The sequence below is a fragment of the Crinia signifera genome, chromosome 7 (assembly GCF_055691185.1).
Source record: "Crinia signifera chromosome 7, ASM5569118v1, whole genome shotgun sequence".
In the NCBI taxonomy this organism is placed as follows: Eukaryota; Metazoa; Chordata; class Amphibia; order Anura; family Myobatrachidae; genus Crinia; species Crinia signifera.
The window spans coordinates 103,709,244-103,831,139 of record NC_139223.1 but is presented as its reverse complement, the minus strand read 5'-3'; the positions used below and the strand labels follow the sequence as shown (position 1 = coordinate 103,831,139).

At 44.6% G+C, this 121,896-nt stretch overlaps 1 protein-coding gene and 1 long non-coding RNA gene across 3 annotated transcripts; one reads left to right on the top strand and one right to left on the bottom strand.

Annotated features, from left to right (window-relative positions):
- Positions 1-6,334: 6,334 nt before the first annotated feature.
- On the top strand, positions 6,335-9,698 carry LOC146020442 (uncharacterized). The gene is made up of 3 exons (XR_014450794.1): positions 6,335-8,077; positions 9,071-9,183; positions 9,463-9,698. It is a non-coding gene; the product is annotated as an uncharacterized LOC146020442 (long non-coding RNA).
- An 8,802-nt stretch (positions 9,699-18,500) lies between these two features.
- Positions 18,501-105,543, bottom strand: FBXL18 (F-box and leucine rich repeat protein 18). Of its 2 annotated transcripts, XM_083153572.1 has the most exons (6): positions 105,256-105,543; positions 83,255-83,449; positions 60,462-60,551; positions 52,438-53,990; positions 23,151-23,369; positions 18,501-18,770 (listed from the first exon to the last, which is right to left on the bottom strand). In XM_083153572.1, exons 4-6 carry the CDS (start codon positions 53,964-53,966, stop codon positions 18,614-18,616), a joined length of 1,905 nt encoding a protein of 634 aa, XP_083009698.1. In that variant the 5' UTR covers positions 53,967-53,990; positions 60,462-60,551; positions 83,255-83,449; positions 105,256-105,543; the 3' UTR covers positions 18,501-18,613. The 2 variants fall into 2 exon arrangements, with proteins under 2 accessions (XP_083009698.1, XP_083009697.1); XM_083153571.1 differs by lacking the exon at positions 60,462-60,551 and having other exon boundaries at positions 105,256-105,540.
- Between the last annotated feature and the right edge of the window lie 16,353 nt (positions 105,544-121,896).

The following is a 121,896-nucleotide window of genomic DNA, read 5'->3' as shown; positions in this document are numbered from 1 at the left end:
TCCTGTAGGGTAGTACACTGGAAAGGAAAAACAAACAAAGAACACTGGCCCCTATATAAGCTCCTCCTACATAGGTATCAGTGTCTTAGTTATACAGTTTTTACTCGTATAATAATCATACATAATCAATGGGGAGGGAACTACGCTGCCATGGTGGAGTAGAGGAAAGCATATTAACAAGTAAGAATCTGTACTTTCCTCTACCTTCCCATGACAGCCACTAATGGGTAATACCCAAGCAGTTATATTCACTGGGTGGGATAAATAATACACAAGAATATCAGGTTACTTCACCTCATCCTCAAATAATATATTACTGGAGTCTTCTTCCCTTCCTTTTTTTTTTTTTTTTAAACAACGGCACTAAGAACCTTCCTGCCGAATTTTGCATTAGAAGATGCGGCCAGGTCCACTCTATAATGTTTTGTGAATGTGTGAATTGAGGACCAGCAAGCTGCTTTGCAGAGTTCTTCTAGAGAAGCTGCTTCTTTCTCCGCCCAAGAAGCTGACATAGCCCTAGTCGAATGGGCCGTAAGGCCCACAGGAGGTTGTTGACCTCTGATTCTGTAAGCTTCTATGATCCACAATTTAATCCACCAGGATAAAGTAGCTTTACTGGCCCCTTGACCTTTGTATTTTCCCTCAGGCAAAATGAATAGTCTCTCCATTTTTCTATATGCTTCAGTCCGCTCTAGATATACTTTAAGTGCCCTTACTACATCTAACTTGTGTAGTCTTTCTTCTTTAGAATTAGTAGGGTTTGAACAAAAAGACGGGAAAACAATTTCTTAGTTGATATGAAATGATGAGACCACTTTCAGAAGAAACTGTGGATTAGTTCTTAGTACCACCTTTTCCTCAAAGAAATTCAAGAAAGGCTGCCTTGTCCAAAGAGCTTGCAGTTCAGATACCCTCCTGGCCGAGATAATAGCTATTAGAAACACAACTTTGATTGTCAACCATTTTAATGACACTTCATGAAGAAATTCAAATGGCGGATCGACCAATACATTGAGTACCAGGTTGAGGTCCCACGGTGCTAATTGTGGAATGATGGTTTAATTTGTGTTGCCGCTTGTACAAATCTCTGTACATACTTATCTTCAGCTACTGTAGTTTCCAGTCAAGCATTACTGATAAAGCTGAGATTTGAACTTTGATGGAACTGGTAGATAAATTCCTATCTAGTCCCGCTTGAAGGAACTCCATTACCGTGGGTAACTTATTAGGATGTTTACTGGATGACCTACAGAAAGTAACATACATCCTCCATACTCTATGGTAGGTTTTAGAAGTAAACCTCTTTCTTGCTTTAAGGAGAGTTCCTACTACCTTCTTAGAAAAACCTCTTTCTACTAATAGCTGGGTCTCAGTAACCATGCCGTCAATTTCCAGCTAGGCAGTTGAGCCTGCCACAAACCATTTTGACTGATCAAGTTCTGATCCGGCAGTACCCAGGGCTTGTCTATTGCCATCTCCATCAGCTTGGGAAACCAATGTGGAAGAACTGCAATAACTGTTGCCTTCTCTTTTTGAATCTTGGTCAGTAATTTTGCTATAACCGGAAAAGGAGGGAACACATACACCAGATTCTCTTTCCATTCTATCGTCAGAGCATCCGACTGCTCTGCTTGTGGCTCCCAGTGTCTCGAAAAAAAAACCTCTGTACTTTTGAATTTTTCACTGTGGCCATCAGATCTATCTTGTGTAGCCCCCACATCTCCACTAACTTTTTTAATATCTCCGGTGACAACTCCCACTCTCCTGGCTTTATCAGATGCCTGCTGAGACTGTCGGCCTGCCAGTTTTCTCTGCCCACTACAAACACCGCTACCAGGCTGTTCACTCGGTTTTCTGCCTAAGTGAAGATCTTCGCTACTTCTGTCATCAGCTCTCTGCTTCATGTTCCGCGTTGTTTGTTGATGTATGATACTACAGACTGGTTGTGTGACCTTATGATTACATCTCTTCTGAGCAGCAGGTTTTGCAGATGTTGGCACACCATAAGAACTGCCCTTATTTCTCTGATATTTGAGTGTTTCTGACTTATTTCTTGCGACCAGATTCCTTGAGCTATGCAACCTCCGCATACTGCCCTCCATCCTGACTGACTGGCGTCGGTGGTTAGCACTACTTGTTGTGTTATTGCAAACATCTTTCCTTCATCTAGTTTTTGCTTGTTAGACCACCAGGTTAAATCCTGTCTTGCTCTTATTGATAGTCGGATGGACTGACTTTTGTTTTTTCCATCTCCATCTTACTGTGTGAGAAAATAATTTTGTAGTGACCGCATGTGAAACCTGCCCCAGGGTACCGCGTCTTTTGCTGCTGATATAAGACCGATGACCTTCAGAAAGTCTCCTGACGATGCCCATCTTTTGTCTCGAAGCTTGACCACTTCGTTTAACAGCTTTTTCTTCCTGTCTTCTGTCAATTTTATCGTCATGGAGAGAGTGTCTATTGAAACCCCTAGATATTTCACCATATTATCTGGCTCTTTTTTCGATTTATTGACCATCCATGGTTCTCCAGGTACTGCATCACCTTCATCATGTGTTCTTCTGATTGCACCCTTGTTTGGGCCATGATAATAATATCGTCTAGGTAGGGCCACACTGAGATGCCCTGCTGTCTTAAGTTTGTGATCAATACTACCAGGACTTGTAAAGGTTCTGGGTGAAGTGGCCAACCCAAAAGGAAGAGTGATAAACTGATAAATTTCTTCTTTTAAATGAGACCTTAGAAATTTGTGATGCCCTGGAAATATGGGCATGTGTAAATAGGCATCTTGTAAATCTATGGTCGTTAAGAATGCCCCTCTTTTGATATCTGGCAAAATTGTTCTTAGAGACTCCATCTTGAACTTCTTCTTCACTATTACATAAGAGTTCAGTCTTCTCAGGTTGAGGATTGTCCTGAAGCCTCCGGACGGTTTCCTGACCACGAAAAATCTTGACTGCCAGCTTTGATACTCTTGATCTTTTGGTACTTTTTCTACCACCTTCTGGCGAATCATTTTGCTTAGACTGGTGAATAAAACAGATTTTTCTTCTGGATCCTGTGGCATGGGAGACTTTGTTTTTCCAGTATCCTGGGTGTTTTACAAATTCAATCTTGTATCCGTACATTACAATTTCTAACACCCATCTGTCTTCGACAGATTGGGACCAGACCTGCCCGTATTCCAGCAGTCTGCGCTCAACTGTCACTCTGGTGTCATTGACTGAACTGTCTGGAGGTATATCTTCCCTCTCTTCCACTTTGGCCACAAATTTTTTTTTGGCTGCCTGCCCAGGATCTTCTGTAATTCCTACATGGTCTGTAGGTTCTTGCTTCCCTAAATTCATTCTGTTGATATCTGAAGAGTCTGCTAGAAAAACTCTTTTTAGCTTTGTTCTGCGACAGCCAAACACACTTTCCACTGCACAGTTTTGTAATAATGTCGTCCGAACAAATACTGTCCCTGAAAGGCAGAGATATCAATTTTTGTTTGGATTGTGTATCCGCTGCCCAAGGCTTCAGCCATAAAGCTCTCCTAGCCACAGCCATAGTGGCTCCAGTTCTGGCCGCCAGCTTCACTGCATCCAATGACGCGTCACAAAGGAATTCTACTGCGACCTGAATATTTTGAATCACTTTTATCAGTTCAGACCTTTTGATACCATCTAAGGTAACTGATTCTAGATCTTGGCACCAGGAACGTAACACTCTGGATGTAACCGCCATTGCTGACTAAGCTTTCATTGCTGCTCCAGCAGTAACAAGCTGCTTTCTAAAGCTGGGTACACATCTATACAATTGTCGGGCCGTTCTTCCGTTCCGGGACGGCCGTGGAGATTGTATAGGTGTGTACGCTGTCCCAACTCCAACGTCCAAAAACGGTCTTATCCATCCATACTCGGTCGGTCGAAGGTTCAGTGCTGTTTAATATTCATCCGACAGGACGGGCCCATATCGGAACAAAAGTGCAGTGTGTACGCACGTTCTATCAATATGCTGGCCATTCTTGCGACTATACTGCCAAAGCTGGAATTCCCATGTGGGCATTCCATAGCTACATGATCTCCCCATGTATATTTAAATAAATAATCGTTGAAATATGTATGGTTTCATTCCCATTCAATAGGGAGCATATATTAAATATCACCGGCTGACAAAAGTCGCGTACCCCATCTGTTACAAGCTGCAGCTTCTTTCTGTTTTTTATGTTTTTTGTTAGTACCCGCATGCCGGGGTTTTGGTATTCTCCATGTACTGGAGAACCTGGTATTGGGGTCCCTTGACTCTTCCACAAGGAGGGGGGGGGGTAATGTTAGGAGTCATCACCTATGACTCCTATCTGTCTTGCCTGTCATGGGTTTATTGCAGCCTGTAGTTGGTATCGACTCTCTGGTGGCCTCCAGTGGTGAGTCCGTGCCATTTCAGTCCAGTCCTCTGTGCATCAATTATGCACAAGTGTGTGTTCATTAAACCCTGCTAGCCTGGAGTTCACAGCTGCTCTAATTGCCTGAGGCCTTGATAAGGCATCCTGATGTATGCAACCCTGCCAGTCATAGCCTGTAGTTCAGAGCTCCCAGCCATAGTTCTGTGTGCAAACTTGTGCTGTCCCAGCTTCCTGGACCCTGTCTTGCCTCAGTCCCCGGTGTGTTCCTAAACCCTGGATTATCCTTGTCGGTGTCTCCAGTCCTCTCCTGGTGTCCCAGTACAGCGTCTTGTCCTGGATGAGTCCTGGTCACCCGTGTCTGGCTCTTTGTATCAGTTCCTGGTCCCTGGATATCTGGTCAAGTGTTTCCTTGTGTCAGCGCTGCTGCAGTCCACCTTCCATCTGTAATCCTTTACATCTCTCAGATAAGTCAGGGTTCACCCTGCATTCATTTTACTCCCTGCATACCTGCAATTCCACCTGCATTGAGTTATATTGTGCACGGCCTGGGTGGTACGGCCCCAGGTGGTTGTTCACCCTCTGTGTCACGGATTAGGAGTAACTTTATTATTTGTATTCAATCCCTGCGTATTGTGCTACCATTGTTACCGGTGCTGTCCATTTTGTTATTGTGTGTCATCTCCTGAGCATTGTTGCATTGTTGCTCCTCTCCCTTACTACCCCACGGCGAACATTGAATGGGTGCGGACAAGGATTACCAACATGAGGACAGTCTTCAAAAAGGAGCTGAACAAAATAGAGGCATCCAGGAAATCAGGGGCTGCTAGAGACCAAGTTTATGTGCCCAGGCTCTGATACTATGATCTGCTGGCATTCACAGTGGACCAAGAGCTGCCGAGGGACTCCATCGGCAATATGACTGCGGCCAAGGCTGCCCCATGTGCCACACCTCGCCCCCCTGAACTTCCTCAGGAAATCCTTGCTGGCACAGTAAGTACACAGATTACACACATTCTAATTATTTATTGAAAATTAAGATATAAAGTACAGTACAAAGGTAGCTTGTCATAGCAATTTAGCAGATCATGTCATCCTGCCAATCCACTGCGCCTACACCCTTAAAGTACTGCAAGTACTCCTCTCTGGTAAATTTTGCACCCATAGTAGCATTTCTTGTATTTAGATTGGTCTCCAAGCATGTTAAACCTACTGGCTCCTCAACTGTTTCACTGTCATCCATGCTTGAAACATTGGGGTGTGCAGACTGTGTTTTTCTGCGTAGATAGTTGTGCAGCACACAACAGGCCATAACTACCTTGTCTATTTTATCTAGCCGCAGACTTTTGGCACTATGAAAAATCCTAATGTATTTTCAACCACTCGCCTAGCTCGTGACAGGCGGTAATTAAGCGTCCTTTGTGGGTAGGGTTTTACAACATTAGTGTGCAAAGCAAAGGCGTCGTCAGCCCCAAAAACAAAGTTTAAACCATGCACATTCTGTGTCCGCTCTGGTAAATGAAGTCCATTGCTTTTAAGTTTGTCATGGAACATGGTCTTTTCCAAAACCCCACCATCAGATACCCTGCCATTTTTGCCAATGTCCACAAAGATGAATTCATATTTGGCATTGGCAATAGCCATTAAAACAATGCTAAAGAAGCCCTTATAATTGTAGATAAAAGAGCCACTATTAGCTGGGGGCATGATGCAGATATGCTTTCCATCGATGGCACCACCACAATTGGGGAAATTCCAAAGATCCTTGAAATCTTGGGCAATAGCTTGCCACTCCTCAGTAGTGGTAGGGAACTGAAATATAGAAGGGATGGCTCAGTACGTACAATCGGCCAATAAGATTTGGCCATCTTATTGATCAAGTGACTCTTGATCAATAAGATCAATGAGATGGCCAAATCTTATTGGCCAATTGTACGTACTGAGCCATCCCTGCGTTCATTAAAAAATTCACAACTGATGTGTGCATACACTAGGGGTAAAAATCTTAAGGATTACCTGGTGAAGAACGATGTGGTCGACACGGTGTCAACAAAAGTTCCCACATTTTTGAGCACCCCTAAATTAGGATGTATCAAGTGCAGTGGCTGCACTACATGCAGCTACATGTCCACTGGCGATACATTGTCATCCCTATTCGGGTAAACCATTTAAATTTAGACAACGTGTCTCGTGCACATCTAGTTATGTTGTATATTTGATCAGTTGCCCGTGCGGCCAACATTACGTTGGCAACACCATCAGGGCATTTAAGGAAAGGGCTGCTGCCCATCGGTCAGCCATAAAACATGCATTATTATCGGGCACGAGTGACCAACTCGTACCCCGGCATTTTGCCAGCGCGAGACACTCTGGGTGACATTTTATGGGATGAGATTTGGACTCCCTCTCGGATCAACAGGTTGTGGGGATGTTTAGGGGATGTTTAGGCTGAACCGCAATAACCTGTTGGACTTATATGAGCAGGTGAGAGATGATTTGGACCTTTTTGGGGGAGGCAACTATGCAGTGTCTGGGCTGCAGAAATTAATGTGTACCCTCTACTATTTGGCCACAGGCTCCACTCAGTCTGTGACCTCATGGTCCTTGGGGGTATCACAGCCCACTTTCTCTAAGCATTTTACTCAAGTGTTACTTACTTTAAAGAAGTTGTAGCGGACATACATCGGATTCCCACGTTCTGAGTTGGAGTGGCAGGACCACAAGGTGGCTTTCTATAGACTCTCAGCATTCCCTCACGTGCTGGGAGCTATAGACTGCACACACATTGGGATTAGGGCACCGCACGTGCGGGGAGACGTCTATGTCAATCGGCGTGGGCGGCACTCTTTGAACGTTCAGGTGGTATGTGATGCTCATCTCAAAATCTTAAGTGTTGTAGCAGGCTTTCCTGGGAACTGCCATGACGCCTATATTCTGAGGCACTCAGCCCTCTGCAACCGATTCAACCAACAACAAATGCCAGAGGGCTGGCTACTTGGTAAGTACATTTTTACATATTACCCTCTCTGTCCTTATTTGTACCTGCTCAAATGTGTGTGTTTCCAGTTTCACAAGCATATTGCTCATGTCCCAGTGTCTCCTGTTTGCACAATGCACATACCTTACCAAATAAGGCAATAACTTCCTATCTGTGTTTTAGGTGACTCAGGATATGGGTGTGTTTCCTGGCTCATGACACCTTTGCGCTCCTCAGAGGACCCTGCACAGCACCGGTATAATGAATCCCATATTGCAACCTGCAATGTGGTGGAGCGTACATTTGGCGTATTGAAAAGTAGATTCCGGTGTTTGGACCGGTCATCGGGTACGCTGCTTTACCACCCAGCAAAAGTAGTGATGATCGTCCAGGCTTGCTGCATGTTACACAACATAGCCCTGTCCCAACCTGCCTATGTGGAGGAGGAACATGCAGCAGTCATGCAGGAAGCCCAACCTACCACACCTCGGGTAGTGAGGGGTACGCAGAGGGGGAATCTGGTGCGTACACAAATCATCAGGCGTTACTTTTCTGGTAAGCACATGTGCCCTGTATTCCAACATGTACCTTTGCTGTAAGTGTACTCATAAACAAATTATTTAGCAATACCATCTGTTTCCACCCACATTTAGCCTAATACACAGAGCCCAACTGATGCAGCTGGTGGTGCTGACCTATCCCTTGCTGTAATCAACCTTGTAAGTACATTTGTAACATGTATGAATTAAGTTTGCTCTAAAACATGGCTCACCTGGTGTTGTGGAACTACACGTGCCAGCATGCCCTGACACACAATAACCATTACAGTCCAAACAATGAGTGCCAGAGCTTGCTGGAATATGTAGTTCCACAACCTTTGACGGGCTAGAAGTTACCCAACACTACTTTTCAGCAATCCCATTGTCATATACCATTACACTATGTCATATTTCACACAATTGTTTTAAAAATAATACACAGACAAAATGGTATGCGTTTAGACATTTTTACTGCAGTATAGTATGTCCTGCATTTTTGTCACTCAAACATTCGAACTGTCGGGGGATGTAACAAGATGTATTGCATATTAGATGCAAATTAAAAATGTATAAAAAATATGAACTATTTTCTCCCACCATCAGGCCACCCTAAACCACTTCTTGAAGCTGCACCCAGGCCACGCTGGGTCCTAATACTCCGACGGGGTGGGGAAGTGGGGGAGCCACTTACTGGGGTGCTAGATACACTACTCAGTGTAGATGCTGCTGCACCTATGACATTGCCTTCCATCTGCTGAAGTTGTGCCTGCATACCTATTAAGGCATTGGTCTGCGCTGTGCACGATTGGCTAAGTGCAGCTATACTTTGCGCAAGGCTGCCAATATGGCTATTCTGTTCCCTTACAGCAGAAGTAAGATCTGCAAAACGGGTGTCAATGCTATTAGCCATGCACACATGAGTACCTACACCAACCCGTACACTCCTTGAAATTTTTCTTAATTGAAGAAAAGTGTGACGCATGTACCCCTGGATGTTCCCTATTTGCAGGCTTTGGGAGGCCATAAATTGAATTTGTTTCTCCTTGAAATTTACCAAGGAGTTAGCTACTTGTGCAGCAGAAGCTGCTGTATGGGGTGTGTTTGTGGGTGGGTTGGGAGTCACCCCACTTGGGGGAAGATCACTCTGTGATGACGTCTGTATTTCCTCCTCAGCCGCAAAGGTCTCCACGGGTTCGAGAATTATGTCCATTTCGTCCAACATCATCATAGAGGATTCTGTTGGTTGTGTTCCTAGTTGTACAGTACCTGTGGATACAGATGAAGAGGTAAGTACTGATGCATATATGGGCCAGTCTCTCTTCAGTACTGTTTTTGAAAGGGCTTGAGATGCTGAACGCACATACCTGGGGTATTATGTACTTACACATGTACCCCGATACTGCATGTAACATTGACATTAATAATAAGTGAGATGGCTAGGTCAGATTACATTCATTTCCGTTGAGCAGCAGGAGATGAATGTAGTGTGATATTGTTGATGTGATATGAGTGTGTGTACTGTATGTGTAATGGCCTGTTTTTTGTTCATTTACCTGCTTCCACAGATTCTGCTCCAACGGGCCTTCTTTTCTTTGATGCGTGAGCACTTCGGGGCGGACAATCTGTGAAAGAAGAGATGGGCAGCCATTATCTACCTTGCAATGGATAAGCATTTATGCCAAAAATGCATTGAAATGACATTACTGGACAATACTTCCTTTGGTTAAGGACTACATTATTTAGTCCCCACATTATTTGACATATGTTTTTCACCTGAATTTTTTGTTAGATTATTATTAAACTATTTGAAACATTACAACTGGTGGATAATCTGTGGTATGTAGGCATGGCAGCTAAACCACCAGTACACCAATGTTTTTTGGGTCACATACATGTTAAGCTGCTAGAAATAATGTTAAAGTGTTGATCAATATCAGCAGTTGTGGAACTACAAGGCCCAGCATTATGACCAATTTGAAATTAGGGGCATGCAATTTTTTGTGCTTGACCTTGCTGGGCTATGTAGTTCCACAGCAGCACTTTACTTAGCATAACAATACAAGTGAACATTACAGTTTGAAAACATTGCCATGTATGTTTAAGATTGCATGTGGTCACACTTACCAGCTCTGGATGGCGTTGGCGGCCTATCGGTATCCGCGACGTGCATGCCAGGCAGGACCTCAGGGGGTATGATTCTTTTGAGCTTGACCTCATAGGACGTGTAGCAGACAGTTGTGGGGCTTCCTCCGCCAGTCTTGGTGGCCTCCTCCAACTCCATGGCCATTTTACTTTTGAGCTGCCTCTTGATGTTGTTGAACCTCTTCTTGACATTTCTGAGCAGGCGCTTGTGCTGACTTACAGCGTTCACCGCCTGGGTGATGTCCTTCCACATAGCCCTTTTCCGCTGTGCAGTGGTCTTGTGGTGACTTTTCCCCAGTAACCGGTCAAACACGGGTATGATAGCCCGGACAAGCGCAGCATTTTCCTCGTAGGAGAATCTGACCTTTCGGCCACTTTTTGTGCGGCCAGCTTCTACCTTTTCCTCATTTTCTACTCCAGCCATGTACCCCTCCTCCTCCATGCCAGTGTCTTCCTCCTCCTCACCTCCATCTTCCTCCACCTCTGACATGTGGCCCTCCTGCAGCTGCTCTGGGGTATGAAATAGGTCCTGGGTATAGGATGGGGATGCCAGCGGATCCTCCACCTCCTCCTGCTGGGGCTGGTCCGCCAGGGCATGGTCTGGGGCTGGCCTTGCTGTGGCCATGCTGCCTGCCACACTGCTGCCACTCCCTGTAATGGAGGACGACCTCAGCAGTCCTCTGCTGCCTCTCCCACTTGGCTAACTGCTGCCACTGCTCCCTCTGCCACCAACACCTCTTCCTCTGCTCACACTGCCACTGCTCCTCTCCATGCTCCTTACTTCCTATCAAAGAGTTAAATGGCGCCAGTGCCCCTTTATATAGGGGGTGTGATGCATAATGAAGGGGACAGAGGTGGACCAATAGGTTAGGGGGTTCTTAGCGTCTTGTAAATCGCACTCCGGTTGGTCCAAAACTCGCACATGACCGGCGGAAGAAATCGCACTAAAAAAATGTGCATTTATCTCATCCCATAGAATGTCACCCTCTCTCTCTTCTTTGAAATATAGAATTATTGAACAAATCCCTCCACTGAAACGGGGTGGAAACAGGGGACTCAAGTTGTGTCAGGCGGAGAGTCGGTGGATCTTCCGTCTTGACACCATGCCTCCCCGGGGTTTGAATGAGCATTCCGTGTTGACTCAGTTCTTATAAAGAATGGGATGTAACAGTTTACACATTACATCTTTTGTATCACTTCCAGTGTCTGTAATTTGTTTCATTTTGAAAAGTACCTTAATCCATTCCCAACTGTGTCATTAGACCTCTGAGGAGGAAGTAAAAGGGGAATTATTTTTGCATTAGACAAACTCCCGTTGGACCTAGCGGTCCATTATAGGACCCGTATTGCAGGAAGGGTGTACTGCCTTTTCACTTTTATTCATTTCATGTTTTTCACTTTTTTGTCACTTTAAGTATAATGAATTAGCTAAGGGCATCTTTCGGACAGGTGATCGGGAAGGAGATGCAATTTTGGTACTTATGTAATATCTGGGCTCCCGTTTTTCTTATGAGACTGCGTCCGCTCGCCACGCTTCGGGCACGGTGGCTCGCTGCGCTCGCCACACTATATAAAATCAACTCCATGCGTAGTTGGATAGTAGGGTTATGAAAAAATGGGGTGCATTTAACATGGGAGCCCAGATAATACATAAGTACCGCAATTTTTTATGAATCTTTACAGGTATTTTTATATGGTGTTTGTAGTAATGTTTTTGTGCGTTGCAGATCAGTGATCCCCTTCACAGGCTTATCGGCTTCCTTCCATCAGGTGACGTCATGTTACAGCCCTTGGCGGGACGCCGGGGGCCGCATGAATGGAGGAGATTGGCATAAAGGTATGTGGTTTTGTGTTGATAACTTGTCTCTTGCACCTTGATAAAAAAAACCACAGGGGTTTGAAACGTCGGATTCCTAACCCAAGGTCTCCATTTGCTGCTTTACATTGAGTGCCGCCGTCCACAAACCTCTGCATTCACCTGCACCCGCCAGGTGCACGTTACGGAGGGCACCCCACATCTACAAATTTTAAGTTGGAGTGCCGCATCTATGAAAATTGATATATATAATTTTTTTTTTTAAGTTCCTGGCTTACCCTGATTTCCTTAGTTGCCTTTTATCCTCCTCCATTATGCTGCTCTTTGCTTTAAAGCTTTGAGCTAAAAGCAATAATACCAGATCAATTGCACATATATAATAAAGCATAATGTACTCCTCCAGCAAATGCTGTCTCAGGAGTCTTACTGGTCTGCTGAGCGTTGCCAAATAGACTTGTAGTCCTTGCTCCCTGTCGGCGTACGCTTCGCCAGGACCAGGTCCTGACGAAGCTCCTAGGCGAAGCGTACGCCGACTGTACACTTTGTGGCTTCACCCCCTGCTCCCCCACCCCACTTTGAATGTATTTTGATCTGTTTCTCTCCTTAGCGGCGCAGCAAGTGGCTCTCGCATATACGAGTCTACCCGGCAGACACTCGCGGTGTGTGACATCCACACAGCGACTGTTTGTCTCCCGGCGAGCCGGCTGTGATTACGGCATCCACGCCGCCGCATAGTGTGCTATCAACAGGCGGCACAGTAGTGTATGGATCGGGCTGCCGCATCTCAGGCACCCTGTGGCTATAATTTATATCACTAGGCAGAAATCATTGGCCAGTGGAAACCACATTAAAATATGTGGTTTCCACTGGCCAATGATTTCAGCTAAATATATAGCCAAAGTGTCATACACACTGTTCCCTCCAGGCAGCTTACAAGCAAGATCGTTTTCCCTGATTTTGACCTGGTGATTATTATAATCTGTGTAAAAAATTGCGGATGCATGCCGGTTACAATACCTGGACCATCCAACATTTTTCCAGCCATTCTAGATAGCACAACTTTAGGTGATTACCATCTAAATGCCGTTTATATAAGGACATTTGTGTAGAAATATAGAAGACTGGTAATATCTGAATTAACCAGCACCAAGTAACAGATCAAAACATTACACGAATAAATAATAAAGTTTATAAAAAAAAACTCATATTGGACAGGGGGGTCCCACGTCGTGAGGATTTAATTATCCTTTTTAATTACATGTCAATGTATGTATGTGTGTATATGTATTGTGTCTTTTCGCTTAATTTTACAAGTACCAATTAAAAGTTAAATTTTATTCATTTCTCTTTTGGTGCACCGCAGAGACATTCTTCTGTTGTTTTTTGTCTCTTCAAAAATCATCATTTTTTGCTCTAAATTTGTGTCCAGTGGTAGCACACACTTGTTGTAATGATATATGTTCCTAAATTACAAAAACGTAAGGGGTCACCCAAACTCGACTAAAATCTTACTTTCCTGTGCGATTAACACCCCCCTCTTTGTGTGTCATTAATTGGGGACCCCCTCAATAAAGTGGTTCCCCCCAGGCTTCCCTCATTCAGTGCTGAAGCCCAGGCTGTCCCTGGGTGGTTGACGCTGCGCTAATACGTGTACACAATAAATAAAAAAGCATTGCTTTTTACAGGTGATCCACAAGTCCCAGCATGCGGGGCATTAATTGTCCCCCTTGGACTTGTAGTTCACCTGTAAAAAGAATGTTGACATAAAAACACACATATGTAAAAGTATAACTTTATTACATACACATTAATTATTTTTACAACAGCATACTTACCATTCCAGGCTCCAGCGGTGGCTCTCTCCCCTGCAGGGGTGAGATGGCTTCCTCCGCAGTAATGCTATAGAAGCACTCCATGGAGATGCCTACAGCCAATCAGGGCTGAGTGTATCTAAAGCAAAATGACAGCGGGGAATCATGCTGTCATTACTGCAGAGGAAGCCACCTGACCCCGAAGTCAGTGCAAGGTGAGCCAGCTCACCCCCGCAGGCAGTGCAGGGTGATGTGCAGAGGAGAGCCATTGCTGGAGCCTGGAATGGTAAGTACGCTGGTGTAAATATAAAGTATATGTATGTAATAAAGTTATACTTTTGTCTCTGTTTCAACACTCTTTTTACAGGTGAACAAGTCCAAGGGGGACAATTAATGCCCCACATGCTGGGACTTGTGGATCACCTGTAAAAAGCAATGCTTTTTTATTTAATGTTTTAATCAGCCCAGCGTCAACCACCCAGGGACAGCCCGGGCTTCAGCACTGGATGAGTGAAGGCTGGGGGGAAAACACTTTGAGGTGGTCCCCACTCCCCCAGGTACCCCGTACAGGGCTGACCAGCCACGGTGCGCATGGTACGGCCGGTGGAACTTCCGTAAAAAATGTCTCACGGCTGTGGCATGACACCGCAGGCTGTTGGAGCCCGTGCTGGTTCCACAATACGGGGGACCCCCATTTCTTATGGAACCAGGACTGGTCCAAGAGTCCGGGGCTTGTTTCAAAAATACAGGAGAACCCTTTTCTTTCTGTTTCCCATACTTTTGGAATCAGCTCCAGCTCAATGAGCCCGGGGGCTGGTTATGCTCAGTAGGGGGGACCCCACAACATTTTTTTTTTACTAAAAACTGCACACTTTCATGTCTAAATTTTTTTTTTAAATTGCACATTATCATTTACTAAAAATCGCACAATTTTCATTACTAAAAACCATACTTCATGCGATTTTAAAACAGGACTAAAAATTGCACCCTATTACATTTTGCCCCTGGTCAGTCCACATAAATGGGGTAATGCCTGCATCAATTACTGAAGATGTAAAAGAGTGGGAAACATGATTCATATCTATGCGAGAGTAGGAGCAGTGCAGAGCAGAAAAAAATGGTGTGTGAGACCAGGCTGCATCAAGTTCTCTGCTGGGGTTCTTTCCATTCACTCAGCATGCATTGTGCATTTGGAGCCGTAGCAGGGCTACCCAAGGCACTCCCACTGTACCCTCTCAGTATTGACAGATACAGCTTCTGGCATCTGCACTACTACAGCACAGGCTGTGTAACAAATATACTCATTAGGGCATTATACTACTCTGGCGTAAAAGGTATAAGTACTACTGTGGTGTAACATGAACTGGAGGCTCTGAAGTGTGGTGTCCTGTGTATAAGGAACGCTACTGTGGCATAATGTTTATAAGGAATACTACAGTGGTGTAACCTAAATAGGGGGCTCTATTTAGTGGCGTCACATGTAAAAGGAGCTCTAATGTGAGATGTACAGTGTATAAGGGGTTTACGGTGTCGCATAACATGTATAAGGAGTACTACTATGTGGTGTAACATGTATAAGGACATGCATTCAGAATTTCTGACATGATGGTTATTGTCTTGTCTTTATGTTCTGATTTTAGTGTTATGTTAAGTATAAGTAAAACAAACATTGTATTGGAAGCAGGTTTTAGTCGCTCTTCATATGGGCATAGATCAAATCCAAAAATATAAAAATGTATGGAGAAATACTTCCCTTAACTCTAGGGATAGTGGCTCCTGTTGATATTTCCTTTTTCTTAATCCTCCTTTCTCCTCTCAGGTGAGTTGAGGAATATGTGAAAGAAAATACATATATATACAATGTACTATATCCTTCCTCTTGATATTGGAAATATTAGTCGGAAAACATTTGATGGGTCTTTTGGGTAATGTAAATGCGTACCCAACTCACTGTTAAAAGTGCATAAGTAAATATATCAAGGTATCTTTCTACTGGGTGACGCACCCATACTCACGATGTATTCCGCTGTGTGAAGCTTACACATTTTTCTTTTCCTCTTATGTCTCCATTAAAAAAGGTTTTTATTGGCATACACAACAGTAAAAAATTGTATTAAAAATATTCATCAAAAAAGTCCTGTTTGAACCACAGTGCGGAATCAGATGTGATAATGTGGAGTCAACACCCCCAAATGGTATTCCGGATCCAGATGGTAGTGGACTGACACATATACACTCACCCGATCCCGGTCGCAGTCCTCCAGTAGGTACACATTCAGATCTGAGTCAACATGTTTTGAGACAGAATGTCTCTTCGCCAGGGCTCAGATCATTGTCTGCAGATTTCTCTTTTATGTTAATGCTCCTCCCACTTCCGGTTTCCCAAAACCGGAAGTACAGGCAGTGATTAAACATTTTATATAAAACAGCCAGATGTACAACTAATTGTTCCTCTCATATTGTGTTAACAAGGGCTCCTATTTTGGGCTGTTGTTTATTAGTGTCGCTGTCCTTCGTTCTTGCGGCACGGCTCCGTGATCTCCCGGCCCCCTATGACATTACTTCCGGTGTGTCTCAGTCGCATGGTCTAGAAGATGTAACTTCCGGCCGTGTGTGACATCATTTTTCGGTACATTCTTGGCCGCGTGTTCTAGATGGTCTAACTTCCGGCCGCATGTGACATCATTTCCAGTAACTTCAGGCCGCATGTTCCTGGAAGTATGTCTGCCGGATTCCATGTCCCTTGAGAACGGAGGTTGTTGATTTTTTTGTTTCCGCCTTTTTGTCTTGTCCATCTACAATATTTGATGCCTTCATCCTTTATTCTGTTCTTATAATATATTTCACCTAAGAGTGTATAAAGTGCCGATGTCTTTTTCTCTAAAACATAATAATATGTGTATTAAAAATAAGTAAAATATTCCTAAAACACAAATAAAAATAAACAGACCATGAAGTGAATTTATAAAGTGAATTTAACTGATAGATTATAAGAACCGATTCAATTCGAAGTCTTGGTTGAGACCTAAAGGGTTGACCGTTTTAAATTTGTAGATTAGTTTAATTTCCGTTTTGGCTAATCTTTTTTTCTATATTACGGTCTCTCCAATTAGCTATAATTTTTTGTATTCCCAAGAATATTTTTATTGAGTTGATGGAGCAGCTATGTTTTTCCTTAAAATGGTTTGAACTGCGACCGGGATTGGGTGAGTGTCTATGTGTCAGTCCACTACCATCTGGATCCGGAATACCATTTGGGGGTGTTGACTCCACATTATCACCATCTGATTCCTCACTGTGGTTCAAACAGGACTTTTTTGATGAATATTTTAAATTCGATTTTTTTTTACTGTTATGTATACCAATAAAAAAGTGGAAAAGAAACCTTTGTAAGCTTCACACAGCGGAATACATCGTGAGTACGGGTGCGTCACCCAGTAGAAAGATACCTTGATATATTTACTTATCCACTTTTTATAGTGAGTTGGGTACGCATTTACATTACCCAAAAGACCCATTAAATGTTTTCAGACTAATATTTCCAATATCAAGAGGAAGGATATAATACATTGTATATATATGTATTTTCGGTACTTCTGTACTTTCACGGCGCCAGCATGGCGCCGCGCGTCAGAGTCCCCTTGCGGGGCTCGCTTCGCTCGCCCACGCTGCGGGCTCGGTGGCTCGCTACACTCGCCACGCTAATTAAAATCAACTCCATGCCAACATGGATAGTGGAGGTATGAACTATCCATGTTGGCATGGCGTTAACTTAGTTTATTTTACTTAGTTAGTGGCGAGCGTAACCCGGAAGTACGCGCGGCGCCATGCTGGCGCCGTGAAAGTAAAGAAGTACCGTATTTTCTTTCACATATTCCTCAACTCACCTGAGAGGAGAAAGGAGGATTCAGAAAAAGGAAATATCAACAGGAGCCACTATCCCTAGAGTTAAGGGAAGTATTTCTCCATACATTTTTTATATTTTTGGATTTGATCTATGCCCATATGAAGAGCGCCTAAAACCTGAGTTCCATTTGTCTATATTGTGTTTCTATTGGGGGGTCCCCAGGGTTACTCAGAAGGGCGAACCTCAAATTACCGAGCGCCACGTTAACCTTCATACCAATCTGTTCTACTAATTGTATTGGAAGCATTTTAAAATCGACTAATACAGTGCCATGTATGCCAGGTTTTGGTGATGCAGATTTACTAGGATTTATGGTCTTATTTTTTAATTTGTATGCATCAGTGATGTTTTCTGTTTCTATAAACAGCAAATTTCATCAAATGATCATGTTCTAACAACAGTCTATCTACGTACAGTAATTATGCTCTTTGAATCTACAGTATACCATCTGGGAAGTATACAGTACGTTTTTGTTCCCCTCCTGTTTGTGCCCCTACTCTCTTCTCTTCATTTAGCCAGCCAACCTTTGGCCTAACCTGGATGAAACAATATTGTGAGGGGGTCAAAATTACTGGACTGGAAATTTTTGTTATTAAGGTTAAAATACTGTAGGGGAAAAAAAGACCCAAAGTGTTATTTTTTCCCTCATGCAGGTGACATTATGTGTGCTTTTTTCCCCTGTAAGGGAGGGACAATGTTTGTCCGCCTATATGGTGGGGGGAGTCACAGCAACATGAGCTTGTTTCGGGTGCTATGCCTCTGGTAGTGTGCAACTGTGGCTGTATCTGAATATGAAACGCTACACTTTGCACATGCAGACATTGTGATTTTTTGACAAAACATACCAAAACCCAAGGGAGAATAGCAATGCACATTGCAATTAGTTGCAAATCATAGAACAAATGTGAAAAAGCTAGCAAAACCATATACATGTAGTCAGTTTATTACAGCTCACATAATCAGTTCTGTATTGTACAGTGCAAATATTTGGTGAATTGTTTTTAATGATGTTTCTGTCCAGCTGTTTCCAAGTTGCAATACTAGTGCCACAGTTTTGGGGGCTCTTCTGCCACTCTACTTTTAAACAAAGTTATTTCATCCAAATGCATCATGGGTACATCTCGGATCACCTCTGCCAAATTTTCATGCAGTAAGGGGAAAATTACAACATTTAGTGCTGGGCGTTCCCCGGAGAACCTAGAAAAGAAAGAATTCAGACTAAATGTATCTTGTACAAATTTACACCGTACTCAGCAAGTGAACCTTTAATGCAGAACTAGATATTTATCAAAAAACCCTGTGAACTAAGTGTAACCCTTCCTTACCCAAAGGTAATATAATGGGCTAATATTTTATGGATAGTGCCTTCACCCAAGCTAGTATTTAAAATCCCTCATTCTATATACTTAGGTCTGTTTGGGAAATCCTAATTCACCACTAATTAAAAGTACTATTAGTAATTAAAATACATACAATATTACATACAGTAGGCAGAACTTTATTTTGTATTGTATTTTGGGTACTTATGTATTATCTGGGCTCCCATGTTAAATGCACCCCATTTTTCATACCCCTACTATCCAACTATGCATGGAGTTGATTTTATATAGTGTGGCGAGCGCAGCGAGCCACCGTGCCCGAAGCGCGGCGAGCGCAGCGAGCCCCGCAAGGGGACACGGTCTCATAAGAAAAACGGGAGCCCAGATATTACATAAGTACCGTATTTTGTACTTGTTTCTTCGATACTTCTGTAGTTTCACGGCGCCGGAAGTGCAGAGGCTCGCGTGCCGCTCTAGCTATGAAACTTGGCAGCCTGCCAGAGGCTCTGTTTCACTGTGCGCGTGCCGCTCTAGCTCTGTCTGACTAAGCTTGTGCCGCTCTAGCTGTACGTAAACAGCGTAGTGGCCGGCCAGCAGCAGCGCTGCCCAGGCGCTGACAGGTCAATGTCACTGTGGCACTTGTAGTTCCACAGTGAAATAGGCAGCGCCTGGGCACCGCTGACAACGGGGGTATGTTAAAGTGGACACCCCGGCACAGCGATGCCGGGGCTTCTAAACTGTACGCGAGATTCAGACGCAACTGCGTCTGAATCTCGAGTCACATAGATAGCCGCTAAGAAGCCTGAAACCCACCCTCAGTGCCACTAGTGGACGCCACAGCTGTGGACCGTGTAAATCCCACTATCCACACCCATCCGAAGCGTGGCGAGCGGCGGCGGTACGCGTCCTACGACCTTTTCATACCCCCACTATCCACGTCGGCGTGGAGTTGAGAATAGATTAGTGTGGCGAGCGAAGCGAGCCACCGAGCCCCAAGCGTGGCGAGCGCAGCGAGCCCCGCGAGGGAACGCGGATACCTTCACAGCTATCCGCGTCCCCTGGCGGGCTTCAAAGGTGTCAGCGTCCGCTCGCCACGCTTCGGGCTCGGTGCGTGGCGAGCGGACGCTGACACCTGTGAAGCCCGCCAGGGGACGCGGATAGCTGTGAAGGTATCCGCGTCCACTCGCCACGCTTCGGGCTCGGTGGCTCGCTGCGCTCGCCACACTAATCTATTCTCAACTCCACGCCGAAGTGGATAGTGGGGGTATGAAAAGGTCGTAGGACGCGTACCGCTTGCGGGGCTCGCCACGCTTCGGGTGGGCGTGGATAGTGGGATTTACACGGTCCACAGCTGTGGCGTCCACTAGTGGCACTGAGGGTGGGTTTCAATAGTGTTCCCCTAGGGCCACGTCTGAATCCAGGCTTTCCGGCTTCTTAGCGGCTATCTATGTGACTCGAGATTCAGACGCAGTTGCGTCTGAATCTTGCGTACAGTTTAGAAGCCCCGGCATCGCTGTGCCGGGGTGTCCACTTTAACATATCCCCGTTGTCAGCGGTGCCCGTTGTCAGCACCTGGGCAGCGCTGCTGCTGCTGGCCGGCCGCTACGCTGTTTACGTACAGCTAGAGCGGCACAAGCTCAGTCAGACAGAGCTAGAGCGGCACGCGCACAGTGAAACAGAGCCTCTGGCAGGCTGCCAAGTTTCATAGCTAGAGCGGCACGCGAGCCTCTGCACTTCCGGCGCCGTGAAACTACAGAAGTACCGTTTCTTCTTTCCTTTTGACAGTATAAGCAACATAAATAACACTTGAACTTCAAAAAAGGTAAACACTAGTATATTTAATTAAATTACATAAAAACATACACTACTAATACTACTACTCACTGTTCCTCTCCCCGGTATTTAGCACCACTTTTGCTCTGCATAATTTTCTCCTGGAAAGAGGATACATCTGGGTGTTTGTGTCCTTCTGTTCTTCAGTTTCTGCACAGTACCTGTATTTCAGTGTATTCTGTCTGGATTCATTCAGCCTGCACTTAGGCTTCAATCATTGTGTGTGAAACACAGGTACCATGCAGACACTGAAGAACAGAAGGACACAAACACCCAAATGTATCCTCTTTCCAGGAGAAAATGATGCAGAGCAAAAGTGGTGCTAAATACCGGGGAGAGGAAGAGTGTATGAGAGAGAGAAATACGACCACAAAGGTTTCCTGAAAAGCCAGTGACACTTGTATTTGAACACGCTCATAGAACAGTGGTGGGATACCACTAAAAACAGTACACCTTTTAATATTGGGGTGCCGTCCTGTCTCCATGTGGTGAAGGGAGTCTAATTTGTTACTAATAAAATACTACACTAGGAGGCGCCCATCTCATTCTTTTTCAGATTTACATGTACAGGGTTTCTGGGAACAGCAACCCATAGGAGAGGAGCTGCCGCCCTAAAAAGGAGGGGAAGTGTTTTTGAAGGCTAACACAGGACTGTGTAACTTTAATGACCTATAGATCCACAATTGGGACATTGTCAGCGCTAGTACCACTTCATTATATAATATATATATATATATATATACATATACACACACACACACACACACACACACACATATACACATACACACACATATATACACACACACAGTATATATAGATTTGCATGCAAAAAAATAGTCGCTCTCAAGGTTATTTACCCAGGTACTCTTAGTATCATTGTGCATAGTTGGGGCCCTTAGTTAGAGGTGATAGCCAATGTCCTGCAGACTATGGGGTAAATTTACCAAGATGGGAGTTCTATTGAAGATGGGATGTTGCCGATTGTAACCAATCTGAGTATATTTATTATCTTCCAGAAGGTGCTAAATTAATAAGTAATCTGATTGGTTGCTATGGGCAACATCCCATCTTCAACAGAACTCCCATCTTAGAAAATGAACACCTAAGTGTAATATACAAATACTATCCACAACGGTTTCTGTTGGACCTGTATCCTTCCTTTTTTTTAACCTTTTGGGCTGCTCTAGTAAATATGCACAAAGTTCATCTTCTTAGGATCTTTTTAGGGCTAGAGTGGAAGCGGAAAGGTCCCCGAAAATCTGTAGATCTCCCAGGATAGCACACGATAGAACACGTTCCTTTATATGGAAATAGTGGAACATCATCAGTGTGTCCCGTGGGGCCTCTTTTGGCTTTCGGTACACGGTGTACATGGTCCAGTAGAAAGTCTGAAATATGAACTGTCAGTAGAAGCTTTGTGAACAGGACAGTTACATATTCCACAAGGCGATCAATGCAGACAGATCCGGAATGCCTCGAATTTTAATACCCTACGGACTCGATGGCTCACTTGATAACATCGACTCCACACAGACGTGGATTGTGGGGGTATGAACAGGTCGGGGTGAAGCGTAACGCGTCCCCTCGCCACGCTTCAGGCTGGCATGGATAGTGGGGGTTTGAAAAGGAGGTATTTGCCAGTATGTAACATGGAGCACTCGCAAATGCCTCCTTTATTGTGCATGAGACGCACTTGCGCCCACACCCCCCCTTTGTGCACAAGATGCACGTGCTACCGAACCCCCTCACCTCGTCTCCCTGAAATGGACACGGGCAGACAGATGGAGCGCCTCTCCGCCGGCGCCCACATGATCCCCTCTCTGCCGGTGTCCGCCAGCGCAGGGGATCTGGCAGTTACCGGCGCTGTGTGAGAGGCGCTCACTAGGCTTGCCAGTTACAGACCTGCAGCTCCCAGGGATACGACTACGCAGGGCTGGCGCAGAGTCTCTATGCTAACTACGCTAGGCAGCTGTTGGGCTGCCGCGGAGTCACTATGCTAACTACGCTAGGCAGCCGTTGGGCTACGCTGACAATGTAGCTTAGCTTACGCTGAAAAAGTAGCGTAGCCAGGCGCTGTGGTAAGTACCCACTTTACAAATATCTGGCAGATCATCTGGTCAGAATGAAAATCCGGTAATGAATAAGAGTAAATCGACCATTTGCTCTCAAACACTGGAAAATGGACACAACCGGTCATTCAGACAATTTTTTTGTTCTATTTTCAGTGTTTGGGAGCAAATGGTCGATTGTTATTTGCTCTCATCCACTACCAGATTCTCATTCCAACCCGCCAAATCTGGCATACAAACTTGTAAGAAAAATAAACTAGGATTACAGTTAAAAAGTTAGTCCCACCCTAGAATAATTTTTTAAATAACAGCTTATTTTACAGCTGAACATTACATCTCAGCATTTTACATACCTTTGTAGAATACCAAGCTGTAAGCTCTTACAAGCGGTTAGAGTCTCTCCAGTGAATAGATGGCACATGACTAGCTCTTGACACTTGTAGACAAATGACATAACTGCATCATTCTGGAAGCTTCCATTGCGAGAAATAATGCACAGACGCAGGAGGGATGAACAGTGACTAAGGGCGAGGAAGAACTTCTCATTAGCTGGAAAATATGGCTGCTCCAGTCTGAGAAGGAAAACAAAAATTCCACTAAAAAAAATGGTAACAGCAAATTAAGATAACTCATTTATACAGTTTGCTTATTAAAAAATACAAGTGGTAGCAAGTGCTACACTGAACTAACCCTAAAGGGGGGGAAGGGTTAGGCGGTGGGTAGAGAATGTTTGGTACTATTGTAAGGGGGTGGGTTAGGCTGTGGGCGGGGGAGATAGGGAGGAGTTAAGCCTATTGGTTTACATTATACTGTACATGTTTTTTTCATCAACAGCCTTTATTGAGTTTATGCAATGTAAGTGAACTAAAAAAAAAACACATAAATGGAAAGGGATACAGAAAGGAAAAAATAGAATTGAGCAGGGAATCATATCACAAATAGCATAAAATATACATACATCTAACAAAATGTATTACTACAAACAAAACATGTTGCTCAGGTAACATGCAAACTTAAGAATTGTTTCAAGGGCTCTCAAGGAGCATCAAGGCACCCCATCAATAAGACATTTGTTCATTTAAACCATTTTGCTAATGGGGAGGAGGCAGAAAAGGAGTAAGTTACCCCTAAGATTTTCATTTGAATAGCATAAAAGATTTTATGTAGAATTCTATAAAAAAAGAACTGGGGAGAACGTGAATTTCCATTTCTGTGCAATGATAGCTCTATCAACTATCAGGATATGCCACAAATATATGTCTGTTTCAGGAAGGTCACACGGGTAGAGGTGAAAGAGTGATTCCTGAAAAAGGAACTATAAGAATGAAAGGGCCATATTGTATGTAACTTGGCTGGGGTAAAATATAATCTACTGATGTAGTCACGCTCATGGCTACATCGCGGCCGCTAGTGCCATTTGGTGCAATGAGTCATACATGTGACTCAGGGATGCCAGCCAATGTAATCATAATTGGCTGTGGGTAGGACTATGACATGCACCTTCCAGCATGCGGCACGATGCAGTCTAGATGAGAGTGGCTGCATCTGTATGAAGCAATTTAAACTGCATCTCCAAGTGATTGTTACATTTGGAAAATTGAGGAGACTCCCATTGCTGGGCTGTAAATGTCATCAATATTTCCAAAACTGAATTACTTATATTCCCACCAGCTAAGAACAGATACCATCCAGAGATCTCCATCACTGTTGACAACTCGACAATCTACCCTATCCCACAAGCTTATTTGCCTTGGAGTCATCCTCGACTCTGAACAGTCCCTTGTTCCCCACATTCAATCTGTCACCAAATCATGTTACATGCATCTAAAAAACAGATCCGTTCCTGCTCCCTCCGTTCTGTACTATGAGATGGGCGCTCCCGCGGCATCTCATAGTACAGTACAAAAAGTATGTGCTGCACATACGATGTAAAGCTAGTACAAAAAGTATTGCATTGCATGCACAAGGCATGCGATGCGATACGATGTATACTTTAAAAGTACAGAACGGAAGCCCAGAATGGAGCGTGCATGGGCTCCTTATCTCACACAAGACACTACTAAATCTATTATCCATGCACTCATTATATCCCGCATTGATTATTGCAATAGTCTCCGAACTGGTCTTCCCAAAAACAGACTCTCGCCACTGCAATCCATTTTAAATGCTGCTGCTAGGCTGCTCTTCAAAGCAAGATGCTCATCATCTGCTGATCCGCTCTGCCAGTCCCTCCATTGGTTACCTGTGTTTTACTGTACTCAATATAAAACCCTTCTACTAGCATATACCTATGTTCAAATATTCTGTAAAGCGCTGCGGAATATGTATGCGTATCTATAAGAAACTGTTAATAAATAAATTAACCATACTGCACCAGCTTATATCTCTTTACTTATCACAAAATATCTCCCATCTTGACCACTCCGTTCTGCGTCTCTCTTCTGCATGGATCACCAGCTCCCATTCACAATTACAGAACTTTCATCGGGCTGCTCCCACTCTATGGAATGCCCTTCCACGCACAATTAGAATCTCCATTAGCCTCCAAACTTTCAAGCGTTCCCTGAAAACTCACCACTTCAGACAAGCCTATCAATATTTAAGTTCCATACGCATAACCCTCTGAGGAACTTTTGTATTATATAGCTTCCCTTCTGGACCTATTACTGGTGTCTGTCCTTGTGTTTCCCTCCTATGTCCCTATTGAATTGCAGCAGGGCCCTCTTACCTCCAAGTCTGTCTGTTGTTACCCAATTTGTTTTATCTCTATTTACAATTGTAAAGCGCAACGGAATCTGCTGCGTATATAAGAAACTGTAAATAAATAAATATGGTGGTCCTTTTCCGACTGTAACTGTACTACATGTATACATGTTTGAACCTCAAGTAAAACTATCTGGTTATGTGAGATAATAACAACATTTATAACACACAGAAGTTCTTTACAGTCCATTATCAAAATAAAGTCATATGACTATGGTTGAGGATACCGGATATTGGAACCGTAATTTGCTGAGAAACGTATAATAGCAACTTTACTGGCACACAAGTACACAACAATAGTCAAAGGCATTACAAGTGGTACGCAGCGCCGTACATATAGCTTACAATCTTGAAGGAGTAGGAGACAGACAGGTGACATGAGGTGCAGTTAAGGAGACCTGAAGGCAAAAAGTGAGCATGGCAGGGATGGTCAGGACACGAGGCAGCAGATAGAGAGAATGGGCAAATATAGTAGAGGTATAACATACAGTGAGGTAACAGGAAGAAAATATAAGTAAATGGCAGTATTAAAACAGTGGTAAATTCAATATAAAAATAATCTAATTAGATTACACATGTTTCAGGGAGCAGCAGATTATATTTGTAGCAATAAGGGAGCAAAGTGGTCCAGTCGCGTGGGTGGATGATATAGTCAGAGGGGTATCCAGAGTAAGTAGCTAATTGAATGGAGTCTTTAACAGTCAAGAGGCTTGCAAGAAAGCACAGTTCTATGTCTTACCATGTAGCAGGTAGAGTTCCAATGCCAAAAGTATAAACTGGGGACACCCATTATATACAGGGTTACCTGGGTTTAACCCTTATTTTAACTTGGGTTGAATTGCCGGGTTGGTCGACCCAGGATATTCATCGCACCTCAACCTGGGTAAGACTGTCAATAACCCGGGTTGATGTGCAATGTGAAAGGGGTATCAGTGATGTGAATTCTAGTTAATTTTGTTGACTAGTAATTCATTATTTCACTGGCTCTAAAATGCTGCTGAGAGAAGGGATTGGAAACCTAGAACTAGTTTAGACTATTAAATGTACCATAGAGAAGTGGTCTCAAACCTTAATGGGTTGTGAGCTACTTGAGACAAATTAAACCTCCTAAAGAGCTACTAAAATGTAAAAAAAATAATAATAATCTGGTTAATTACGGAAAAATGCCTATTACACATTATGCCACACACCGCAATGCCCCTGACACAATATGCCACACACCACAATGTTTATGACACATTATGGCACACACCATAATGCCACAGACATTTTGACACACACCATAAGGCCCAACATGCCGCACATGGGAATGCCCCTGAAACATTATGCCACACACACCGCAATGCTTCTGACACATTATGCCACACCCCAATGCCCCTGACACATGCCGCACACCATAATGCCCCTGACGCATTATGCCACACATCATAATGCCCCTGACACATTATGCCACACACTGCCATGCCCGACACAATGGGGGAAATTTACCAATATGAAAAACCTAGTTTTTCGTATGGTATTTCCCCTACGACTGCATACGACTGTTTCAGTCGTATGCAAAGTCGTGTTCCGGAGGGGAAATTACAAAGCAGTCATATACGACTGCTTTGTAACCCTCCGATGTCGTATTCATTCGTATTAGCTGGCCATATATACGGCCGCTAATACGAATTTTTCTAGCAGTCTGCATGGATCAGTCAGATCCGTGCAGGCTGCAGAGTGTAAAAAAAAATAGAAAAATAAATAAATATAAAAAAAAAAACCCGGCGTGGGGTCCCCCCCACAGCCGAAACCAGCACCAGGCTGACAGAGCCTGGAGCCGGTAATTAAAAATCAGGGAACCCGACAAATAGGGGTTCCCCGATTTTTAACAACCAGCCCCAGGCTCCTGCTCTGGGGCTGGTTCCCAAAATACGGGGGACAAAATGAGTAGGGGTCCCCCGTATTTTAAGAACCAGCCCCAGGCAAAACCAGCCAGCAGGGTAATGTCACAACCGGGGGGAGACTTTTTATACAAGTCCCCCCGGCCAAAGCATTCATCCCTACCGACCAGTCAGCCTGGCCAGGGGCCCTGGGGGAGTGGGGACCCCCCAATGAAGGGGTCCACCCACTCCAGGACTTAGCTGACCAGGCTGAAGCCTGGTACTGTCCCCAATGCCCCTAGGCGGTGGGCATCGGGCTGATTCAACTGTAAAAAAAAGATTCAACTATTGTTTTTTACTGTGGCACTACAAGTGCTAGCAAGCCTCCCCAGCAAGCTGGGACTTGGAGAACCACAAGTCCCAGCCTGCTGGGCATTAAAGGGCCCGCTGGCACTTGTAGTTCCACAGTTAAAAAAATAGTACACAAAGCACACTGACACAAATTTTAAATAAAAGTTTAATACACACATCACACACACACTGATACTTACCTATCTTGATCCCGTCGGTAGGTCGCTGGCTCTGGTGTCGGCGGCTCCGGGGTCGGCGTCCTGTCTGAAGAAAATCCATGGTGGACCTGTGGAAGGAAATCCTACTCACCAGGTCCTCCATGGATGGTCTTGTGTCTTCTTTTCCAGGGCTTATTTCTTTATCTTCTTTCTTCTTCTTTACGCTGCCGGCAGCTCCCAGGACTTCCAGAGCTTCAGAGATGTTTCCTCCTCAACGTCTGGACTAAGAATGAATTCTAGCCAATCAGGAGCCGACTTTACTGGCTCCTGATTGGCTAGAATTCATTCTTAGTCCAGACGTCGAGGAGGAAACATCTCTGAAGCTCTGAAAGTCCCGGGAGCTGCCGGCAGCGTAAAGAAGAAGAAAGAAGATAAAGAAATAAGCCCTGGAAAAGAAGACAGAAGACACAAGACCATCCATGGAGGACCTGGTGAGTAGGATTTCCTTCAGACAGGACGCCGACCCCGGAGCCACCGACACCGGAGCCAGCGACCTACCGACGGGATCAAGATAGGTAAGTATCAGTGTGTGTGTGATGTGTGTATTAAACTTTTATTTAAAATTTGTGTCAGTGTGTTTTGTGTACTATTTTTTTAACTGTGGAACTACAAGTGCCAGCGGGCCCTTTAATGCCCAGCAGGCTGGGACTTGTGGTTCTCCAAGTCCCAGCTTGCTGGGGAGGCTTGCTGGCACTTGTAGTGCCACAGTAAAAAACAATAGTTTAATCTTTTTTTTTACACCATAATCAGCCCGATGCCCACCGCCCAGGGGCATCGGGGACAGTACCAGGCTTCAGCCTGGTCAGGTAAGTCCTGGAGGGGGGGGGACCCCTTCATTGGGGGGGTCCCCACTCCCCCAGGGCCCCTGGCCAGGCTGACTGGTCGGTAGGGATGAATGCTTTGGCCGGGGGGACTTGCATGACTGGATGTTCTGTAGCAAAAGGCCTAATCTATATCCAAAATCTTTTAATAACGGGACAAGACCATAAGCAATGGTATAAATCAGCTTGAGACGATTTATATTTGGGGCATGTTGGAGTGTCCAGAAAACCCATATGGAAGCCTTTTGTAGGGGAGATATAAGAACAATGGAAGATATTATGATACATGGGAAAGTATTTATAGAATATTGTAACATTTTAAGTAGGTCTCCTACAGTCAATGAAGGATTTAACAATGGCATCAGAATAAGTAAATGGTTTATTGTTTTATCAGCCTTACCGACACAATCGCAGTGAGAATACCTTTGACTGAATGTCATCCATTAAAACAAATCCCATCTGATTTGGAGATATGATTTCAGATAAAAAACTAATCTTGTACCCATAATTTGGCGAAAAATATTTGAGTCCAGCTTTAAAAGTGTTTTTGGAGGGTAGGAATCCAGTTGAATGTGGTCATGACCAGGCTTGGGAATTAAAGTACTATAGGCTTCATTAGAAGAGGAGATGGTGATTTTAGATTCCTATTCAGTAACATCAGCTTTTAAAAGTTCTATTTGCTCTAGAGATAGAGAAAGTAATCTAGAATCTGTGATTCATTTCTCAAGTAACAACGGGTCAGAGGAATACGCTGCGTACAAATATGAGTAAAATTTATGAAAAGTATCAGTGATATTGATTGTTTTAGCCAGCAAAGGAGAGTCATCATTCATCCTAATGGAGCCAACATGGTTCTAGGGTGATATGATATTCATAGTGGCTAGCAAGTGACCCGTTTGATTTCCCCATTTGTAATACCGATTCTTTGTATAATTAAGAAGTGTTTGAGCTTGAGATAGTTGAAAGTCATATAACAAGTTTTTACTTGGGTAGTGTTCCCGCTAGACTGTTTTAGCGGGGCGCTGCGCCCTGCCCCCTGGCAGCGCCCAGCTAAAACAGCCTGCATTGTCCCCTCTGTTGTGACCGGGGAAGCCCGGCGTCGCTGTATTTAGCGATGCCCGGCACTTCACCGGCAGTGTACAGCCGTCCAGGTGGCCAGGATGCACCCCCTGTGCGTGATGTCGCCGGCCGGTCCCGCCCCTTTGCATGACGCCGCCGGCCAGGCCCGCCCCTTTACGTGACGCCGCCGGCCAGGCCCGCCCCTTTTGTGACGTCGGCGGCCCGGGCACGCACAAAACAGTGACGTCGGCGGCCCGGTCCGACCCCCTCCCGCCCTGCCCGCCCTAGTTCCTAGAAGGAACACTACTTGGGTGTAAGCTACATATTTCTCTTCAGTGGAGTCAGAGAGATACGCCATAAAGCAAGATCTCATAGTACCATGAAGAGAATAATATTGACCTTTCATAGCTTTACTTTCTTTAGCAACATAAGAAATTATGTGGCCACGCATCACAGGATATGTTAAGACTGAAAAAGATATGATGGGAATCTCCAGGAATAATGAGGGGGCCCAGAGAATGATAATTGAAAAGATAATACGATAGGTGTGAGCTTCAAAGTCAAATATGTCTCCTATATCTGCCAAAACGAACAAAAAGATATAGTCTATCTGTGAGAATGAAACCCTAAGTGAAAGGTATTCATCCTCAGGTTAAAATAATATCCAAACATCGGTTCAATTTGTTTGCAATAAAAAGTACTTAAAATTATCTATACTCTAGTGCCTACAGTTGGGGAGGGAAGTTTGTCCAAAGTAGGGTCTTTAACAATGTTTAGGTTGCCACCCACTACTAAAGAATTAACTTCACATTGGGCCAACATTTTAATTATTCGATTAAGGAAATCTGGCACCTGGGTAATCAGGCCACAAATATTAAGAATAGTGTATGGGGAATCTCCTATTTTAACATCCAGTAGCAAATATCTACCCTCAGGGTGTAAAACCAAATTTATTATCATAAATGATAACCATTTGGAAAAAAGATTTGCCACCCCACTAGATTTTGTGACAAATGGAGCAGAAACACAATCTGCCAAAAAAGATGCCCTAAGACATTAACTGTCTCCAGCCTTCCAATGAGGTTATCATTAATAATTCCATTAAAATTTAATGATTAAATGAAGGGGCACTTCCCATCCAAGCAAGTCGGAAACCATGCCCTATACTCCATGACATCTCAAAAAATGTACAAGAGATACAACTATACAAAAGTTTGAAAACAAACATTGAATGAAGCTTCAACACTTTTTCTTTTATTTTCCATACCAAACAAACATGGTGAACCCTGGCTGGAAAACCAGGGTCGACCAGGCACACCTTAAACAAATACATTAACAGTAAATTTAAAGCAAGGACAATTAAAAAATTTTGTCTCCACCACATCTTTGTTTAAACCATATGGGGAATAGAGATACAAAAACATTAATGATTATAATTTTGGCAGTGGGATATGGTCACTAGGTCTACAAGCATTAGATTGACACCATTATGTCAACATGCATGAAGGTCGACATGGAATAGCTTGACAGGGTCATTTGGTCGACACAAGTATTAGGTCGATAAGTGGAAGGTCGACAGTCAATGTCGACATGGGGTTTTTCACCTTTTTTGGAGCCAACAGGCGGTATGTCATGCCCTACTATCCACTAGAAATGGCATAGAATAGAAGCATGGCATAGAATAGAAGCATGGCGAGCGCAGTAAAAAAAAAAGTGAAAAACCCAATGTCGACATTTTGACTGTCGACCTAATGCTTGTGTGTTACACCTAATAACTCTGTAGACCTAACCTATGTCGACCTTGAACTAATGCTTGTCGACCTAATTTATGTCTATCCAATGCTCCATACCCATGACAGGATGCATTAGTGCAAATCGTTCTTAAGAGTCAACTAGGAATTTGCTCACAGTGGAAAAAGTCTTACATTTCTGAGAGACTGCCGCAGAAAAAGTCTTGAAAAATGAAAACACAAATGTCAACAATCGTTAGCTGATCCATTTTTTTATTTGATTTTAGAACCATTTCTTTGGTTCTGAAATCAATGTATTAGGCAATAACAGAGCTAGGGGGCGTGATTTGGGGTCTTTTCTTTCTACACAAATTATGTGAACTCATTAAATTTGAGGGAACTCAACAGCATCAGAGATATTTAAAGCAAAAGTAATTTAGTAGTGAGATACTCTGATAGGGATATGCAAGCTTAACATTTCACATATTCAGGAATCTCAATAAAACTGAAGTCTCAGGATCTCTATCATTAGTGGATTGTGATAGAGCAGGGGTAGAGTTACCCCTGTTTGTTAGCCTTTGTACAAACAATGTTGTCTACCTCAGCTGTACTAAAAGGATAAATGTGTGTAGATGGGGATCTTACATAGTAGGTAAGGCTGAAAAAAGACTTGCGTCCATCTAGTTCAACCTGGTATAGATATCCATTGCTGATTTGGTAGGTTCTGGTATTTTACAGACAAATTATATTTCTTATTTGTACCCATGGATGTTTTTCTCCAGTAAATGTTTGTCCAACTTTGCCTTGAACGCATTTAATGAGCCAGCCGTTACCACCTCTCTGGGAAGAGAGTTACAGAGTTTGACTGTTCTGACCGTAAAGAAATTCTTTCTACTAGCTGAATGAAATCTTTTTTCTTCTAATCTATACTCATGCCCTCGTGTCCTAGATTCCTTTTTAGTAGAAAAGAGGGTATGTGACAGTTCCTTATATTGGCCCTTGATATACTTGTACATGTTGAGCATGTCCCCCCTTAAACGTCTCTTTTCTAATGTAAATAGTCCCAAATTGCTTAATCTCTCCCCGTAGCTTAAATTCTCCATTCCCCTAATAAGCTTTGTTGCTCGCTTTTGTACTTTTTCTAATTCTATGATGTCCTTTTTATAGTGTGGGGCCCAGAACTGCACTCCGTACTCGAGGTGAGGTCTCACCAATGCTTTATACAGTGGCATAATTACCCTTGAGTCCCTAGTTTCCATTCCCCTCTTAATACATGCCAGAATTTTGTTGGCCTTTTTTGTAGCTACATTACAATGGGCACCACATCCCAGTTTGCTGTCTATTTGGACTCCTAGATCCTTTTCAAGTATGGAGTTACCCAGTTCCTCTCCGCTAAGGTTGTAACTTGCACACTGGTTGTGTCTCCCAAGGTGCATAACCTTACATTTATCTACATTGAACCTCATCTTCCATTTTTTTGCCCACTCATCTAGAATTGCAAGATCATTTTGAAGCATGGTGACATCTACTGGTGATTTGATGACTTTGCTAAGTTTTGTATCATCCGCAAAGATGGATAAATTGCTGAGTAACCCTATCCCAATATCGTTAATATAAATGGTAAACAAAATGGGCCCCAAAACCGAACCCTGGGGCACTCCACTTAGTACCGGTATCATATCTGATACGGCACAATTCACAACCACTCTTTGTTCTCTATTACATAGCCAATTCCCTACCCATCTGCAGATATTTTCACCCAATCCTAGGTTCTCCATTTTTTTAATCAATCTCTTGTGTGGGACAGTATCAAATGCTTTCGCAAAATCTAGGAAAATCACCTCTACAGCATTTCCATTATCGAGGTTTTTGCTAACCTCTTCATAGAACCCTTGATGCTCACCAGCAAGCATTTTTAAAATAAAATGCACGGATCACTCCATGACACAAAGCAGTTATTAATATCCTTCCTAAGTAGCAGTATTAACTTCATATTAATCTTTAAAAGTAATACAGGAGGGGTAGAATGTCATAAGTTTCTGTGGCAATAAGAAATCTTGTAGAAATTCACAATGTTTCTAATTATAAATGAGTCTTGGTTTTGTTTTGAATAAATCAATTTACTGTAGGAAAATAGCTCAACAGTGTAAGTCTAACATGCACTATCTCAGTAAGCTCAGCAATAAACATGCGGACTGATCAAGGATAGCACACAAAATATTATATCACAATATGAATGGGAGAATAGTAGTGTACAACAAATGACACAGTATCACCACTAGGTGTCAGCAAATGTCCATGAATAAACACAGTACAAACATTCCTCACGTAACAACCTACTTGTTTATCAAACACTCAGACTTATGACCCGGCCTTCTTTTATCAACCGCACTGCGACTTCTCAGACTTCTGACCCCGCCCGCTCTGACTTACGACCCGACTGTTTAGTGACCCTTGCTGTGCACGATTTACAGCGTCTCCGTAACATGTCAGAGAATAGTAAATTCTGCCAAACTCCCAGATTTAATCAAATTTCCAGTTACTTTAAAATAATAAAATAGCAAAATATTGAAATGAAAGTCCATAGCCAATATAGTGTCACGAACTGAAGGGACATATTTTTTCCCAAAGATATGGAGCAAGAGCTTACTATTAGGCGAGACACTTATCTAGGGAGTTTAAATATTAGTGTGCAGTTCAACAAGTGACCTGAAAAATTACCCCAATATACACTAAGGGATAGAAAAAAGGTATCCAGGAGAAAGGGGAATGCACACAAGGAGGGTCGGGAGCAAGTTAAAGTATATAGAAATGAAGATAGAGTTCATTAAAGAAGACAAACCAGGTTAGTATGGGGAGATGAAGAATCAGCCATCTCCAATCAGGAAGGCAGTTACAGGGTAGCGAGTAACCAGCTCCCCTTCACAAAGGTAGGTGTCCGGGCAAGAACCAGCAAGCGTCCAGGAGCAGCGTCCACAAGACAATGGGGATGGAAGTCAGTTCAGGAGAGGTAATTTTTATTTATTAACAGTTTCTTATATAGCGCATACATATTACGCAGCGCTTTACAGAGTATATTTTTTTAACATTTACATCAGTCCCTGCCCCAGTGGAGCTTACAATCTATATTCCCTACCACATGTACACGCACACAGACATTCTTGGGTTAATTTTGTTGGAAGCCAATTAACCTATCTGTATATTTTTGATTGTGGGAGGAAACCGGAGTACCTGGAGTAAACCCACGCAAGCACAGGGAGAATATACAAACTCTGCACAGTTAGAGCCATGGTGGGGATCGAACTCATGACCTCAGTGCTGTGAGGCAGTGATGCTAACCATTACACCATCCGTGCATCCGTAATGTCCCAGTCACAGCTTCACACCTGTCAGAACCATGGGCCTTATTCTACTTCACTCTTTCTGACAAAATCCTTCTTAGATGGACAAAACCATGTGCACTGCCGGGGGTGGCAGATGTTACTTGTACAGAGAGAATTAGATTTGGGTAGAGTTTTACTTCAAAGTGAGATCTATATTGCAGTGTAAAATAAAGCAGTCAGTATTTTCCCTGCACAGAAACAAAATAACTCACCCAAATCTAATTCTCTCTGCACATTTTACATCTGCCCCACCTGCAGTGCACATGGTTTTGTCCATCTAAGAAGGATTTTGTCAGAAAGAATGAACTAGAATAAGGCCCCATGTACCAGGCTCAGCAATCCGCCTTACAGGATCCATACTAGGGATAGCCATCGACCATTGATGATTAAAAATCATCAATGGTTTATGGCCGATGTTGAATAGTTTTGCCATCAAAGGGGCGGCTGGACAGTAATGTCCCGGTCACAGGTTATGATTTGCGGCAGACAGCAGCACTAATAGAAAGTCCCAGAAAGCTGTTCCGATGGGACTCAAAGAAAGTTTAGGGGTCTTTCCTCTCCATGTGGGTGCCCAATCACGAGCCAGACTGTGGGGAATAGGGCTCTAGGGTACCCTAGCCCTCCAGCCGGGTCCTTGGGACATGATTCCTGAAATTAGAAGACCAGGTTACTGGGTCTAAAAGGATACATGTCTATGGATCAAGCCTTGGTGAGGGCAGCTCAGCTAAAACATGGTCAACTTGGATGCAACACCCACTGAAAATCCCCCCCCCTCCCCCCCCCCCCCCCCCAAAACGAAAATCCACCCCCCTCCCCCCCCCAAAAAAAAATACTATCTGGTGGCTCAGTTGGCTTATATTGTTGAGTGGGTGGGTTGATGATGTGCCATATGATTTTTGCGTCTACACTTACTACTGAGTGGCAATAAGTGTAAAGATACAGTACACAACACTGGGGCAGATGTATTAAGCCTTAACAAGAGATAAATGCAAGGGTGATAAGGAGAGATAAACGTCCAGCCAATCACCTGCCAACTGCCATGTTAGAGGCAGTGTTTGAAAAAAGTCAGTAAGGAGATGATTGGCTGGACGTTTATCTCTCCTTATCACCCTTGCATTTATCTCTTGTTAAGGCTTAATACATCTGCCCCGAAACAGGCTATACTTCTCTTGAAAAGGACTGCTTCTATTCTTGCAAAGGTAGGATGGGATCTGAATTCACCTCTGGATGGTACCACAGAGTTTGGGGAACTACTGTATCTAGGCTACACTTGTGCAAGGTTTGTGTGAACGGGGTGCATATACAATTAAGCATATGTACCAAGAGGATGTTTTTAAGAAGCTCCCAAAGCTACAATTGGATTTCCCTATACCTCATGTTTACTTTTTCTGATATCTCCAACACATCAGTACAACAAGAACAAGAAGTTGATGACCTCACTTAGCCACAGACATTTCTTTTCCAGTCTACTCAATCTATAATATGCCACATCTTAGATCAAAATGGGAGGCTTACCTGGGACCCTTATATCAGGAAGTGTGGCATGCTGCCCTGAGTGGCCTTAATGTATCTACAACAGTAGTCCACTACCAGCAGATTCAGATTTTTGTGCTACACGGGGATGGCACCTTTTTTATCAATCGTGAGGGCACATTTTTCATTCAGGAAGGCACATTTTTATTTAAAAAGGTCAAAATGGTGACACCTGAGCTTCAAACATCAGCACATTTATGCTATATAAACCACCTTGTGACACCTGAGAGCTTGAAACCATCAGCACAATTATGCTATATAAACCATCTTGTGACACCTGAGCTTCACACCATCAGTTTGCATGTGCGATACACTCGTACTGCGCATGAATAGTACGGGTCTGTGACATCGGTCATACTTCGACATCATAATATCAGTGATCCAAATGGAGAATGGGCAATAGTGTTCTTGGCATCCATTACATATTGCCTATTTCAAGCACAAATTCATTGAGTTTAGCCATGTAAACCTGTTATATTTATGAATACTGCTGGGCTTTGAGTGCATTACCTCTGACCATCTGGGACGGGTACATACTGTAATGGGCGCTCATCGGTACAAACAATTGAATTGCTGTTGGTCAGTGTAGAACAGAGCAATTGCAGCGCTAAACAACTGAATTGCCCCCTAATGTCTACCTCATGTAAATCTTATTGATAGTTGATGACCACTGTACTGTAGGTGTTTGGGTTTTAAGGATGTTATTGGGAGAGGGGGGGGGGGGGAATTCGGGTAATCCTTTGTCTCTTTAATGTGGAATTTGACTATTATTGGTGGATATAGAATAATAAATCCAATATGTTCTTAAATAATTGTATTTGATTCTTTGTAACAGTATGCCATCCAACATTGTTGCTTGGCAGGTACTGGGTAACGGGTTGCAGACTCAGAACAGATCACTCAGCAGATAGCGGGTACGGAGGATATAACGGAACTCAGGACTGCACTCTCGGCAGGTAACAGGTACATAGGATATAATGAACTCAAGATTGCACACTAGGCAGGTAACAGGTACGGAGGATATAGATGGAGCCATCCTCATCTAACCCTTTAATAGGATTAAGTGAGTAATGGGATTACTCTGCTAATCCCCTACTGTATTGTTCTATGTATTGTATGGTAGCTGAGAACAATAGGCCTTGAGACTCAGCATGGCTCACTATGGCTATCCATAGATATATCTATTTTATAGACTGGAGCAGCACTTCTCCGATCGGCAAAGGTTTTATATCGGGGGCGTGGCCTGGCAGCCATCACGAGTGGCAGCACTAGGAGAGGGCTCCTGCATATTTTCCCTACAGCGCGGGTCCACCGGGGCACACGGGCTTAAAACAGTGCCCAAAGAGTTCCTCTGAGCCCCCCATCCCCTCCGCTACCAAGAGCGGGCGGCTGCGGAGTCGGGAAGCCTGTTTCCAGGCTTTTGCAGATCGGGGCCTACCCGAGCTCCGGAGCCGGGGCCTCGATTTTCGGCGCGATCCGCGTCTTGAGCTCCGCAACGCGAAAATATCGCTGGAGCATCCAAAATCATCCCTGAGACCCCCCAGGCCTCCCCAGACGATCGCTGGACGTCCCATCTGCGCCAGAGGGGTGAAGGTAAGCCTGGATTACCTGTACCTGGCTCCTTTTTCTACCTCAGTCTCCCTCTCAGGCCTGGCGGCGGCCATCTTAGTAGAGGCACTGAGATAAAGCCCCCACAGCAGCAGCAGCACCCCTGCTCATACAGAGTGCTGAAATTCATCATAATATAAAGGGAGCTGTAGCCTCATCTCAACACAGTCCTCCCTGCCAACCTCCATCCTGCTGGAACTGTTAAACCCTGCTGCAGCACCACCAGGCTCACATACTGAGTATATTAGCTTTAGCTCTCTCTGCACCAGGCGCCCTGCTAGGTGGATTATGGTTGTATTTACCCCTGCTTGCTAACATAAGGGTCAACAGGAATAGACTCTCTGCTAATCATACCGCACCCACGGTTGAGCCAACCGCAAAAGACGGTCGGCTTGAAGTGAACGCGCAGTGTCCTAAATGACCGACTAAAGCCAGGCCCATGGGAGTCGCCACGTATCATGACCCCACCAACTGGTAATGACCGCAATGCAAGACCCCTGCATCAGTCCTAAGAATCACCCGAAGTGCTTATGATTGCTAACGATGCCCAAAGGCAAAAAACCTGCTCAAAAAAGTTCAGTTTCTCATCCTAAAGACACCATGTCCCAGACAGACATGAGACCGTTCCTCCAGAACACCAACTCCAGATCCGCGGATGAATCGCCACCTGTCGCCTCGTCAGCCCCAACACCAGTCACCCAAACCTCCCCACTGCTGGCAGAACTTTCAGAAATTAGGGAGGCTCTCGCATACGTGAAAACGCTTCCAACAAAACAGGACATTCAACAAATCTTCCGACAAGAAATCGCCTCCATTCAACAGGACCTGTCCCAAATCTCACACCGCACAACGGCCGTAGAAGAGCACCAGAGGGAAACGGCTACCTTCTGTAACTCGCTCTTAGAAATTATTTCCACCCAATCTGCTGAGATTCGCTCCCTTCAATCTCACATGATAGACATGGACAACCGAGGGAGAAGAAATAACCTCCGCATACGGGGCCTACCTGAGGATATCACTCAGGAAAGTCTCCCCGATGCCCTTACCAAGATATTCAACGAGATCTTGGGTAGTGACCCTTCAGAAACCATTCTCTTCGACAGAGCTCACCGTGCATTGAGGCCCAGAGGTTCCCCATCGGACCGTCCCCGGGACGTGATCTGTCGCCTCCACTAATACACACAGAAAGAGAATATTGTCCGCAAAATACGCCAGTTAGACGGAATTGATTTTAATGGCTCCATTATCCAAATTTATCAGGACTTGTCCTGGCATACCCTCCAGCAACGGAAAGCCCTGAAACCGCTCACCTCAGAGCTCCGCAAGCGTCAATTGAAATATAAATGGGGCTTCCCCTTCAACCTCCAAGTGACAGCGGCTGGGAAATTACACTCCCTAAACTCCTTCACTGGACTACCATCATTCTGCTCAGCCCTGGGTATCCCCAACCTAGATATTCCCAACTGGGAATTTCATCACACCGACATCTCTCCACTCCGACTACCTACGCGGGATGAGCCATGGCAACAAGTATGCAGTTCCAAAAAGAAAAATAGTCGGGGCTCGCCCTCACCAGACATTAGCCCTACTTGAACGTCTGCAGGAGAGTCTCCAGATAGAACTGCTACTTTACAACACGACATATTCGGGACCGGTGACTATGTTTTCTTATTGTGTTTTTTCTTTTTTTTTTTCCTATCTGATTTGCACTACCTAACAGTAATGGGTACTTATGTAATATCTGGGCTCCCGTTTTTCTTATGAGACTGCGTCCCCTCGCGGGGCTCGCTGCGCTCGCCACGCTTCGGGCACGGTGGCTCGCTGCGCTCGCCACACTATATAAAATCAACTCCATGCGTAGTTGGATAGTAGGGGTATGAAAAAATGGGGTGCATTTAACATGGGAGCCCAGATAATACATAAGTACCCAGTAATGTGTTTAGATTGCTGACTGATTTCATTGACCACTCCAATGCATACCACAGTGGGGTGGGAGCTGAGGACGTGGACCACCCTATCAGGTATTGGCCATATTTGGCGGTTTACGAAAGTGTCACGGTGGGCCAGTCTTTCAGCTCTTAACGTACACTTAAAAACGGGGATTCGACACCCGTAGTTAATTCCTTTACCATCTGTTTGCTTAGTGGTTGATAGAATTTTTTCCTTTTTTTTTTTTCTTTTCTCACTAAGGAAAATAACGAACCTAATTGTGCCAATATAAGGTTTTTTGCATGTTAATATAAGTTTCTTCCATTACTAAGATGCTTTATTAGGACTGTATTGTTGTCATTCATTACAGGTTTATGTTTTTGATTCTATAATCTAGTGGCGACTCCCTCGCCCCATACCCGCCCTAGGCCTACGTGCCTCCTGGGACGATGGCAGGTCTTACCGCCAATCGCCCCACAGCGGGAGTTTCTTTATTTCTTCTGTTGATGATTATTGTGTTCTGTTATACGCTTCACCTCCCCCCTACCCTTCTCCTCCTCCTGTCCTGTCACTCGACCTTAGATACACTCTCAATCCCTGTCACATATGAGTACACCAGGTAAACTTAAGATCATATCGATCAACGCAAAAGGCCTCAATAGCCCAGAAAAAAGATCTAGTCTACTTAGAACGCTCTGGGCCGAGAGAGCAGATATTGCCCTAGTGCAAGAAACCCACTTTAAAATATCCGCTTTAAATCCATCTATCTCTAACCGTCGCTACCCCTCCGCTTACTATTGCAACACACCCAACAGCAAATCCAAGGGAGTAGCGATCTTATTTTCGAAAAACTTGCAACTCTCTGACGTTTCAGTCCACAAAATAGTTCCGGGTAGAATTCTCCTCATTAAATGTAAGATCTTCGGACAACCCTATACTATCATTGCTGTCTACGCCCCTAACCAAGACCAGTACGCCTTCCTACACTCACAAATTGCTTCCTTAGACCCTTTCCTAGATGGCTTTGTGGTTATGGGTGGAGATTTTAACTGGATCATGGACCCACTTCTAGATGCGTCCACTGGCTCTCGAAGGTTTGTATCCCGCAAATACCCAAAAGTCCGCAAAATTTTGCACGACCTCCAGCTGGCTGACTCCTGGAGGGTTCTCAACCCCACAGGTAGAGATTATTCTTTTTACTCCCATCCTCACCAGAATTACTCACGACTGGATTATCTTTTTCTCAGTCACAGACACCTCCCCCTGCTTTTGGACGCATCTGTGGGCTCCATTACCTGGTCAGACCATGATCCAGTTACCATGACTATCACAACACCCCAACACACTCCTGGACAATGGACCTGGAGACTTAATGAATCTCTATTACAAGACGCATACTGTAAATCTGAAATAGACAAAACGCTTATAGAGTACTTTGGTCTGAACGAAACCCCAGACGTTTCAGCAATAACCATTTGGGAGGCTCACAAATGTGTCATAAGAGGGAAACTAATACAGCTAGGCACTTACATTAAAAAACAAAAGACGGCTAGAATAACCACTCTTTTGAACACTATTCACACACTTGAAACTTTGCATAAAACCAACGCCTCACCATCCACATATGTAGAATTAACTGATGCCCGCTCAAATCTAAACAAACTCCTTGCTGAACGTACGAAACTGGACATCCGCAAGTGTAAGAGTAGGCACTACCAGTGGGGGAACAAACCTGGCCGCCTTTTAGCAAGAGCTATCAAGGCTCAGAGGTCGGCCTCGTTTATAAGCGCAATTAAAAAAGACACAGGTTCTTTGTGTTTTAAAACTCCTGAGATTGCAGCATGCTTCCAAGCTTATTACACATCTCTGTATAATATACATGAACACACTACATCGGCAGAACACTTACAATTAACACTCCAGGCGAAGGAATACTTGTCTTCGGTAGCCTTCCCTACCGTGTCCTCTGAGGACAGAGACCTACTGGATAAACCCTTCTCCCATTCGGAGCTAGATTTGGTCTTATCCACTCTACCCTTAGGCAAAAGTCCGGGTCCAGATGGACTCACGGCCGCATATTATAAAACGTTCCAAAACATTCTAGCCCCTAAACTACTTAACGCTTTTAACAACATCTCCGCGGACTCCCATTTCTCCAAACAATCCTTAGAGGCTCATATAACGATCATACCCAAACCCGGAAAAGACCCGTCGATGTGCTCTAGTTATAGACCCATTTCGCTTCTGAACATTGATGTCAAATTATTTGCAAAACTAATGGCGAGCAGGTTAAACCCGCGCTCATACATAGCGACCAGGTGGGGTTCGTTCCCGGCCGCGAAGCTAAGGACAACACCACTAAGGTCCTAAATCTGGTTCACTTAGCCTCCCAGCATCAGATCCCTACCATATTAATTTCCACAGATGCTGAGAAGGCTTTTGACCGAGTCAGCTGGGGTTTCATGCAGTCTGTACTGGAGCACATCGGCCTGGGCCCACAAGCACTCCATAGAATCCTCTCACTATACCATGAACCCACAGCAAGAATACGTACGAACGGTTACCTCTCTGATCCCTTCCCCATTAGCAATGGAACGAGACAGGGGTGCCCCCTTTCCCCTCTTATATTTGTACTCTGCATGGAAGCCTTAGCAAGAGCTATAAGGCTCAACCAAAACATCTCTGGTATACGGGTTGGAGTAAGAGATTATAAACTGGCATTATTTGCCGATGACCTATTAGCGATAGTAACATCCCCAGAGCTCTCACTCCCCCATTTTATAAACGAACTCGATCGCTATAGCTCTATATCCAACTTTAAAATTAACATGACTAAATCCAGTATCCTTAATATCTCATTGCCTTCTAAGACAGTCGCTACACTGAAGGAAACTTACCCCTTCACATGGCAACCCTCTCATATTACATATTTAGGTATTAAATTACCTAGCGACCTCACCAGACTTTACTCTCTGAACTACCTACCCTTACTCAAATCCCTACGAGCAGATTATAGTAGATGGCACAATAAACAATTGTCCTGGCTGGGTAGAATTGGTATCGTCAAAATGAACTCCCTACCTAAACTGTTATATGTGTTACAGACACTTCCCATTTTGGTCCCAGAAATTTGGTTTTCTACCATCCGATCCCTGACTCAACAATTTATATGGCTCCGCAAAAAGCCAAGAATCAAACGAGAAATCCTGACCAGAAGTACCCAGAGAGGTGGCTTTCAGCTCCCAGACATCAAGAACTATTACCAGGCTATACACCTAAACAGAATATTAGACTGGACTAGAAATAGGAGTAGTAAACAATGGGTGGAACTTGAAGGAGTTTGTGTCCAACTATTTCCTGAGATATTTCCCTGGCTCCCTAAGCTACCGAAACCCCAATCCTCCCACCCCACCATCCCTCCCACATTAGCGGTATGGAAAGTCCAACGGCGCAACCCTGCCATTTCCTCAGAGTTTGGGCCAATGACATCCTTTCTTAACAACCCCGACTTTCAACCAGGCCTGACTATTACTGACTTTTCTAAGTGGGCATTAGAGGGACTTTTTAGAGTGGGGCAGATGACAGCAAGCTCAAACATTCGGCCTTTCTCTGAGATACAGACCAAATGGGGGATCCCTTCTAGAGACTTTTGGAAGTACCTCCAGGTACGCCACTTCATTTTATCAGGCTCCAGGAAAACCCCCGCTTCCCGAGAACTAACTTCTTTTGAAAGACTATGCATAACCACGTGTGATCTTTCCCACACAATCTCACTCCTCTACAAGCTCCTTCAATCCCTAAACAGCAGGGAAATAACCACGACATTCACCAAGGCTTGGGAACGCGATCTTGACCTGACTATTTCAGATAAAGAATGGGAATCAGTCTTTAAGAAGGCCCATGCTAGTTCGGTATGTATTCAAACGAGAGAAACCCAGTACAAGATAATTATGCGGTGGTACAGATACCCGACTATGTTACACGCCATGAACCCATCCATCTCAGCGAGCTGCTGGAGATGTTTGGGATCTACAGGCACCATGTTACATATATGGTGGGACTGCCCCCGGGTCTCAGGCTTCTGGTCTGACGTCATCAAGACTTCGCAAACAATCCTTCACACTACTCTTCCCACCTCCCCGGCATTCTGGCTACTCAATTTATCCCCTACCCCACTTTCTAAATACAAGACCTCACTTCTCCGACACCTGGCCAACGCTGCTAGAGCGGTAATCCCAACACTATGGAGATCCACGACCCCCCCGACACGCCAGACCTGGTTCACAAGAATCGACTATTACATGTCCATGGAGGACATCCTGCTGTCCTCAGTGGATAAACTTGCACGATTCACAGCCACGTGGTTACCCTGGTTAGATTTTAAATCCTCGCAGGAATACAAAGACTACTTTAGTCAATAGTCTCTAAAGCCCCTGCTTTCATATGCCTCAGACAGACTCCTCAAGGAATCTTATCTACGAGACAGGACAAACCCCACCCCCCTCACCCCTCCTCCCTTTATAACCCCCCCCTTTCTTTTCCGTTCTTCTGTGTTACATGGTACTAGTACCTGGATTTCTTTGGATGTTTATCTCGCTGCGACGAGAGAACTTAACACTGTGCTTGAACTACTACAAGAATCCATTGTAACTCTGTTTAAAAACTTCAATAAAAACAGATTAAAAAAAAAAAAAAAGGTTTTATATCTACTAGAGGCTTGTCGTAGCGCCCTTTGAATATTCTTCCATATGCCTGAAAAGAACTGAAGCAAGGATTGGACCGCAGGTAGCTCATTACCAGGAATCTTGGAAAAATCAGGAACGCCGGGATGCACCCCCATAAACAGTGAAGAAGGGCGTGAGTTGACTAGAAGAGTGATAAGTATTATGGGCGAACTCTGCCCAAGGCAAAAGCTCAAGCCAATTGTCCTGGGACGAAGACAGGTAGAGCAGGAGAAATCCTTCTAAGTCCTGATTAACTCTCTCAGTCTGCCCGTTGGTTTGAGGGTGAAAGGCAGTCAAGAAATTCAGATTAATCTGAAAGGCTGAACATAATGCTCTCCAGAAGCGGGCTACAAACTGGACACCCCGATCGGATATGATCTCCGACCGTGTCCCATGTAATCAAAATATTTGAGATATAAAGAGTTGGGCTAGAGTCGAAGCACTAGGTAGACCCTTCAGTGGAATGAAGTGAGCCATTTTTGAAAAACGGTTGACCACTACCCAGGGTAGGTCAGTGATGAAGTCCATAGACACATGGGCCCAAGGACATAAGGGTATTGGAAGAGGCATGAGTTTCCCCACTGGGGTCTGGTGGGATGACTTGTGCTAAGCACATACTGGACAGGAGTCCACAAAACTCCGGATGTCTTTTTTCATGGTGGACCACCTATACGTTCTCTTGAGGAACTCTAAAGGTCTTTTTAGCACCCGGATGTCCAGAAAATTTTGAATAATGGACCCAATGGAGAAGTTTCTTACAAAGTTTAGGAGATACAAAAGTCTTCCCTCTGGGAATACTGACAATCTTGTTCGAAGCGAAAACGAAAGGATCAAGGATTAGATAAGGTAGTTTCTCCAAAGAAAAGGAGCAAGATAGAGCATCCGCTTTAATGTTCGGAGATCCTGGGCGGAAGGAGAGTTTAAAATGAAAACGAGTGAAGAACATTTCCCATCTTGAGAGGTTGTGGGTTCAGACATTGAGCGTTTCTGAGGTAGATCAGGTTTTTATGACCCAGGTAGATCTAAATTGGAAACTGAGCTCCTTCCAAGAGGTATCGCCACTCCTCGCTTAACACTAACTTAATAGCTAGAGGCTCCTGTTCTCCTATCGCATAATTCTTTTCGGCAGGTAAAAACTTCCAGGAAAAGAAACCACAGGGATGTGTGGAACCATCCTGGTACTTCTGGGAAAGAATCGCACCCACGGCCTCAGAGGATGCGTCCACCTCTAGAATGAAGGGCTAGAGGAGGTCAGGTTGGTGGAGGACAGGAGCCAAGTTAAATGCTTGCTTTAACTGACGGAAGGCTGACAACGCTTCCAGGGACCATGATGCAAGATTAGCCCTATACACATGCATTGATATATCCATTTGCAGTCCATGTCCCGAGATAATATATCCTAAAAAAGTTACTGAGGATTTCTTGAAGATAAATTTTTCTAGTTTACAATATAAACGGTTATCACGGAGCCTTTGGAGAACTTCTTTGACTTGAGCCAGATGTGAAGCCAAATCCTTGGAAAAGATTAGAATGTCATCCAGATATACAACGACTGACTAATATAACATATCTCTGAAAATCTCATTCACAAAGTTTTTGAAGACTGCAGAGGCGTTGCTCAAGCTGAACGGCATGACCAGATATTCATAATTGTCGTCCGTATTATTAAAATCCATCTACCTTTCTTATGCGGATGAGACTGTAGGTGCCTCGTAAATCCAGTTAAAAAAAAAACAATTGCACCCTTTATGTGATCGAAAAGCTCCGGAATCAAGGGCAGAGGGTACTTGTTTTTGATTGTTATTTCGTTTAACCCCGATAACCAATGCAAGGTCGTAAGGTCCCATCTTTTCTCTTTACAAAGAAGAAACCCGTCCGGCTGGGGATGAGGAAGGTCAAATTAACCCTTTCTGCAGTCACTCATTGCTTGTGTCTCTGGTAAGGACAACATGGGGTAAATCTGGCCCCGTGGCAGCATTTTACTGGGGACTAACTCGATAGGGCAATCCCATTCTCAGTGTGGTAGGAGAACATTGGCTGCCTGTTTGTTGAAAACATCTGAGAATGACCAATACGGAGAGGGGATCCTGTCTCTGGAACCTGAGTTTGAAGTCCTAAGAGGGATTACTTTGGACAAGAAATTTTGAGAACACGAAAGACCCCAAGCCGTTATTTGCATACACTGCCAATCAATTTGAGGATTATGGTTTTGCAGCCAAGGGAAGCCCAATACTATTGGGAATGCAGTTCGGGAAATTATGAGAAATTCTATTTTTTCTTGGTGCAGGACCCCATTACTCAGAGATAAGGACGTTGTGCAAGAGCAAGAGATCAACCCATTCGGTATGTAACTACCATCAACGGCAGTCAGACGCACTGGGTTTTCAAGAGCTTTAATGGGTAACAAATACATTTTAACAAAACTGGCTGAAATAAACTTTCCTACTGCTCCAGAATGGCCTGTGTCTTCAGCGTCTGACCTGCAAAACAAAGTTGGACTTGAATGACGGAGTCAGACAATATAGAAGAGAAAGAAAGCTGCACCAATCTTACCTCTCTATCGTTGCCTTGGATTGGTCGGTTAGAACGATGAGGACACTGAGCGACTTGGTGGCCTGCCTCACCGCAATACATACACCGTTTCTGTTGGAATCAATGCGGTCATTCTTGGAGGGTAAGCAAGGCATGGTTAATCAACATGGGCTGCTCAGAAGTAGGGGGTGAAGAAGAATAGGACAGAGGTGGGAGCGAACCCCAGGAGTGTTCACCTCTAGATCTCTCTGCCTGATGTTCCCTGAACCTCATATTGATTTTATTACAAAGAGATATCATGTCCTCCAATTTGGAATGTAGGTTGCGGGACACAAGATCGTCCTTTAGCTTATCAGAAAGGCCACTCCAGAAAGCTGATAGTAAAGCCTCCTCATTCCAGGAGACCTGGGAGGCCAAGGTCTGAAACTGGACCACATATTGTGCTACGGAACGATTCCCCTGTCTCAGACACATAATATCCTGGGCCGCAGATGAAGACTTACCCCGGTTCATAAAGAAAGAAATGCACGTCACATCGACTGAGGAAACCTCGACTGAACTTTGGGGTTCCAACAAATTTGCTGGGTGACGATAAATGCAGATGCCCTGGAGAAGCTGTCAGGAGGGTTACCACCCATACTGGTTCTGGAGCCGAGGGAGCCAGACCCTTGAGCGAGTTGCCCATGTGAGACCTCAAGGCCCTCGAGACATGATCCTTTGCAGGAGTTCCGTAATGAAGTCAGCACCTGCCGTGGAATCCATGTGGCTGATGCTTCCTGTCACACCTGATTGTTGTGGATCCACTGTAGATGTCTGCTCCGATACGGACGGACCCGTGGTGAAAGTATCGCCGGTCTAATGTACTGTCTTCGCATGTCCTCTAGGAGTTTGACGGAACTCCCAGCCAGAGGCGCGGAGTCTAACTGGGTGGCGGTTTTCACCAGGGATTGCTGCAAGGGAATTTGGACTCTGCTGCGTCCACCCAGCTGGCTGTGGCCCTCTGACGGAAGCCTCACTGGGAAACTGGAACAATGGCAGAGACTTGTAGAACCGGTAGATAACGTAGCTCAGGGTGAACTGCCTCGCAGGTAATGGGTAACAGCAAATAACAGGTACAGAGGATAAAACGAAACTCAGGATGCACACTAGGCAGGTATGCACACTCGGCAGGTAACAGGTATGGAGGCTTTAACGGAACTCAGGATGCACACTCGGCAGGTAACAGGTACTAGGCTGTGCTAGCACACAAAAACAAATGGTCAAGTGCTTCAGCAGGCTGAGAGCTGAACACTGACCAGAGGTCAAGAAAAGCATTAGCCCTGAGGGACAGGCATATCTGCCTTTTATCCCCCAGGGAACGTCATGCCTCTAACAAAGGTTATAATTGGTAACGCCCCCCTGCTGGAAGTAGCTCCAGCAAGATGGCGCCGCCCATCCAGGGGCCTGCCATGGGCATCGCCGGACCTTCTTGAGAACAGCTGCCGCATGGAGCCGCAGAAGCTGCGGCAGAGACACACAGGGGAAGGAGTGAAGTCAGCGCCCATCTCGGTGAGCACAAGACACTGCGCAACACCCGGCGGCCCCTCCAGGACCTTACATATTCTCTGTAAAGCTCTGCAGAATATGTGTAGTTCAGTACTTAGCATCTTCTAGGTGGAAACCACTCACCTATCCCAAACACAAGTTAGGGGTATGGTAATTGTCAGAGCACAATGGGGATTCCTCCATGCCTGGGGATGAATATACACCCTCCACTAGAAAAAGTCCTCCTTGCAGCTGCAGGAAAGCCAGCAGGTCAGGCTTATCAGGGCCCAAGTCTGCCCCCTCAAATACCCATGTCTCTTTTTGTAAGCCCATAATATTGACAGGCCTTCAGGACTTATTTTGTGTTCTACCACAAGTTCCCTTCCTGCTATCCTCCTGGGTGAGTGCCTCCTTGAGCCTGGCTAGATGGTTAACTTGTAGGGTCCCACTCTGACTCTTGGATTATATGGCCTCCGGTATGATTTTGCCATCCTTGAGTGCCCACACCAACTCAAATAGAGCTGAACTGAAAATTAGATGTAGGTTTACAGGGACAGCACCGTCTCCATTTTCTCTGTTCATTGTTACATATCCTAGCTTTGTTTTTCTTTGTTTGAGGCAGGTAATTCACCTTGCACACAATGCCAGTCCAAAATCTTGCCCCCCAAAATTTGAGAGGCGGCAGGGAACGGGCAGGTAGAGCAGTGGAGAGCAGGAAGTGAGGAGCACTGGGCAGACTTGGGACTGAGTAGCACCATTTTCAAACTCCATCCACTCAATCAACAGTTCCCCACTGACTTAAATGGGACAATACCACCAGCACTGCAGACACCAGCAGCTTTCCCCTGCACTCAGTCACTGGATGCTCCCATACAGATGCTTGCGGCCTCGCTCCCCTTTCACAGGTGTCCGCTCGCTGACTTTTTTGGGCGTAGCCGGCTGGGGGACCTGGCTGCGCCGCATCCTGCCCACTCAATGCTCAATACCCCGCTGCCAGATGGATAAAATACAGCACCCCACTGACTGCTCCTCATACTCCTCATCCAGAGCACAGCACAGAGGTATTCTTTGGGGACAAGGACGGATTGCATAACCCTGATACAGAAGTATGTGTGTGCAGTGTATGTGTGTGTGGGCCCTATACAATGTTTGTGTCACTGCAATTTGCTTTTGGTTTTCAATGGGAAATACAGAACAGTTCGCCCAAAAAGTGTTTTCAATGCCAAAATGGAACTGTGTTCACTGGTTTTTTTTTTTTTTTTGGTGAAGTTCTCCGTTCTGCTTTCGACATCATTTTCAGGTGAACTGAAATGTGTACTTATTAAATAAATGTTTTCTATTCATTTTTTTTTGGGGTGTCTAAAAATCAGTTTATTTATTATTTGAAGGATTTTTATTTCTTGACAAGCAACAAATATATTTAGATTTTTTTAGTTTTATTTCTTTTTTCATTACATATGAGGGGGGGCTCATTTAATATTCACTGCGCTGGGTCCCACTCATTACATATGCACGGAACGGGACCAGCTCCGCGCTCCCAGCACTTCCCCGCCAGCTCGATCTCCTCCCTGACTGCAGTTTCATTCAGGTGCTTTGTCTCCCCGCCAGCCATCCTTCTCCTCTGCCATCCCCCCTGCTGCTGTGTGCAGTGTGTGGCACTGGCAGGGAGACTGCCATCCCCCTGCCTTCCGTCGTCCTCCCTGCTGTGTGCGGTGCTGGCAGGGAGGCTGCCATCCCCCTGCCTTCTGCCATCCTCCCTGCTGTGTGCGGCGTGCGCCGGTTTAGAACATTTTCGCCGTCAGGGGCAGCGAGCACCTGACGAGTTGAATAGGGTGAGAGGGAGTGCTGGCCGCAGACAGAAAGGACGTTGGAAGCATGGAGAATCCAAAACTGGGTACGCTGCCGTGCGCTCGCCAGAGCATTGAATACTACCCAAATGTGCATCAATGTGCACCTGTTTCCTATACAATGTGTGTGTGTCAGTGTGCCTCTGGTGTCTGTGTACCCCTGGTCCCTGTGCAATATATGTGTGTCAGTAGCAGCCACCCCACACTGCAGCGAAGTGTGTCTAAGCCTGGCTGACTGACTGCAGTATTGACACTATGGCCATTGCTTTTTTTGGGGCATAACACACATAGGCGACATAGCAATTCAGAGGTGCCAAACTTATATCTTGCCCCCCTCAACCTAGAAACGTTCTGGCACCCCTTGATGTTGCTCATTTATCCTGCCTTCTGTATAAGTTCACACCAACACCACTGAAATTTGCTTTTGAACAGCAGTTTCTGCATATTTTAAAATATAATAAATATTCCCCAAAATATCTTTAGTAATGACAGATATTGGCAAAGGTAACATTCTCTCGACCCTGACAGGAAGTAATAAACTATATTGTGTAATATATATATATATATATATAGATTCTGGCAGTGGTCCGGCACTCCTGCTTCCAGGTTTTTTGGTGCTCCGGTGCTTGCAGCGTAGTAGCAAATAGTATATTGGTGGGGTGTGCTGCAGCACAATAACGGAGACTGAACAACAAGGTTAGAAGTAAAAAAGTTTACTTGGTGACATCAAGCATCTCAGTGCCGACGTTTCGGGGTCCCGTGTGCCCCGTTTTCAAGGAGGATAGAGATACGGTATCTCTATCCTCCTTGAAAACGGGGCACACGGGACCCCGAAACGTCGGCACTGAGATGCTTGATGTCACCAAGTAAACTTTTTTACTTCTAACCTTGTTGTTCAGTCTCCGTTATTGTGCTGCAGCACACCCCACCAATATACTATATATATATATATATATATATATATATATATATATATATATATATATAGTTAATATATTGACTTATACTTTTATACAGTATAGTAATAAGAAGTCCTCAAAATGCAGTAGCTCACTTTAACTGCAACACCCACATTACAAAGCAAAAATAATGTGGCTTTTCTAGAAAGGATGTGGTTTTATAGAGAAGGAACACATGATTAACACATTACTGAAATAAACAAGAGAGAAGGAAAACAAGATTGAGGGGGGGGGGGGGGGGGAGGGGGGATTAAATAAGCTGCATTAATAGCAGTTTTGTGGACACCCTAATACCCCTTTCACATCGCAGCTAATTACCGGGTACAAGCCGGTTTGACCCGGAAATTAGTGCAACGTGAAAGGGGTTACCGTGTCCCGAAAACTGGTAGCATCACGGCAATAAGAACCGGTAAGAAAGAAGAGTTCTTATCGGTTCGGTGCCGTGTTGCTTGGCGTTGTGAACAGGTTAAACGTGTCGAGCGTCCCGTTTCCCATTCACACTATAGAGGAGGCAGCGCTTGGAGCAACGCTAGCTCTAATCGCTGCCTCCTCTCCCACCCCCATGACATGTCGACTGCCCGCCATGCCCCTGGATGAAGTCAGCGGACTGGCAATAATGTCGGTTCGCTGTGGGGATGCGAACATCCCAAAATGCAGGTTCGGGCCGGGACTGAACCGTTTCAAATTCCCGGTGCAAACCTTCATTTTGTGATGTGAAAGCAGCATAACAGTAGTGCAGCTGAATTACAAGTCATTGCTACAGAGAACAGTTTAAAAAAAAAAAAAAAACCTCTTACCTCAGATCTTTTAAATATCTGCAGTGTGTCAACATCTCACATAGAGAGGTCATGAACATAACTTTTCCCATCATGCCAATATTTGCTATCGATAGTGTACGAAGTTGTTGGCAGCATATGCCTATGTTCACCAGACCAGAGCCTGAATGTATTCCTGGCAACTGTGCTAGTGTAAGGTCGTGCAGAAAATGTAACTGACCAATTGCTGCCACATCAGCGTCTGTTACTGTATGTGACCGCTTACAAGGTGGGTACGTATTACGTATTGCTGGATCATTTCGGGGCATGACTGAATAGAAATTAGAACCAATCAGTTCCAAGTGTTCCAGAGCTGGGGTTTCTTTTAGTAGTTTCCAGAAGACAGAGTGTTTAAATATATCCTGCTCATCTGAAATCATTGAATAAGTCTTTACACCAACCCGTACTTTTTTAGCAAGTGCAAGATAGGCAGGGCTGGAAGTAGGAGGTCCTGGGTACTGATGAGCATTTTTTTCTACAGTTCTAGTGGTATCTGCTATAGAACATACTGGCAAAGATAGCGAACGTAAGTGCTTAAGTTGTGCAAGACTCTCACAGAGATGTCTTCCAGTATTCTCTGAACTGTGGTGGTGTGCAGATGAAATATTGAAATGTGCAAGATATGGACAGGCAGATATTAATGTGTCTAAAACAGAAAAATCTATATCATCTTCTTGCTTTTTGAAAGGCAAGTTAGGCATAAAGCATAAGGCACAACCTCTCAAGTTTAAACTGACCAGGCTTTTACAGTCTTTTCCACAATTTAAAATGTTCTGTGTAAGCTGATCACCTGAAATCATGCAGCGACTAAAATTGAAATAGGATGGGCAGCTAAACTTCATGTGCTTAAGTAACGGTGATCCATTGAGCCAAGATTTAGGCAACTGGAATGCCTCCAATGATACATTCTTTGCCATTGAGTCAAGCAGATTTTGGGTAGCTCTGTTCCCTGCTAAAGTTCCTGGAACAGATATAAGAAAAGCTCTAAGATTTTCGGGGGTCCGATCACTTAGAACAGCCAAGTACAATCTGACCACCTCCTCGTTTATGTAGCCAGGAGCAAGGCGAGCATAAAAGAGCTTCAAATTTTGATAATGGGGCACATTACTTTCTCCCACCATCAGCTGACCAGACATAACTGTCCCTTCACGAGTTCTTTCCAAGGCTTCAAAGTAAAGCAGCAGTTTTTCTAGACTAGTGCAGCAGGGCACCACTCCATAGGATGGAACAAACAGTGTCTGTTTCAATTCTCGTAAATTACTTAGGGTTGCTCTGCATTCACTACTCAACTGTCCTGCATCAAAGCCTTCATTGATATCAACAGATAATGAGCGTAGATGTTGAAGATTCGAAAGGATCTTTGAAAGTCGCAGGGAAGTTACAGAACAGCCAGCCATATCCAATTTAACAAGTTTCTTACACCTTGCAACCATGTCCACTGTAGATGATGACAACCAGTAGCAATCACTTATATCCAGCTCACAAATCTCTCGAAATATCACTTTTAGCATCTGCTTAACTTGTTCGTCACTGGCCTGAAATTAAAGAACAGCACAGTAGAAGTTTTTTTAAATATCGGAGCACAAACATACAGTATTTTAAGTGTAAGTTTATTAGGAACAAAATATTTTAATATGTTATACATGTACTAGTATTGTGCATTATTTTTCTCATTATAAATATTTATTCCTCAATATTCAGCATTTTGCAGTGCTATCTAAAATTCAGTCACAATGTTAGAGGAACCACCTTTTTTTTTCTTTTTAAATAGAGTAATTTTTATTGAAGGATAAAGAAATATTTCATACAGATAACCATCAAGCAAAGAAAATGACTAAAAAGTCAAGCGCAGTTTGTAGTTTAGGCATCCATCATACAAAAATATGACATGAAGCCTGTTTGCAGTGTTTACATGCCTAAAAATAAACAATGAGGTGAAGAATCTGTATACGATTGTAATTCTTGTCAATAAAAAACAAACAAAAATATATTCGTTTTTCTTGTAACAGGAAAAAAAACAACAACTTACAACTAAGGTGCCCATACACGTTACAATTATTGTATACAATATCGGATCTCATCACATCTTGGTTTTGCGATGAAATGAGATCTAGTACAAAAAGTATGTGCAGCAAAATCGCAAAACCGAGATGAGATGCGATATTGTATACAATATTGTATACAATAATTGTAACGTGTATGGGCACCTTCAATAATCACTAACCAAATACAACTAAAAATTGGGTCGTGGTGCCATCAAGAAAGCAAGCTGCAGGAAGCAGCACTTAACTTACATAACTATGTCATCAGGAGTAACTGCAGATTAAGAAGTAGGAAGTTAGAATAAAGAAAGAATAAATAGAGGGGTCAGGGGTGGAGTGTACAGAGTTCAGACATGGAGACCAGATCTTATCAAATTTAGAGCTGGTGTTATTTTGCGTATATATACAAAAGTTCAGTGTAACTACCAGCAGCCATCCACAGCTTTGCAATGCAGTCTTTGGCCAGGGTGCAAATATTATGAACATATACATTTTCCCATCTGGATAGAGCGTTAGTGCCCTCTAGCCCCAGAACACATAATTGTGACGTGAGTAACCCCAAGGCATCCCGGTATACTCCAGAACCGAACCAACCCGAGACCAAAAGGCCTGTATACTAGGGCACTTCCACAGAAGGTGCCAGAAAGATGTGTACTTGGGGCAATTTTCAGAATGTCTGTTCACAAATTTAACTAGTCTAACTGGGGTTATATAAGTAATTTGGAAAATAAAAAAATTGTTGAAACCAAATGGACCTTGTGACAGTGTGTGGATAGTCCATAGCCACAAAAAAGAGAAAATTTATGGATGGACTTTATGCGCTAAACCTTCGCTGAGGGATATGAAGGAGAGTGGGGGTCACTAGTCACTAGTCCATAGCCAGTTTCCCAATTCTCTTTGCTAATTGGGCCTAAATCACCTTCCCATTTTACATGGAGACGAGAGAGTGGGTCAGTGTAGTATTCAGAAAGGAGATACAGATAGGCAAAGCAGATCATTTTTACACTACCCAATTTAAGTAGAAAAGTCTTAACAGGGAATGGACAAAGTGTAGGCAGTGAGTCCTTAAACGGAGTCTTTAAGGCATGTCTCAGTTGAAGGAAATGATAAAAATATGAAGTAGGCAAATTGAAGTTTTCTCGTAATTGCTGGAAGGACTTCAATGTACTATAAGAATATAAGCGGGACAGTAATGTTACATAAGACTTGAGTTCAGGGAGCCATTAGGAGTACCAGAGGCGAGTGCCCGGGTACAAATCATCAAACTGAGGGCAGTGAAACGCGTAGGTGCAATTCCTAGTGACCTCAGATCCAGCTCACACCCACTGCTAGCTATACCCATCACTTTTGGTGAGAGTGGACGCAATCAGAATCCACAGAGGGACTTTATCCGCTCCATTCTGGAATTGACAAAGCTCACAGGCTCTAACAACTGACCCACCCATCGACTCCGTGGCAAAAAAGAAAATTTGGGGGTACGCCACCTCCAAAAGGCCCGGCTACAAATTGGGGTTCAAGGATTCAGTGCTATTTGAGCATCAGCTTTCCACTTATACCTGGATTACAAATTTGTCCCTCTCAAGTGTGGTTCCACAAACCCACCACGGAAAATTCCATATACTGGCTCTCTGGATGCTACTTGAGTGACTATTGATCTGAATGTTACTATTTTATTTCATTTTTTTATGTATTTTAGTGATTTATGTATTGCATTGTAATGTAAAATATTCACAAAAACACAAAAATGATTCCCGCACCAGTCTCTTATATTCGTGGGACAGTCACATCTCCTCTAATATAAATGTTTGATAGGAAAGTTTCCTTTAATTCCTTATATATTCTTTTGAGGAGGTGCTACCTACTACTTAAGTAAAGACACACATTTATAACAAGAAAGGTAAGTAATAATGTAGGTGCACTGACAGTCACAATATCTGTTTCTAAGATTTAACTTTTATTATTTATTCATTAAAAAGGTGAAATATTAAAATATGAAAGAAATAAAGAAAGAAATGTAGAATTTTAAAGAAATAAAGAAAGAAATGTAGGATGCCCTGAGGAAGCTTGGTGAAACGGTCGTTGGCTAGCAATGACCACAGCTCTCCATCCCTCCGTTTCCTAATGTGTTTAATATGTTGTATAAATGAAATACTTTGTGATGTGTAATGTAGTAAAAGGCCGAGCAGAATAGATATTTATAGCGTGGTATTCGGCTAACAGTAGCCGTATCATAACCTCCCCACAGAAATTAGCAGTGTGCTGTCGGCAGACGGTAGCTGACTGACAGCCTCCGTGCAGTCCGGCTAACAGTAACTGATTCACAGCCGCCGTGTAGATATTAGCGGCGCGCTGTCCGGCAGAAGGTAGCTGAATGACAGCCTCCGTATAGCCCGGCTAACAGTAACTGATTTGCAGCCTCCGCACAGATATTAGCGACGCGCTGTCCGACAGACGGTAGCTGATTTACAGCCTCCGTGCAGCCCGTGATACACAGCGCTGGTCTGATATTTAAAACAGACAGTGGCGGCAGGAGTATACTAACTGGCTGATTCGAGCCGACTCCTAGCCTCTGTGTCACTGGCATAATATATGTGATAATACCTCAAGTAAAGTGGATACACATAATGTGCTTTAAACAACACGGACAGCGGTAACGCAATGCATATAACCGCAGGCTTTTGAACCTAATACAGACAGACACCCCCGTTACTTGAGCTGAGTTATATGACCACTGTACATATAACATCATTATCTGATATAGCTAAACGATCTAATACAAGACCTGTATAATAACAGGCAGTGTGTGATCTAACAGAGTGCAGTAGCTGACAGTTGAAATATCTGTGTTTGTGGAATATATGAGTGGGAATAAAGTGATTGTATATCTACCCATTAATTCCATATAATCCACAACACCTAAATCTAGTGCTGAACATTGTCAGTGACATAATACACTCTATATAGCCATAACTTTTCTAAGCAGAACACCAATCAGACCCCCGTTTGGTATATGAGCTGGGTTACGTGACTGTTGGATATAGCACAAATACCAGATATAGCTCAATGTCTGTATACTGTAATGAATTGTTAAATACAAATAACATTTGAATTTTGTTTGGCTTTAGAGAATATGCAGTAACAGCTGATCAATGTATACACAGCGTCTGCTTGATATATGAATCTGGGATAGGGAGTTCACTGAATTTGTATTGCCTATGTGCAACCGGTGATACTAAACCCTAAATACTCAGCACCATAATATACAGCTCAGTGGGCATAAACAGTGTATATGAATATACTGTCAGCAACACAGCACTCTGTGAGTCACAGCGCACCCGGGAGAAAATTGTACAGACTTTCTTGTGTATATGAGCTGGGTTATATGACTGCCCACTATGCAGCATTTATACCAGATATAGCTCAGAGTCTGGAAATTAAAACATAAATGGTGTTTGACTTTGGAATAATACCTATACTTGTCGGATGCATGGATAAAAAACAGCATACCTATAAACTCCTGCCGGCCTGCTGGATATAATTTAATACCGCTGACGGAATAGTACAGCGGCACAATATACAAAACTATACCTCTCTCTGCAACATTTTGACAGAGCCTGTCTGCAGAAATAAGAGAGGACAGGTTGCTATATTGAATCACAACTGAATAATAGCTCTATTTACACATCAGCTTTATATTCGAACTCCATATAAGAAAGACTACAAACGTCAGGACCTTATGTGTAAGGATTTACTGAATAAACAGGAATGGATACACATTGATAGGAACCTGCACTGTAACATAGGATTTTGATACATTAGTGCAACAATTTAGGAGTTCGCAACAGTAGCACAAATATCTCTCCCAAACTACAAGAGAAAGTGCTAAAATATAAACATATAGGAAACCCACAGGGATAATAAGAACCCTGTAAAAACTAAGGCCCCATACACACCAGAAAGATTAGCTCACGATTAGGGCTAATTTCGACCGTTGTAACGACGGTTGTGCATGCATTGTGGGTCAATCGTTCGTTTTTCACTCACAATCAGGATCGTTTGCGACGGGATGCGCGCTCCCGTCACGTCGTGTGTCGCATTGGAGATTTTGCCTCCTGCAGCAGAATCTCCAATCCGACCGCAGGTCGGGTGCTGATTGTATGCACATCTGAAGCACATTGTGTGTGCTCCCGTCGTACGGACCGTCGTTCCAATCCGGCTTGTTTATAAAGACACTCCCACCGCAGATTTACTAACGATCCGCACATCCGACGGTCGTACGACCATCGTTACCGATGTCGGATCGTTAGCTAATCGTGTGCACCAGGGAACATGATCGTTCCCTAGTCGTTTACCGGCAGCGGGAGAGCGCACCAGGAAAGTGCACGCCAAATCGGTAGCCGATCGTTAGACGATCCTGGTCGTTCTGGTGTGTATGGGGCCTTAGGTTGGGGAGCAGTGGTCATTGATATTTTAAAATTCTACATTTCTTTCTTTCTTTCATATTTTAATATTTCACCTTTTTAATGAATAAATAATAAAAGTTAAATCTTAGAAACAGATATTGTGACTGTCAGTGCACCTACATTATTACTTACCTTTCTTGTTATAAATGTAATGTAAAATATTGTATGATTAAAACCCCTTTTCTGTTCACACCTGACCACTCCCACACTTCTTTTTAATTCATTAATTTAACTCCATTTCATCCAAACCATAGCGCAATCTACCACTTCCATTTGTTTTGTATATTGTATTGGGGCCGACTCCCCCTTTTTCATATTTCTGCTTTAACCTAGCACACTCACACTTAAGCGCCTTAAGTAGATAGATCTTTAGATCTCTTTCTCTAGTCCTCAAAACACTCAGTGCCTGTTAGCCTGGAAAATGATAGAGATAGAGAAGATTGGGAGATATTACCACTCAGTAAAACCTACATGGGCAAAAAGCCAGGGTGGTAACAGTGGACAAAGAGCCAGTATTCTGTAGCCATAGTTTAAATTAGAGTACTTTGAGCGGCATAATAATAATAATAATAATAATAATAATAATAATAGTAATAATAATAATAATAATAATAATAATAATAATAATAATAAAAAAGGTGAAAATTAAGAAGCCCCAAATCACCATTTGTTCTGTTTCAGGTAAGAGTACCAGATGAATTCTAGAGTGCCCATGAGCCCAAATTAAATAGGACAAGACGCTATTCAATTTTCTAAAAAATTAAATGTAGAATATATACTAGGGACTGTAGGAGGACATAAAGAATTGTGGGCAGGAATATAATTTTGACAAGATCAACTGTAGTGTACACCTTGATTTAGATTTACTTATAATTCCATAAATGGATCAAGATTTAAGGGAATAAATCCGATGGGACATTCATGATTTGAATACCCAAATTGGTTAGTCCAACATAAAGGAAGGGCAATCTTAGGGGCAGTGGGTGGGAGGGGGCAGTAACTGGCATTATAAATTATTTGGTCCAATTTATGCAAAGGCCGGCGTATTTGCTAAAGGCATCGATCACCTGTAAAAGGGCATAAACGCAGCATAATATCACTGGAACAGTAATGAATCGTCCGCTTAAGGGCAATCTTGTCTGATCTGGGACCAGTGTTTATACCTATTATGTCGAGGAGTGATCTAATAACACATGTTAGAGACACAATGGCGATGGCAAATAATGTTGGGGCGAGAGGGCACCCTTGTCTAGTGCCGCAAAATAGTGAAAAGGGGGAGGAAATGTACCCATTTACCGAGATCATGGCAATTGGTAAATTAGCTTGGTCCATTTTATAAAGTTAGGACCAAATCCCATATATCGCATGACTTCCCTGAGGTACAGCCATTCTACACGATCAAAAGCTTTGGCCACGTCCAAAAAGACCAAAACTGAGGGGAGAGCATGCAGGGCCTGAACTATAGTATATAGCAGTCATAAATTAATAGAGGTTGACTTACCAGGCATAAAGCCAGATTGGGTTGGGTGAATTAGGGTGGTAATAACAGAGTTGAGTCTTAAAGCCAATATATTTGCCAGGATCTCGGAGTCTGTGGGAATAAGGGATAATCGGTTTATATGACTCTGGGAGTTAGGGATTTTAACGGGTTTTGGAAGCACGACAATGATGGCCTCAGACATGGAAGGATGGTGGCTATTTTCTGCCAACAAATCTAAAGTATGTAACAAATGCAAAGTATGTAACATATCACCACCTTTGCTCCTATATTTCTTTGTACAGTTTAATAGCAAGTCCGCCACAAGCAAATTGCCGCACACACCTAATCAACCGTCGCAGGAACTTCCAAAAAAAAGTACAGGCCTCAGGGGTAAGTCAGGGGTAAGTTTAGGGACTGTAATGGTGGACGAATAGTGGCAAAGTTCCTGATCCTGAGTCCAAGCGGTAATTATATAAATCACTGAAATAGGAGAGAAACGTCTGTACAATTTCAGGTGTTGTGTAAACAGTGATGGTGGCAATATGGTGTGTAATGATGGAACCCTGACAGTCATAGAGCACTAGATGAGCTAAATACCATGTCTATCCGACAGTATCTAAATAGTACTGGCTTGAAACATAAGAGACCAGCAGTTTTTGTCCAATACAGATAGAGCCATCCTCATCTAGCCCTCTAATAGGATTAAGGGCCTTATTTTGGTTCATTCTTTCCTTCTTAGATGGGCAAAACCATGTGCACTGCAGGTGGGGCAGGTGTTACTTGTGCAGAGAGAATTAGATTTGGGTGGGGTTTTTAGAAGTGAGATCTATATTGCAGTGTAAAAATAAAGCAGTCAGTATTTTCCCTGCACAGAAACAAAATTACTTACCCAAATCTAATTCTCTCTGCACATGTTACATCTGCCCCCCCTGCAGTGCACATGGTTTTGTCCATCTAAGAAGGATTTTGTCAGAAAGAATTAACCAAAATAAGGCCCTAAGTGAGCCAGAGCTGTTGGGACTTAATCCTATGCTAATCCCTTGATGTATTGTTCTATGTATTGTTTTGCATCTGAGAACAATAGGCCTATCCAGAGATGGCTAGTTAAAGAAGGCTCCATCTGTAAATGAGTCAACCAGGCCGACCAGGCTAACATCCAACGGGTTTTGGTAGTAGGTATAACATCTTTGAAATATTTTAACTCCAGATCACAAAATTCAGCTTCCGGAGTGTTCTTGATGCATCTAGACAGTTTAAGGGTGGCTCTATTTATTTATTATTTTATTGGTACTTTTGTAGTTTCACGCGGCAGTTACGTAGTCAGCGTAGCGTCCCTGTCAGAATCAGTGTAGTAAAAAACGTAGATCTTATCTCCCTTTGGCCTGGAGATAAGATCTACATTTTTTACTACGCTGATTTTATCTCCGGTTCTGCGCTCCCTTTGGCCCAGGTAACAGGTCTGTATAAATACTGTTATGGTTTTAGTGTCTTGTTATCTCCTGATGAAGAACCATTAAAGTTCGAAACGTAGAGTGATCCCTGCTATCCTGTGTATTTCTTGGAGAGTGCCGCCACCTCGACAGCGGCGGCACTCGAACAAAATAAGCAATACAGGAGCCAGCAGAACGCGTTATTGTTTTGACAGTTGCCATGATGACTAGCGTCTCTGGCGCCTGTCCCCTGTGGTTAGTGTGCGGTGCGGGGTGATGTCATTGTGAAGCGCCCTCCGAGCGGCTGGCTGGCATGTGGTGCGCAATGATGTCATCTTCAGATGACCTCCCTGCCCGGGATGGTGCGCTGCCGCTCAGCCACATGGGATGGCCTCTCCCATTAGAGTAGCTGGGATAGATATTGAATCAGACGAACCAGTGACGGTGAAGTCCCTGTGCCAGGTCTTCTCTGCATTCCAGGCAGAGATGGCCAAAGACTTGAAATTCGCCATACGAGAAGTCAAAACAGAACATAAAATGGAGGAGCTAGTCACCTCCCATAATGACCTCATAACCTCTTACGACTGTCAACAAGAGATTCTCCAATTTAAAACCAAGCTTACAGATCTGGAAGACAGGTCCAGACGTAACAATATTAAAATCAGAGGCATCCCTGGCTCAGTAGCCAACTCAGAGTTGGAGGACTATGTATGCACCCTATTCTGCAAACTTCTCCCTACTGCAGACCCCAAAGATCTCTAAATCGACCTTATTCACCACCTCCCAAGACCTAAAACAGTTTCTGCCGACCTGCCGAAGAACATCCTCCTACAGGTCCACTTCTTTACAATCAAAGAACGAATATTAAGAGCAGCACGAGAATAAAAAAAAAAAAAAAACAGACACACTGGGAGGCCTCCAAATCTATCAAGACTTCTCCCCTGCAACTAATCGCCAGCAGAAGAGCATTTGCCCCTATCACCACTGCACTTCGTTCCAATGATATCCGGTACTGTTAGGGGTTCCCGGTTAAACTGATTATTTACCACAAAGAAACCACCTACACCATCACCTCACTAGACGCAGGAGTTAAACTCCTGATGGACTGGGACATATCGGTTGCGAGACCTCAGGACCAGAAACGCCCACGTACCATGCAGCATGAATGGTCCAATACCTGAGGTCCATTCAAAGATCCCGATGACCATATTCCACTGCTTTGTGAACTCGGCCGTTTCCACCCTTGCTTCCCTCTCCACCAGGATGAGGGGCATGCGATAAGTATTGTTTATATTGTTGTTTATCCACGCAAAGCCTTCGGCAGCCGGTTCACTATGTTAGAATTTACTATTTTCACTCATATAGTTATAGACAACCACACTAAACAATTAGGATGTTCCTATAGTATTTTATACTGGTCTCTACATATGTTGCTAGATTCTATATGCCGTATATTATATACTATGTTTATATAAGTGAGTGGCAGCTCTCTTTTCCTTTAGGAGCCGAGCCACCCCCTAACTTTATACATACTACTGCAAGTACCCCCTTTTTTCTCCTCCTCTGCAGTAGTCACGCAGGTCCTATATACTGGACCTTTATGTTTTGTCTTTCCCTTTACTCCCTCTTTTACCCCTGCGTCTGTCCCCCCCCCCCCCCCTCTCCCTCCATGCCTGCTACTTATTCCCGACCCAACCCCCTGGACTTTAGTAGACGTAGATACTCTACGTTAGTGTCACAAAGTTCCCCCACTGTTGGAACCTAGGCCCTTCCTATCACCCCACTTTATCTGACAATGCCTAATTTTTTTCCCTTGAATGTTAAGGGGTTGAACTCCCCAAACAAACGTAGATTATCTCTTTCCGATTTTCATAAGCAGAAAGCGGATGTTGTTGCTGTCCAGGAAACGCACTTCACTGCCTCCAATCCCCCTACCCTCAAGGATTCAAACTTTCCCACAGGATATTTTGCAAACGGACCATTTAAACAAAATGGGGTAGCTATCTTATTTGGTAAACACACATCTTTTGTCCACCACTCCCATATCACGGAAAAAAGTGGTAGATATTTGATATTGACCGGCTTTCTCGAGGACAAACTGACAACTATTGTCTCTCTATAGGCACTTAACTCGAACCAAATTCCCTTCTTACGTAAATTGTTTCTCCTTATACAGAAATCCCCTAAGGGCTCCTTGATAATACTCAGAGACTTTAACCTTCCCCTAGATCCCAAATTGGACAAATCCCAACAACCTACTTCCCGCCAATCCCCACTGTCCAACTCATCTTTAGCTTTCCGTAACCTACTCCTAGAATATGATTTATATGACACCTGGAGGACAACTTACCCAACCCGCCGTGAATACACTTTTATTCCCCAGTACACAATACATATTCCAGGATAGATTATATCCACTGTGACAAATGGACTCTACAACTCACTAAAGATGTCGACATCCTCCCAATCACCTGGTCTGACCATGCACCCGTCATGTGGAAATGTAGCCTGAACACGTCCAAAATCCCCCCAAGACCGTGGCGACTTTTCCCACATTTGTTAAAGATCCCATGGCTAAAGACACTATATTAAAATCCATCAATTCCTAAATGGCCAACAACTCCCCTCAAGACACATCTGTCATAAACCATTGGTGTGCCTTTAAAGCGGTCACGAGGGGGGCAGCCAAACAAGCTGGAGCTAACTTGAAGCGCAGAGCCCTCAAAACCCAGCTGGACTTAGAGTCCAACCTAACAACACTTGAATCCCTAAATAAAAGAGTTCCCCCTCCAGTTCCCTGAAAAAAGAGATAGCAAACGTGCGCAGCCAGCTTCAAAAGCTTCTCCTAGCCCGTACCCAAACTGACCTGAATAGATTAAGACACAAATTCTATCTTTTGGGGAACAGATCAGGTAGCATGCTTGCCCGGAAGCTATGTGCCCAACAGTCTAGAAATAGAATCAAACAAATCATTAACTCCAATAAAGAAAAACTCATCAACCCCAAAGATATAGCAAATCAATTTTTGCAATATTATACCCAGCTTTACAATCTATCCTCTGACTCTTCCACACCACAACCCACCAAAGAAACTATCTCTGCCTTCTTGGACAAACTACAGATCCCATCACTCAAGCCAGTACAATTAGACTCCCTAAACGCCCCATGGTCACAACTGGAGATCCAGTCGGCCATTAAACTGCTTCCCAGGAATGAGGCCCCCAGACGGGTTTATTACTGACTTTTACATTAATTTTAGTGATCTCCTAACCCCGTACTTGACAAACCTTTTCAATGAGCTTTCCTCAATAGGTTCCTCTCCACCAGAACTACTAGAAGCCCGTATAGTTACTATACCCAAGCCAGGCAAAGACCCAGCCTTCTGTCAAAACTACTGCCCTATTGCACTACTAAATTGTGACATCAAGTTGTTTGCCAGGTTGATGGCACTTCGCATCAACCAATTCCTCCCGTTGGTGATACACCCGGACCAGATGGGTTTTGTTTGTTCCTGGAAGACAGGCCTCCGTTAATACCAGAAGGGTATTCAATCTCATTGATTCCCTCCCTGGGGAGCAGGACCTTCTTCTTTTATCCCTTGATACCAAAAAAGCGTTTCACAGACTTAACTGGCAATAAATGCAAGAGGTGCTCTCTCGATTTGGCTTCAAAGATCAAAATCTTACATCGATCTTGACAGTTTATAGCTCCCCCACGGCTCGGGTGTTGGTTTCCTATCCGACTCCTTCAAGATCTCAAACAGTACCAGACATGGTTGTCCCCTATCCCCCTTAATCTTTGTCCTCTCTATAGAACCACTAGCCATCACCATACGTAACAACGCCAACTTTCCTGGTGTTCAGATAGGCCCAATTAGTCATAAACTAAGTCTTTTTGCAGATGACGTATTGCGCTTTGTAACTAATCCCGCTAGAACCCTCCCCTTCCTTCATACTATACTCACCTCTTACAGTGCAGCTTCCTATTATAAACTCAATACCACTAAAACAGACGCCCTTCCGATTAACCTCACCAGATCCCTACCCCACCTACAATCATCCTACAAATATAACTGGCAGACAGACTCCATAAAATACTTGGGCAAACATATTCCCCCCAACACAGCAAATGTATTTAACGTCAATCTCTCCCCACTACTCAATACTTTGACCACCCTCTCCAAATCCTGGCTATCATATGATATTTCCTGCATTTAAAATGTCATTACTCCCTAAACTGATGTATTTATTCCTCACCATCCGCTACACCTTCCCCAAGAGATCTTTACAACTTGCCACTTCCATCTTGATAAATGTTTGGTCATCCAGAGCCCCTACTATGGTCGGCTCCAAGATGTCGCTCCCTAGAGCCTATGGCAGACTGGATCTCAGGTCAGACCAGTGCACCCCAATATGTTGCCATCCGCTAAAGCGACTCTGCAAGCATGGGACCACCTATTGATCACCGTACCTGCCCCGATGGCCAATATTTCTAGTATATCCATTACTACTACTATTGCAAAACTAATACCTAATCTTAATTTAAAAACCTGGAAGACCCGAGGTATAGCCTGCCTAGGAGATATTTTGGACGCCCACTCTTTGCTCCCCTTCGCTACTTTACAATGACAATTCTCATTGCCCCATCTGAATACTTCCATTACCTTCAAATCGCACACTGGTGGAAAGCTCATTTTGCAACAAATTCCCCTCAGATCTCAGATCGTATTCTGTAGACCCTTCTTGATAAACACCAGAAGCGATATTTCCTTCTGGTACAAAACTTTGATAACCCCCACTATTTTTTCCAAAGCGGCCTCTCATATGAAACGGGAGGCGGATCTGGGTAGAACATTCACTCCCGCACAATGGCGTCGGATTTTTCTAACCTCCTATACAATGTCACGGTGCCTAACCACACAGAGATGCACATCAAGCTCATCAACAGACTCTACCTGACTCCAGACCATCTTCAAACCTTCTGGCCTTCCTGCTCCAACCAATGCTGGTCTTGCCCCAAAATTCTGAACTACTGGTCGGAAGTTTTTAACCTAATCTCTATGGTTCTTAAGATCATTATCAACCCGTACCCATCCACAGCTCTATTTCATTTATACCCCAAGAGGTCTCACCAGAGAACAGATTTGTCGTAGGCCATATACTCATTGCCGCCCTGTCGAACTTAGCCCAGCAATGGAAGCAATCTCCCCCCCCATCCCTTCTACAGGTTATACTGAAAACAAATCACCATTTTCTCATATAAACCAACTTCATCCCATTTTCATCCATATCCTCTTCCACTCATATACATTGGCTTCCTTGGCACATATAGGTTACGGAAGGGGAGGGTGCTAAATTCTTTCCTTCTGCTCCACTCAAGGACCCGCCACAGTTCAGTCTGAATGAAACCTCTGAGGCCCAATAATAACAGGCCCCCTTACGCATATTTGGATATATATATATATATATATATATATATATATATATATATATATATATATATATATATATATATATATATATACACACACACACACACACACACACACACACACCCATGTATACCCTATCTACTATTAATGTTTACAATGAACCCTGTGTTACAATGTATACCTGTTGTGTTTGACAAATTGTTATAACATTGATCACTCCATGTAGCGAATATCCTATGTTTTATATTGCTATGGTTTTCTTTGACTAAATTTGACACTTGTAATCCCCCCCCCCCCCCCTCCCCGTCCCCACTGTAAATACAGAAACGTTCAATGGGAAGTGGGGATCTGGGCTTAGTTGATTTGTATAGAGACTTTACAAAGCTGGAAATCTGGAGGTAGTCAAAGTGTCTGAGACGCTGACTATCATATTTCTCACATAGTGCTTTATAGTTTTGAGGGGCGAATTCCCCTGAAATGTGCGATAGACGAGTGATACCTGCGGAGATCCAGGGTTGTGAGTAAGGAGACATACATCCCAAAGGAAAGTCTGGGTGTCGCCAGAGAGGGGTGAGAGGGGAGGGATATGGTGCCAGTTGGAGTTTTTTGTTTAGGTAGTCCCACGTTCTTAACACAGAGTGGACACAAGGGGTTTCCAGTACTGAGGCTGGTCTCAATTTCGGCGGTAGCCAGGGGAGGAAACAAACTGACTGGTAGTTAATTAGTTCGCTCTCTAAAGATACCCATTTCCTGACCCCCGCCTGTGTGTGCCAAGCTACAACATGGCTCAATTGCGTAGCCTGAAAGTAGCGTTCAAATATAGGGAGGCCCAGTCCGCCATTGAAAGAAGATTTCGCTAGGCAGGATCTGTTTAATCTAGGGGGTTTGTTTGACCATACAAATTTGCCACATAAAGACTGAATTGTACGAAGATAAGAAGTAGGGACCACTATGGGGATCGTTTTAAATAGGTATAATAATCGGGGTAAGATGTTCATTTTAATCGAATTTATCCGGCCTGTCCATAAAGGGGACCAGGTTGCTAGATCCTTTTTAATGGAGCATAGAAGAGGTTCGTAGTTGGCTTTAAATAATTGGTCAAAGTGTTTTGTTATCTGTACACCCAAGTACTTTATAGATTGGGGACGCCAAATGTAATTCCGTGGTGGTGTTGGGAAGGTGAAATGCTAATGCTTCCGATTTTGAGTTATTTACTTTGTGATCTGAGAGGCTACCGTATAGTGAGAGTTCAGCCTGAAGTTTTGGGAGTGAGGTCAGTGGAGAAGACAGTGTTAACAGGACATCATCTGCAAATAACAATATTTTATATTGGGAGCCCCGAACCGTAATCCCCTGTATATCCTGGTTCTTCCTGATGTGGGCTGCCAAGGGTTCGATACTAAGGGCGTACAGTAAAGGGGACAATGGGCACCCCTGCCGGGTGCCATTACCCACACCTTTTTGGACAGAAGGAAGAAAGAGGCAAATACCACGGGAGGCTCCTCCTATACCTTTCTCCCTGAGGGATCAAAAGAGAATGTGGACATAAAACGTTTTGATATTTGAAAAGGTTTTTCAGGATTTTTCCACGCAGCCTTGTTCTGGAAAATGTACAGTGTCTTTTTAGTGAGAGGAAAAATAGGATTTTGGGTACCTACCGGTAAATCCTTTTCTCGTAGTCCATATGGGATACTGGGTTGAATACTATGGGGGTAGAGATCCTCCGCAGGAGAGACAGGCACATTAAAGCTTTTAGAACAGAAGAAAGGGTATACAGCACTTGGGTTAGACTGAATGATGACCAAACACGAATGTGATAGTAAAGTACAAATACATTTATTTCATTATACAACAATATAGAGAATTCTCTATTTGAAAAATATATAAATATATATATGGTGAAAAAATTGCGCAATTAATAAAAAAAGAGGGGGGAGTTTAAAAAACAATCAGTGCATGCACATGGCTCGAAGAGGGAAGAAAAGGCAGTTTATTGGGCCAATTTGTTAGTTATAGTTACCACCATTGATGGTCAAAGGGTCAGGGCCTCATCTGGTGACCTGAAAATAGTTCCGGTTTAATTCCCAGCATGTGGATCCAATAAGCCTCAGATGGAATTTGAGCAGGAGTGGTTGGTGGGATGATGGGTTTGCCACCTCCGTGAATCACTGCAATTGGAGGTATGGACTTTTGAAGGCACAAGATGGTGGAGGCAGGTCTGGAATAAAGTTTGCCGTGAAGGAGCCTGGTGCAAGATGGTGTCAGGGCTCTAGGTTGGAGCCCCTCTTTTTTTATTCATTGTGAAATTTTTTCACCATATATGTTTATATATTTTTCAAATTGAGAATACTATTTATTGTTGTATAATGAAATAAATGTATTTGTACTTTACCATCACATTTGTGTTTGGTCATCATTCAGACTAACCCAAGCGCAGTATAACCTTTCTTCTGTTTATTCATATACAGGGAGCCTTACACATTCCCATATACAGCAGCTTTAACTGGTTTCGAGGTTCACCCTTTTTCCACATTAAAGCTTTTAGTGTGGGTGCACTGGCTCCTCCCCTCTATCTCCCTCCAATAGTCAGTTAATGAAAAACTGTGCCGAAGGAGAGCTATGAGAGGAGGTATGTGAACAATAACGTGGTGAGATTCTCACAGCACACCCAAACCAAACAAAATTAATAAACGAGGTGAATCATAACTTCCGAGTTCACCAATAACTATTGAAGAAAGTCAATACATGACAACGGGAAACGGTCATCTGTCAGACCACACTTAGGTCGACAGTCATTAGGTCGAGCCCGGAAGGTCGACGGGCCCCAAGGTCGACATGGGCCAAGGTCGACAGTCATTAGGTCGACATGAGTTTTTCACTGTTTTTTGAGCCGACATGTGCCGACAGGTGGTATTTCATGCCCTACCATCCACTAGGGCGTGGTGGGACAATAAAATAGTGTGCCGAGCATAGCGTGGCACCGTGGCCGAAGCATTGCGAGCGAAGCGAGACTTAGGTCTACAGTCGACCTAATGACTGTAGACCTAAGTCTGGTCTGACAGATGTACCGATTCCATGACAACAAGGCAACAAGCCCTAACAGTGTAATGCTGGCCACACATCAGAAAGATATCGTTCCAACCAGCCAACTTTTGGCTGGTTGGAATGATAATCTTTCTAGTGTGTGGGAGCAAACGATTATCAGCCGTTTGCTCCCACACGGTTAAAAACGCTGATAAACGGCCCAGAACGGTCGTTCCAACCAGCTGGGAAAAATCAAACCTGTTTGATTTTTCCCAGCTGATCGTCCTGATGTGTGGGGGAACTGTCTCCCAACTGACCGATATGTAGGCGGACACTGACCAGCAGTGTCCGCCTACTATTCCAGGTACCTCTCTGCAGCCTCCAGCGTGGTCCAGATGCCAGCTGCCACCAGTCCCTCCAGCCGCTGTGCCTGCACCATCTCTGTAGCAGCCCGGTCCCGGAGAGCCTGCACCGCATATCACCGGTGTAATGTCCTCCTCCGGCAGCTTCCACTAGTACTTGACATTTAACCCATCCCCCGACAGCTACCCCCGTCCCCCAGCAGCTACCCCCATCCCCCAGGAGCTACCACTGTCCCCCGGCAGCTACTCCTGTCCCCCGGCAGCTACCACTGTCCCCCAGCAGCTACCCCTGTCCCCCAGGAGCTACCACTGTCCCCCGGCAGCTACTCCCATCCCCCAGGAGCTACCACTGTCCCCCGGCAGCTACCCCCGTCCCCCAGCAGCTACCACTGTCCCCCGGCAGCTACCCCCGTCCCCCAGCAGCTACCACTGTCCCCCGGCAGCTAGCCCCGGTAGAGACAGAGGCAGCTTAGGACAAGCTCAGCAGCGGCTGTCATTCGGCAGCAGTAGGGGATGCTGCTCCAGGGGATGCTGGACTACAGAAGTTCGGCAGCAGGTGGGAAGCAATTAGTATGTCCTTGTTAGCTGGCATGCACTTTACTAGTTTGTTATCTATGCTATCTCCTCTACATTCTTCCTCCCCTCACACTCCCTTCCCAACAGATCAATTTCCTTTGCTTTCTCCCTCAACACCGAGGACATACAGTATACACCGCCTGCTTGGTCTGTATTTGTGTACATTCTCTATATACGCTATGCATAGATGCTTACCGCAATGAAATGCCCAATAATGAAGTAAATAAGTATTACTTTGAACCTTTGTGTACACACTTAAAGATGTGAAACATTGAAGGAAGCCTTGACAATAGGAGGATGACTGAGATACAGCAGAGACAAGACTCCGGTAAACCCTGCTGTCTTCTGTTTCCAAATGCTGTGGTTTCTCAGTGGAAGGAATGCTGTCACTTGGTTAAACGTTAACTAGATATGTGTTAGGACCCTGGAGCCTGTTAAGTACTGTACCTCTGTGTGCTTTATGGTCAGATGACGGTGCCATAGCGTCTGTGCTGTTGTGCGTGAGGGCCGGGGATCCATGTATCAGAAGTGACACATTGTAAAACAAACTGCTTACAAGTGGCTACAGTAAACCCATAACTTATACCCTGAACCAGCAGTGTGCACCTCCAGGAAGGTGTTCTCCCATTTAAAAGAAAGAGTGACATTCATCCCAGTATATGTATAACCAACTGCTGCTTATCAACAGGTTGTTCCTCTCAAACAATCTCCAAAAACAGTCATTTTTCAGAGTATGCTGAATACTAGATGACCCCCATTGTGTCCCTAAAACTAATATGCAAAGAAAAGGGATACAGGTAGCTCATATAAAGTTGAAAACCATACAAACCTCTGGGAAGCAACCAAGCAACCAGGCTCCTTTATAGAAGGAAAACATTAGATAGACCCCCTTGATGCCCTCATGGCAAGAATTTCGAGTGCCATACTTCCAGGGTTAGCCAGGCGCATGAAAAATGTAATATGCTGCTCACTACAAATGTAAGATACATAAGCCAATGACTTTCTTCTCCCTAAAGATTGGAGGAATATCCCAATAATGTTGCACAAGTCACAGTCCCAGTATTAAATGATGTGTGCCAAAATCACACTGAATGCTGTGCAGCCAGGCACATCCACAACACTGCACCAAATTAATATTTGGTAAGCTGTGTCACATCTGCATACAACAAGTATTTAGAGTGTCCTCTTGTGTTCTGAAGACTTATTTGTGCATGCATGGTGTGAAGCATAAAAATAGGTCACATGAAGCAGTATTTCAGCATATAACTAGCCAGTGGGGTCTTCATCTCTAATGGGCACAACGTGGGCTCATCGATGAGTTTGTGATATCAATCTTAACAGATGTGACAATGGATAGATAGATTAATTAGATTGATTCGATACATAGATACTGTAGAAAGCTTAGATGTATAGATACTGGAGCGAGAGAGTCAAAGATAGAGACGGAGAGAGACAGAGAGAGAGATAAGATACCTACATACTTTAGATAGCTTACATGTAAAGATACTGGAGAGAGAGACAGCGAGATACAGACAGAAAGAGAGAGATAAGATGGTACTTATATTTTAGTTGGGCGCCCACTAAGCTATTTGCTTAGTTTTCTGCGTTCGCTCACCACGCTTCGGGCTCGGTGGCTCGCTGCGCTCACCACACTATATAAGATCATCTCCACACCTACGTGGACAGTGGGGGTATGAGCGTACTAACTATAGTGGGTGCCCAACTAACATATAAGTTCCGATAAGATACATAGATACTGTAGAGAGATAAGATGTATAGATGCTGGAGAGAGATAGAGAGAGAGAGAGACATTGATTAGATACATAGATACTGTAGATAGATTAGATGTATAGATAATGTAGAGAGACAAATATAGATAGATGGGACATGGTCTTTGGTTGACCTAATTAAGGTCGACATTCATTGGGTCAACCACTGCAGGTCGACAAGCCTTACTGTAGGTCGACATGCCTAAGGTCAACAAGGTCATAAGATTGGCAAATGCATTATTTCGACATTGTCAAGGTCGACAGACAAAAGTTGACATGATTTTTTCATGGTTTTTTTGTGAGCCAACATGTGCTGACAGGCTGTATTTCATGCCCTACCAACCACTAGGGCGTGGAGGTAGAATAGACTAGTGTGCCGAGCATAGCAAGCAGACGTGGTTCACTCAAAAAAAACAACAACAACACAAATCTAAATAATGAATGGCTTTTAGCTGCAGTGAGATTCCAATTACCTTCCATTCACATAATTGCAACAATGTTTACACAACGATACATAGTAAAAGTGTAGATTTGTCAATGTACCAACAAACAAATACAATGTTCTCTTATAGTGGTGTTGAAGGCTGCAGAAAAAAGAGCAGTCTTCCCAGATTCAGCATAAATTGCTTTTTAAAATGATCATGCAGAATTCAGTTTATTTGGAACGGGCACTGCCATTGCACACACACACACACACACACACGCACACACACACACACACACTCCCTTTACCTCTTCGTTCACACCTTGAACCTCTCTGATCACTTCTGCACCTCTTCTTCCACCCCTCTGTTACCTCACTCCCTCCTTTCCTGCACCTCTCTGTCCCTATGTTGCCCCTGCACCTCTCACAAAAAAAATAAAAAAATAATCATTACAGGTACCATGGCACGCTCTTATTTGTGGATCTACAAGAAAAATCTTGCCAAGGCAGCCCAACCATGTTTGGAACTAAAGTTAACAGCCAAAAAGACATTTGCTTGGAAGAAAGGCTCCAGTTCACTGAACTAAACAGACATTTGTTATAAAAAAAAAAACCCTCAAAACAGGCAGGCACTGCCCGCCTACTTCTGTGACATCAGAAGTTGGACAGAAGTTGGCTGAACTAAAAAAAAAAAAAAAAAGTTTACTGGTTGGAAGAAAAGTTGGTTAGATGTGTGGGGAACTGTTTTAGTTGGACTGTCAAGTTGGATGGTTGGAGGTTTGAAGGGTTTTAAAAAAGTTGGTCAGAAGTTGGTCTGATGTGTGGCCAGCATAAGGAACAGTGTCTTACAGCAGAAATGCAGCACAGAGGCGGGCTCCCAGTATCCCATATGGGACTACGAGAAAAGGATTTACCGGTAGGTACCAAAAATCCTATTTTCTCTACCGTCCAATGGGATACTGGGTTGAATACTATGGGGAGGTCCCAAAGCTACCAGAACAGGCGGGAACGTGCAGAATCTGCTGCAGAATCGCTTGTCCAAACTGGGAATCCTCCCTGGCCAGAGTGTCAAATCTGTAGAACTTGACAAATGTGTTATTCCCTGACCAAGTTGCGGCCCTGCACAGCTGCAGGGCCGAGACCCCTCGGGCAGCAACCCAAGAAGTCCCCACAGATCTGGTGGAATGGGCCATTAGCGACGGAGGAAGGGACAAACCAGCCGATGCATAGGACTGTTGTATCGTGCACCGAATCCAACGTGCTATGTTCCTTGTAGAAGCAGGAGAGACCTTCTTTTGCGCATCGTACAACACGAATAGACTATCCGTTTTCCGGATTCTAGCTGTGCGCTTAACATACACTTTGAGGGTATGTACCACATCCAAAGAGAGAGGTATCTTCGGATGTACCATGCTGGAAGGAACAACAATAGGTTGGTTGAGGTGGAATGCCGATAAAACCTTCGGCAGGAACTGCGGCCTAGTCCTGAGCTCCGCCCTATCCTCATGGAACACCAGGTAAGGGCTTTTACAGGATAATGCCCCAAGCTCAGACACTCGCCTGGCTGAAGTCAACGCCAGCAGGACCACAGTCTTCCAAGTAAGAGGTTTCAACTCAGATTGTTCCAAAGGAATGAACCAAGAAGACTTGAGAAAGGTAAGAACTACATCCAGGTCCCAAGGCGCGGTGGGTGGCACAAAAGGAGGCTGAATCCTCAGCACCCCTTGCAGAATGGTTTGGACCTCAGGCAAAACCGACAGTTTATTTTGAAAAAATACAGATAGAGCTGAGATCTGGACCTTCAAGGAACCCAACCGGAGGCCCAGCTCCAAGCCGGCTTGCAGAAATCTTAACAGATTGTTAACACGAAATACAGCTTGTGGCAAGGTATTTCTTTCACACCAGACTATGTATTTCTTCCATATAACATGATAGTGAGAAGCCGTGACTGGTTTCCTGGCACGCGTCATGGTGGTAATGACCGAGGGATGTAGGCCCTTGTGGCCTAATATCTGCCGCTCAACCTCCAGGCCATTAAACGCAGCCGCGGTAAGTCGTGAAAGACGAACGGTCCCTGGAGGAGAAGATCTTTTCTTTGAGGAAGACGCCACAGGTCTTCTACCTGCATGGCCTGAATGTCCCCGTACCAGGCCCTTCGAGGCCAGTCTGGTGCCACTAGGATGGCTTCTGCTCTCTGGTGCCGAATCCTTTTTAGCACCCGCGCCAGTACCGGGAGTGGTGGGAACAGGTACACCAACTGGAAATCCCATGTCCAAGTCAGGGCATCCACTGCTACCGCCCCTGGATCCCTGATCCGTGCACAGTACCTGTCCACCTTGCGATTCAACCGTGAGGCCAAGAGGTCGATCTGAGGGAGCCCCCAAAGATCCACGATGTCCTGGAACACCTGAGGGTGAAGTTCCCACTCCCTGGGGTGGAGATCGTGACGACTGAGGAAATCCGCCTCCCAGTCGTCGACTCCCGGTATAAAAATTGCCGACAGGGCCTTCACATGGCATTCTGCCCAGGAGAATATCTTGTTGGTTTCCCTCATACAAGTCATGCTCCTCGTCCCTCCTTGGCGGTTGATATAAGCAACTGTAGTTGCATTGTCGGACTGGACTTGCACTGCCCTGCCCTGCAGCATCGGCTCCGCCTGTAACAGGGCGTAGTAGACTGCCCTCAACTCCAGGTTGTTTATATGCAGCATGGATTCCAGTGGAGAACAACAGCCTTGTAGAAGGACTCCCTGTATCACGGCACCCCAACCTCTGAGACTGGCATCCGTGGTTAGCAGAAGCCAGTCCTGGATCTGGAAACAGCGACCTGCCAAGAGATTTGGCGAATCGAGCCACCACTGCAGGAAGAGATTGGTCTGCATTGACAGGCAAATCCTCCTGTGCATTTGCAGGGGGTATCCTGACCACTTTGTGAGGATATCCAGCTGAAAGGTCCTGGAGTGGAACCGGGCATACTGGATGGCAACCATTTTGCCCAACAGCCTGAGGCAGAGGTGCACCGAGACCCGAGGGTTTGTTAGTACCTCTCTTACCAACTCTTGTATTGCAGTAGCCTTTTCGACCGGCAGGAATACTTTCTGCTCCACCATGTCATACCCAGGAATACCATTCTCCGGCTCGGGATCAACAAGGATTTTGGAATATTTAAAATCCACCCATGGTCCCTCAGTACCTGCATCGTCAGATTGAGTGCACTTCTCAGGGCCTCCTCCGATCCGGACAATCAACAGGTCGTCCAGGTAGGGTATCACATTGACCCTTTGGAGCCTGAGAAGAAACATCATTTCTGCCATGAGCTTGGTAAAGACATGCGGGGCAGTTGGAACGGTCCTGATGACCTGAGGGGTTTGGCTTCCTGAATTTGCCTCTTGTGTCTCGGCTAGCATTCGAGGCACCTCTGGCCATTGGGCGTAACTTGGACCCGCGAAAGGACTGCTGGGAGGGACAAGTGAAAGGGCGCTTTACAACAGTGGGTGCTGACGGGAGGAAGGTGGATTTACCTGCCGTAGCCTTTGAAATCCAGTCGTCAAGCTCACTACCAAAGAGCCTTTCCCCCGTGAAAGGGATGCTTTCAACACTCTTTTTAGAATCCACATCAGCCACCCACTGGCGCAACCACAGTGCCCACCGATCAGACACGGCCATTGCGGAATTCCGTGCGTTTATAGCGCCCAATTCCTTCTGTGCCTCACAAAGCACCCGTGTCGTGTCCTGATTATGATGCAGATTTTCACCTGAGCCACAGACATGTCCCCCACCAAACCCTCTTGGATCTGCTTGGACCAAGTATAAATGGCCTTAGCCATCCAACAACTGGCCAAAACCGGGCGTTGGAAAGCCCCACTGGCCGTGTACATAGACTTCAGCGTTGCTTCAAGTCTCCTATTTGCACCATCCTTGAGTGTAGAAACCCCAGGAACGTGTAACAGCACCTTCTTTGAAAGGTGGGAAACAGAGGAATCCACTACTGGCGGTTCCTCCCACTTCTTCCTACCAACAGGATCAAAGGGGTACGCATTTGCAAACCTCTTTGAGAGCTGGAACCTCTTTTCAGGGTTCTGTCAAGCACTTTTAAAAGCACTCTCTAATTCAGGGAAATACACCGGCTGTTTCTTCTGGGTCATGAAGAAAGAATCCCCTTCAGAGGGTTCCTCCATAGGAAGCTCTAACACTTCCATAATGGCCTTAGTTAATGCCTCAGACCCATGAGCTGAAGACAGCTCCTGAACAGTTTCCTGTTCATTGGCCTCCTCTCCTTCTTCAAGGATGTCCTCATCATCATCTGTGTCAGGGCCCATTGCAGTAGCAGGCTGCTTTTGAGGCGGAGCAGGAGGAGGGGTGAGAATATCAACCCTGGCAGACAATATGGCTAATTCCCTTTGCACCCTCTGCGTCTGCTGTGTATTTGCAGATAACTGGGAAGAAAAATAGTCCATTAGCGTTTTAATGCTGCTGGCCCAACCAGGCTCCTGACTGTCTGCCTGCGACCCATCCACAAGTTGTGGGGGTACCCCACTGACCAGAGAGGTCACACCACTAGGCTGTGGTAGCATACACGGCTCACAGGTAACCTGTGACTGTGAAGCTGGTATAAACTTTGTGCTGCACACCATGCATGTTAACTTTTTCACCATGATGAAGCAACAGAAAAAAACCCCAGTAGCGCAGACACACACACACACACACACACACACACTTGAATAAACTGTAACTCTACACAATATGAAGTGTAATCACCTCTATGTTAGAGACTATGGTGTGTGTACAAGTGCTTAACTAGCCAGTGGGGTAGACTCAGAGCAATATGAGGGGACCAGTACATCCTAAACCTTAGCTCACAGATTTGAGTGAGCTGGTAACGCACAAAGGACACAGTGATATTGGCATACACAGTGTAATATAACACAGCTAGGCAACGCTGCTGCGCTGTTATAACTTGCTGTCTCTGCCGCTGCTGCAAAGGATCAAATCCACAACGCCGTTGAGGAGCTGTAATGGCGACCTCTGGATGCGTGAAGAAGCAGCGGGACCAGCAGAGCCTGGTCCCGCTCTGAGGGAAGCCCCGCCCCCTTAAACGGAGCTGGCTCTTCTAGCGTGTTTAAACTGGCATATAAGGTGCTTTTCACATATAATAAAAAACACCATAGGTGGTCCAGCGGCATCACCCTATGCCAGTGTGATGAGCGGGGGTCGCGCAGTCCCTGCATGAGGGCCGCCACTACTGCCGCCGCCATCTTGCCACACAAAACGGTTAGGGTGTCCCCTTGTGGGACCCCCAACCTTTACTCACCACAGACGTCTTCAGACCAGTCAGAGGTGTTCGGCAGCTGGGGAGCTTGCTCACTACAGCGCAATGCTGTGCAGTAACAAGCCCCACACAGGACAGATGTCCTGCAGCAGGGTCAGCTCTGCACCTTAAGAGGCCGGGAACTGACCCTACCCCTGACACCCATGACGTAGGACAGCTGCTTGGTCAAAGCAGCGCCCAGAAAGAACAAACTAAATAAAATTTGAAGAAAAACTCTGGAGCATCCAGAAAGCACTGCCTCTCCTGAGGCACATTTTTCTAAACTGACTAGTGGAGGGAGATAGAGGGGAGGAGCCAGTGCACCCACACTAAAAGCTTTAATGTGCCTGTCTCTCCTGCGGAGCATCTCTATCCCCATAGTATTCAACCCAGTATCCCATTGGACGGTAGATAAAAAGGGATCCCCATCCACGGGATCAGCCAGAGGAATGTCTAACATCTCTCTGATAGCCATGATTAAAGGCTCTGACCTTTTTCAACAGTGACGGAGACCCTTGTAAGGGCTCCTGCTCCTCCTCCCCCTCTTCCAAAACCTCCTTATCCGAGTAAGGGGTAATGGTGTTTGTGCGATTGCCCTGGTATGGGAGTAAGGATATCCACTCTAGAAGACAGGATGGATAAATCCTGCTGCTCCTTTTTGGTCTGCTGAGTATTAGAAGCAAACTGGGAAGACACATTCTCAAGCATAGACCTAATTGCTGCTGGCCCAAGCAAACTCATGAGACTCCCCTTGTGACACACCTCTGAGTTGTGGGGACACACCACTGAGTTGTGGTGATATGCACTGCTCACAAGTGACCTGTGAGGTAGATGCAGGGGAGAATTTTGCATGCAAATCATACAGGTTATTTTTCACACACACACACACACACACACACACACACACACACACACACACACACAAGTAAAATGCACAGTGGCCTTTTTTCTAGTTGGCTCGGACGGATGCGTATTTTCAGACGACCACAGATTGTTCTTAGCCCCGCCTACCGTACGGATCTCTCACACTGTCCGAATGTGGTAAGACACAGAGCGAACGGACCGCGAATGGATGTTTCATGTGAACAACTACCCCATCTGGGAAAGCCGATGAAACGCGGGGCTTACGCATATGATAATGAGCCCAAACAGCCCTTTACGCCCCTCTCCATCCCATTTGGATTGTTTCGACTGATCGTTTTCTGTACGGAATTCACGCCGTATTCAGACGTGCACGGCGTTCGCACATGCTCAGAAACACCTCTGCGCAAACACAATACACCGGCCGTCCAACTGAACACGCAGCCGTCTGACAATCAGAATAAGGGCCAGTGTGAGAGTGTATAGAAAAACTGTGAAGTTATCTATAACTAGTATATATGTGTGTAAATTGCTGAACAAGCACATGGCATTAGGACTCAGAAACTCAAGTACACCCTTAACCTGAGTTATCAAGTATAAAATATATGTGTTTGTGTTTAACATAGTAATTAAGGCTGAAAAAAGACGTTAGTCCATCAAGTTCAACTTATCTAACTTGTAACTATTGACTTGAGTAAGTCATATCTATAGGATCACCTTATTGGCCAAAAATGCATCGTTTTGATTTAAATTCATTCATTAACAGTAGTTGCTGTAATCACCCCCACCGGCAATGAGTTCCAGAATGTTACTGCTCTAATGGTGAAAAATCCTTTTCTTAATTCAGTATGGAATTTATTTTCCTCGAGCCTAAGTACATGCCCGCGTGTCCTAAATATAGGCCTGTAAGTGAACAAATCATCTCCCAGTTCCATACGATTCCCAATCCTGTATTTGAACATACTAATCATATCACCTCTCAACCTCCGTTTCTCCAGTGAAAACATATTCAGCCTGGTTAACCTATCTTTGTATTCTAGTGATTCAAGACCTTTTACTAGCTTAGTCGCCATTCTCTGTACCTGTTCCAATTCATTTATGTCCTTTTTAAGGAGCGGTGCCCAGAACAGAACATAATATTCCAAGTGTGATCTCACCAATGCCTTGTAAAGAGGCACTAGCACATTGTCATCCCTTGAATCCATTCCCCTTTTATTGCATGAAAGTGTCCAGTTTGCTTTTGCTGCTGCACACTTGAGCAGTGTGCACTATTACCCAATTTTTCATCTATGATGACCCCCAAGTCCTTCTCTACAGTAGAATTCCCTATAAAACTCCATTTAGCCTAGAAGTAGCTTTTTCATTTTTGTTCCCATAAAGCAGGGGTGGGGAACCTCAGTCCCGGTAGCCGTTCTGAGTGGCCGCCCACTTGCCCAGTGGCTTTGCCGGGAGTCAAGTACAGGGGAATTCTCGCAAGAGGTCGGTAGTTTTCGCAAGATTCCTCTTAAATCAACAGCAGCCAGAGACTGGCAGCCATATTCAGCGGCAGCCGCCGGAGAGTGGGAAGGCTGCAGCAGGACAATTTGTAAGAGAAATTTTTACATTTGGCCCCTGAAGGTTTTTTCCCCAAACAAATGGCCCTTGGCACAAAAAAGGTTCCCCACCCCTGCCATAAAGAATTACTTAACATTTATCAACGTTAAACTGCATTTTCCACCTTTCCAGTTTATGTAAGTCACTTTGTAGTGTTTCCACATCCTCTCCTGAGTTAATTTCCTTACTCTATTTCGTGTCATCCGCAAATATTGCAATTTTACTCACTATGTCACTTTCAATATCATTAATAAATATATTGAACAAGGTGGGTCCCAATATTGAACCTTGCGGGACTCCACTTTGGACCTTACCCCAGCTGGAATGTATGCCATTTACCACCACTCCCTGTCCTCGAGTGTGCAATCCAGTTTTTAATCCAATTACAAATTTTATCCCCTTTTATGAGGCACCATGTCAAATGCTTTAGCGAAACCAAGCAGAATTACATCAACAGATTTCCCTGAAGTCCAGCCCCCTACTGGACTTCCTCATAGAAGAGAATTAAATTAGTCTGACATGATCTATTTGACGAACCCATGCTGAGCCTTACTTAACACTTTCTCCTGTTCTAAAATGTTGGATACTATCTCTTACTATTCCTTCTAATATTTTCCCCACAATGGATGTAAGGCTGACCGGCCTATAATTTTCAGGGTTAGTTTTGCTACCTTTCTCCCATATTGGTACTATGTTAGCTATGCGCCAGTCCCTTGGTACCGTCCCCGAGTTTATTGATTCCCCGAATATCAGATATAATGGTAGTGCTATGACAGAACACAATTCTTTTAGTATCCCATGGCCAGAAGATTTGTTAGTATTTAGGTTCTGTAATCTATTTTTGACTATTTCCTCACTCAAACATACAGTTTGGGAGTGATCAAGAGCTGAGCCGAGTGTGTGTGTTTTTGTGTAAACAGGGCTAAAACACTCAATGAGCTTTACTTAGCGCTTTCCACTTGCTGTCTCTGCTGCTAAGGGTTCCCTTCATCAACCACACCATTGAGGAGTGCCTTGTGCGGAGTACTGGCAATTACAGCATGCAGGGCGAAGTAGGAAAAAGGAAAAACGTGCCCACAGAGCTGTGCTCCAGCTCTGAGCAAGCCCCAACCCCAGTAATGGCGCTGGAGCTTTTACTTATCTTTATACTGGCGTTTTTTCAGTGTAATATGCCCTGGTGGCCCAGTGGCAGTACAGTAACATCCAGTATGAGCGTGAGGCTGCGCGGTTCCTGTACAGGGACACCACCATCGCACAATGAACTGGGGGCCCCCTCTAAGGGGTCCCACTACAGATGTCTTCGGACTAGTGCCAGCGGTGTGCGGCATGCTGGGGGTGTGCTCACTGCAGCACAATGCCTGCGGTGACAAGCACCCACAGGACAGTGGTCCTGCCGCAGGGAACAGCTCAGTACCTGAAGAGGCGGTGACGGACCCTACCCCTGGTTTCCCATGAAGCAGTAATGCTGTTTAGTTCAAACCGCAAACCCCAAATAATAAAATAAAAGTAAACTGAAGATTACCTATGTGGAGCTCCAGAAGTGTGCATCCTCTACTGAGGGCACATATTTCTAAACTGGATTCTGGGTGGGGGCAAAGAGGGGAGAAGCCAGTACACCCATTCTGACGAAAGTTATATGTGCCTGTCTCTTGTGGAGGACCCTCTATTTCCCATCATATTGAGACCCAGTATCCCATATGAATGATAGAGAAATAAATATAATTTAAATTATGCAGCAAATTATTATTTTTTAAATGCCCAGAATCATAAAATAAAGTGTTAAATTATTTATTGATAAAAAGGATAGATGTGTTTGTATCCTGTAATAATTGAATTATATTTAACAAATACAGTTTTAAAGTAAGTAAACACAGTAAAATATGTAGGAATGTAGGACTGCGAGTAGAAGGTCCTGAGAACTTTCTACAGTCCTAATGGCATCTGCTATAGAACATGTTAACACTTTAATAGTGCATGTTCCACAAAGAGATTATCACTACATTTTGTAAAGGGAATTATAATATTTAAAGTACCTACCTTGTATTCTTTATGAAGAAATACTCTATGGGTAAGGGTCTTGTCAAGGCAAAGATTTGCAAGTTTGCGACAAGTCTTCTTGACACTTAGAATTAGATCTGTACTCGGGATGTAACGCAATATTTGTAGCAGGATCTCATCAGATAAATCTGTTGGATTAATGTAACAGTTCTCCATTTTATCACCCCTCTGAACCTAGAAGTAGAAAAAAATTGGATAAATATTACAGGGTATTCCTCATTTAACTAACCATAATCACAGACACGCTTGGAATAACATCAGCCACTTTAGCTTTGTGTTCCATAAACAGGAATGACTGCTTATGTTGCACCATAATTTATCAAATCACATACTGGTCTCAACTAGTTACAGAAACTTTTAAAATAGACAGTAGATTAACCCTATTCACTTAAAGTGTGTACACACGGAGAGATTTTAACAGATTTTGATTAGGTAGTCAAAATCTCCTTGAAGGTTAGCCAAAATCTTTCTATTTTTCTCTTGCTTTTAGACAATATGGTCTAGCAGAGATTGCTTAGCATAAAGGGATTTTTGTAAGAACTTAGGATTCAAATTCCTTTCTCTGATATGGTCCTGGTGACACAGCTCATATTGGGATGTAGGAGGGTCCGTAGGAGCCAGGCACCTATCCTAAAGCTTTTCAGAGGGGTAGGCTCCTCCCCCTGCATCCCAGACTCTTCAGTTCAACTTGTAAAGCCACTGGAATACATTAACTCAGTACAAATGCCTGAACATATTATATGCACAACTTCCAAAAATTTTCAACCATTAGAACATGAACCATCATGAACACTGGCATACTTACTGATTGTAAGGGAGGGATCGCTGTGTCACCAGGACCATATCAGAGAAAGGGATTTGAACGGTAAGTTCTTACAAAAATCCCTTTTTCTCTTTCAATGGTCCTGGTGACATAGCTCACATTAGGACGTTCAAGAGCCGGTTCTTTGGGAGGGTACGCTCTGGTCTGCAGCTCTCATCACTGCTCGCCCGAACGATGCGTCCTCCAACGCAAACTCATGGAACCTGTAGAACATGGGTCCTCAAACTGCAGCCCTCCAGATGTGGTAAAACTACAAATCCCAGCATGCCTTGCCACAGTTTTGCTATAAGGGAGTGATAAAACGGTGGCAAGGAATGCTGGGATTTGTAGTTTCACAACATCTGGAGGGCCGCAGTTTGAGGACCCATGCTGTACAATTTGGCAAAAGTGTGAACAGATGACCAAGTGGCGGCTCTGCATACTTGCTCAGCTGTAGCCCCATGGCGAACCACCCAAGAGGTAGCGACAGACCTGGTGGTATGCGCGTTAATACTGGCCAGAACAGGCCTACCAACCTTAGTATATGCAAAAGCAATGACTGAACGCAACCACCTAGCAATTGTCTGCTTAGAAGCAGGCACACCAATCTTGTGCACATCATACAAGACTAATAAGGTATCTGTCTTCCTGACACCTTTCACCCTGTCCACATAAATGCGCTCTACATCCAAATTCCGCAATTTGTCCCTTTTCCTAGAACCCTCTGGGGGTTGAAACACAGGCAGAACTATCTCCTGGTTTAAATGAAAAGCAGAAACTACTTTTGGCAAAAATGGTGGGACTGTTTGAAGAACAGCCCTATCGTCATGAAAAATAAGGAAAGGAGGCTTACAGGACAATGCTCCCAACTCCGAAACCCTCTTTGCAGAGGAAAAAGCCAATAAGAACACTAATTTCCTTGTAAGAAACTTAAGGTCAGCCGACCTTAACGGCTCAAAAGGCGACTTTTAGAGACACTCCAGCACCAGAGACAAATCCCAGGGTGCCACTGGTTGCTTGTATGGTGGTTTTAACCTGGAAACCCCCTGAAGGAAGGTCTGCACCTCCGGAAGAATCACTATCTTCTTCTGAAAATATATTGACAGAGCTGATATCTGTACTTTGAGCGATTGAAGACTGAGGCCAGAAGAAAACCCATCCTGCAGGAATTCAAGCAACTTAGAAAGTCGGAACCTGTACGTATGAGATTTCTGTCTCTCACACCTTCCAGACTCTATAGTAGCAGAAGATACCGGCTTCCTGGCCTTGATCATAGTATTCACCACAGCCTCTGAGAAACCCTTGGTTTTTTAAGATGGCGGTTTCAATATCCAAGCCGTCAAATTTAGCCGAGCTAAATCTAGCAGATCTGGCACTTGAGGCAGGCGCCACGAGTCCACTGAATCTCTGAACATTCGAGTACCAGAATCACCGGAATTCCTTGGGATTTGATTATTTTCAGAACTCTTGCAAGCATAGGAAATGGAGGGAAAATATACGCTAGACTCCCCACCCAGGGAACAGTCATTGCATCCACCGCCTCTGCCAAGTGATCCCTTGTCCTGGCATAGAACCTGGGAACTTGATGGTTGAACCTGGACGCCATAAGGTCCACCTCCGGGGTCCACCTCCGGGGTCCCCCAGTGCACGGTAATCTGCTGGAATATCTGTGGGTTCAGACTCCATTCCCCTTTGAGCAGCTCCTCCCTGCTCAGGAAGTCGGCCTCGACGTTCTTCACCCACGGGGATGAATATCGCTGGAACTTTCTGCTCCACCCACAAGAAGATCCGACTGAATCCGCAAGGGGAGACCCTGCAGTTTGTCTTCTGCTAGGGATAGCGCCATCCACACAGCCCACAGTTCCAGAATGTTTAATCGGTAAGACTGACTCCTCCGTAGTCCACAGGCCCTGAAGCCTTAAGTCCAGGACTACTGCCCCCCAGCCCCTGAGACTGGCGTCGGTAGTGACTACCAGCCAGTCCCAAGACTGCAGAGACCGACCCCACTAAAGGGAATCCACATCCATCCACCATTTCAGGGAAGACCAGGTTTCTAGAGTCAGTTCTATCCTCTCTGACTTCATGGTCTGCGTGTTCCCCGACCACGATGTCAGAATGTTCCATTGGAAGACCCAGGAATGGAACCTGGCAAACTGTAGCGTCTCAAAAGTCGCCACCATTTTGCCCAGCAACTTTAAACACCTCCAGACCGAGGGATTCGGTGACCCCAGAAATGGTCTACCCACAGATGGAGATTTAAAAATTTTACGTTTAAAATCGGTCTGAAGGTACCGTCCGGCTTGGGCACTAAAAACAGAGTTTAATATAAGCCTTTCTTCCATTCTGCCCGAGGGACCGGAATCACCACTCCTTTTACTAGAAGGGACTGTGCCGCCCCCAAAAAGAGCAGAACGGAGCCGAGACTCCTTTGGTAGTGGTGTGGGTAAAAATCTTCTCGGAGGAAGACCTTTGAAAGGAATCTTGTATCCCTGGGATACAATGTCCAACACCCAAGGATCCCAAATCAACAATGCCCAAGTTTCCCGGAACCATAGCAGACGACCCCCCACTTTTATCACAGACGGGGGACTCCCCATGCAGTCATGCCGAGGGCTTCCCGTCACCTTTGGTGCTCGGCTTCTTGTGGAAAGAACCAAATTTAGACTTTGGGGCCTTACCCTTAGATTACTGGAATTTACCCCTGAATGATTGTCCTCTAAAGGACGCACCCCCTCTAGGGGAGGGCCGAAAGGAAGGCCAAAAACCTGGAAGCTTGTTTAGGCCAACACCTCTTAGGCCTTTTTTGATTCATTATCCGCCTCCCAGGCCTTGAGCCACAGGATTCTCCTGGCATTAGCTTCCTCCTCTGCCTCGAGCACATATTCAACAGCTGCCTTCAACTTTTCAGCCAGCAGCAACAAATCTGGATCAGCATGCAAGATAGTGCACAAATTGCTAGCCCAAACAATCATAGCCTTAGAGACCCAGGCTGACGCGATAAGGGGCCGCAGTGTAAACCCCACCCTCTCAAATATGGCTTTGAGGTTTCCTTCAAGTTTCTTGTCCACGGAGTCTTTAAAGGCCACAACCCCTTGGACTGGTAGCACAGTAGCTTTTCAAAGCCTTGCTACAGAAGCATACACTACAGGCACTTTCTCCCAGAGGTTTGCATGTGCCTCAGGCATAGGATATAGACTCAAAAATCTCTTTGGCATCTGAAGTCTCTTATCGGGCATTTTCCAAGCCCCTTCCAAAATATCCTGTAAACCTTCATCTGCAGGGAAGGTAACAGCCTCTCTACGCTGCCGTTTAAACACCCCTTTGACAGGAGTCTTATCCTCCTTGGACAAATTTAAAGCCTGCTTAACAGCAGCAATCAAATCCTCCACCCCAGGGGCCGAGGCATCCTCAGAATCATCACCCTGATCCCAGGGAATGTCTGATGTACATTCTCAACAGCAAGCAAGGGTACCGAATAAGACCTTTTAGGGGTCCCCACAGTATCACAATCAAATCTATCCAGCAAATCATTAAATCTGCTAATCCCCTTCGCAGTGTCCTGCATAACCTGCAAGAGTCCAGGATCTGCTTGGGTCAGAGGCAAGGAGCCTGAAGACTGCTGAGAGGATGACATAGGTTTTGGGGAAGACACCATAATATCACTCTGCCTGTCTAACAATTGCACTAAGGCATTAACAGACCTGCCCAGGGCACTGGCCCACGCAGGCTCTGGTTGCTCTACCCTCTGGGGTTCAATGCCCATGGGTCTCACACCAGTGCAAGCAAGGAACAATCCCACCTTGGCCATCTGTTCAGGGGCAAATTTTAGTGTACAAACACTACATGCGCTCAATGTAATAAGGGCTCCCTCCCCCAGAGCTACAGACTGCTTCTCAGACATGATGCCAAGAATTTGACACAGTGCACAATGTAACAGGCTTTATATACAGAGCCACTTATCTGTCTGAAGCCTCTTCCGAAGAGGTGGGGAAAGCGATGCCCAGGAAATCCACACACACTGCCAGAATCCAGCCAGTTCAGCTCCGCAGCAAGCATCCTCCGAACGGCACCAAACAGAGTGAGGGAAGAGACCAAGTCCCCTCTGCTGCGGGGTCCGTAGCTTTTGGTGCCAACCACCCCGTCAGCCGCTCCCACTATATTTCCTAGTTCCCAGTGTCTCCCCCTCGCCTGGGGACCACTTGGAACACGCCTGTAACACACTGCTGTCCTCTGGTAAAGGAGCTCAGCTTGTAAGCTCCTCAGAAAATGGCTGCCACCATCACGGAGCGCCTGTCCCCCATAATCCCCACCTAGCGTGGAGCCGGTTTCAGAGCGCCCCGGAGCCCAGGCAGTTTCTTAATAAAAACTGTCAGCACCGCACAGGGAGACCAGACAGACCTGTGCGCAGTGAGCTGACAGGACACGCTTCTGTCAGCTCCTTTTGTGCTGTCAGTGTGAGGATTCAATGAGAATCCTCACACTGTGCCTGCCTAGCTAAGTGTGAAAGTTAATAAAATAAAAAACAACTATCTCTAAACCTTCGGCTGCCCCAGCAGCCCTTTAGAATAGCATCCACTCCGGGGGGCACCTAACACAAACTGAACAGTCTGGGATGCAGGGGGAGGAGCCTACCCCTCTGAAAAGCTTTAGGATAGGCGCCTGGCTCTTACGGACCCTCCTACATCCCAATGTGAGCTGTGTCACCAGGACCATTGAAAGAGACAGATTGACTGTGCAGGAAAGGCAGTTTTGATTAGATCATAGACTATCATTACGGAGACAAAATCGCTTAGTCAAAATCTCCAGTGCATCCAGCTAAAATTGCTTAGTCAAAATTGTCCATTAGCCAATATCTCACCGTGTGTACAGCCCATTAGAAAGTATGTTCAGGCCCTGCAAAGGGTAAATTCCACAAACTTTACCGCTGAAATTTACTCTAGGCCACCCCACTCTAAAATTGGATGGAGAAAGGAGTATCTAAAAAGGTCTCCCTCTTCTCTTCCAGTCACATGGAGCATAACAATGTTCATTCTCTCTCTGTACACATTGGGAATATTATAGCAACATTTTAATTCAATCTACCTTTCTAATGGCCCCCATACACAGGTCCGACTTGTGGGAGGCAGAAGTCGGACCCAGTGTCCCTTCCCATTAGGGTGCTTACACAATTTAAAATCGTATACCATTGTATATGCCATACAATTTGATGGTGTACAATTTAAAATTGTATAACATTGGCTAACATCGGAACGCATCGCATACCATCGTATGCCTTATGGTATGCGATGCAATGGGCGCCGTGCTAGGAAACAAGTATCAAAAAATGTTGTGTAAAAAAGATTACATTTCCGAAGGTAAACCTTACAGGTCATTATGATGAATACAAATGTTTGCTTGGCAATTCCAGTGTCTCCAACCCTGCTTTGCTCGTTTACGACCCAGGTTGACCCTTTCACACCAAAAATGACCGGTGTTGAAAGGCAAATTACTTGGTAGAAATGTTAAACCAGGTAATTTGCTTTTCTGTGTGAAGGGGTTAACATATTATGGCCTGATATTGAATTTGATAGCTTGTTTTCTTAATGGAGTTTCACTGCAGAGTTTGATAATGGGGCAAACATTAATGCTGCAGTACAAATATTAATACAATCGAATATCAACATTGGTGGTTGTCATACATTTATGATGCCCATACCCGGTACAATTGCTGGGTGCAATGAGATGAGCACTCCTGTCACACATCTCATCGCACAGCTCAAAAAGTATGTGCTGCACATACTTTCTGTACTAGATCTCATCTCATTGCATTGCAAAACTGATGCAATGCGATATTGTATACAATATTTGTACCATGTATGGGCACCTTTACTTATGATATTCATGTGAGATATGTTGGTAATATTAGGAACTGCAGATATGACATCATTTGCAACACATCTAGGTGACTGTGATATACATATGGTATGATGCTGATGTCCATACTATATGTATATTATAGGAGGTTATGAATGATGTAATATTAGAGTGGTTCTCATGTGTGTTATTTTCTCTATTAAATTCCCACCAAGCCAAAGTAGGTAGACCACTGCTTCCCTTCAAAGCCATTAGACTGCTCCTCATGCCAGTCATACTGTCCCAACATCAGTTGTAATGAAAACATACTGTAATCAAACATTGAGGTACAAAGTGTGATCAGAGATCTGTGTCTAAAGTGCACACATTCACTAAAGCAAATCACAGAAGTGCACGTCAGGATTCCTGTGCCAGTCTTCCATCTATCAGCATCCTGAATGCCGGGATGCCAACTATCCCCCCCTCTCCAAATATTTACCTTTTTTTAAAATGCATAGATTTAATGTCATGCCATATGATGTTCCAAGAAAGCTCTGTTCTTACATTGGTACTTCTCAAACAGAAATATCTGTGCTGTGCTCACTTTTGCAGAAGTGCAAAACAATTGAATTCCCACCTCCAGTTAAGAGTTGAAAGAGACTTCCACATTAAGAATAAGTGTACAAATATATATATATATATATATATATATATATATATTTTTAAAGGATTTCACCAAAAAGACAAGCGCAACATTAGTCCTCTTTTATCAGCTTTCTATGGTGCAGGAACTGGATGAATGCCTCCTGTTTATTTCTGCTAGTGTGTGTGTGTTTATGGCGGCTCCCCACTGAAGCAGCTTGCCCTCTTCAGTACTCAGGCTCAGGTCTCCACAGGTTGAACTTGGGGAGATAAAAAAAGAGGTGTGGTATGAGGACAGGTCTCCTCCACCAGCAACTGGGCGCCTAAGGCATGCACAGAAGATCATCACTTGTTGGCTAGTGCCCTGCCCACAGTTCGAAGTAGCGTGAACATTACCCTCTGTATATGTAACTCTGGTTAAGCATTATGATAACTACAGTTGATAGTTGAGTTGGTCCCCCTTTTGTAACTAAAACAGCTTCCACTATTCTTGGAAGTCTTTCCATAATATTTTGGAGTGTAGCTGATGCATTTATGAGATTGGGCACTGGTGTTAGAGATTGCAAGCCAGGCCTTCTCCTCCGTTTTAGTTCATCCCAAAGCTCCTCAATGGGGTTAGAAGTCATAGCTTTGTGCAGGAAAATAAAGTTCTTCCACATTGAGCCGGACGTAAGGTGCGAGCCATGTCAGATATTGGCTGAAATTAAAGGATTGTTTAATGGGGCAGTCAAGGAAAAACTATGCCTTTTAAATAAACCTCTGCATAAAGCATGCATCCCACATGACCACTGGACTCGCACTTCATTATATCAGGCCTTATGCCTTTACAGTCCTTGTTTGGTGCACTGGGGAAGTGCCCTGTTGGAATAAAAAACAGCCTTCCCCAAACTGGTGCCACAACATTGGAAGCAGAACATTATTCAAAATGTCTTGGTCTGCTGAAGCATTAAGATTGCCCTTCACTAGAGCGGGAGCACAGCACAAATCCTGGATAGAAAATAAACACATACCATTATCCCATTTTCACAAAACTTGTTTTGCTTTACATCACTCCATCCGACACTTGGCATTGAACTTGGTGATGTGTGCCTTGCAAACAGCTACTCGGCCATGGAAAAATATTCCATTAGCACAGTTTTTGTACTTTTATTACTTCCAGTTAACTTTCAAAAATCTATGTAATCAGTAGAACATTGGCGACTAAAGGGCCATACACACTGGGCGATATTGAGCTGAAAGTAGCTCAGTTTTGCAGTTTCAACTGCTTTCACCTAAAAAGTCACCGAGTGTGTACAACCCACGCACCGCCGCTCATGTGCTGGTATTACCAACAGATGAGCGATGGGGTCGACAGCAGTAAACAGCGTCAACCCTGGGAAAATCACTTAGATTGGTGAAAATTGCTCAGTGTGTATGAACTGAGCAATTTTCAGCCAAGCGATTTTTCCCATCATCGCTGTGCATACACACTGGGTAAAAAACGCCCAGTGTGTATGCACGTATTGCACCTATACACTCAATGCACCTTAGCAGTTGTTGACCCAGCTCTGTGATTTTATGTGGTCTTCCGCGTGGCTGAGTTGCTGTTTTTACAAATGCTTCCACTTTCGAATATCTCTTACAGTTGACCGTGAAATATACAACAGGGATGAAATGTCAAGAACCTTACTGCAAAGGTGGCACACTATCACAATACCAGACTTGAAGTCACTGAGCTATTCAGAATGGTTAGTTTTTTATTATTATTTTTTAGCACAAATGTTTGCAAATGTAGACTGCATTTGCTAGGGGCTTGATTTAATACACCTGTAGCAATGGGTCTTTTTAAAACACCTGAATTCAATAACAGCCTTGGCCAAACACTATTGTCCATGTATTGTATCTTAACTGAATAAAAATTATATTTGCACATAATTGATGCATTTACACTACTCTGTGTAAGTTTGGGGTTCACTTATGCTGCTTTCACACCGCAAAACCTGCTTAGACCAGGTATTTAAAACGGGTCAGAGAAAGTTTAACCCCTTTCACATCGCATGTAAATACCTGGTCTAAACCAGGTTTGTGGTGTGAAAGCAGCATCACAATCTGTATACTCATCTCTTATTTTCCCAAGCAATGTAACAATGTCTAGCTCCCTGGATCAGTGATACTACTTTCAGACCGCAAACCCGTGTCAAACCCTGCATTTTGAACACGGGTTTGTCCTTGTGAAGAGCCGTGTCAGACTCTTAAAACACCCCTTTCACACTGCACTTCAACCCGGGTTTTCTTACGATTGGTGCTTACACACTGAACCCGTGTCCGGCCTGCAAAACCTATGTGTGTCATTAAAAATTGACTTTTTTTTGGCTCACAATGATGATGTCACAAAGGAAATAAAAGTGCTGTGTCCTTTTGTAGCCACGGGATGCCAATACCATCGCAATATTTTTGTAGACCACAGCGTCCTTTACGGTTCCGGTGATCTGTCTGCGGATCTCCTCGTCACCCCTTATGTTGAGCAATTCCCTCACCTCCTCATCTGTCCAGAGAGAGGACATATTGCTGTAAAGCAGGCTGTGTGGAATACACACTAGATTGCAGGCTGTAGAAGTGTGGAATACACACTGGACAAGTGTGTATTGCAGCCTGTCCAAGCGTGGAGCAATAGGCTTCCAAAAATGTGGATTGCAGGCTGAAGAAGTGTGGAGCGCAGGCTGGGATGGTGCCTGTGTCCCGTGGTCCGCAGCTCCAGCGTGCTGCTTGTTGGTTTCCGGGGTCAGACTGCTGACCTCACAGGAATCCACCAATAGCGGCATTTCATAAACAGTAGTGTCGGATGACACGTGTCGGGGCCTTTCTGACCGCACGCAAACACGTGTTAGAGCCGTGTTCAACCCTGGTAATTACCAGGGTTGAAAAGCCGTGTTGCTCAACACGGGTTTTCTGAGTGTGGCGCTTTCATACCGCACCTTCACCCTTGTTTAGGCCCCGCGAACACGGCAATATGCCGTGTTCGGAGTGCGGTCTGAAAGCGGTATGACAGAACAGTGTAGCCAGGACCAAACCCTTAGCCGACACATTATTGCTTCATGCACACCACACTGCATAGAACAGTTGCACACACAGGCCAAAATACAGCTGTATTAGTACATGCATGCACTGTATGTTCCCTGGGGGTTTCACCCCATATGTCAGAGGGAACATCTTTTCTCCAGCACACACCTTGTCATGCCAGCAGAGGAGAATGGGGACACTGCTGGGGGGGTCCTGGTGCAGTGACTTACAGTTCTGTGCTGCTGTGCCCTCCACCCTCTGAAGTCTCTCTCTGGTGCAGGGTACACTGAGCATTAGCTGGTCCCCTCTGAGTCAGCACTGTGCATATTTAATGAGCCGACCGCAATATGCATGGCGTTGGGGACCAATAGTGCTCACTGCTGCCTGGGTACCATTTCAGACAGGACTGAAACGGGTAGGACCCTGCTTTTTTACCGTTTTAAAATAACAGTTATTTTAAAGCGGTAAATTCACTCTGGACCTTTCAGACTGCACATATTACAGTTTTGAAACGATAAAAAAACAGCAATTTACCGGATAATATGTGCGGTCTGAAAGGGGCATTAGAAACCAGCCAATTATACTCACCGATAGTTTCATTTCTTCTTCAGAGTACCAACATACCAAGACTGCCAGTGTATGACACCTGCCTTGATGGGACATCTTTGACCAAGTGGATGTACAATACATTGCTGGAATTTCCCGACTGTTGCATCCCTCCTCCTGTGACCTGGACCCTGTCCCATCCAAGCTTCTTTTAAGGTGTATGGTGCATTCGCAAAAAAAGTTCAATGCTCTTTACAGACAGGCGTTTTTCCCGAACCACTAAAGGAAGCAATAGTCAGGCCATTTCTTAAAAAATCTAATTTAGACCCTGACTGCATGACCAACTACAGGCCAGTATCAAATCTTCCTTTTCTAGGAAAGGTTATTGAGAAAGTAGTTGCAACTCAACTAGAGACCCACCTGTCAACCCATGACATCTATGATCCATTCCAGCAAGGATTCAGGAGAAGACATAGCACAGAAACAGCTCTGGTTTGTGTGCTCAGTGATCTTCTAAATGCAAGGGATAGAGGACACTGTTCAATCCTAATCCTTCTGGACTTCTCTGCAGCATTTGACACCATTGACCAATTGAGCGCCTGAAGAATTTCTGTTGTCTGGGTGGCACAGTCCTTAGCTGGTTCAAATCATTTCTCGCTGGCAGGTCACAGAGAGTTTCATCGGGAGTATACTCTTCGCCACCAGTGCCGTTGTCTTGTGGTGTCCCACAGGGTTCTATACTATCTCACATGCTTTTTGCAGTATACATACTTCAACTGGGTGACAAAATCAGACGTCATGGCCTGGTCTACCACTGCTATCATCGGCCTAATCAAGGATGGTGACGAGACCGTGTACAGGCATGCATGTAGTGGAGAAGCGGACACAGTGGTGCAGCAGCAACAACCTCGATCTAACCCCCACCAAAACAGTTGAGATGGTGGTCGACTACAGGAAAAACCAAATGCACTAGTCCCGCTAACAATAGCCATCACAGTGGTGTCGCGTGTTGAATCCTTCAGATTCCTAGGGACAACCATGTCCAGCAACCTAAGATGGGGATTAAACATAACCACAAACATCAAAAAGGCCCAACAGCGCCTGTTCTTCCTGAGGCAACTCAGGAAATTCAACATCCCACAGGAGCTGCTGTGCGTATTCTACATCGCTATCGTGGAGTCTGTCTTATGTTCCTTGATCACAATCTGGTACAGTGGCGCAAGCGAGAACGACAAACAAAAACTGCAGAGGGTAGTGAAGACTGCAGAAAGGATCATAGGGACCAACCTCCCCCCTATCAGGGATCTGTTCTCATCCAGGGTAAGGAAACGCTTTGAGAAGATCGCGAAGGACAAGCTGCATCCCGGTCACAACCTGTTTGACATCCTACCATCCGGAAGACGGTTCAGGTCCATCCCCGTCAAAACGTCCAGATCCGCAAGAAGCTTCTTTCCATTAGCCGTCCATCACCTGAACAATCCAATCAAAGCGAATGCAATCCCAATATCAACAGCCAAACAACGTGTCCCTACTTGGCGACCTGACCACTATAGTCGTAGCAAGAAATGGAATGCATGTAAGGTCTTTATGTAATATATGTAATGTCTCCCCTCCCCCCCCCCCTCCCTTTTATCCCTGCTTGATGCTGCACTGTAATCCACAAAAAAATCCTAGTGTGCGCAAGCCTACATGGCCAATAAAGTGGATTCTATTCTATGGAGATGATTCACAACTGTACCGGTCCTTTGGCACAATACAACACAATAACAACCTTAAATGGCTGCCTAGCTGAGCTCCAGGAGTGGATGAGTGCCAGTTGGCTGAGACTGAACCCAGATAAAACAGAAGTCCTGATGATAAATCACAGGACAAGACGGCAGCATAGCCAACTGACAGGTCTTAAGCTGGGGGGCACAGAACTAAAAAAACTCTGATCATGTGCGGAATCTTGGTGTTGTCCTGGATAGTGACCTGACACTAAAACATCAGGGGGGAAATTTACTAAGATGTGTAGTCTACTTCACATGGGATGTTGTTATGGGCAACCAATTGGAATCTACTTATTTATTTAGCACCCTCTAGAAGATAGTAGAAAGGATCTGATTGGTTGCCCATAGCAACATCACATGTGAAGTAGAATACACATCTAAGTAAATTTCCCCCCAGGTGTCAGCCACAATCAAATCCTCATTCATAGCCAGAATCAAGCACTTAGTGGGTTATTCTAGTTCACTCTGACAAATTCCTTCTTAGATGGACAAAACCATGTGCACTGCAGGTGGGGCAGATGTTACTTGTGCAGAGAGAATTAGATTTGGGTGGGGTTTTACTTCAAAGTGAGATCTATATTGCAGTGTAAAAATAAAGCAGCCAGTATTTACCCTGCACAGAAACAAAATAACTCACCCACATCTTATTATCTCTGCACATTTTACATCTGCCCCCCTGCAGTGCACATAGTTTTATCCATCTAAGAATGATTTTGTCAAAAAGAGTGAACTAGAATAAGGCCCTTAATTCCCTCAGAAGACCTGCCTAAAGTCATACATGCATTTATATCATCATGACTAGACTACTGCAATGCCCTCTACCTGGGTCTCCCAGCAAAAAGAACTGCACCGCTTGCAGCTGGTACAAAATGCAGCTGCCAGACTATTAACTAACCAGCCCCGCTCCTGCCACATAACTCATTCTCTACTCCCTTCACTGGCTACCTGTAAAATGGCGAATCATTTTCAAGATTGGCTTACTCACTTTCAAGGCCCTACATCACCAAGGCCCAAGGTACGTGCAGCAGCTTCTGATTCCCTACTGTCCTACTCAATTACTACGACCCATTGAAGAAGGACTACTAACAGTACTCAGAATCTCCCTGAATTCATCTGGGGGTCGAGCTTTCAACTTCGTTGCTCCAACCTTATGGAACGCTCTTCCTCGCACAGTGCGAGAAGCCCCCACTGTAGAATCCTTTAAAAATAGACTAAAGACATACTTATTTACTCAAGCAATTCACTGACATCCACTGTTAAGCTTGTTTTGTATTTTGAGCTGTAAAGACAATGGTAAAGCACTTTGAGTCCTATTGGGAGAAATGTGCTATATAAATATCATCATTATTAATTATTATTATTATTAATATTCTTAGAGATCCCATGGCAGCCATAACATTGGGATACACTCTCTTTCCTTTAGTTTAGACAGGATGTTTTTCAATGGACCACCCACCTGTTGGTATATAACCTCACTCCTCCCCTTCCTCCTCGTCTTTCGAGTGTCTCCATATTTAGGTCCCTGAAAAAAACACTACAAGGCGAGGGCATTTTAATGGCTACCATGAAATCTCTAATACCCCTTTTACACCAGAGCCATGGCCCGGATTATTACCAGTCCAGTCTGGGCCTTGGTGTAAAAGGGCAAAAAAAAATAATAACCCGGGTCCTGTTACCCGGTGTCCGACCAATTTAAAATTGCATACCATCGTATGCCTTATGGTATGCGATGCAATGGGCGCTGTGCTAGGAAGCAAGTACCGAGATTTGTCTGTCCAATATGTATAATGGGAACAAAAAAGTCTGGTAAAGTATGGAACAATAAACTCCCAAATGCTGGAAACCGTCCAAAACGATTGTTTGGATACATTTGTTAAAATCAAACAGATTATTTATTTATAGTTTCTTATAGCGCACACCTATTTCACTGACATTTGAAAAGATTGACAGGTGGAGCTAATTACCGTATATACTCGAGTATAAAAGTCGACCCGATTATAAGCCGAGGCACCTAATTTTACAACAAAAAACTGGGAAAACGTATTGACTCAAGTGGGACCCTCACTCGAGTATAAGCCGAGGGGGGCTTTTTCAGCATAAAAAATGTTCTGAAAAAGTAGGCTTATACTCGAGTATATATGGTATTTCACATTTGTTTTTGTGAGCATACCTACAAAACATGGTCCTGAGGAACAAGTCTGAGAAAATGTGCACTAGGCCAGTGGTTCTCAACCTCGGTCCTCATGTACCCTCAACAGGTCACGTTTTCCAGGTAACCCAGTAGGTGCATAAACTTAGAAATGAATGACAACATCAACATAAACACACTAAAATGAATAATTTCTCCTTGCTATATGCAATATTAAGGTGGCCTTCTTACTTAAGCTAAATAACATTAATTGTGTTTGTGTTGATGTTGTCATTCATGTCTAATGCTACTTTCACATTACCTAAATGTTTAAGATCCTGTATTTCAAAATGGTATTTAAAACAGGTCTGAGCCCCTAACCCTTTCAAACCCCTTTCACATTGCAGGTGAAAACCGTTTTAAATAGCATATACAGGTTGAGTATCCCGTATCCGAGTATCCGTTATCCGAATTATTCCGAAAACCATACATTCCAGAAAGTGAAAAAAAAATATTTTTTTTGCTAAAAACTCACTGGGGACATTTGTATCGGCACTACTGGTGACATGTAACTGGCACTATATATGTGCAAGAAAATGATTGCTTGGCATTCAAATTCAATATCTGAGATAGTACACATTTTGTTTCATGTTTTGAAACCTTGTTTTTTGAACAAATAAAATATATTTGTGTGTATTTTATGTGGTAATAAAATATATTTGTGTGTATTTTATGTGGTAATAAAATATATTTGTGTGTATTTTATGTGTTTATATAGCATACATGCAAGATACTTCAAAATACATCATTGAAATATTAAAATATTCCGAAATACGGAATAATCCGTTATCCAAAATTCTCCTGGTCCCGAGCATTTTGGATACGGGATACTCAACCTGTAATACCATTCACACATTCAACCCATTTAACCCCCAAGGAACACGTTTCAAGCCATAGAAATAGACCCTCACTGCCAAAAATACGGCTCTTCAAATGTGTAGGACACTGCTTTTTACTCGTTTAATAAATACCGGTATTTGTTAAACGGGTAAAGCAACTTGGAGCTTTCCCACTGCAGCTCTACCCGTTTAAAAAGGCTAAAAAAAAAAATGGCAATTTACCGTTTAAGAGCTGCAGTGGGAAAGGGGTATCAGTATATTTATGTCTATATGTGTGGATATTTATCCTTTTTATATTAAAAGATTTTTTAATTGGTACTCATTGTTATGAGTTGTTGATCTCAGTAGCGCCCATATTCCCACTGGCTTAGCTAGCGGAAAATTCAGCTTGGTGTGACTAGGAAGTTTGCAATTGCTTTTTATATGGGCCACAACTATGATTAACACCTATCCCAGAAAAGGGAAGAATTTAATAATTGGGTCTCCAAGTGTAAAACTTATCAGCGCCTGAGCAGGCTTTTCTTGTATGGGCTTATTATTTCACTTGGGATTCTGTGTGGAGACCTGGAAAATGTGAACTGTTGGGAGTACTTGAGGACCAAGGTTGAGAACAAATGCACTAGACAGGCATGCCCAAACTAAGGCCCTCCAGCTGTTGTGAACTACAAGTCCCATCATGCCTTGCCACAGTTTTCTTATTAGGAAATGCTAAAATTATGGCAAGGCGTGCTGGGATGTGTAGTTTCACAACAGCTGCAGGGCCACAGTTCGGACATAGACCAACATTCAACCAACCATCTAGCTAGTTGACCAGATGGAATAAAAAAAAAAAATCTGGTACTGGATGGGAGCAAATCTAATTTGTAATTCAGTAACTGGCTCCCAAAATCTGGAAATCCCAGGGGAGGGAGCTGCATATTTTGCAACAATATCCAGACCTTCACACCACTTGCTGTCTTGCTGATTGTCCGGGAACGGAGGTAACCGGCTCCAGTCTGTGGGTGCTTGCACGCACCACTTACATGCTGTCTGACCGCGGTGATTAAGAACCGCCACCGTCGGTACGTTTACCCATTCCTATGTTTCATGTTTTTTATGTGTGAATAAACCTTCCAAAACGATATTTATGCACTATCAAGCGCCCGTCTTTATTTCTCTAGAAATCTCCTACCTGCTGGATACAGGTGCATTGGTACTCTTTACCTAGAACGGCGCCCGCGATTAGCATCGCGGGCGTCGGGGGTAAAAAATCGCGGGCATCGCGGGTACATAAAAAACGGGTGCGACGCGGTGCCCGCGATTTTCCCATAGGGATCAATGTTAAAAGTCAGATTGGACGCGATTTTAGTGTTAAATGCCTCAATGCCCGCGATTTTTACATAGGAAACAATGTTAAATGGGCCACAGAGCCCTAATAGTCCCCTGAAGTCTTAAATGGCCCCCACGCTTCGGGCTCGGTGGCTCGCTGCGCTCGCCACACTATTCTATTCTCAACTCCACGCCGACGTGGATAGTGGGGGTATGAAAAGGTCGGAGGACGCGTACCGCCGCCGCTCGCCACGCTTCGGGTTGACGTTGATCGTGGGGTGCCGTTAAAAATTGTGGGGGCCATTTCAGACTTCAGGGGGACTATTAGGGCTCTGTGGCCCATTTAACATTGTTTCCTATGGAAAAATCGCGGGCATTGAGGCATTGAACACTAAAATCGCGTCCAATCTCACTTTTAACATTGGTCCCTATGGGAAATCGCGGCCATCGCATCGCACCCGTTTTTTAGTGCATTCGATGGTCGCGATGGGCGCCGTTCTAGGTAAAGAGTACCGGTGCATTTACCCCTTGAGACGGAGCTGCTGGGATCACTATCCTATGTGCTTGCATAGACTATCCTATTTTGAAGGATTGGACGATTGTTGGACACTGAAAGGTTTTTTCTGGACTTATTGTTACAGCGCATTGTTCTTTCTCTTTTGCATATATATATATATATATATATATATATATATATATATATATATATATATATATATATATATATATATATATATATATTACACACAGTAAAAAATCACGTTTGCATTAAGGTTTCCGTATGTCCAGTCAATGAAATTAGTATGGGGTTAATTGGGATTAGTTGTAATCATTCATTGAAAATAGCAGCAAGTTGTTAAATTCAAGCAGATTTGAAAAACTGTGGTTAATGCGCAGAGCCAATTATCGTGTATAACTGACACGCATGAAGCAGTTGTTAGGCACTGTAGCACAGATAATGGCACAAGTCTGTTAGTTTTGTATCTCACCCTCCTTGATAGATGGTACTTTGGATGGGAGGGCTTTGAAGTAAAACCCCACCCAAATATAATTCTCTCTGCACAAGTAATATCTACCCCACCTGCAGTGCACATGATTTGGCCATCTAAGAAGGATTTTGTCAGAAAGAGTGAACTAGAATAAGGCCCAATGTGCCTGTACTTTGTTCTCTTCAGACAGATCTAATGCCTGTTTTACGGCAAGGATCAAATCCTCAATACCAGGGACAGAAGCATCAGCCTCTTCCCTCTGGTCCCAACTACAATCCTCTTCACACACACACCCTCCTCATCAGAATCCAAATTCAAAAGTGGGGATGTAGCTAAAGGATGTCTGGAAGAAACCCTCTCAGAAGGCTTAGCAAACTGCTCCATAAAGGAGTTCAACCTTTGAACACCCTGTGCAGTGTCCTGCATGACCTGCAATAGCACCGGGTCCCCCTCTGATGGCGTAATGGAACCCATAGACGTTTGGGAGGAAGGAATATGGCCAGGAGACTTCACTAAAGTATCTGCCTGTTTAAAGCCACCACCAAGGCATTCATAGACCGCCCTAAAGCAGCAGCCGACGCAGGTTCAGATTGCTCAGACCTTTGGGCTTGCGCACCACTGGGCACAGACTCACATGCGGGACACAAATCCCTCTGTTCACATGTTAATTTAACCCCACCAAATCTGCAGTCAAGTACCATGGCCTGCGCTCCCTCGCCCATGGCAGCAGCATCACATCCTTCAGTCATGTTTAACCCACAGTGTACAATGTCAGGCAAAGCACAGAGTCACGTAACAGTGTACTTATCGGTCTGCTTTTCTGCTGCCAGTAACCTCAGCGATCAGCGGGGGAAGCATTGTCCAGGAGAAATTGTGATGTCTGTATTTTGTACGAGACCCTGTTTTAGCTCCACAGTATGGAGAGAAATGGCGCCAGCACACAGAGCAGGATGAGACCACGTCTCTGCTTCAGCGGGGTAGGATAGCCTTTTTGGCGCCTTTCCCCCTAGCCGCTCCCACAAGTGTTTCTCCTCACCTCCAGTGCCTCCCCTTCTCTCCGGGATCACTTGGAGTAGTCCTGCAGCTCTGGACACCTGTAATAGACTTCACTTCCCTAATGGGATTTCAGTCTATAAGCCCATCCAAGATGGAGGCAGCCATCGCAGGAGGTCCATCCCCCGCGTTCCCCTTCTATGTAAGGAGCCGGTTCAGGACACCCCCTCGGCCCAGGAAAACTTATTTTCTGCATAGAGGGAGCAGACAGCGTCCCTCTGCACACAGAGAACTGACAGGACATGCTTCTGTCAGCCTCTGCTGCGCTCTCAATTGGGGGTATTCAATGCTGTGGGCGAGCGGCGACAGCGAGCAGAGCTTCCTGCTCGCTGTCACCACTCACCCTGTCAGTATTCAACACAGCCCCCCTCATACGCCAATTTCCCCTCGCTCCATTTTTTGAGCGAGGGGGAATTGGCGTATGTGGCTCCTGAACCAGCGAGACTCGCGGCTAAATACAGCGAGTTTTCTGCTTTAGCCGCAGGTCTCGCTGTTTTGGGGAATTCTCCCCGTCCTGTGACAGCGAGGATTTCCCCAGAACATTGAATAGAGCGAGCGGCCGGTGCGGGGGTTAAACAGCGAGGATCGTTGGTTTTCTGCATTCCTCGCTGTTTAAACCCCTCGCCGGCCGCATTGAATACCTGCCATTGTGTGCAACCTTCTGTCAGAAGTAACACACTGGAAAAAAAACCTGCACTAATTAAGTTAATAAAATAATAAAAACCTAACTATTCTTGTAAAATCCAAAGGAAAAATGGCGGTTGTAGCATCAGCCGATCAGCACAGCACCCACTCCTGTGGGCACCTAAAATGAACTGAAGCTTCATGGGATGCAGAAGGGAGGAGCCTGCTTCCAAAGACTTTCAGTAGAGGTGCCTTGGCTCCTGCGGACCCGGTTAGCAGTGTCAACAGGATGGATGAAAGAGAAATATGATTTGAAGTAAAATGTTTTAAAAAATGGGCAGACTAGATGGACCAAGTGGTTCTTATCTGCCAGCAAATTCTATGTTTCTGTGTTAATCTGGCACTGCCAGTCACTCGCATTAAAGGCAGTCTCATTGGGGTTTATTCTAGTTCATTCTTTCTGACAAAATCCTTCTTAGATGGACAAAACCATGTGCACTGCAGGGGGGCAGATGTAACATGTGCAGAGAGAATTGGATTTGGGTGAGTTATTTTGTTTCTGTGCAGGGAAAATACTGACTGCATGATTTTACACTTCAATATAGATCTCACTTTGAAAAAAAACCCCACCCAAATCTAATTCTCTCTGCACAAGTTACATCTGCCCCACCCGCAGTGCACATGGTTTTGTCCATCTAAGAAGGATTTTGTCAGAAAGAATGGATTAGAATAACCCCCATTGTGAGGTGTTCCTTGCCTCTGGGACTGCCATTTCAGCCTGTAGGAATCAACTCCCTGCTTTACTGTGAAAGCTTTGATGGGCGGAATCCAATAGAAACTGGAGATATTTTCATGCACCTGTCAACTGCGCTCTACAGGAGCCATGTACCTGGAAGGCGGCAGGGGGAGACCTGTCATCACGGCCAGCAGCAGCTCCCCACCTACAGTTAGGTAGGAGCTGCTGCTGGTTCTGTGCATAAGGCAACAACCGATGCAAGAGTCTAAATCAATAGCTGCCACTGCCCATTCATACATCTGCCTGCACAGCAACATGCAGTCTTGTAGATCAGTGGTTCCCAATCCTGGTCCTCAAGTACCCCCAACAGTGCACGGTTTCCAGGTCACCCGGCAGGTGCACTCATTCAGGCACATTTGAAAAGATCCACAGGTGGAGCTAATTATAGTACTTGTGATTTGTGTGGAGACCGGCAAAACATGCACTGTTGGGGGTACTTGAGGACCAGGGTTGGGAACCACTGTTGTAGATAACAAAGACAAGGACATAATTCATCACATCTCCCCATTCATACATTGGGGAGAAATACCTCATCAGCAGCACATAATGTGCACTGATACCACTAATCCTCATAACAAATAATACATCTACCCCTCAGAGGCTTATTTACTACAAAATATTTGCGGCAAATTGTCTGAAAACATAAATTTTCAGGGATAAGCAGCAAGTATTAGATATCCACCAATTATAAGATGGAGGAACCGCAGCAAGAATCTCAGATATCTGCTTGCGATCCCTCCTGCCTCGCCGGCAGTCGCATCCCTATAGGTTTCTATGGGGGATGCAATGCTGCCTCATATCAACATCTGGCAGTATCGCATTGGGTCCCTGGGCTACCGCCATTCTAAGATGGCAGTAGCCCATTGTAGCCTATGGACTACAGACCACACTGCCAGTAGGGCAGTTCAGTCAGCATTAGATCAACGCTAACCGTGCAAACGCAGACCCCCAGCACCCAGCAAAGCAGATCACAGGGACGGCTCCTTTCGGAGACCATCCTTACGTCTGGAGAGACTTTAGGATGGTATATGACAAGCAATCCTAGGTGGTAAGAACCTTCTCAGATCGCATTGTATATGCAATCTGTTATAAATGGGCCCCTCAATGTTTAAAAAGTGCCATCAACTTTAGCACTTTAACTGCAAACTAAAATTCATAATTAAAATGTCCCCAATTCTACAATCATGAACAGCAATTACTCTATGTAACCTAAGCTTAAAGAAAATAGTTTCAAACTCCTCTAGAAAATTCATGCTTCTTATTCCAAAAAGGGGCAATCATAAGTCCAGCCATATTAAATAAAACAAAAAAAAAAACATTTATTAGATATCTATAGACAATTTTGTTTTTATGAAAAGCTATGGCTTTGCAACGACCACATGACCAATGATGAGCTAGCATAAAGAGCATATATTAATACCTGCTATTAATGATTCGTTCAGTAGTCTACAAACACACATTTTACAGCATACTTTTAATACATATAGAACGGTTTTTATAGATGCCCGAAAGAAACTTAAAAGAAAAACTCCAGTTATTAAATTCAGGCTCACCTCAGTGAAGCTGTCGGACATAGCGAATGCAGTAGAGAGATTATCCAGCGGCGAAATGATCACACTATACATCTGTTCACGACATCTGTTACTTCTCACGTTTTATTGTACATACGTTAATATACCGGCCCGTACATGATCATGACATCCTATTCTACAAGCCGAAATATATTTCCGGTAACCAAAGCTAATTGAATTCAAGAAAACGCCATATTGGTACAGGAAGATTTCCATTCAGCTCGGCTTCAAAATGACGCCATGTTGGTGCAGGCAGCATTTCTTTCAGCTCGACTGGACGACAACGCTATGTTGGTACAGGCAGATTTTGTTTAAGCTCGGCTTCAAGATAATAATGCCACGTTAGTAAATGCAAATTTCGTTCCATACTCCCTTCGTTTTATTTGTATTTAAAGAAAAAAAAATGTGGACTAGTATCTTCACCAAAAGTCTTCGGTATTAAAGAAAAGATGCTACGTTATGGGTTTAGTACACTTCCGGTCTGTCTTTATTTGTAAAGTTACGTTTTCAGTTGTGCTTCTATTGAGAAATACAGGCAGTTTCTGTAGCTAATAAAGAGAACGACCATTCTATGGGCTCCATACATTTCATCCTTAGCTGGGATAATTAAAAAGTGCCATAACACAGTGTTGCCTACCTGACCCTCTCCTTCAGGGAGAAAATGCTGGGTACTTGTGTATTATCACGGCGCCCACCTTTTCCATCGTAGGGCATTGTACAACCAAAAAATTGCGTCGCATGCGACGCGATTGGACCCGATTTTTAATCGCACAGGCACCCAGATGCCTGATTCCTATGTTAAATGCCCCCCCAGACCCGATTTTTAATTGTATACCCACCCTGATGGGTAATGACTATGTTAAATGCCCCCCCCCCCCATTGTAAACGCCACCCCACTATCAACGCCAACCCGAAGCGCGGCGAGCCCGCGAGGGGCGGCGGTACGCGTCCTCCGACCTTTTCATACCCCCACTATCCATGTCGGCGTAGAGTTGATTTTATATAGTGTGGCGAGTGCAGCGAGCCCGCTAGGGGACGTGGATGACTTCAAATATATTCCGCGTCCCCTCGCGGGGCTCGCCACGCTTCAGGGTCGGTGGCTCGCTGCGCTCGCCACACTATATAAAATCAACTCCACGCCAAAGTGGATAGTGGGGGTATGAAAAGGTCGGAGGACGCGTACCGCCGCCCCTCGCGGGCTCAGAGCGCTCGCCACGCTTCGGGTTGGCATTGATAGTGAGGTGGGGGGTATTTAACATGGGAATAAGCCCAAATCGGGCATGATCGCGTTGCATCGCATGCCATTATGATGGCATGCGATGCGACGCGATATTAAAATTGTATGCTCACGCTGGGAAAAGGCTCAAATCGGGTCCCATCGCATACCTTAATTAGTGGCATGTGATGCGATGGGCGCCATGATTAGTGTTCACTCTAGAAATTTTTTAGGGCAGGGTGCTGACCACGGGAAGGGCACATTTTTCAAACGTGAGGGCACATTTTTCAATCGCGAGGGCACATTTTAATTTAAAAGGTCAAAATGGTGACACCGGAGCGTCACACCATCAGCACATCTATGCTATATAAACCAACCATCTTGTGACATCTGAGCGTCACACCATCGGCACATTTATACTATATAACCATCTTGTGACACCGGAGCGTCACACCATCAGCACATTTATGCTATATAACCATCTTGTGACACCTGAGCGTCACACCATCAGCACATTTATGCTATTTATTTTTATTTTCAAAAATTTTATTCAATATACTGCCAGTGTTTATAATGTATCTAGGAATATTATGAACGTTTCTGTATGGAAAGACTTTGTTACTCCCGAAATTATGTTACATGTCTAATTTATATTTGAAGAAGATAAACCAATTTGTAACCTATTTGGGTAGTGTTCCTACCCATACGCTCCCTCTAAACTCCCCCTGAGTGTCACTGTCCTCACGCTCCCTCTAAAGGTGCCCACACAATAGAATAATTTTCTTTGCGGATTGGCCGGTTTTCAACCAAAAAATCGCCCGATATTGATCGGATGCGCGCTCCCGCAGATCTTTTGAGAAATCTTCTGATCTTATATGCTGCATGAAAGATCAGAAGATTTAGCAAAGGATCCATAGGAACGCACATGGGATCTTAAGAGAAATCATGGTAAAGCTGTGCGCTTGCCTAAAATCTTTTGTCAAGGCTAATTTATGTGCACATCTTAAGATCACAGATCTTTCTAGAGTGTGGACACCTTAACTCCAGCTGAGTGTCCCTGTCCTCACGCACCTTTCATATATAATATAAAAAATATATTTAACCCCTTCAGTGGCAGCAGGCACCGAAGCTCCCTCCCCACCTCCACTGTTGTAAAATCCCCCCGCCCCCCCCCCCCCCCTCACCTTCGCTCCGGCGTACGCTGGAGCTCCCCTGCCACCGCCATTACTTCGGGAGAGACCGCGGCAGGCTCGGGGATGTTCGGCACGGCTCGGGTGTTCGAGCACCTGAGTCCTCCCGAGCCGCCCCGAACCTCCCCGAGCATGCTGCCGGTCAGTGTGCTTGTATGATTGGCAGCGGCCGCAGCGGCAGGGGAGCTCCGCTAAAGACCGCTGGAGCGGAGGGGCTGGGGGGGGGGGGCGGTTCACAGGAGGGGAGGGGAGTGCTGGGACTCATCTATCCCATCGTGGACGGTTTTTCTGGGACAGGAAAAACCTATCCTATTTAGGTACTCCTGCCCCAGAAAAACCCACCACTGAAGGGGTTAATATACCACTTGGTAATGGGTTAATTACATGGAATGTAGAAATGAAATAAAATTAAAATCAAGCAATTGCAAGTGTACTTTGATAATATCTTTAGCTCTGCCCTCACTGTCCGGTCCTATATAAACCTGAAAGAATATGGGCCATCTCAAGAGTGGATATAATTGCCATACATCTGTTTGGTTTGAAGGATCAGGGATCTTGGTAAGAGATAAAAGTTCCTCTTTAGCAAATGCAGATGGAATGGTGCCTTTGTAGATCCAATGGATAAGCATGGAAAGGGCCACTACTTGTGGGTTTTGAGAAATTCTGGTCCGTCCAGGCTGGTTTGGGCAGTTAGCAATTGTCAGAGTGATGCTGAAATTTGTAGTCCAACTGATGCGTTTCGCTGTAAAGCTTTATCAAAGGTAGTAAAGGTACCTCTTAAGATGTCCCATATTCTTCCAGGTTTATATAGGAACGAACCGTGAGGTCAGAGCTAAAGACATTATTAAAGTACACTTGCAATTGCTTGATTTACATTTCATTTCATTTTTAGATTCCATGTCATTAACCCATTACCAAATGGTATATTAAATATATTGTTTATATGTTCTATTTAATTTAATATATATGTAAAATCAATCCAATGGTATTTGAGTATTATTTCAAGCGCTGCTTCCTTTTTTCTTTATTTGTATACATTCAGGTTTGACTTACCTGCCATTTTTTGCAGCTGCTGCTGAGTCAAACAGCTCTTTGCCCACTGTGCCCCCTACTGGTTCCTTTTCCATATTTCCCTGCAAGGTGGAAAGGATATCTCCCTATACAATGTTACAAGGGGATTCACAATCTTGGGCTTTTAGCCTCCCAGCGGATCATCCCAGTTTGCCCTCGGTGGATTCCTTCTTCCAAGGTTTAGGAATCCTCTAAGATGATCCAGACCGGGTGGCATCTGCGGAGTCTCATCTTTGTTCCCTGAAACAGGGGAAAAATTCAACAGAGGTTTATTCCAGCGAATTTTGCGGTGGCCCAATGATTGCGGATGGAGCCAGTTCCAGCTGGGACTTACTGAGCAGATTAAGGACTTTCTTGTTCAATACCCTTCCACTGCCACTTAGGATGCTCTTATGGAGTTGGCAATCAAGGTGGATTGGTGAATTCGGGGAATGAAAATTGGAGAAAGAGGTGCCGTAACTTTGTCACGCTGGATAGTGCCAGAAGTTGGATGGGAGTGTTGAGGAACCCATGCAGGAGTGAATTCTCACACTCCTGCTCTCTGGCTTTTTGTTGGTATGCTTCATTATGAGCACTTGTCCTTCTTCCTTGTACAGTGTCCTTTTAACTCCTGTGGTCCTGGGCCTGCCATGGCTTAGGTCTCATAATCCAGTATTTAACTGGAGTACTGGAGATCTTGTTTCCTGTACAACAGAATGTGCAGCTAGATGCTTGACCATGCCAGCCAATTACTATAGAGGATTTATCGATTAATTTTCTTCGATAGTAGTTCCAATTGTGACTCTCACTAAGAAGGCTGCTGATCTGACTCGCTGATCTCCACAGGTGATTAAGGCTTTTGAGGACCTTGAGAGGGTGTTTATCTCTGCTCCTATTCTCCAACATCCTGCTCCAGATTGGCTTTTCATTGTGGAAGTGGACGCTTTGGGGCTATTCTTTCACTAGAAGATCCGGTGGTACTCTTTACCTAGAAGGGCGCCCGTCGCGGGCATCGCGGGTACATTTATGTATGGCCGCGACGCGACCGACGCGATGCCCGCGATTTCCCATTGAAACCAATGTTAAACATGGAAATCGTGTCGGTCGCGTCGCGGCCGGCCATAAATGTACCCGCGATGCCCGCGACGCGATGCTCCCGATTTCCCATAGGAATCAATGTTAAAAGGCGCGATGGACCCGATTTTACTGTTAAATGGCTCAATCCACCCGATTTGGCCATAGGAATCAATGTTAAATGGGCCACAGAGCCCATTAACCCTTAAATGTGCCCCCAAATTTTTAACGCCACCCCACGATCCACGCCAACCCGAAGCGTGGCGAGCGCAGCGAGCCCGCGAGGGGCGGCGGTACGCGTCCTCCGACCTTTTCATGCCCTACTATCCACTAGGGCGTGGTGTGAGAATATAATAGTGTGGCGAGCGCAGCGAGCCACCGAGCCCGAAGCGTGGCGAGGGGACGCGGATACCTTCACAGTTATGCGCGTCCCCTCGCGGGCTTCACAGGTGTCCGTGGCGACGCGGACACCTGTGAAGCCCGCGAGGGGACGCGTCTACCTGTGAAGGTATCCGCGTCCCCTCGCGGGGCTCGCTGCGCTCGCCACGCTTCGGGCTCGGTGGCTCGCTGCGCTCGCCACACTATTATATTCTCACACCACGCCCTAGTGGATAGTAGGGCATGAAAAGGTCGGAGGACGCGTACCGCCGCCCCTCGCGGGCTCGCTGCGCTCGCCACGCTTCGGGTTGGCGTGGATCGTGGGGTGGCGTTAAAAATTTGGGGGGACATTTAAGGGTTAATTTGGCCTATTTGGCCCCAAATCGGGTCCATTGAGGCATTTAACAGTAAAATCGCGGTCAATCTGCCGTTTTAACATTGTTCCCTATGGGAAAATCGCGGTGATCGCGGTCATCGCGGGCATCGCGGCCATCCCGATTTACCCGCGATGCCCGCGATGACCGCGATCACCGCGATTTTTACCCCCGATCACCGCGATTTCAATCGCTGGCGCCCTTCTAGGTAAAGAGTACCGATCCGGTCACTTCATGTGCCTTTTTCTCCCGAAAGTTTACCCTAGCCGAAGGCAACTATCAAAAGCTTCTGGCAATTAATTGTGCCTTAGAAGAATGGAGGCACTGGCTGGAAGGCACGAGGCACACAGTAACCTTATTGACTGACCATAAACATTTAGTCTATCTTGAATCTGCTAAAAGACTAAGCTCTCGGCAAGCCAGATGGGCACCGTTGTTTGCTAGGTTTAATTTTGTTATTACCTATAGACCTGGCTTCAAAAACATCAAAACCAGTGCCCTGTCCTGAAGTTTTTTCGGCTAATCATGAGGTCTCTAACTGTCCTGAACCTATTCTTTCTCTCACATGTATTCTAGCTGGTCTAACCATGAGTCTTGCCTCCCAAGTCCAGTCAGCACAGACACAAGCCCCCATCTGAGACTCCTTCTGGACTGTTGTTCATCCCACAGAGACTCAGAATGACTGTGCTATCTGTATTCCATGCCAACAAGACCTATGGACATTCAGGTGTTAAAATATACTCTTTTTCTTCTTTCCTGCTTGGTGTGGTGGCCAAGTATCAAGTCTTACGTTCAAGAATTCGTTAGGTCCTGCCATATTTGTGCTAAGAGCAAGTGTCCTTGTGTTCTTCCGCTGGACAATTACTCCCTCTGCCAATACCTCCATCATGGATCATTTATCTATGGATTTTATTGTGGACCTACCAAAATCTTCGAAATGTTTGGTCATCTTGGTGGGGGTTGACCGTTTTAGCAAAATCGCTCATTTTAATCCCCTTCCTAAACTGCCAAAGCCGAAGTTTCTAGCTTCACTTTTCATTCAACATATTTTCCGTGTACATGACCTTCCGCAAGACATTGTCTCAGACAGGGGTTCTCAGTTCATAACCCGATTCTGGAGATCTTTCTGTGGGGAACTGGGAATCAATATTAGCCTGTTGTCTGGGTACCACCCACAGTCCCATGGCCAGACAGAATGGGTTAATCAGACACTGGAACAATATCTTCGTTGTTATATCTCTAAAAGCCAGGATGACTGAGTCGACTATTTACCTTTAGCAGAATTTGCTTATAATAATTCTAAACATTTTTTTACCTCCATGTCTTCTTTCTTTTGTGTTTTTGGGACTCACACTAAATTTAACACGTTCACTCCTTCACAGCAGTTTAGTTCCTCTTCTGTGTCTCGTCTTCAGAGAATTTGGAGGAGGGTACATCAAGCCTTGGAGTATGCAGCGGCCCCATTTTCTGATAGATCCCAAAGGCCTTGTGATTTTAAAGTTGGAAATATGGTATGGTTATCTACCCGAAACATCAAACTTCAACAGACTCCCCAGAAACTGGGTCCCCGCTACATCGGTCCATTTCAAATTATCCAGAAAATCAATCCCTTTGCTTTTCGATTACAATTACCCAGGTCATTGAGAATCAATAATACTTTTCATTGCTCCCTCTTTAAACCAGCATATGTCTCTAAAAGGCTTAAAGTTAGGGGACAGCAAGAATTTGTGGTAGAGAGGATCTTGGACTCTATGCTTGTGCGGGGTCAGGTACATTATTTAATCAATTGAAAGGATTATGGTCCTGAGGAAAGAACATGGGTGCCTGGGAAATTTCTCCATGGTCCAGACTTAAACCTGGGTCTAAGGGTTTCATAAACCCTCTTCCAGAATTGAACACAGTATTCCAAGTGTGGTCTCACCAATGCCTTGTAAAGAGGCACTATCACATTGGCATCCCTTGAATCTATTCCCCTTTTAATGCATGCCAGTGATTTGTTTGCTTTTGCTGCTGCACATAGAAGTGCACACTATTACCCAATTTATCTTCTACAATGACCCCTAAGGGTACTTATGTATTATCTGGACTCCCATGTTAAATGCACCCCATTTTTTCATACCCCCACTATCCAACTACGCATGGAGTTGATTTTATATAGTGTGGCGAGCGCAGCGAGCCACCGTGCCCGAAGCGTGGTGAGCGCAGCGAGCCCCGCGAGGGGACGCGGTCTCATTAAAAAAATGGGAGTCCAGATATTACATAAGTACCATTGTTACTGTATACTGTTTACAGTTTTCAAACCATGAATATGAACATGATGCACAGTACAGTGCCTGTATTTAAAATACTGCCTGTCTGGATCCTCGACATGAATGCCAGGTACAGAAACCGAGTACCATTGGAGGATTACAGTCAGAGGGTTGTGGAGGGGGGTTAGTGAACAAGCTACCTACTCTACAGTCTAAATGGAGTTACTATAGGGAATTCTTCAGTGGAGAAGGACTTAGGGGGGTACTTATGTATTATCTGGGCTGCCATGTTAAATGCACCCCATTTTTTCATATCCCTACTATCCAACTACGCATGGAGTTGATTTTATATAGTGTGGCGAGCGCAGCGAGCCACCGTGCCCGAAGCGTGGCGAGCGGACGCGGTCTCATAAGAAAAACGGGAGCCCAGATATTACATAAGTACCTATTGCAAACTTTGGGAAAACCCACCACCGGTGGATTTTCATGTGACTAGACAGATCAAGCCGTCAGTACTATCAGTCACTTCAGGAGATTCGCTGAAAGATGTCACGGATAGACGGTTGGAACAGTGCTTGAAGTCAATCTTCAGCCTGGCAGGTGCAATTAATAGACCTACAATCCCTACAACCTGGTCTGCTAGAGCAGTCCAAGCCTGGCTAAAGGTGATTGAAGCTGAACTTCCAATGGTTGTTTCAGATTGTGTTGCATGTTTATCGTACAGCAAGCTTATGTCACGGAGGCCATGATGGATGCAGGCCAGTTGGCCTCAGTTTTAGCCAGACACATACTCTGGTTATGCTCATGGAAAGTGGACACAAAGTCCAAACAAGCTTTAGAGGTTTTACCTTTTGCAGGGGATGTCCTCTTTGGGGAGGAGCTAAATAAAACAGTTGCTTCCCTTGCCACAGCTACTAGACCAAAGGTCCCTACTTTCGTCCCTTTCATTCCTCAGGAAAGGGACAGGTGTTCGACAGACAGCCAGGACAGGCCAAGTCAGCCAAACCCAAAAGTAGAAAGCCCTGGGCAACCAGACAGGCTGCCCCTAAGTCCGACAAACCCGCCGCCTGATGAGGTGGGCCTCCCTTCTTCGCAGAAAAATGGCTCAGGTAGACATTGGATGCTTGGGTGAGAGAAGTGGTGACCAATGAGTACACTGTGTCCTTCAAAGGATGCCCCCCATAACAATTTTTTTCCCTATGACCTTACGGAAAGATCCCAGAAAAAGGGCCTGCCTGCAGCAGGTTGTAGACTTCCTACTACAATCCAAAGTGATTTTACTGGTACCTCAACAAACAAAGAGGTCAGGGATATTATTTAACCCTATTTTTGGTTGCCAAACCAAATGGATCTTTCAGACCTATCCTAAATGTCACTTCACAGGTTTGTGAAGGTGTCAAAGTTCCGCATGGAGATACTGTGGTCCATTGTATTGGCAATGAAGCCAGGAGACTACATGGTGTCTGGACATCCAGGATGCCTACCTGCATTTTGCTATACTGCCAGATCACTACCAGTTCCAGGCTCTCCCATTCGGGTTAGCCATGGCATCGAGAATATTCACAAAGGTAATGGCAGTCATGACAGCCTTCCTCAGGCGTCAGGGTGTACGAGTCCTTCCCTATTTGGATGATCTTCTGATCCTCACCAATTCCCTGGAGACATTACTGAACCATCTTCAGCTAACTAAGGAATTCCTACTTAGCCACAAATGGTTGATAAACTGGAAGAAATCCACTTTGGTCCCATCCAGACAAATGCTGCATCTGGGGGCACTATTAGACTCCAAATCCCAGAGAATAATTCAGGAGAAATTCAGCTGCAGGAAAAGTTTCAACGTTTCCTGCACCTCAGGAGAGTCACGATACACCAAGCCATGCAAATCCTTGGCCTGCTAGTGTTGATGTTCAACATGGTTCAATGGGTGCAATTCCATTATTGTCTACTACAGAGATTGATTCTGGCCAAGTCGGATGGCAGTCCATACGCTTCCGGACAATTTGCCTCTCCATGGAGGTCCAAGCATCACTAAGGTGGTGGGTAGACCAGACACATCTGCAAGTGGGAAGGCCATTTTGGATTCTGCAGTGGGTACTACTCACCACAGACACAAGCCTGCGTGGTTGGGGAGCCGTAATAGAATCCCGATCCTTGCAAGGAAAATGGTCTCAGGAGGAATCTAAGTTACCAATAAATATGAGCAGTGTTCAATGCACTCTAGTTGGCACAGGACCTTCTGCGGTTCAGATCCAGTCAGACAATGCCACCACGGTGGCTTACATAAACCACCAGGGAGGCACAAACAGTGTGAAGGCCATGAGGAAGGTATCCAGGATCCTCCAATGGGCCAAACAACATGTGCCAGCCATCTCAGCAGTATTCTTGCCAGGAGTTCTGAATTGGGAGGCCAACTTTCTAAGTTGCCAGGAGATCCACTCTGGAGAGTGGTCTCTCCATCCCAAAGTGTTCCGGCAGATAGCCAAAAGGTGGGGCACTCTGGACACAGACCTGATGGCATCCCGACACAATTACAAGGTGCCGCTGTTCACCTCTAAAACCAGAGATCCTCAGGCGGCATTCACAGGCGCTCTCTCCATACAGTGGAACTTTCATCTTCCATACACCTATCTGCCAGTATCTCTTCTGCCTCAAATTCTAAGGAAGTTGAAACAGCCTAATCCTGGTGGCAACAGCGTGTCCCAGGCGACATTGGTATTCCGATCTAGTTTAGCTGTCAGCTGCTCCTCCCTTTCTTTTGCTGCTATGGCAGGACCTGCTCAGTCAAGGCCCATGTCTGCACTCAGACCCGAAGAGACTCGCTGATTGAAACTCGTAAGCTGGCTTCATCAAGGATTTATTATAGGGTGTGGCACATCTATTTCTCTTGGTGTAAAGCACGGTTATATGACTCTAAGCAATTTAAAGTGACAAGACTTTTTGTTTTTCTTCAAAGTGGATTTAGAGCAGGCATGTCCAACGTTGGCCCTCCATATGTTGTGAAACTACACATCCCAGCATAGTTTTAGCATTCTCTAATAGCAAAACTGTGGCAAAGCATACTGGGATGTGTAGTTTCACAACATCTGGAGGGGCAACGTTGGACATGCCTGATTTAGAGAGAGGGGGGGTTTTTTGCACACAAAAAAGTATAATGAAACCCTATATTGTAAGGGTATATGCTGCTATATTTATATTGGTTAGCGGGAGTGCTATCCTGCCAACTAGGTATGCATAGTCACAAGAAAAAAGAAAAAGTAGTTGTAACAGATGCACTCCACAAGAATTGAAATTCGTTATTATATTTATGGGAACATTGTCCAAATTGATATCGAAAGTGGGGAATTCTATTAATCTTTAATGTTTCATGGATTCAGGAGACACCCACTGTGGTTGCGAAATAAAGAGGTTAAAAATGTGGGACAGCATATATACACTTAGGTCAAAATAAAGTAGAAATTAAGGGGGACATTTACCAAAATGGATTCGTAGAAAAAAGGTGTATTCGTAGGGAGAAATACACCTTTTTTTTACGAATTTGTATTTTCGGGATTTACAATCCCAAAAATACAACAATTCGTAGTCCTAAAGATGGAACATTCGTATTTGTATTTACAAATACGAATGTCCTACACCATCGATAGGATACGACAGAAATCACCATTCAAAAGAATGGTGGTTCCTGATGTACTAAGCAGCCGTACTGATAATACGGCTGCTTAGTGGTGTAAAACACCCACGCAAATACGACAGGAAAATAGAACACCATTTTCCTGTTCTATTTGCTTTAAGCCTGCACGGATCAGTCAAATCCGTGCAGGCTTCAGTGTAAAAAAATAGAAAAATTTAATAAATAAAAAAAAAAACGGCGTGGGGTCCCCCCCACAGCCGAAACCAGCACCAGGCTGAAGGAGCCGGGCCGGTAATTAAAAATCAGGGAACCCGACAAATAGGGGTTCCCCAATTTTTAACAACCAGCCCCAGGCTCCTGCTCTGGGGCTGGTTCCCAAAATACGGGGGACAAAATGACTAGGGGTCCCCTGTATTTTAAGAACCAGCCCCAGGCAAAACCAGCCAGCAGGGTAATGCCACAGCCGGGGGGAGACTTTTTATACAAGTCCCCCCGGCCAAAGCATTCATCCCTACCGACCAGTCAGCCTGGCCAGGGGCCCTGGGGGAGTGGGGACCCCCCCAATGAAGGGGTCCCCCCCCTCCAGGACTTACCTGACTAGGCTGAAGCCTGGTACTGTCCCCGATGCCCCTGGGCGGTGGGCATCGGGCTGATTATGGTGTAAAAAAAAAGATTAAACTATTGTTTTTTACTGTGGCACTACAAGTGCCAGCAAGCTGGGACTTGGAGAACCACAAGTCCCAGCCTGCTGGGCATTAAAGGGCCCGCTGGCACTTGTAGTTCCACAGTTAAAAAAATAGTACAATAAACACACTGACACAATGAAAATAAAAGTTTAATACATACATTACACACATACTGATACTTACCTTTCTTGATCCCGTAGGTAGCCCTGGTCCTGATGTCCTGTGTCGTCCTCCAGGTCCATGTCGGCTGTCTGCGTCGTCCTCCAGGTCCATGTCGGCTGTCTGCGTCGTCCTCCAGGTCCATGGCGGTGTCCGGGTCCGAAGAAATCCATATTGCAGCTGTGGAAGGAAATCCTACTCACCTGGTCCTGCGCTGAAGAAGTCTTCTCCCTGTCCGACGTAATCCAGGTAATGTTGAAGCTGTCGCCGGTCCCCGCTGTCTCCGCTTCGCGCTGGGGAGAGATGCTGAGATATTTCATACTCTGCGCCTCTCCTCAGAATGAATTCTATTGGCCGCCTAGCGGCCAATCAGGAGCCGAGAAAGTGAGGCACCCAGCCAACACCACACACACCGCGCATTACACATGACGACACACACTGTAATGTCCATTATTCCGCACACTGTAATGCCAATTACACATGACGCCACACACCATAATGCCCATTACATATGATGCCACACACCGTAATGCCCATTACATATGATGCCACACACCGTAATTTGCCCATTACATATGACGCCACACAACATAATGCCCATTACACTTTGTGCCACACCCAGTTATGCCGCTGACACCATTTTATGTCCAAAACACCAAAAATGCCCCTTACAAGTTACACCCCACAATAAGACTCCTATGTTCAACACCCACCCAACACTGTTTTTCAACCTGCTTAACGTTTACCCCACTAGCCCCCAATAGCACCGCTCCTCCACATCCAGGCTCATTTCACTCCCTCCAATTCCCCCTACCAAAAATGCCCCTTACAAGTTACACCCCACAATAAGACTCCTATGTTCAACACCCACCCAACACTGTTTTTCAACCTGCTTAACGTTTACCCCACTAGCCCCCAATAGCACCGCTCCTCCACATCCAGGCTCATTTCACCCCCTCCAATTCCCCCTACCAAATGACAGTCACTCCTTTCTTTGACCCCCAAGGCACTGCTAATCTGGGCTCCTTCACTCCCAGTCCTCAGTAGCCTCCGCAGTGATCTTCCTCCCCGCACGTTGAGAGAATGAAGGAAGAGAGGTGAGAAAGAGAGGGTGATTGAGAAAGCCAGGAGGCGAGAGGGGTAGCAATGGGGGTGGTTGAGGGGAAAGGGTAAAGAGCAAGGGGTCTGAGAGGCGTCAATTTGTCCTTTATTATCCCCCAAAACAAACTGCGCTGTATATATCTGATAGTGGCCACTCACCAGCAGCCAGTGCCGTGTCTCCACTCCACTCCTGTGCAGCTCCAGGTGCTGGATGGGTATCTTGTGTGCGCTGTGTCTCATGTGCGCCGGGTCTCCTGGGGGGTTAGCAGGCTCTGATGCGGTGCTGGACGGGTATCTTGTGTGCGCAGCCTGGCTGTCTCATGTGCGCCGGCCGGGTCACTGCTGCTGCTGGGCTCTGCTGAGCCCATAGTGCTGGGCTCCATGTGCAGGGTTTCACTACTGTCCGCCACTGCTGTTCTCCTGCACTGTGACTCGCGTGCAGGAGCCGTTGTGTTTGCCTGCTGCACCCGGCGCGGGCGGCTTTTTTCTTGCACGGGCCATGGCTGGGACTTCTTGCACGGGGCAGCGTCAATTCGGTAAGAAAAAAAAATCTAAATGACAGCAGGAATGGGATAGGGACCGGGATAAGTGTGCTGCTGTCAGTGATTGTGGAGGGTCTGAGAGGAGCTGGGGTTCTGTCACTGGACAGCCGGATGCCCTGTCATTCGTGCCTGTGCCCAATCGCATTGGTTTCAGTGACAGGGACGTGCTGCTATAGTGGCTGAAAGCACGTCCCTGTCACCGCGGCACCTGTAACGGTGCTGCTTCCAATAGGTTTTTTAATGGGCTTTTACAGCCATCTGCTTGTCCTCGCCCCCTGCACGCCCTTTGCTCCAAGCATTTTGTACTAGATAGCTGGAGGCATCGATTCCGGTGCCTCTGAAATCACTTTAAACATTATTTGGCATTGATAATGTTTAGATTAATATAAAGAAAGAAATACTTATGAAACAGAATAGGTGTCATAAGAATCTTCTTTGTATCATTTTAATCATTAATGACAGGGGAGGCACTGCCTCCCCTGACTGCACGTCCCTGAAGGTCACCTATATTTACAAATATTACATATTCACAATGGTTAATAGGTTAAGTAATTATGTATTATAGTTGTATTTAGATAGTATAGAAACATAGAATTTGACGGCAGATAAGAACCATTTGGCCCATCTAGTCTGCCCCTTTTTTATCCTTCAGGTAATCTCAACCCTTTTTTATCCTTATTTCTTCGTAAGGATATTCATATGCTTATCCCAAGCATGTTTAAATTGTTCTACTGTCTTAGCCTCTACCTTCTCTGATGGGAGGCTATTCCACTTATCCACTACCCTTTCTGTAAAGTAATTTTTTCTAACATTTCCCCTGAACCTACATCCCTCCAGTTTCAGTGCATGTCCTCGTGTTCTATTACTTCTTTTCCTTTGAAGAAAATTTCCCTCCTGTACTATGTTAAAACCCTTGATATATTTGAAGATTTCTATCATGTCCCCCCTTTCCCTTCTCTGCTCCAAACTATGTAGGGATCTTGGGCCAAACATGTTAAGATCTTTTAGTCTTTCCAGTTAAGTTTTGCAATGTAGGCCATGCACCATTTTAGTTGCCCTTCTTTGTACACTCTCTAATGTATTTATATCCTTTGGAAGATATGGTCTCCAGAACTGGACACAGTATTCCAGATGAGGCCGTATCAATGACATATACTGTACAATGGCATTATTACTTCCTTTTTTCTGCTACTGATTCCTCTCCCTATGCAACCAAGCATCTGACTAGCCTTCCTCATTGCTTTGCTGCATTGCTTTCCTGCCTTTAAGTCACTTGAAATAGTGACTCCTAGATCCCTTTCTCCTCAGCAGTTTCCATTATAGTACCCATGATACTATATTGAGCTTTTGAGTTTTTGCATTTTTTAGCATTAAACTGTAGTTGCCATGCTCTTGACCAATTCTCAAGTTTACCTAGATCATCAGTCATTTGATTTACCCCTCCTGGTGTGTCTACTCTGTTGCATATCTTTGTGTCATCTGCAAAAAGGCATACTTTCCCTTCAATACCATTTGCAATGTCACTAACAAAGATATTAAAGAGCACTGGTCCAAGTACATTTCCATTTACTACAACTGTCTGTTTCCTATACTGCAACCAGGTGCTTATCCATTTAATTGTTTTATAATCCAATCCCATACTTTCAAGTTTATTTAGCAGTCTGCGATATGGGACAGTGTCAAATGCCTTACTAAAGTCTAGATATGCCACATCTACAGCCCCCCCTTCATCTATTATTTTGGTCACGGAGTCAAAAAAGTCAACAAGATTTGTTTGGCATAATCTCCCTGTAGTAAAACCATGCTGTTTTGGATCCTGTAAATTGTTTAATTTAAGATATTCCACTATTCTTTATTTTAATAGTGTTTCCATTAATTTCCCTACTACTGATGTAAGGCTCTTTGGTTTGTAGTTACTTGCTTCTTCTTTGCTTCCGCTTTTGTGCAGTGGAACTACATTTGCTCTTTTCCAGTCCTCTGAAACTGCACCTGTATATAGTGACTGGTTGAATAAATCTGTTAATGGCACTACCAGCACATCTTTTAGTTATTTTAGTATCCTTGGATGTATTCCGTCTGGCCCCATTGATTTATCCACTTTCAGTCTTGAGAGTTCTGTTAGGACTTTCTTCTTAGTAAATGTACTTCCATCTACATTATTTTTAAGAATGTCCTTGCAACTTAACTGTGGTCCCTTCCCTTCTCCTTCTATAGTGAATAAGGAGCAAAAATAATTATTTAGATGATCTGCAATAGCCTTGTCTCCCTCCACCAAATTCTCAATGTCTGTCCGAAGTCTTATTATTCCTCCATTTGATTTTCTCCTTTCACTTATGTACTTAAAAAAGTTTGTCTTCCTTTATCTACTGACTGAGCCATTTTCTCCTCAGCTTCTGCCTTGGCATGCCTGATCACTTTCTTAGCCTCCTTACATCTGGCAAGATACACTTCTTTGTTGTTATTATTTTGAGTCTGCTTGTATGTCCTAAAGACCATCTTTTTTGCTTTTACACTAGTTGATACCTGTTTAGGAAACCACAATGGCTTCCTTTTCCTGGTATTTTTCTTAACCCTTTTGATACAAAGGTCCGTTGCCTTTAGTATTGCACTTTTTAATTTATTCCACCTCTGGACTGGAGTTGGATCCTGCCTTGATACTAAACCATACTAAACCATACTGCTTGATGATCACTGGATCCTAGGTTCTCACCCACATATATGCCTGATATCCTGTCACCATTTGTGAGTATTAAATCTAATATTGAGTCTTTGCGAGTAGGCTCCCTCACCAATTGCTTGAGAGATGATCCCTGTAGGGAATTTAGAAATTTGCCACTTGGAGTTGATCTTGCAAAAGACTCCTCCCAATTCACATCAGGTAGATTAAAGTCTCCCATGATTATGACCTCTCCCTTTAAAGCCATTTTAGTGACATCAAGCAATAGGCTCCTGTCCAAATCCTGCCCCTGGTCTGGT

What these genes read in the sequence shown, in the direction of transcription:
- FBXL18 (XM_083153571.1), bottom strand. Translation starts at nt 105,327, where the DNA reads ATGTATAGTGTGATCATTTCGCCGCTGGATAATCTCTCTACTGCATTC. An exon ending in TGTCCGACAGCTTCACTGAG is followed by an intron (nt 83,450 to 105,255) that starts GTGAGCCTGAAT and finishes TTCTACTTCTAG; the next exon opens with GTTCAGAGGGGTGATAAAAT. An exon ending in TTCTTCATAAAGAATACAAG is followed by an intron (nt 53,991 to 83,254) that starts GTAGGTACTTTA and finishes CTTTAATTTCAG; the next exon opens with GCCAGTGACGAACAAGTTAA.